General features: G+C 41.8%; 1 protein-coding gene and 1 pseudogene across 1 annotated transcript; one reads left to right on the top strand and one right to left on the bottom strand.

The window, feature by feature from the left end:
- Positions 1-47,581: 47,581 nt before the first annotated feature.
- LOC145411044 (putative glutamate receptor) lies at positions 47,582-78,886 on the bottom strand. The gene is made up of 4 exons (XM_080281106.1): positions 78,743-78,886; positions 71,935-72,011; positions 56,652-56,811; positions 47,582-47,851 (listed from the first exon to the last, which is right to left on the bottom strand). Exons 1-4 carry the CDS (start codon positions 78,884-78,886, stop codon positions 47,582-47,584), a joined length of 651 nt encoding a protein of 216 aa, XP_080137232.1.
- LOC145411088 (5S ribosomal RNA) lies at positions 59,776-59,888 on the top strand (annotated as a pseudogene).
- Positions 78,887-102,500: the final 23,614 nt, after the last annotated feature.

Genomic DNA, 102,500 nt, shown 5'->3' with positions numbered 1-102,500 from the left:
CGAGGGAAGACCAGGGCACGTGACGGGACGACCAGATACGTCCAGAAGACCGTGGACAAGCCCGTCGTGGTGGTTTACTACAATCGCCATATGGGTGGGGTAGACCACTTTGACCAAATGGTCCAATATTACCCACTGCAATGCCGGACCGTCAAGTGGACCAAGAAGGTAACGTTCTACCTCATCCAGATGGCGGTGTTTAACGCCTTCGCCCTGTACAAGAAGACCGTACGGAGGCAGGTCACTCTGCTGGAGTTCCTCGAAGAGATCATCGACAAGCTCCTATTCTTCGACGAAGCAGAGTGGCCTCCGTCAGGGCACGTCATCCACCACGCCCCTGATCTTCCAGCCCAACGGCCAGGAGGACTCCCAGCACCTGATGCAGCACCACCACAGCTGCCAACACCACTGGCTCCTGCGCCACCAAGAGGGGACCAGGACCAGCCCGGAGCACCACCTGCAGGAGGAGTCCCAGCACAGGAGCCACCACCACCATCACTTCAGGAACCAGCGCAGGTGGAGAGGGAGCCATCACCACTTCCTGGTCCGTCGGGAGAACCCGCTGTCGCTGAGATGCCCGGGCCTGCAGCTGCACCTCCAGGACGACAGGACCAGGGACACCCAGGACTCCAGCCCAGCAGGCGACGTCGCTTTGTAGACCACAGACTGCGGCTGGACAACACACTGGGGCACCGTCGGGAGAGGATCCCTGACAGGAGGAGGCTGCGGTGCACCCTGTGTTCCCTGGGCAAGATGAGGAGGGACACAAGTCACATGTGTCCTGTTTGTGATGTGCCACTTTGTGTAGGGGATTGCTTTGAACGGTTCCATACCGAGCAAAGTATTCCCTAGTGGAGTGTACACACACACAGACACACACTCACACACACACACACACACACACACACACTTACACACACACATGCACCAACACACACACACACTTACACACACACACACACACACACACACACACACACAAACACACACACTAACACACACTCACACACACACACTCACACACACACTCACACACACACACACACACTCACACACACACACACACACACACTCACACACTCACACATACACTCACACACACACACTCACACTACATAACTCCTCATCTTCAAATCCCTGGTCAAAGTGGATCAACACCCCTGGAGGAAGTGAGTTCTGCAAATTTGGTTGATATATATGATAATCTATTACCATTACCTCTCCAATTTTCAGAGAAATAACCATTTTCTCCAACAGATTACACATATGAAACAAAGTAAATCTCCACAGCAGTAACATTTGAAGCTATGTTTATGTGTAGTTGGTTATAACAATAGGAAAACATCCATGGAAGATGTAATAGTATGTACAGATAGGGGGAAAAACAATTGGTAGCATAGCCTTCTGGCAAGTGTGCAAGGAAATTACAGTGTGTGTAAAAGTTGGTAGCGATCGGAAGAGTAACCTCACTTTGTCGGCCAATTACTCGAAAACTATTAGACTTTTTGAATTCCTGTTACAACCATCATCAATACCACAAAAATAAACGTATGATCAATACCGGAATGTAAGCTTTGGGTAGCGTTTTTTTGGGGAAAAGGCGAGGGAAATGTTTTTTTCACTCGCGGTTGTTATCAGTGACAAGCGCTCGGAGTGGCCAATTACTCGAAAACTGTTAGACTTATCGATTTTCTGTAACAACCATGATCTATACCACTAAATTCTACGTATGATCAATACCAAAATGTAAGCATTATGTTACGTGTTGTGCGAGAAAAGGCGGTGGAAATGAGTGTCTCTTCCCGGCTGTTACCATTGAAAAATGCTCGTAGTAATACTCTCTGTTTCTCTGCCAATTACTCGGAAACTATTGGACGTATCGATTTCACGTTTGAACCATGATGAAGAGCAGGAAATTCTACATATGTACAATACATAAATATGTAATATTTCTCATGAGAATTCGTTGTTACGTAGACGGGAACATTGCGTACGCCTTGCGCGCATCACGAAAGTCAATCACGCACGGAGTGCCTAGTACTTTTTTTCGATTTACTCGAGAACTATGAGGTGTATGGGGTTTTCCCGTTACAGTGGGAAAGCTGGATAATTGGGGCATATTACTATGTAATAAAAACATAAAGTGCCTGGGAAAACTTTGCTCTCAGAGGTCAGTGAAATTTTTCCGAAAATGGCTCTCAGTTTTTGGCCATTTTCTCGAAAAGTATACATCATATCTCAACCGGATTGGTTTCGTTAGAAAGCTGATGAAATTCTCTATAAAAACTTATTAGATCATTTTCCTGTATGATGGAAAACATTCGAACGGCGATGTTGGGAAGTGAAAAAAGTTTACTTGACCATGCTTCCAGGGCTAATAACTTTTTTTGCTGGTGTTTTCCTGTGTTTTGGTCATGTTTATCAGATAGAACAAACATCGATGCATACCTGGAGATAGGTTTCATGGGAATACATGGATTTTTGGGTGGCGAAAATAAGGCAAGAATGTGTTTCATTCGCTCAAATTTGCCGCGCGCGCGCTCCCCGGCCGGGCGGCTTTGTAGTGAAAATTCCTGCACCAGAAAACTTACTGAAACTTACCGTGCGGGAAAGGGTTAAGAGAGATATGGCGGTAGTGTATGTTTCTTCAAAGACGAGAGCATGGAAGGATGACGAATACCATGAGATGTTGTCAGATATGGCTAGCTATTTGCAAAAAATAACTGAGAAAAGCAATAATATAATTTTGGTGGGTGACTTTAACTGTAAAGAGGTGAACTGGGAGGAATGGTACTCGGGAGGCGGCGAGGATTCGTGAGGCACTATGTTATTAAATATAATAATGAATAATGTGATGACGAAATGGGTCAAAGAAGAGACACGGTTTCGAGGTGAGGACACACCAGCAAGGTTAGATTTACTGTTCACCAAAGAACCCGATGTAACTGAATCATTGAAATATCTCTGTCCTTTAGGAAAAAGTGATCATGTGGTCACTGAGTTCCAGATGTTAATAGGGAACGTCAAGCCAAGAGACGAGCTTCATAGACAGGGAAGATACAACTTTGGGAAAGCAAATTTTACAGGATTGAGAAACTTTTTTGAAAATGCGGATTGGAGAAAATTCAGAGAAACAAGAAAGATACAGAGGAAGTGGGATATCTTTCTAGACCTCTATAATTTGGGAGTGGAAAAATTTGTACCAAGAGTAAGAGGTAAAGAAAACAGGAAAAAGGAGTGGTTTAATAGAAGGTGTATGATAGCAAAAAAAGAGAGAGATAAGGCGTGGAACAATTGGAGAAAGAGAGGTAACGACAGAACAAAGGAAGAATATAAAAGAACAAGAAATGAATACACAAGAATACGTAGAGAAGAAGAAAGGAATTTTGAAAAAGGTATAATAGACAAATGCAAGGATGAACCCAAACTGTTTTATAGATCTGTTAATGGCAAACTGAAACAAAAGGAAGGAATCACCAAACTGAAAGTAGGAGAGGTCTTTAAGGATGCGGCAATGCAAGCAGAAATAATGAACAAACGTTTCCAGTCAGTTTTCACTAAAGAAAAGGAGCTTGTGGAAGGGGAGGGAGTGATTAGAAATGTTCCGGTGATAAAAGATATAAAAGTGGAGGTACGGGAAGTGTATAAATTACTGGAAACTCAAGATGTAAGGAAAGCCCCAGGACCTGATGGAATTTCTAATTGGGTACTGAAGGAATGCAAAGAACAACCGGCGGATAAAATCCACAGTTTAATAGTATGCTCACTGGAAGAGGGGAAAGTGCCAAAAGAATGGAAGAGGGCAAATGTGGTACCAATTTACAAGGGAGGAAACAGGGAAGAACCCCTGAATTATAGACCAGTGTCTCTAACCAGCATGGTCGCAAAATTGTGTGAGAGAATCCTGAAAGACAGATGGATAAAATATCTGGAAGAGATGAATATTTTGGCTGAATGTCAGTTTGGATTCAGAAGTGGAAGGTCATGTATTTCTAACTTGTTGAGTTTTTACTCAAGAGCGATTGACGTGGTACAGGAGAGAGATGGTTGGGTGGATTGTGTGTATTTAGACTTAGAGAAGGCCTTTGACAAGGTACCTCATAAGAGACTAATGTGGAAACTAGAATATATAGGAGGACTGAAGGGGAAACTTCTGGAATGGATGAGAGACTTTTTGAGAGACAGACAAATGAGGACAGTAGTAAAGGATAGGATGTCTGGATGGAGGGAAGTAACAAGTGGAGTCCCTCAAGGCTTGGTGTTGGCGCCAGTAATGTTCCTGATTTAAGTAAATGATATGGTAGATGGAGTGAACAGTTATGCAAGTCTGTTTGCTGATGATGTAAAGATCCTGAGGAAGGTAGAGGTTGAGGAGGATTGTAAAATACTGCAGGAGGATTTGGATAGGATACATGATTGGAGCAGGACATGGGAAATGAAATTTAATGTAAAGAAATGTAAAATATTGGAAATGGGTAAAAGTACCAGGAGGCCATCACTGAATTATTTGTTGGGTAATGAATTAATCACAAAAAGGAAAGAAGAGAAAGATTTGGGAGTGCTGGTCCAAGATAGTTTGTCACCAGAAAAACACATTAACCCCTACACCGCGGGCATGTTTACCAAAGTTTTGCGTGTGCCGCGGGGTTATTCGGGCTCTGACAGACTCTCAAAAAATATTTGCCAAAAATCAGTTATTAGTCCTAGAATATTAAAATTAAATATGCTTATGGCACATACCTTCAGCTTTCTCCTGGAATGTTTGTTGAGCCTTCGTCGGTTACCGTAGGACTTGTGGAGACCTCTGAAGTTGGGTAACGAAGTCTCCACTTTACACTTCCCGACAACCCGTAATATGATTACCACAGCCAGATGTTAACACTATAAACACTACTCTATGATTTTCAAGTAGTTTGGGATCCATACTCCAAAAAAAAAAAAAAAAAAAAAAAAAAAAAAAAAAACACCACTGTGAAAGCAATGAAAATTACGAGCGCGTCTGATCGTCGCACTTGCGTTAGTTCGCTCTTGGTACTCTGTCATTTATTATTCATAAAACCCCTCACAATTTATATTTCTATTACTATATAACACTTATATATATCTACAGTCTTTATCCATAAGTTTCCTTCAGTAGTATTAGTTTATTGTCACTGTAAGGATTCAATTTCTTTCAGTAAACTACGTAGCATTCACTTTCTCGTCCTGTATACTAGCATTGAGAGTGAATGTCACTTTCACCTTCACTCTCATAACTCATAGTATTCAGACATGCTAGAGTGAAACTTTCACTTTCATTACTCCTAGGGTATATACTCGTATTCTTATAATACTACTCATTTACATTTCTATTTACGTTCTCTATTTTATTTACATTACAGGTATTTACATTTCTATTTTATTTACGCTGTGTTATGCACTGTCACTTGAAGTAACTTATAAAACTATTTTCCAAAGTTCACGTATATTTACATTCATTACTTTCACTTACTGTTTACACATTATTTACAATTCTCCTTGCACTGTTTTACTCAATAGAAAGATCGCAGTCACTCTTTTATCAATTGTCAGCCCTTTGCCTCTTTCCACACAAGGTTTAGTAGGGGGTAAAGGTCACAGGGCCCTTTGCATGGGGGTGAAAAGTCCCTGAAGCTAGCAAGAGCGAACAGACGTACCTCCACTTCGGAAGATGAGAGTGAACTGATAAAGGTGGGCCGGGGTGGTGGCCTACCTAGGGAAATTCATTACTACCAACGTTAGCCTCTTGACACAGCTAATTTATAGCAGTGAAATGATTGGCAGGAAATCTAGACAATACATTATAAATTAGATAGTTCCAGGTGAATGTGAATATCACTTAGGCTTCTCCCTTCCCTCCTTATATGTATATTTATCACAAAAATAGATCATACGGCATATTTCAAGGGGAAATAAACAGCGAAAATTAGCGAACGAGTGCACGTGAGGTGTTGTCAGGTGATAATTAGCCAATTCCAGGTGTATGGCACTCTCACTTACCTTATTTCTTTCTTGTATATATTATTTGGTATAAGAGTAGGGTATAGGGCTTATTTCAATGGATGAAATCAGTGAAAAATTCCAGGGATGATTTACTTAGCGTAGCACGGCCGGGCAGGCGAGAGGATAGGGTAATGGAGGGGGGGTAGGGAGGGGAGTCAAGAACGGGTAGAAATGGCTAAATTGTCAACAAAGGATGGGAGTACAGATGAGATTAGGAGTGCTGACTAGTGCTGGACATTGGCAGTACTGATAGATGATACAAGCCCCCACTTGGAAGCCCGGGTGAATTCAAAATAACACAGAATCACAAAAGCGACGCCCCTTGGTATGATCCCTTGCTCCCAAGCGTCACGAAAGAGACGCCCCGCGGTTAAGGGGTTAACAAGATAGTTAGAGAGACTTATAAACTCCTGACTAACATAAGAGTAGCATTTCATTATATGGATGAGGAGATAATGAAAAAATTGATAGTCGCCATGATTCGCCCCAGGTTAGAATATGCAGCAGTAGTGTGGTCCCCACACAAAAAGAAAGATATAAACAAGATTGAGAGAATACAAAGAACAGCAACCAAGATGGTCCCCAGTCTGACAGACCTGTCATACAGAGAGAGGCTGGAAAAACTGGATTTGCCTTCCTTAGAGGAAAGAAGAAAGAGGGGAAACATGATTGCAGTGTTCAGGACCATGGTGGGAGCAGATAAAATTGACAAAGAAGATCTGTTTGTATGGGATAAAAGAGCAACAAGAGGACACAGAATGAAATTGAAAAAGTCAAGCTGCTTGAAGGATATCAAGAAACATAGCTTTCCTTACAGAAGTATAGACTTATGGAATAGCCTGGACAAAGAGATCGTCCAGTCTAAAAACTTAAACGAGTTTAAAGCTAAATTTGACTTACTGAGGAACAGCGACGGAAACCCACGAGCATAGTACATTCCGTGTATATCACAATTAGGTATATTAGGTAAATACTTAAATATTTGGAACGACTTAGACAAAGAGGTGGTGCATGAGAAAAACATTCATGTGTGTAAAGGTAGACTTGATAAATGTGGATATGGAGACAGGACAACACGAGCATTGCTCAATTCCTGTATACTACAAATAGGTAAATACATGTGCTTTTAGTTTATTACATTATTTTCACCTCAGATTTACAGTGATTTACATTGCAACATGAGTGACTAACATAGTGATAACAACCAGGAGGTCCCTAAGCATACAGATAAGTGAAAACGTGAAGTGAAAACGTAATCCATCTTTTTGGAAACATGCAGTTGGCAAGCAAAAACAAAATGCTGGGGATGCATACGTGAGATATAGCATAAAAAGGGAAAAGCCAGCTATGAAAACTGGTCCTTCTTGGAAGTGTAGCTCAGCTGCTTCAACAACTTGGGCAATGAATGAAGTAAATGATCTATTTACAGCTTTTTAGGCAATGAGTGATTATAACAGACTGACCAGTTACTTTGCCAGTCATGTGAAAAGTGTTGCTATGAAGCAGCCTCATGTCAAGGGCCATAAAACAGGCAAGTCATGTACGATTAGTTATTGTTTTGAGTACTGGTATGCCAATGTGACTTATGATGTTTGTTGATCATCATTCCTCAGTGTTCATGGTTTAGGTGAGCATAGAGTTCGTTCTGTACTCACCAAAGTGACTGTAGCTGGATCAGTGGAAACTGACAAGCGAGGCACTGGCCCTAATCTGAAACAAGTTGGTGATGAACGGAAGGCAGTAGACCGACAATACACTAGACTACTGTTATCCTCACCCCCTCCCACAGCACTTAAATACATGCACCACTACTGTACATGGGTTGGTAACTGTCCTTTTCATATTTTTGGTTATTTTCAAATTAGTTTTTTTTCTTTTTTCCATAGGGGTACAATGATATGGGGTTAATAACTGAACAGCATTATAGCCTGATATATCATTAATTTTGTATTTTATTCTCATGTGTCCTAAAGTATTTTACCAGCTCTATTTTTTGAGACACTGTTTATTGAAATCAGGCTCCTGGTTAATGAGCTACAATGAAACAAATTTTTAACAGTTATCTCAAAACACTGATTTGGCACTTTCGTCATTACCTAACTAAACACCTCATTTGCTTTTATTGCAGGCAAAAACATGTGATCTAGGCCACAGGACTTTCTGAAAACTGTAGATCCATTTCACAATTTTTGGATGGTTGGCCGTACTTCCATGGAATTCCACATATTACTGTGATGCCGTGGTTACAGTCAAAGACTGTTCTGTTCAAACTATTTATGAGCATTATACAAGCCAAACCTATTAAAAAAGGACACAGAACTTTGACAATTATCAAACGACTTTGTTTGTGTCTTGAACTTTAATTTCTGAAAAGCCAGCTTGACTTTCCTGAGTCTGGAAATCTTCACTTTAATTATTGCCCTATAATGAATTTGTAAGTACAATACAGTACTACTTGTGAAGACTGCATAGTAGAACAGTATTTGTGATGACTGCGTAGTGGAATGGTACAGCAGGTCCCCGTTATAACAATGAGGTGCATTTGGGAAAACCCATTGTTGAACCGGGGTATAGGTTATCAGGGACAATGAAACACAGAAAGTGCAGTACTGTATAGGGATGCATTTGGGAGCCTTGGGATCTCCCCCCAACTAAGTCCAAAACCCACCCAAATGAGTCCAAAAACAAGTTTCTAGCTCACCTAAACCCCCAGATAGCTTTAAAACAAGATTAACTAATTCACCTAAACCCAAAAATAAAATCTAAAATCATAAAAAATGTCTGGAAAAAAAAAAATCAAACTTAGTGAATTGTACCTCAAAATGACAGTGTTCACCCCATCTATGACTAAAACACATTAATCTAAGTCTAAAAACAGTTTGTAATTCAACCCAAATACAAAAATTAAGTCTAAAATATCATCAAAATCTGAATGAAATCCATCCATCCATCTATTGCCAGATGCCATGTATCCCAAACGGGGTGGTCAAGCGCTTAGAGTTAATTGTATTACAGGGAGGGGCACTAATCCTCCACAAACCCCACTTGACACGCATGAAATAAAAATCAGTTAAAATCAACAAACAATTCTCATCGGATAACCAGGGACTGGCCATTGATGGGCAGGGAAGGGTGTTAAATGTTTTACATCGCAATGGCGGGGTATTGCATAAAGGGGAAACGTACAGTGGGATATCACTGTACTGTTCTCATGATCTGCTTAATAAAGAAAAAAAGTCAACATCCGACAGTTTACATGTGAAATAATTCCCAGGGTGAAAATAAATTTAACTTTAAGCAGCAGAAGCACCTTACCAATGCACTTCTTCTTCCTGATCGAAAGTTTTCTGGTTATTTTTGGGGTGGTAAATGTGTTACATTAGACTACCTTCCCTAATATTTTTAGCCACGTTCCTTCTGCTGTATCAACTGTTTCTCGAGAGTAATGGCAGACACTTACTCCAACATATGTCCCCATCACCTTTTGCTAGCTACCTCTTCCTAACCTTAGCTACATTTTTTAACCTAACCAAGAAATTTGACCTAACCTAACTTAACCAAGATTCAACTAGTTACCCAGTAAGTCTGCCAGGTACACACACACTTTATTTGATGCAGAAGAAGCACCTTACCAAATTAGTTCTTCTTCCTGATACCGTACAAGCCCTTTAATCCAGACTGCAGCAGCCCACAGACTGTCCGGATTATCAGATTTTCTGGACTATCGGACAGATACCAGAAAATGTAAAAAAATAAATAAATAAATAATAGTAGTGAGACTGTGTTCCTTAACAAGCTGACAAAATATGGTGCTCTACTCCTTTGCAGCAGTCTCATCAGCAAACCTCTTCTCCCTGGACACGTTCACTACCCTTATCCCATGACGAGTCTTAAAGTTTCTAAGCCACCCATCAGAAAACTTCACATCAGTGTCATTCTTCATTTCCTTACAGAATTGTTTGGCCTTTTCAATAATCATTAACCCATTGATAGGCTTGCCCTCACATCGTTTTCCACAAAACCACTTATAAAGAACTGTGTCTAACTGTACCAGTGCTGGTTTCTTAAGAGTTTTTCTTTTCTCACATCCCTTCATAGACTGTCCGCTTGTGGCATATTCCCTCAGTTCCTTGGATTTATTTTTGCAGTCATAAATGGTTGACCGGCCTACATTAAACTCCCGCATTAAGTCCTTCACCAGTGCACCGTTCTCCAAACGTTGTATTATTTCTAATTTCTTACTAATAGTAATTGTAACATGCTTCCTCTTCTTACCAGCAGTAGGTAGTGTAGTAGGAGCCATTCTAGTGAAATACTGAAAAAAAGAACATGCAAATTCGGTTGACAATGCATGGAATGTACAACATGCACAGAATGTACAACATGCACAATCAGCTGGGTAAACATACAGTTGGGAGGATTCGGAACCTCCAGAATGTCGGTGCGGGTTGTTGACTAAGCTTTGGGTGCAGAATTGGGTAGTTCAGCGCACTGCTTTTGGCCATTTTTCGATAGTTCTCTATTTTTTTTTGTACATCTCAATTTCGTACCCAAAAAAACTAAAAATGGCCTTGGGTTGAAAAGTCCGGACCATTGGGTGTCGGATTAAAGGACTTTTACTGTAGTCTGTTATATTCTTCTGACTATTTCTGGGGGAGTAAGTAAATGTTTCAAGTGAAATCCGTTTGTCCGTTGTTTTTTGCTATGTTCTGCTGTGTCAGTTCGTTTGGTCAGCGATGGTGGAAGGGACCACAGTCCAAGTAATATACAGTCATCTCAAGCGCAGGTGGATGACATCAAGAGGATGACGTCAGATGGCCTTCCACAGAAAACGAAAAGTAAAGGGATAACTCAAGTGTGACAAGTACAGTACAGTATACCCTGTTCACTCGGCTCCACTGGCTAGAGCCATGAAACGTTTGAATTAAGGCTGCTCATTGGTTTATGCAATACTGAGGAGCGTGGTAAATCTACAGCTCTTCTTATTTTAACGCATAAGCCTATACTTGTAATCTGCTTGCAATATAAGCAGCCAGTTTAAATATGGAATAATTTCCAAAGCTAAAGAGGTCAAAGTTAGCTTTAAAAGTATACCATTATCAAAGAAAATTAAAGCTGATTATAAAAGTTAATAAAACGATGAGCGACATATGAAGTAAATGTTGACATGTATTATATCACAACATGCGGACGTACGTGTACACAGTGGTTGGATAATAATCTTCAAACGTCACTCATCGTCCTGTAAAACTTTATAATCTTTCATTTTCTTTGATAAAGGTAAACTTTTGAATCTAATTTTGACCTCTTTAGCTTCAAAAATGATTCCACATTTAAACTGGCATGTTTTCTGATGCCGCACGTCTGAAATTCCTGCACGAGTGAGAAGAGACTGAGGAGAGACAAATTTTATCCCCCCTCCCCCTGCCCCGAGCCAACTGACGGCTGCGGGACCCCATGACGTCATGCGCGAACTGCTCCAAAATTTGAACCAAGCGTGAGACAACTGTATATTACTTAGACTGTGGAAGGGACTGACCTAATCTAGCTTAACTGTACCTAATAATTTAATTTAATTTAATTTAACCTAACCTAGTTTAGCCTGGCATCAAGTTGGGAAGTTGGGAAATGAAAACCAACTTTGAGTATATTGCGTTGGACAGACAATTGTAGGTACGGTTTAAAGGTCGTGATGATAAAAAGTGGAAAATTTTTCAGCAGGAAAATGTAATTTACCATCCTGAAAATAGTCAGAAAAAAACAGAAAACAAACTGAAGGGTATTACTTTAGAAGTTACCAACGTTACCGATTTTCATTATATTACGTCCCTGAACTATTCTAACTAAGACTTACCTTTTAAGCCTAGTTTGAGTTGGGGGAGCGAATTTTGTAAGGGTAGTCATGTAGTGACAGGTTAGGCTAGCGCTTAGTAGCGGATAAATGTTGCGCCATATTGGCTGGTGCAGGCGTGTGTACTCGGTCTATGTCGACTGGACTCGGCTGGTACTTTCATATGTATGTGAGTTTTAAAACCAGCCAATCAGGCGTTCCCAAGCAACATGGACTTCTGAAACCAGCCAGCCACAACAGTCGTATGTAAAACCAGCCAATCACCTTAAAGTATTTGTGGGTGACGCTGGGATGCCCAAGATTTGAAAGTCAGTCATAGTCATGGCCTCCAGTGAAGAATGTGTTGTTGATTTCCGAGCTTGTATCGGTTGTAGCAAGGATTACTGGCAGATTGTCAAGGACTACCACAGTAATAACGAAGCATCTATTGAACTACTAAGAAAACACGGAGTTTTGCCAAGTGAAGTACAGTGTAAAGTGTGTAATTTGCCCTGCAAAGATCGGGAAGGTAGACATGAGTGGTACTGCGGTTGGTGGAGGAAATATCGGAAGAGTAAGGGGAAGAAATTCACCGTTTCCGATTATGAAGGAACAATTCTACACCCTTAAAGGTAGGTCAGGTTAGGTTAGGTTATGTTGGGTTAGGTTAGATTAGGTTGGGTTAGGTTAGGTTAGGTTGGGTTGGGTTGGGTTAGGTTAGGTTGGGTTGGGTTGGGTTAGGTTAGGTTGGGTTGGGTTGGGTTAGGTTAGGTTGGGTTGGGTTAGGTTAGGTTAGGTTGGGTTGGGTTAGGTTAGTATAATGCAAAATTGTGTGTTTTTAATTAATCTTGATCTTGATTTGGGCGGATAAACCCACTTTCGGAATTCTTACTCAAATTTCCAAAGGGGGGATTTTCCCCAAAAAATGAAGGTCAGAATTAATTAAAATACAGTACACTATTTTGCATTGGAACACAAACAAATTTTCATTAAAAAAACGTTGGTTACGGTACTTCTAAAAATTTACCAACTGAAGGAATATGAACTGAATTGGTAAAATCCTCCTACTGCTTCAAGTAAAGCATACGTTTGCTGTCATTACAAGTGCTGTTTTGGCATGAGGAACATACCAGTAATGATAAAAACAAAAGTGAAAAAATTAACAGAAAATGGTACCTAATGCTTTACCAAACGGGCACGGCAATTCCACCTACATTACACCAAACTCACAATCTCAAGGTAATTCAGGTACATAAACAACACACACAGTTAATTGCTCCATTGTGACTGCAAGAAGTGAATGGACAAAGGCAAAAACTATACCGTACCTATTTTGGGTATCTATGGAGGTGGCCAGGTCGCCCGTAGCAATATTTACCAACGATCCATCCTGCTGGCCGTGTTGTTTACCAACCACTGCTCCAACTGGACGCATCAGTGTATCCTGTGTCAAAGCAATGGGAACTTAATGATTTCACCAAACCTAACCCAGCTTTCAGGGGTGAGTTTATAACTCAGTCCAGTAGGTGTGGTAATGCAGGTAACCTAGGAAAGACTCATTTCAATAGAAAATACGGAAAGGCTGTGCTCACTTTGTGAAGAATGAATCAGAAATAAATTGTTTACCACCATGAAGTCAGAAAATACAGAGAACAAACTGGAGAAATATGGACTGAATTGGTAAGATCCATTTACTGCATGATGTAAAACGTACATTTACCATTATCAGTATTAAAGCCAATAATTTCGTTTGTCATGAAAATTGGATGGGTAAATTTTTAGAAGTAACCAACGTTTTTCTTTATTATTGCTTCTAAAGTTATATCCAATAACTTACCGGTGGTGACCTTGAATGCCAGAGTAATGGGTATTATTTCGGAATTACACCCAACTAACGAAGACTGGAATATGTTCATTTAGTTTATGCAGTTTTCAATTATTTCTATGCCCCCTCCACACGGTCGTCCTGACGGGGAAACCATCCACAAAGTTACAGATGCTGATTGCTGATGTAGGTATTTATGAATTAATGCGAAACATACTGTACCTTTTACAGCAATAAATATATCAACTCAACATATGCTTATCTGTGTACCGGCACAACAAAAACAAAACAATCCGCCGTCTGAACGATTCCCCATCATGTACTCGATGCGATGCGATGATTGGTAGAGGGATAGCCTTTTCAACGGCCCCTCTTAGAGTTTTTACAGTTTATTCGTTGCTGAGCTCTTTGATTTTTCTCTCTCTCTTTTTCCAGCACATATGTGTGAATTGTTTTATTCTTTCAAAATCTTCCGTTTTAAATAATAGTTGTCCTAATATATCGTCTTTGTTTTCTACGTACGGTTGTTGTAGTTCTGGTTGTTTTTCGCTTTCTTCCCTGTATGCCTGGCAATCTAATATGAAGTGTTCTAAATCTTCATTCTCGTTGCCACACATTATGTATTTTGTTTCTTCTTGTGAGTGCCTTTTTCTGTCATTTAAATTCAATGTATTGGTGCGGCACTTGAAGAAAGTGATAGAGGCTGGTGTGTTGTCATATTTCATATCTTCCCAACCCATTTCTGTCTTCCATTTTCTGTATATTCTTAGTGTACTTTTTGTTCCCATTTCTGTTTTCCACACTTTTGTGTCCCATTCATGTAGTCTTGTTGTTATTTCATCTTTGCTGATGTTTTTTAACTTGTCAAAATTTATGTTCAGTTCTTTTAGGTCTTTCTTACATTCTTTCATCCACCTGTTCTCCTTACCTCCTTTTATTATTTCTGTTATTTCGTAAACCAGACTGTTTTCTCTTTTCATGATGCTCTGCATGTAATTTAGTTTCATTTTCATCATTTTAGTTTTCATTAGGGATGCTCCTATCTCTCCTCTTAACCCTGTTTCTGCTGTATATTTTGCTGCCCCTAGAATAGATCTGTATACCGAGTTTTCAATTCTTTGTAGCTTGTTTATTTCTTCTTGCCTATATGCTATTACACTCGCTCCATACAGGATGCTAGGTAATGCAAGGCTCTTCCAGAATGTCTTACCTATGAGTAGCTTGTTGCAACTTTTTGCTGTCACTGAGTAGCTTGTATTGGCTAGTTTATGGGCTTTGTTTATCATGTTTTGCCTGTGTTTTTTGAAACAGTCTTTTGAGTTTGTTATTTCTACTCCCAGGTATGTAATAGATGTAACTACTTCTATATCTTCAATTTTTTCTGGTTGCCGATCCATATTGAATATAATAAATTTGCTTTTTGCTTTATTTATTTCAAGCCCACATTCCTTGCCTACATTTATTAATAAATCTTCGTATGTTTGCCTTGGCTTCTGTCATTGATTGCGAAAATTGTAGGCCATCATCTGCGTAAAATAGAGTATTTATTTTTATATTGTCATCTCTGTAGCCTAGGCCTGTACTTTCTAGTGCTTGGATTATTTTAAATGTTACAAGTTTAAAAAGGGTGGTCGATCCTGTGCAGCCCTGCCTTATGCCGCTGGAGATTTCTATTACCGGTTCTACATTTTGGTTTAATTTTATCATGGTTTTATCCCCGCAGTATATCTCGCTTATGATGTCGATTAGGTTTTCGTGGGTTTTCAAATTTTTTAGGGCTGTTATAATTTCTTCCCGTTTTATTGAGTCATACGCTTTTGAAAAATCTATTGCTGCTACTATCAGTGGTAATTTATTCCTATAACTTTGCTCTACACAGTATTCAAGAATTAATAAATTGTCCTCTATTCTTCTTCCTGCCGTGAAACCTGCTTGCACGTCATTGTTTAGTTTGTTTTGGTTTATTTGTTTCTCCAATTTTTCTTTTAATATAGACATGAATAGTTTGTATGCTATGTTTAGTAGAGCAATAGGTCTCATATCAGTTTATTTAGCAAACATACCAGATTTTGTGGCGGGGGGGACACAACCTGGCCGCACTATGGGGTGGTACTACTACTCTGCGGCCAGGTTGTGTTAGGAAGAATACTGCCACCGTATTCCCTGCGTGTCGTAAAAGGCGACTAAAAGGGGCGGGGTGAGGGGACTAGGGACCCCCTCCTCTGTTTTGTAGTTCCTAAAAAGAGACAGGCCAGAGAAAGGGATGGGGGATGGAGTTATCCCCGTACCCTGAAGATTGGGTCTATGAATGTGCGTGGATGTAGTACGATTGAGGCTAAAAGGGAGGAGATTGGGAGAATGTTTGTGAGAAGAAAGTTGGATGTGTTAGCTTTGAGTGAAACGAAGATGAAAGGGAAGGGGGAATCTATGTTTGGAAGTGTGAATGGAAGATTGTCAGGTGTTGATAGAGGAAGGGCAAGAGAAGGTGTGGCCTTGTTAGTGAGTCCGGAAGTTCAGCAATGTGTGATTGAATGGAAGGAGGTGTCATCGAGACTGATGTGGGTGAAAGCGAAATTTGAACGTGAGTTGTGGGTGTTTGTGAGTGCATATGGGCCTGGTAGTGAAAGAGATGAACAAGAGAGGGAGTCTTTCTGGAATGATGTTGATGAGTGTCTGCAGAGTTTTGAAGCGAATGTGAATGTGGTAATGATGGGAGATCTGAATGCTAGAGTGGGAAATGTAGCAGTTGAAGGCGTAGTTGGTATGCATGGTGTGCCTGGAAGAAATGAAAATGGGGAACGAATGATAGCGATGTGTGTTGAGCGAGAGATGGTGATTGGGAATACGCTGTTTGAGAAGAAAGATATTTATAAGTATACATGGGTGAGACAGGAGGGTGGAAGGGTTGTTGATAGAGCCTTGATGGACTATGTGGTTGTGTCTAGGAATGTAATAGGAAGATTGTTGGATGTGAGAGTTCTGAGAGGGGAGGGTGGAGGTATGTCTGACCACTACCTGGTGGAGGGAAAGTTAAGAGTAGGTAAGAGATGGATGAGAGCTAGGAGGGTTAGGTGTGGCAGGGAGGTTTTGAAAGTGAGTGAGTTGGATAAAAGAGAGAAAAAGATAGAGTATCAGGAGAAATTGAAAGATGAGTGGAACGCAGTGAAAGATCGGGAAAATGGCAGCGTGGAGGAGGAATGGCAGTTGTTTAAGAGTGCTCTGGTGGGGCATGCAGAAGAGGTGTGTGGTGTGAGACGTGTGGGTGGTGGTGTAAGAAAAGGAAGTGAATGGTGGTGCGAGGAAGTAAGTATGGCTGTCGCTGAGAAGAGACGTGCATATGAAGTGTGGCTGCAGAGGAAGGATGAGATGTCATATGAAAGGTATAAGGAGAAGAGGAATAGAGCGAGAAGGGCTGTGCGTGATGCTAAAGTGGCAGCAGATGAGAGGTGGGGTAGGCGGCTGACAGAGAATTTTCAGCAGAATAAGAAAATGTTTTGGAAGGAGGTGAAAAGGGTGCGAAAGGGAGAGTCTGGGAAGGAAGAACGAGTAAAAGCAGAGGATGGAAGGATGTTAATTGAGATGGATGCAGTAAGGAAGAGATGGGCAGAGTATTTTGAAAGATTGTTAAATGTAGAGGAGGAAAGGGTGGCTGAGATTGTGGCGGATGGAAGGGTGCAAGGAATAAATGTGTTGGGAGAGTTGAATGATTCTTTGATCACGAAGGAGGAAGTGGAGAAGGCAGTAAAGGAGATGAAAGCAGGGAAAGCTGCAGGTATGGATGGGTGTGCTGTGGAATGCCTGAAGGGTGGTGGAGTGACTATTGTTGACTGGTTAGTAAGATTGTTGAATGTGTGCTTTGAGAAAGGTATGGTGCCAATTGACTGGGCAAGTGCTTGTGTGGTCCCGTTGTATAAAGGCAAGGGTGATAAGTATGAATGTACTAGCTTTAGGGGTATAAGTCTGTTGAGTGTTGTAGGTAAGGTGTATGGTAGAGTGTTAATTATGAGAGTTAGAGAGGGTACAGAGGGAGTAATTAGTGATGAGCAGTGTGGCTTTAGGAGAGGGAGGGGATGCGTTGATCAGGTGTTTGCTGTGAGACAAGTGTGTGAAAAGTATTTAGCGAAAGGCAAGGATGTGTTCTGGGCATTTATGGATTTAGAGAAAGCGTATGATAGAATTGATAGGGAGGCTTTGTGGACTGTTTTAAGATTGTATGGACTTGATGGTAGGTTACTAAAAGGGGTGAAAAGTTTTTATGTAAATAGTAGAGCGTGTGTAAGAGTGGGAAATGCTGTGAGTGATTGGTTTCCCGTGAGAGTGGGGCTGCGACAGGGATGTGTGATGTCGCCTTGGTTGTTTAATATTTACATGGATGGTGTTGTAAGGGAGGTGAATGCAAGAGTTTTAGGTGGTCTGAGTCTGGTAAATGTTGATGGAGGAGAATGGAATCTGAAGCAGCTGCTGTTTGCAGATGATACTGCACTGGTGACTGATTCAGAGGAGAGATTGAGAGAGTTGGTAGAGGAGTTTGGAAGGGTGTGTGAAAGGAGGAAATTGAAAGTAAATGAGAATAAGAGTAAAAGTGATGAAGTGTACGAGGTTGATAGATGGTAGGGGGATGAATATAGTTTTGAATGGTGAGTTGCTTGAGGAGGTAGATTGTTTTAAATATCTAGGGTCACATGTTGCTGTGGATGGAAGAATAGATGCAGAAGTGAAGTTTAGAATAAATGAAGTAGGAAAGGTGCTGGGAGGAATGAAAAAAGTGTTTAAATGTCGTTCGCTTAGAATGGATGTAAAGAGAAGGCTGTATGAGGGTGTTGTGGTACCGACTGCATTATATGGGTCTGAAACATGGAATATGGGTGTAGCAGAGAGGAAAAGTTTGAATGTAATGGAGATGAGATGTCTGAGGAGTATGTGTGGAGTGACGTGTATGGATCGGGTGCAAAAATGATGAAGTGGGAAGGAGAACTGGAGTTGTTCGGGAGATGGCTGGTAGAGTTGAGCAGAGGGTGTTGCAATGGTTTGGGCATATGGAGAGAATGGATAATGAGCGATTGGTGAAAAAGATAACTAGATCTGATGTGAGAGGTGTAAGGCTGAGAGGAAGACCACGAATAGGATGGATGGACAGTGTGAAGAGAGCGCTGGATGCGAGAGGGATGTCTGTTGAGCAAGGAAGAGTGGCTGTGCGTGACAGAAATAAATGGAGAGAAATTGTGAATGAATAAGTGATGACGCAGCCCTGAGGGGATATTCTCCCGCATTTGGTCTGATCAGCTAGTCAGGTCAGGTGCGGGTAAGGGGATGGGTCTGTTATGATGTGGCAGGGGTAAACCAGTTCTACTGTCGGGCCCTGCTGCGGATGTCACTGATTGCATTGCCCAGTTGACCCTTGTGCGGTGTGGTGCGGTGAGGATCTGTCCGTTCTCCCCTTTGGGGCTAAGATGCGAATGAATGTGTTTGAATGGATGAGTAAGTGGAGAGTGAGTCGTCCTGTCTCGGCTACCTCCCTTTCCTTGGGGGAAGCAGCCTAGGTATATAGATAGATAGATAGATGATTGTCAAAGTGATTGTGGTTTATTGTTCCTATATTAAATGTACAATGTGGCATCAAACAGTCAGTATTAACGAAAATATAAATATAATGATATGCAAATCAGTGCTTTCTCTGCCCGCAGCCTAAGAGGAGAATTGACTCCGCCGCATAGGGTTTGCGCTCGTTTTCTAGGGCTCCAAAATATGCAGTTTTGCCAGATCTACCGAAATATCGTGAGATCTACTGAATTTCTGATGGATCTCAAGAAATACCGAATTATTGCTCTAATCTACTGAATTCTGAAAGGTTCTCCAGAAAATATACAGAAATTTTGCTTCCCGGCAGTTGAAAATCCATAAAAGCTAAATATAAGAGAGAGAGAGAGAGAGAGAGAGAGGAACAGGGGTGGGGTGAGGGAGGACTGGATGCCCGGTGTTGTGACGTTTTCCGTACGTGTGCCACTGCCGACTGCCACCCATCCATTCGTATTAAACACTGGTGTGTACAGGAAGGCGACGAGACAATGAGGAACACACATCCACGAGACCTAATATAATGGCCTAAAGGCTCAAAATATTTCGTTGATTTACTTGGATGTTAAGTTTGTAAGGTTAACAAGTTAGTAATTCTGCCAATATCGAATCCAGCGCTTTTCTATTGCTTTTTATTTGTAAATATAGTGCCTTGACATAACAATATTTGGCAGCCCTGCTTTTCCTAGTCAGTCAGAAATTCGGCACAGCAGTTGGCAGTTGCGCTGAGGACGAGATGAGGTGCAGGGAGATAGACATTAATGCAGCAAATCTTATGAGTACCCAGTTGTGCCTCGCCATAATTGAAAGGTTAGAAGTTTTATTAGATCATAATATGTTTTAGGGATATTTTAAAGTAAATAATGGCCTATACTGACTTACTTTATCAGTTCATTTTTGCTGAAAAAAACAACTAGATGTCAGAATTAGTCATTCATTGTCGTTAAAAAGCTACTCGATATTCATTATATTCATTTTCGTAGGGAACACGGGGGTCCTGCTGATTTGCATATAAAAGAAGGATTTTGTAATTTTTAGTTTGTGAAGAAAATTATATTTTGTTCTGTATATAATATTTCACCAACTATTGTAATAAGATATTAAATATATAAAAAGCTTCTCCTTAATTTCATTAAATTGATTCCAGAAATATATATGTTTGTAATGCTGGGTTGAATTAGGCTCGACTTCTCGTTCCTATTTCACCCAACGTGGAGCGGGGTCCTCTTTCGAGACCGGAGCTAGTGCAATAAAGAGAGGCAGGACATAAAAACTTTCGGCAACACCATACACATATATTACCACAGTCAGACACAGGACATTTCAGCAGATATTACAACACAATATTGAGCAATATAAAACTTTATCTAAGATATGTGTATCGCACAGGATACTTGCTTTCTAGATACTAATGACAACACAACAAATCCTAGAGTATTAGGAGTACAGTAAATACAGATGCGCGCGGAGCGCGGAATTGGGGGGGGGGGAAGGGGGTCGTGACTCACGAGGAGGAGATAGGGGAGGCGCGGAGAGTGACTTAAAACGGCGAGGAGATAGTTATAGTAATATTGGAAGACGACAGATATTAGCAGGGGAGTTTATATGGTGTCTGCTAGGGAAAGTACTTTGACAAATAATTCTGATTCTTGCTTGACACTTACTTTAGCTTTAAGAGCGTGAGCGAGTAATGAAGGGGGTAGCGTGGGGAGGGAGGGAATATGATTAATACTTCCTTTCTTGATATTTTCTTGTCAGGATGGGGGGAATGTCTCCTTAGGCACAGGTTTACTAATTACACTTCTGTCAGAGAGGTCCTTCAGGTGTGGTATATAGAATCTCGCTTCACAACGCGTAACAAGGTCGGAATACTCGTAATACTACTTTCACAATATTACTTCGCGGCTAGCCAATAGAACATTAATGATATTTCCTCCTCACAGTCTTTCTTCCAGCAATGGGGATATGTCTTTATAAATATCCGGGGTGGCACTCGCACGTATTTTCACTCAGATCTTAGTCCACATTCTCGACCTCTAACTTCTCATTGTGATCTGATTCACCCCGATATACATTACATAAATTCACTGCACAATACTTGCTCTAGGAGAGAGAGAGTCACACTTAACCTAATTCATTATCATTACATTATCACCCGTATTTTCTCAGGGAAGAAAACAGGGGCATGACATCGGTGATCCGGCTGGACTGGGGGCACCGTCAAGACGGGGCGAGCCGAGAGGGCACGGGGCGGCTCGCAAGGGCGTCCTCTCGTGTCCGGGTCTCCCGGTGGCTTCCGGACTGGGCTCCGGCGTAAGGCCCTTGGGACTGGGGCCAAATAGGTCCCGGAACCTCTGGGTCAGGTCCCGGCGTCGTGGGGGCGTGGCGAGGTCTCGCCCGGGTGTCCTAGGGAGGGCCGAGAGAGGCGACGGGCTGCGGTCTCCCACGTCCAGAGGCGCCGTCAGGGGAGGACTGCGGCAGCGACTGTCACTGGGGCCCGACAGGTGTGTCTGCTCTAGGGCCAGGCGTAAAGAACAGAGACCGGGGGAGGCAGGGAGGTCTGTCCGGGATGTTCTGGGACAGGATACCTGGAGTTCAATCTCCGGTTGTGGAGACGTCCCTCTCCTAGCTGCGCCCTGGGAGCGACCATAGATCGTCTCTACCTGGACACTGGGGGAGTGACCATTGATCGTCTCTACCCGAACACTGTGGGAGCGACCATTGATCGTCTCGACCGGGACACTAAGGGAGCGACCATTGATCGTCTCTACCTGGACACTGTGGGAGCGACCATTGATCGTCTCTACCTGGACACTGTGGGAGCGACCATTGATCGTCTCTACCTGGACACTGTGGGAGCGACCATTGATCGTCTCTACCTGGACACTGTGGGAGCGACCATTGATCGTCTCTACCTGGACACTGTGGGAGCGACCATTGATCATCTCGACCGGAGCACTAAGGGAGCGACCATTGATCGTCTCTACCTGGACACTGTGGGAGCGACCATTGATCGTCTCAACCGGAACACTAAGGGAGCGACCATTGATCGTCTCTACCTGGACACTGTGGGAGCGACCATTGATCATCTCGACCGGAGCACTAAGGGAGCGACCATTGATCGTCTCTACCTGGACACTGTGGGAGCGACCATTGATCGTCTCAACCGGAACCCTAAGGGAGCGACCATTGATCGTCTCTACCTGGACACTGTGGGAGCGACCATTGATCGTCTCAACTGGAACACTAAGGGAGCGACCATTGATCGTCTCTACCTGGACACAGTGGGAGCGACCATTGATCGTCTCAACTGGAGTACTAAGGGAGCGACCATTGATTGTCTCTACCTGGACACTGTGGGAGCGACCATTGATCGTCTCAACCAGAACCCTAAGGGAGCGACCATTGATCGTCTCTACCTGGACACTGTGGGAGCGACCATTGATCGTCTCGCCCGGAACGCTAAGGGAGTGACCATTGATCGTCTCTACCTGAACACTGCGGGAGCGACCATTGATCGTCTCAACCGAAACACTGTGGGAGCGACCATAGATCGTCTCTACCAGAGGGGCGCTGTCTGGAGTACTGTTTCTGACTCCACCCCTAGCTAACTCAGTGATTCCGCCACGCGAAGGTAGTGTCTTTCGCCTACGGTGGCGGCGGCGTGGTGGCTGTATGTCACGGGCGCACGGCCCGGGCTGACATGCGTCGTTGTTGCCCGGAGTGGTGGTGGCTGGTGGCGGCTACCCCGTGGGGTCCGTGTGGGGGTGTCGGCATGCTTGTGGGCGAACTCTGTTGTTCCTGGTTCGCCCTGTCGTCGGGGATACTATGGTATTCTCCGGGAGTTTCCTCGGGAGTACTGTTAAAGTCACGCATTTCAATGTTAAGTACCAATATGGTGCATATATATACTGGTGTGTGTCTACCGAATTTTTACCTATATCTACTGAATATTTTGGCAATTTTCTCTTGAAATTTCCTCTGCACCATCTGGCAACACTGTATGCACTTAAGTGAAAAGTTGCTCTTACGCCCAAAGATGGTGGATTTTGCGAGGATTTCTGAGCTTTCAGAATCCGCCCCCAGTTCCTCTACCTCCTACCACCTGGCTCAGAAAATACGGTCGCAGAATCTATTCTCCTTACCTCTTAAACCTATAGTAGTTATCTGCCTTAATAACCCTACTGCTGTCATTTAGCCATTGCTACTGACAGTGTCTGTCTGTCTGTCTGTCTCTCCGTCTCTCTCTCTCTCTCTCTCTCTCTCTCCGTCGCCCAGGCCAATTCACCCGAGATCTTACTCAAGCTGTGTGTCACCAGGCCGTAGTGCCACAGGGTGCTCTGGGGGCAGGCAAGGATAGTGTGGAAGTAAGTAACCTCTATGTCCCTGCCTCTCTGATATGTATTTGCTTACGTGCATAGTAGGATAAATATAATGCACTGGATGTGATGAGATTTCAGCCAATGTTTGTATTGATATGGGTAAATGAATTAGGATTTTTTAAAATTAGAATTAAGAGAGGTTCAAAGTGTCGTACTGGTTTATTAGTGTGCCCTATGTATTCCCTCTGCAATAATTGTAATATGCAGCTTGTGATGATAGTTCAACCATATATTTCATTCATAACTCAAATGTGTAATACCATAACTAAAAACAACGTATAATGGCAATGCTGTTTCATCAGATCTATCTAGACTATGTATGAGTCTTGCTTGTCGTAACTTGTTGCAGCTGAGTCCCACTGGAAAGAGACGCACCATCAACGCATGGTAACGAGAGCCTCCCACATACGTTATACGTCTCCATGGCTTATAGCTGCGTGGCGCAGTTTCCAAAAAAGGCCTATCCAACTCACCCCAGTTGACGTGTGACCGATATCCCTGTGGTCTAGAACGGAAGTTGGAGATTTAGCCTCCATTCTCGCGCTGGGGATCGAATCTTCCCAAGAGCTTTCAATAGTTTGTTTGGTACCTCTGCAACGAAGAGGAAATGGCTTGGTTCCTTGGATTGTACTTTCTTATGGGGATTTGTGAACTGCCAACCATAAGACACTATTGGCGTTCATCAGAGGTTCGCGATTACCCCATATTTCGGTGAGCTATGAGTGGAAAGCGCTTCAGGGCCATCCTGAAGCACTTTCATGTTTTCAGTAGTCTCGCCATACCTGAGGGCAATCAGGACCGGCTGATAAGGATTAGCACAGTGATGGAGTATCTCCTTCAGAGGTTCAAGGAGGTTTACATACCGGGTGAACATCGCAGCCTGCATGAGAGATCTCTGGGTTGGAAGGGGTGGCTCTCCTTCCGTGTATATAACCCTATGAGGCCCCAAAAGTATGCCATAAAGTTGTACATCTTGGCTGAGGCAAGAAATGGTCACATTTGGAATTTGGAAGTATACACGGGGGAGAAGAAGTCTCTAGAGAACACAGTGTGGAGTCTCATTGAACCTTTGAAGGGCAAAGGATACAAATTGTATATGGACAAGTATTACAACTCTGTATCACTGTGCGAACACCTCTTTGCAGAGGGAGTGTATGTGTGTGGCACAGTACGACTGGTGAGGGGAGCACTGAGGGAGCTGCAGGACATCAGCAGTGCTAAACACCTTCCCGATGATGGAGTGGAAGCTAGACACAAGGGCAATGTAATGGTATTGTTGTGGAAGGACAAACTTGTCGTAAGTATGGTGTCCTCCTTCCACAGTGACACCACCGTCCCTTAGCAGGTGCATGGGAAGGTCAAGAGTCCAGACGGGCGATTCCACCACATTCAGAAAACAGTGAACAAGCCTGTCATGGTGGAGGACTACAATCGGCACATGGGTGGGGTGGATCATTTCGATCAGATGATCCAACACTACCCCGCCCAAAGGAGGGCGGTCAAGTGGACCAAGCAACTGACCTTTTAATTTATCCACATGGCCCTATTCAATGCCTACACCCTCTACAAGAAGAACACGTGGAGACCTATGACTCTCCTGGAATTCCAGGAGCACATATGTCACAAACTCCTGACATACCGGAAGAAAGATTGGCCAGCATCGGGTCATGCCCTTCACCATGCCCCAGACCTTCCCTTGCGCCGACGACCACCTGTACCTGCAGCAACTACATCAACTGCAGCCTCCACTCCACCTCCTGCAACAATCACTTCACCTCCTGTAGTAGCTGGCCTGTCAGGAGTAACTCCGCCAGTTACTGCCATGACCGCTCGACCTCCCACAGTAGCTGGCCCATCAGGAGCAACCACATCAACTGCAGCCTCCACTCCACCTCCTGCAACAATCACTTCACCACCTGCAGTAGCTGGCCTGTCAGGAGTAACTCCGCCAGTTACTGCCATGACCACTCGACCTCCCACAGTAGCTGGCCCATCAGGAGCAACCACATCAACTGCAGCCTCCACTCCACCTCCTGCAACAATCACTTCACCTCCTGCAGTAGCTGGCCTGTCAGGAGTAACTCCGCCAGTTACTGCCATGACCGCTCGACCTCCCACAGTAGCTGGCCCATATCAGGAGTTACTTGGCCAGCTGCTGCCACTGCGCCTTCAGCATAAGTATGGAGGCGAGGAGATGGAGGAGCACCGCCGTCCAGGTGCCGTCGATATTTCAACGATAGAACATGCTTGGACTCCTCTCTGCATCACACCCTGGAGAGAATCCCCGACAGGAAATGGCCGAGGTGTGTGTTGTGCAGCTTCAACAAGAGGAGGAAGGACACCAGCTATATATGTCCTGTTTGTGATGTGCCTCACTGCACAGGACTGTGCTTTCAGCAGTATCATACTGATGAAAGCATACAGCAGTAAATCACATTGCAAACACACACACACACACACACACACACACACACACACACACACACACACACACACACACACACACACATACATCACAAATACACTCACACTCAGGCAGTGATCGTACTTGTTCTCCTCTTTGCAACTCCATCTCCTCTCAAGAAACACTACAACACTGCAAGAGGACGTGAGTAACCAGCTTATTTGTCTAGTTTTTGTATTACTGTATTGTATGGTATAAATTGTGTGTTTACTATATATTTCTCATAGGGAGAATGTGGTGGATTTCACTGTTATTCTCTCAGTCATTTTACTCGTAAAGTATAGGTCGCATCAAAAATCTGAAAAAAAGCTTGATCAAGCTGATGACTTCCTATGCATACTTTTGTAAAGCAAAGTAACCTATGTGTGAAAATAAATGAGGAAAAGTTACGAAAGACGAACATACCCAGCCTACGGACCTGAGCATATGAGCTGTCACATGGCACAAACCACGCACAACCCCATTGTAACTTTTCAAAATTCATTTTCTCCATAACAATAATGGTTATAACACTGTGAATCATATTAGGGGCTTCCTTAACCTTTAGGCAACAAAACTGGATAGAATTTACATATATGTTTGTTACAGTGTCACTAACAACATATGAAATAATAAATCAGACTTTTTAGGCGATTTTTGTAGTTTTTTCAATTTACTCGAAAACTATTGGACATATCAACTTGAAACTTTCACAGATGAAAGCTCGTGAAATTCTGCATATAGACATATCCTTTGCACCTGCACATCATGGGAAAAAAAATTTCGCGGTGACGTTGGGAAGTTATCAGAAGCTAGTTTTCACGTAAATAAAGTTTATTCAGGCGTCATTTATGTACATTTATTCCTCTGATTTATGTTTTTTTCTCTTACCTGATAGTATAAACACCAACAAAGATGATGGGAAGCGATTTATAACAATATAAGCACTTTCCGAGGGTAAAATGGGCCATAGAACTTTTTTCCTTGCCGCGCAATCGGAGCCGGCCTGAGCGAGATTTTGGTTCTGTGCATGGAATCAAAACTTACTGAAAACTTATGGTGTGCGAGAGGGTTGAGTTCAGTTCAGTTTATACTGCTTTGTTGACATGTTTGTTATTCAGGCTTATTACACTCATGTTTGCCACGGAAGTTGTACACAATCACTAACCAGAGTTTGTAGTTTGTGGATTTCAGTGCAGTTCCAGTGGCATCTCTTGGGGGTCTTTATGCTTCCATTACAGTAGATATGTATTATTCAGGGTTATTATGTCAATGATGTGTGTGTGTTTTAGATATAACTAACCTTTATTCTTGTTTAATATTGCCTTACATAGCATTATAGATGTATACTGCCAGTGGTCAAACACCAAATCCCCTTTTTTCCCTTAGGTTATACAGTAATCTCTCCACTATCCGATGTAATAGAGCCAAAGGCATGTCCAGAAAGTGGTCCCGTCCAGAAAATGGATCCCTGCCTGATGGACTGGCACTTAAAGACCCTAACTGAGCCCAACTTTGAAAGCCACCTAGAAAACTCCCTACTGGACATGCATATAAGGAGCAACCACATCAACTGCAGCCTCCACTCCACCTCCTGCAACAATCACTTCACCTCCTGCAGTAGCTGGCCTGTCAGGAGTAACTCCGCCAGTTACTGCCATGACCGCTCGACCTCCCACAGTAGCTGGCCCATATCAGGAGTTACTTGGCCAGCTGCTGCCACTGCGCCTTCAGCATAAGTATGGAGGCGAGGAGATGGAGGAGCACCGCCGTCCAGGTGCCGTCGATATTTCAACGATAGAACATGCTTGGACTCCTCTCTGCATCACACCCTGGAGAGAATCCCCGACAGGAAATGGCCGAGGTGTGTGTTGTGCAGCTTCAATAAGCTGAAATGAAAAGGAACCAGAGAATGAGGAATCAGAAGTGGTTATGGAAAATATTTAGCGGTGTACAGGGTACTTACAGCACATCTGTGGCTGCCTTCTCTAAGGCTTTGGCAGTGGTGAAAATGCTCTTGAAGCACGTACAGTAATCCAGTGTTGTGCTGCACTTAATTCCTTGCACTGTGAGTTATAATTGTTTAACACCTTACATTCTGTTCTTAATTGCACCACACCAGTTTCAACCGCCAGTTTCAGCCACCAGTTTGCACTCCACAGTTAATCCTTTGCACTCTAAATTCAATTTTTTTTTCAATACGGTACTGCATGACACTGTAAATTCCCATGTGGTCTAGTGGCGAGGTATTGCAGTGAATTCACTGTTTATTCATGAAACAAGCACGTGCGACATCCATTGCAATGAGCATCTACTCGTGATGGCAGTTAGGCAGTAACTGGTGAGGGATGGGGGAGGAAGGAAGGGGTGAAGAGGCTGTGTGTAAATACAGCTGGCCTGTTCGGTGCCATGCACCAATTTCAAATTACGGGTGGGAAAAAATTCGGATTTTGAGGGATTTTTTTATTTTTTGGCCATTTTTGGGTTCCGAAGGTCCAGGCCCACAATGTCTGGTAAGTGGGGAGTCCGGAGTGTCTGGATAGTACAGGGATTACTGTATACTCTTATACAAGATTTCACTTAATGAGCTGGTTTCCATAAACATAACTGCTCATAACATCAGGACCCCCTGTATTATTATTATTATTATTATTATTATTATTATTATCATCATCATCCATATTATTGTCATCATGCAACTAATCAACAATTTTTCAGGTTGCAGCAAGACCCCCCTGCAGGTGTCAGTGCTGCTATCACAGAAACCATCATGATCTGGAATACCATTATCTTTGGGTAAGTTCCTATAGTATGCTCACCATAACCTGGCTTAAAGAAGTTAATATTGGAACTGATAGAGGAGGAAAGAAGCATGATATGCGGGTCAAGAGAAACACAGCTGCTTGCGCTTGGCTTTATTCTAAGCAGCGGGAACAGGCGCGACTGACGCCTAAGACTGTGATTCAAAAGGCTCTGGCAACGCCCAGCATATTGTATGGATGGGCCCATGAACAGGCAGTATCCTACATCTCCCCCCCCCCAAGATTTTTCGATGTCTAACATACATAATTCTGAAAATCTGAAATAAACTGTGGAATGCAGGGGCACATACAGTAGTTTACAATCATTAAAATATTCAGCATAATATATTTGTGGCATAAAGTGACAATGGTGTATCACTTATCTTATGCATGAGGATATTATGTGCAGTCACAGTTATATAATCATGGCACCACCTTGGTTGTCTCCATGTGTGTTGAGGACGTCCCCTACTCAATGGCTGTGTCAGTGGATGCTGAGGCATGGCAAGGTGATGGGGTGACAGTGCAGGAAAGGCTGCTGCTGCAGGTCGGCTACTGGCAGGGGTGTAATTGGGTTCTGCTCGCTTACAGAGCGGAGGTGGATATGATTTTTCACTGAGAGCCTGCCAGAACCATGTAGCATCACATGGTACTGCCGAAACCTGGTAGCCTCCACCTCCATTCCAGTTTTATCACAAAAGTGTTGTGGCAGGGTCTTGAATCCTGACTTGCTGGCCCACATGTAAAGCATCCAGGGGATGGGCACTTTGGTCGTGCTTGTCAGCAACTCTCTCATTTTTCTCAGTCATTTGTCATTCCCAATTGTGAAGAGCCTCTTTCCAATGGTGGTATATCATGTAGTGTTGTTTGGCTACTGGCACGGAGTCATGCAGCTGCCTTCCAGTAGCTAACAGTGCTGGAGAGTTGTTTGTACCATGAAGTGGGGTGTTGAGGTACTGGAACAGTGCCTTCGACACACTGTCAGTATGAAAACTGCCACCAGTCCCCATGTTGTTCCTCAGTACAGGACTCTCTTGGCTATCTTTGCAGTAGCTTCGGCTCTCCCATTGGACTGGGGATAGGCCTAATGTGCTGATGCTAGGCGAGCAGACACTCCCGAGTGCTGGAGGAAGTCTCTCATTTCCTTGCTCACAAGATTTAAGCTGCCATTTGCTGACATTTCTTCTGGCACCCCCCATTATGTGAAGTAAGTCTTACGTTTCTGGATGGTGGTGCTGGAGGTTGTCTGCCATGGGAAGTGAGCCACATCAGTCCACCCAATTAGCCTGTCTGTATCAGCAAGGTAGTTATAGCCATCTAACTGGAACAGATCTGCTACAGTTTACTGGAACAGGTACTCTGGACGAGGCATTGCCAGTGAGGGTTCGTGACGTTGGGACGGGACATTGGTTTCACATGTGGTGCAGCCTGAGCGATGAAACTGTAAATCTCCTCCCAAACTCTCCAATACACAGCCTGTTTTCCCTGTCGCAGCATGGAGTTGAGACCTTGATGACCCGCATGCAGGTTTGCTGCTACCTGGTGCTGGAGGGACATGGGAACCATGAGGCGTACACTACCCTGGTCATACATGTAGGTCACCAGTCCACCAGTCATGGAGAGACAGTCCCAGACATTGTAAAATGGGTGGAGTGGTGGTACCTCCATGGACCTGCTTACTGGCCAGTCCCTTGTCCCTGCTCTGTTGACCAGTAACTGGTAGTCTGGGTCATCATCAGCAGCCTTGGTGATGGATTCATGGTCGAGGACAATACTGTCTGCTTCGATGAGTGCAGCAACCAAGCAAGCTGCTGCCACTGTCAATTCGTCCTCCCAGGCCAGGTCTAAGTCGTGTGGATAATCCTTTAGAATCGGATACCTTGAGAGAGTATCGGCAGCACAATTATTCTTTCCTGGTAGATATCTTACTGAATATGTGTACTTTAGTGTTTTTGTTTTAGCCTGAGTAGCCTGGGGTTCGCTGTGTCCTTGACTGACTTGTCACCAAAGAGCTTAACCAAAGGATGGTGGTCTGTCACTGTGAGAAGTTAAAGCACCCCAGAAGGAGGCACCACGCCACAGCCAATACCTTCCCCTCTGTGGCTGTGTACCCTGACTCTGCTTGAGTCAGATGATGGCTGCCACACAGTACTAACTTCCAGCTGCCACGGCAGCAGAAAGGGGTGTTGGCTGACACACATAAACAGTACTGCTGCAACACCACGAAGCCAATCCCATCCTTACTCCAATCAGTGACAGCAGCTGTAGGTTGTGCTTTGTCATAGTATACTAATCCATCACTTGCCAGCTTGTTGATGAACTGCCTGGACTCCTCAAATTTCCCTTGCAGCTGGCCGTCCCAGTAAACTGTCTTACTTGTGGGCTTCTTTAGAAGGTCCCTAAAAGGTTGCATGATAGGGTCCATGGCCAGGAAGGGGGCCAGCTGGTTGACCAGGCTGAACCAGGCCCGGATGTCTGTGAGAGTTGGATGTGATGGCATGGGGAAGTTCTTGACTGCTGACAGTCTGTCATCTGTAGGGAAGTATTCCTCTCTATCGAAGTGGAATCCCACAAATTCCACATCCTTCTGACAGAACTTGAACTTCTCCGATTTGAGAGTTACGCCAGCTTTGCCACAAGTCTCGAAAAACTCGTAGGCATGCCAGAATACTTGATGCACGCTGTCATCATAAAGAAGTGTGTCATCCATGTACTTGTGCTTGTGTGGGATTCGCTGGATTACATCACCAAATCGTTTGGTATAGGCATCTGACGCAGAACAACGGCCCTTGGGTGTGTGCAGGTACTGCTATCTGCCCCATGGAGTTATGATGTAGTGAGATGTTTGCTGGCCTGATCCAGTTCGACCTGGTGGAGTCCCCAGCATGCATTAGCAACAGTCTTGAAATACCAATTAACTGGGATTCCTGACACCATGTTGGACGGGGCTGAGGTGTGGCGGGTTTCGCCTAAGCCCCTTGCATTTAGCCTCTGGTAGTCGACAGTACAGTGGGGTTGTCCATTCTTTTTTGCGACGACCACCATTCTTGCACACCACTCAACAGATTCCCCGGCAAGGACTTGGCAGAGCACCCCTCTGCATACATCATCATTAAGCTGTTTCTTCACCTCATCTTGCCAATGTTTAGGGACTGAGGCTGGAGTTTGACAGGCATAGGGTTTGACATTAGGCAGCAGTGAACGTGATGTGGCTCGCCTGCCATCACAGGTAGAGGGTTGCGTTTGACATTTAATGTCGACGATGAGAAGTGCTCAAGCAGCCATTTGGTCAGCTGTAGAATGTTCTCCTCTGATAGAGGAATTGGGGTGCAGATGGTCTTGGAGGGTAGCCTTGTGTGGCTGGTAACTTGCATATGGAACTTTGCAAAGTTGAGGCGACCATGTTAACAGACTGGTGGAAGGGAAAGGCCTCTGGCACCAGGCCAAGCATTTTGCATGCTGTCAGAGATAAAAACAGAACACTGGTTGTATTGATAAAAATACCTTTTGGCAAGAATGCTTCCCATCTAGGTCAATCATGCAATCTGTCACTCCCGAAACTCCCACCCTGTCACCTGCAATGTGGTACAATTTTGAGCTGGGACGAGACAGCTGGTGCACAGACAGTCCCAACTGAGACAAGTGGTTAAGACCTGCCACACATACCTCTGCACTGATGTCTGCCACTGCGAACATTGGTTGGGAAATTGGTGTGGAAACACCAAGTTCTGCAGTGTTGCATTCACTGAATTTCCACACCATACAGCACAGGAGGATGTTACAGGCCTGTTACCTGTTTTTTTCTTTCTGCAGCATTTTGAGATGTGTCCAGTAATCTTGCAATTCCAACACTGTATCCTTGGCTGGACAATTTGCCCTGCCCAGTTTGTGGCATCTGCCACAATTACGGCACTCTGTACTTCCTGCACTCTTGGCGGTGACAGCTGCAACAGCTTCCTGTTGAGTGGGTTCTGTGTTTGGCGGCGGGGCTGCTGGCATACCCTGCGGCTGCACCAGCTCGCCAGCCCGTTTCCCTCCTATGCTATTCTCTGGCGTCCCTCTCAGCAATTTCAAATGTGACACACATTTGAATGATGTCACTAAGGGCTATATCACCATCAAATGATTGATAAAACTCTTTTTTCATTGACGAGTTGCATAGGCCTACCATCACCTTCCTTAAGAACATATACTATGGCAAATCCCCATCACATTTAGGACACTTGAACGAGCATTCGATGGCCTGCTGGTAGCACGTGTTGATGAATGTCTTAACATTTTCCTCATTACTGTGTGACAAGTTGAAGAGTTTTTCCCAAAGTACTAGTTCGTTGACGATATACATTTTTTTGAGACACAGGATATGAAAGCAATTGGACGATAGTTGTAGGATTGGGAATGGTCACCCTTCTTTGGGACTGGCTGAATGAGAGCAAACTTCCAGCAAGAAGGAAAGGTACAGGTTGACAAACAAAGGCGAAAGAGTTTACCTAGGCAGGGTGTAAGCACAGAAGCACAGTTCTTGAGGACAACAGGAGGGACTCCATCAGGCCCATATGCCTTGTTAGTATTAAGGCCAGTGATAGCAGAAAATACATCAGCTGAAGAAATTTTAATGTCAGCCATGAGGAAGTCAGAGGGGGAAAGTGATGGACGAACAGCACCGGAATCGTCTAAGGTGGCATTGGAGAGGAAATTCTGAGCGAAGAGATCTGCTTTACCAGTAGAAGAAATAGCTACAGATCCATCAGAATAGAAAAGAGGAGGGAAGGATGATGAGGTACAGTTGTTAGAAAGGTATGTACACACACACACACACACACACACACACACACACACACACACACACACACACACATATATATATATATATATATATATATATATATATATATATATATATCAATCAATCATTTCCTGTGCCACCCCACTGGATGCATAGGGCCTCAATGAACTCTCTCCACCAATATTTGTCTCTTCCCATCTCCTTCAGGTCCCACCAACAATCTTCTCCTGCTTCTTTTTTCATTGTCCTCAACCAGGTTTCCCTCGGCCTACCTCTACCTCTTCTTCCTCTAGCAATCCACTCTGGCACATCCTGTATTAAACTACCTTCTTTTCTGTATATATGCCCCAGCCACTTCCAGCGAGACAGTCTCACATATTCATTAACTGGTTCCACTCTCGTAATATCCCTTACTCTTGCATTTGTAACTCTGTCTTGCCACATTACCCCAAGAATCCTTCTCAGTATCTTATTCTCAAATCCTAATACTTTCTGATCTGTTGCAATTGTACTGTACCATGACTCATACCTGTAATTTAAAATTGGTCTAACCATGGACTTGTAAATTTTCACTTTAGTATGTACCGAAAGCATATTATTATTCCAAACAGATTTCAACATTCCAACAGCTCCCCAAGCCTGTCTAATCCTCTCCTCAATTTCATTGTTTAATGATCCATTTGATGATACAATCGTTCCCAGTTATTTAAAGTTTTCTACATTCTTCACCACATTATTCCCAATTACACAATCAGTTTGGTTCTCCACGTTCATATTAATAATTTCAGTTTTTCCACAATTTATTACCAATCCCACTTTTTCTCCTTCCTCCACCAGACAATCAAGCACCCTCTGCATCTCGTAAATACTTACGCAAATCAATTCAATATCATCAGCATAGTCCAAATCCATCGGCTTCTTGTTTTCTTTCCAGTTAATTCCTGCACCTGTTCTCCTTACAACCTTTTTCATAACGTAATCCATAACCAAAACAAACAACAATGGCGAAAGAACTCGTCCTTGAATCACTCCTGACCTAACTTGAAATGGATCACTCAAAGAACCCCCCACCATTACCTTACAAAAAGTACCTTCATGCAGGCTTCTAATAATATTTACAAACTTTTGTGGTATACCATAGAATCTCATAATTTTCAATATAGCTTCACGTGAAACACTATCAAACGCTTTTTCAAAATCCACAAAACACATACTAAGTGGCATTTTCATCTCATTAGCTTGTTGCATTAGATGCCTTACAGTAAAAATCTGATCATTACAACCTCGATCCTTTCTAAATCCCGCTTGTTCTTCTCTTAAAATTTTATCAATTACTGACTCTATTCTGTTAAACAAGATTTTGGAAAAGACTTTTGCAACTACAGGTGTCAAAGTTATCCCCCTCCAATTGCCACACACACTTAAATCTCCCTTTTTTGGTATTTTTATAATAACTCCATTTTTCCACTCTTCTGGAATTCCACCATTATCCCAAGCCACATTAAAAAGTTTCAAAAGCGCATTCATCAACTCGTCATTTTCCACCTTAAGCATTTCAGAGAATATTCCATCCTCTCCTCGGGCCTTAAAATTCTTTAACTCCTTTGTAGATTTTGCTACCTCTTCCAAGGTTATATCCCCTGTTTCTATCTGCAAATCTCTCTCGGCTGGCAAAATGTCCTCTTCAGCTGGGATTCGTCTATTTAGAACAGATTCAAAGTGCTCTTTCCACCTTCCTTTTATATCCAAATCTTTAGTCATCAAATTACCATTTCTATCTCGTACAGGTATTTCCTTCCTTCTCTTTTCAGTCCCAGTTAACTCCTTTATGGCCTGATACGCTGCTCTAGTGCTCTGACCGTCATTTTTACTTAATTTAATTTCTGTCTCTGTTGCCTTTTCATCATATAGTCTCCTCTTATCACGTCTAACGAGTCTTTTTACTTCAGAATGTAAACTCCAGTACTTTGCTCTAAGTACTTCAACCACCTGGCCATCAACATGTTGTTCTTCACTTCTTAACTTCGCCTCTTTCCTTTTCTGAATTGTATTCCATGTTTCATCTGACATCCACTTTTTCCTTCTCGCTTTTCCCTTTTTCTTAATAGTAACCTTAGCACTCTTATGCAAAACCTCTTTTACCTCTCTCCACATTTGATTAGTATCATTGTCTTCAGATTCCATCAAAGTCTGCAGGACTAGAAACCTGTTCCTACATTCCCACCGAAACTTTTCCTTCGTGTTCTCATCACTTCTCAGCTCATCAGAATCATAATTATTACCTCGTGTACAATTACCATTAACGTTTCTCTTAAGTTTTATTTTAATCTTTGACACAACAAGGTGATGATCACTACCTATATCTGCCCCCCTCCTTACGCAAACATCTTGCAAATAATCTATGCCTTCTGCTAATTGCAATGTGGTCAATCTGGTTACAATATTTACCACATGGTGAAATCCAAGTAGTCTTATATATATATATATATATATATATATATATATATATATATATATGATATAGTTAAACTATCATATATATATATATATATATATATATATATATATATATATATAGAGAGAGAGAGAGAGAGAGAGAGAGAGAGAGAGAGAGAGAGAGAGAGAGAGAGAGAGAGAGTGAGTGAGAGAGAGAGTTAAACTATCAAGCCATTCTATTGTTTCCTAACAACCTACGAACTTAATCACATGTACCCTATTCTCAGCGCTCGGTAGGATCAATTAGGCAAATTTACAACACCCCACCATCCAAGCGCACACTTGTTTACTTGTTTATCAGTTGACTTCCATAATTCATTCCATTGACGAATCTTTGTATGTTGCATAATGTTAAGTCAGTGCCTACAAAGAATATTAATATATGAAGCAAATTATTGGTCATTATGATACTGAAAACATTAATGAATAATCCTGTTTCCCTCATGTCAGTCACGTCAACGAAACATAAATGAGGCTCATGGGACACCCTTCACTATTCCTCATGCAGTGTTTGTAAAGTGATTTTTTCCACTATGTAATGATACAGTTATGGTCGATAATCCGTTTATGCGTCTAGGGGTCCAAAATAGTAAGAGGAGATTATGACATACCTTACTGAACATTTTTTTTTTTTTTTTACTGTTCAGCAGTACCTCATTAGGTTTGACACAGTTACAAAGCAGAGTAAATGAACTGTTAAGCATAACTGTACTTATGCTCTTTTAGCCCTTCACCAGCACTTCACTCTAAGTTACTTTCTGCCTCTGCAACTCTAATTGTAATAATATTTGCATTCACCTTCAGGTTTAAAATTATTTACAGTTTCTTGAATCAGTCAGTTTTTTAATATAGTTTTGCACACTGTCAGGGGACATGACCACTTGTCTTGCCAAAGAAAATAAAAGAAGTAATACTTTATTCAGGAAACTGCTGTGTACTGGGGAAAAATACCATCCGCTTCAAATTTGGCATGCTGTAGCTCTATATGACGATTGTGTTAGGTTGAAGTTTGAGGCCGTTAGTCATCTCCACTTTCATCTGGCATGTTAGGAAGCATTTATGGGGATTATGACCTTCTCCAGCATAAAGGCCAACCCTGCCATGAGAAGTCCCAGCAGTAGGAGAGACAGTGGGCCCTGGAGATGTGTGACCGCCAGACTAACTCTATGACCATTACTGCCACCCTTGTCTGATCCATCATTCTCTTGATCCTGCTGTTGTATCCGTAGTTGGTTTCGCTGTGTTACCCTGCTGGCCTGCGCTACCTCTGCCAATGTCTCTTTCTCCCACTGCACGTACAGCCCAGCCTATGGAAGATGCTCATATTCAAGTAAAATTAGTCATGACAACGAACATCTATAGTTTCACCGTTATACAGGTCAAACGAGACTGCGTTTGGAGCAAGCCATACTCCAAATTGGATTTTGACATTTTTAGATCCTGTTCTTAACCCTGCTCAGGTAGATGTCGGTCCGTGTTGCATAGCAGGTAGACGTGGGTCTGTCAGACCCCAAAATATAAAAATTCGGGAAAAATGTTTATGTTTTGTTCCAATACTGAAAACAGAGTAACATATTTAATGTTTCCGCAAAATAAACGTAAAAAAATGAACTGTTCTCTTCTTTTTATATTTTTAACAAATTTTTTGAGAAAAAAAAATGTAGAAAAATCAGTACATAAATTTTGGCCTTCCATAAGAAGAAGGAAAAAAAATGGTTGCTTGAGTGGTGCCAAAGCTTGGTATGGGATGGTGCTTCATGGTGTGAAGAGCAGCTGCCAGACACTGCATTCATATCTGCAATCAGGGAGAACAAAATATCTCGCACACCTCAGGTAGATGTGGGTCTCACATATCCAACTTGTACTCAAATGTTTTTTTTTTTTTTTTAAATAAATAACAGAACGGAGGAAGGAAAAACAAATGAGTAAAAAAAATAATCCATACACCAGATTACTGGTGTCCTCTGTTCATAAAATATCTGTAATAGTTAGACTTGAACAGTTATGGGTTGAAATTTGGAGGGAAACAACTCTGGGGAAGCGAGTTCCAGAGATATGCAGTTCGGGGAATGAAAGAATTCTGATAGGCAGAAGTTCTGCAATATGGCTGAGTGACATTCCAGTCAAGAGCGCTACCAGATGCCCGTGTAGCACGAGGGAAGGCATGGAGAGGTGGCACCATGGACGCAACTTCGTCTGAGCATTTGCCAAAAAAATACCTGTAAAATAATGCAAGGGAGGCAACATTCCTTCTTACTTGCAGGGGAGGTAGTTTATATGTTATGGCAGGGTTGTTAATGATTCTAACAGCTTTATTCTGAATTTTGTCTAGTTGTCTTAATGCAACCTCTCCACAACCATTCCACAAGGGTGAGCAATATTCAAGCTGAGAGCGCAAATGACTTATAAATTATAGCTAACTGCTCATCGGCGAAGAAGTTACGGACTCTGTACAATAATCCAAGTTTCTTTGGGGCAGTTTTAGCAAGTGATCTGACATGAGAGGTCCAGCTGAGGGCACTGTTAAGTGAGACGCCAAGTAAGCACAGAAGGTAATGTACGAATCTGGCAATATCTATCCATTAGTAAACTGTATATATTTAGTTTTACTAGCATTAAAAGAGACAAGGTTGTTTTGTCCCCATTCACTGATTGTAGATAGATCTTGATTTATGGAGATGGCTGTACTGAGTTGAGAGGTAGAGATATTAGACTCTGTAAATGGATGTCTGAGTGTGAATGAACTATGTAGTGTTGAGTCATCTGCATATGAGTGAATGGGATTGTGGGTGACAGATAAGAGATCATTAATATGAACCAGAAATAGGGTTGGCGTCAGAACTGATCCCTGTGGCACGCCGGCGTTGATTTAGTGGAAATTGGAATATACATCATCTACTTTTATTCTTATTTTACTGCCACTAAGATATGAAGAAATCAAAGGAACAAAAGATGTTGGTCCATAGCAAGGGAGTTTGGACAGCAGGGAACGGTGCCATACTCTGTCGAAAGCTTTAGAGATATCAAGAGCTACTGCATGAGTTTCTCCAAAAAGATCAATTGATTGATGGATGGTATGAGTTAAGAGATTGAGTATGTCAATGGTGGATCTTTCGTGGCGAAAACCATATTGTCTATCATTAAGCTGTTGGATTCAAGATGTTTAACAATGTGCTTATTAATTAAAGTTTCAAATACCTTACCAAGAGAAGATGTGACAGCTATTGGTCTGTAATCGGAGGGATCAAACGAACTTTCTTTCTTCGGAACTGGGTGGATATTGACTTCTTTCCATGAATTTGGGAATAAAGAAGTACGCATGCATAGTCTGAATAATTTAGCTAGGACAGAGGCAAGTTCAGGGGAACACTTTTTCAAAACAATTGGCGGAATTCCATCTGGGCCTGGAACTTTGTTGGTAGGTAAATTGTCTAGGATGGATTTTACGTATCTTGTCTGTATTTTAAGTGAGGCAATTTCAGGAGAATCAAGTTCCAGTACTGGGACATTCTGGCTGGTATCGTCTAAAGTAGAGTTTCTGGCAACGGTACTGGCAAAGATATCTGCTTTCCCACGTGGGTCATTTGTAATGTTGCCATCTGAAGATTTTAGTGGGGGAATGGAAGATGACTTGTTAAAGTTATTATTGAAAGAATTAAGAGTTGACCAGAATATTCTATTGTCATTAGGGTTGTTAAGTAATTTTGATGCTTGCTTTTGAAGAAAGTTTGATTTAGATAGATTTAATACAGCTTTTGCATGATTTCTAGCAATTTTAAATTGGGAGAGTGATTCAGATGTTTTTGATTTTAAGTAAGAGTTATATGCTAATGACTTTTGGGCTGTTGCTCTGGCACAGTTGCCATCAAACCATTTTGGAGAGTTCGATCTTTTTGTGAACTGTTGACTTGGTATGAATAAATCCATACCAGCTAGTATTAAGTCGCAAATGTGGGACTGGGTAGAATTGGGATCACTAGAGAAGAAAGACTGCCATGGAATGTCAGCAAGATAATTTCTAAATCCATCCCAGTTTTCCTTATCAAAGTGCCATCGGGTCACCCTAACAGTTTCAGAACGGAGAGGTGTGGGAGGGTTAACTGATGAGGCTTTGATGAGATTGTGGTCAGAGGATCCAAGTGGTGACAGTACCTCTATCCTGTATTGATCTGGATTATTTGTCAAGAATAAATCCAAGAGATGGGCATTATGGTCAGGATTATCAGGTATTCTGGTTGGTTGCTTTATCAACTGGGTGAGATTAAACGATTCCGCAAACAGCTCGCACTCCAGACCAGCGTCGTCAGTCGGGGCAGAATGCATTAACCATTCAACATTGTGTATGTTAAAATAACCCAAAATGGTAATTTCGGTGCCAAGGGCAAGGTCAAGGTTACTCAACTGAGTGGACATGGAATCAAATACACCGGGCTCCGAAGAAGCATTGGGGGAAGATAAACTACACAAATATATTTGGTAATGTTTTAACAATTTAATTTATATAATGAGTAATCAAAACTGGATGAACTGAAGTTTAAAATAGTGTCAACTGCATATTGGGATTTGATATAACAACAGGTGCCGCCCTTGTTACGGAAGTTTATAAGGAGATGGTAACCGGGAAAACAAAATGGAGATATATAGGTAGAGGGTGAGATTTGTGGTTCTGTGAGGAAAAGGGCCAAAGGGGATATGGACTGAAGGAAAAAAGGAACTGAGTGGTAAGGCCGCGGATGTTGGTAAAGAATAAGGGTGCACTGTCACTTATTTGCCGACGAGCATTCCCGGAAATAGCAACAGTCGCTGCAGGCACAGTCGCTTGATGGCGACCGGGAGGACCCTGTGCCGCCAGCCCTACCCTTCCGGTGGTGGCAATCCGAGGTACCACCTCATTTGATAGTAAGATTGCAGCGGCAATCCCTAAAGACGTGACTAGAAGGTGTGATATGTTATGCGCATCTAGTTTGGTGCAAACAGTTGAAGGTAGAGGTATTATGAGAGCATGCTGGCCTACTCTCTGTGTAAATAAATGCACTGAAAATGTTCAGCAAAGGGAGATGGTCAGGATCAAGTCCTGAGGGCTGGTGAAACGGGAGCTCCAGCTCTCCCTGTCACCAGCTTGCCATCAACCTCGGGAGTACTGCCCTATTCGACTGGTGCTGCAGTCTACTCCACATACTCTTATACTGCAGAAACATAGAGAGAGCTTGAAGTAACTCCCTGACCCCTTGCATGGATACACAAAGTTAGGAAGCTGCTGAGAAGAACAAGGTTCCCGGGTATTTAGAAGTTAGTGAATTAGAAAATGGGACAGGGGGTTGGGTCTCTCAGACCCACCTCTACCTGAGCAGGGTTAAATTATTTTGTCGTGCACATTACACCTCAATATTATCTTTTATGTCACTGAGGAAAACAAAACAAAGGACACAATAAAAAATGTCGGGTGCAATAGGCAAAAATAAACCACTTAGCAAAAGGTTCTATTGTGAAATGATGACAACCATGACAGTAGTAAAGAAACCTACCTCCCATAGTGCCAAAATATACTTGTCAAATATGCGCATGTATGGCGCATCGTGTGGAACTGGCCAAGCATGTAGAGCGGGCAGAATCCTATCTCTTCCTATGTACACTGAGTTGGATCCATCTGCATTGCTGAAGTTCTGTGCAATGATCATTTTCAGGAACCGTCGGCTGTTGCAGTGGGCCTGCCTAAAAATTAGTCAGTAGCTTGTATCTTTATGCAGAGGGTGTGCTAAACAGAGCCATTAGTGTTAAAAAGTGGTGCCAAGCACAACAAACTTTGCCCGATAGCAGTTATTTTATTGCTGTTCAATACTGACTAGTTTCTGCCATTTAGTGTCAGTGCACAATTAACCTGTTTGTGCCCAGCGTCCTCAGTATAGGACGGAGCTGAACATATTCAAAAGTTAATAAAGGAGGGAACCCCGGGGTAGGGACCTATGAGCTTTGTGACTATCAGCTGATAGGCGGAGGGTTGTACACTTACCTGTAGTATCCTTCCAGCAAAATCTCTCTCACAGGAACCATGGAAGTTAATGGGTTAAAGTCTAAGGTAATAGCGCAAATGTTTTCAGGTTACACCCTCTGAAAATCAGTGATCTTGTGTTTGACCTTTCAAAGCCAGTTACGATCAAAGGTCAAGGTGCCACTTAAAGACCCGTATGGGATTTCCTACATGTTGATAACAGCATATATCTCTATCTTCAGTGAGCTCCGAGTTGTAGCCCCCTGAATATCTGTGACCTTGAGTTTGACCTATCAGGGTCATTCAAGGTCAAAGGTCTTGGTGCCAATTGAAGGCCCATATTACGAGTTCCTGTATGTTCTAATAGTAAATATCTCTATCTTCAACCGTTTTCAAGTTATATCCCTCTGAAAATCCGTAACCTTGATTTTGACCTTTCAGGGTCACTTGATTACATCCAAAATTTAATCACTTTCTTTGAGGACCAGTGCCCACATATCCTGGAAGTTTCATATAATTTCATTTGGAAGTTTTTACGTAATGATGCTAACAAACAAAGAAACAAACAAACAAACACGACCCAAAACAATCCCTCGTCGAACTCCGTTCGGGCGAGGTGATAAGTCTCCATGCTACTGGAGTTCTACTAACGTTGTGAAAGTGTTTTGTTACTGATACTATATTTTTGCATCTATTCACTGTTTCCCCCCGTTGCATAAAAATGTATGTTTGTTTTTGCAGTTGCTATAAGATAGCACCCTATTACAAACAATTTTTGTTCCCTTCAGACGATTTTATTCTACTTAGGGGAGATCTCTACCAGTGTTGAGCAAATGAAAACTACAGCTGATCCCACTTCCCTTCACTTCGAGAAGCCCATCCTATCCATTCAGTACAGTGACATACTTTATCAGTTTTTCTGGGATCTCCAGGATGTTTTATGTAACTAAAGCGATGCCAGATATAATGAAGGAGTTCATTAAGGAATCGAATATCTTACATTAAGGTTGCACTTGTACTATTATTGACTTTAGAGATTTGTAAAGCCTATTTCTTATCAAGGTATTCTGAATAAAATGGTTCATTAATCATTTGTAAGTTACTGATGCAGTGTATGACATCATAAATATATAAGCACAGGAGAGTGCACTCAGTGAGTGTAAACTCACGTCCTAAAAATTATTTAAGGGGCATATACTTGACTTTGCCATGTGACCTTGGCTGATTGCAGTTGCAAAGAAAATACTACATTGCTGTTGGACCCTCAACCGTTTCATGTACGTTTGGTCGAAATCGGATTAAAACTTTCTGAGGTGCCTTTACCCTGTGACTCTGACATTTGACCTGTTGTTTGCAAAATCAAATTTCTTCATCCTTCGCCATTCCTCATTCGTTTCACCACGTCAGAGCTTTTACAGATACATGGCCTAACATTAACCTTGTCCTGTGGCCCTGACCTGTGACTATTTGTTCTCAAATCAACTTACTTCACCCTTCTTTTCCTCTGAACCCATTCACAAAATTTAGTCTAAATTGGATAAAAGCTATAAGCTGACCTTGTTGAAATTACAGAGCACACTATATAGTCTTTCGCTATCAAATTTTATTAAATAAAATGGCATGCTATTACGTTTAAATATTAATTATTCGTTGTAGTATGCAAACTGTTATATGATATCAGTCAAGGCATTTACCCCTCAGATGTCTGAAGGTTTCCTACCAAGTAAAATCATCTGGTTTTAGCTGGGGTAAAACAGATACGCCGTCCCCTGATGTTAATGTTAACAAACAGCTGATGCAATGGACTTTTAACCAATCAGCGGTGAAGATAGTCATCTAATTTGTTTCAGAGTAGAGAGTATATTTTCTGATGCAGTTATGGCGACAAAAAATTACTTACATACTGTGTAATACGTATCCCGTACACATTCAGTAGAGCTTGTTACTACTCACGTATCATCAACAGCTGATCAGTGATCAATCAGCCTTAACTTTCTCTTAAACTGGCATGTCACGGTTTCGGACCAGGATATCACAAGTGTAATGGAAGAATAATTATCTGCCTAATTCACACAAGCATATTTTAAGAGAAACTAATAAGGCAATCTATATCAAGCACATCTCTGAATGAAACAATTGTATTTTACTTAAATTATTATCGTGGTAAAGTCTTTATAAACTGTAAGAGGAAGATATAGATAGGGTATCTCTGCATGGAAATTTTCTCTCCTATTGATATGATCTGATGACCTTGACATAATTGCATATGTGCGTCGTAATCTAATAAAAGGTATATAAATCTATCGGGATCTCGTAACTAGTTAACATGAAATATTCATTGTCAAGAAATGGTCAAACCTCAGTTAACTGCAAAAATGCACACACAAGTCACAAAGTAACCGCTTACTTCATAACGAAAGAATCTGTGAGGCCGTCAACTGTAGATACTTCCAAATACAGCAGGTGACCAATTTCTCGGAGGATTTCTGAGCTGGACTGCAGGAAGGTCTGCTTGTAATATGACCCATATGATTCGTAAGTTACCCTGGAAAACAGCATAAACTAAAGCGTGGATTAAAAACTACTATAGTCAGCTGGAGCAAATTTACGCCGAGCCCTTTGGCTGCGGAAAGACTGACCCGACCCTCTTCCCCCCAAAAAAATCCGCTTTAAGATGACGTAAATTATTTTCTACCAAAGCGTGAACCAAAATGCTTACTTAAATGTTCATTTCGCTGGAATTGTCTTCAGTATATTACAACTGTCTGTCATTAGCCAAAATGAAAATAAAAGTAGATATTTACCAAGTAGAGGGTTAAATGCAGTTCAGTGTTTAGTTAATAACGACGAAAAAGCTAGAAATTGCCAGATTCTGGTGGTACTTTTTTTTTTTTTTTTTTTTTTTCAGTGTTGAGACAATGAAACAGTACACTAGAGCCTCACTGTGATGCTTTCTGGTGACTTCATAAGGCATCTTTTAAAAAGTGAATCCAAAATGAATATATATATATATATATATATATATATATATATATATATATATATATATATATATATATATATATATATATATATATACACGTGTGTGTGTGTGTGTGTGTGTGTGTGTGTGTGTGTATGGAGAGAGGAATGGCATTGGTAATGAATGGTGATGGATGGAATATCTCAAATTTGTTGTATGCTGATGATGCAATACTGCTTGCAAGTACCGGACAAGAACTTAGTAGGCTAGTGCAGAGTTTTGCTGATGTCTGTAAGCGTCGTTCCTTGACAGTAAATGTAGAAAAGAGTAAAGTGATGGTTATTGAGAGTGCAGGTGACTCCCAGTGGAATGTAACAGTGAATGGAGAGAGACTGGAATTGGTGAGAGAGTTCAAATACCTGGGTACAGTGATAGAAAAAGAGAGGAAAATGTGCAATAGAAGTGGAAAGTAGATTGACACAAGGAAGAAAAGTGGCTGGTGCAATGAAGGCCTTGATAAGAAACAGAGGCTTGAGTGTTGCAGCTGCACGAGGCTTACATGAAGGAGTGTTAGTGCCAACTTTAACATATGGATGTGAGACTGATGTGGCATGAAAATGAAAAGTCAAGAGTAAGAGCAGTGAAGATGGGACTGCTGAGGAATGTATGTGGAGTACAGATGGTGGAGAGGATATGAAATAATGTGATTCGTGAAAGATGCGGAGTGAGGAAGTCAGTGGACACCAGAATTGAAGAGAGTGTACTGAGATGCTATGGTCATGTGGAGAGAATGGATAACAATAGAGTGAAGAAGGTATATCGAAGCGAATTCGAAGGAGGGAGGAGGCGAGGTAGGCCAAGGAGAAGGTGGAGAGATATGGTGGATGAATGTGTGAGGAAGAGAGGTTTGGAAGTCGGTGAGGCTAGGAAACTGACAGGAGATCGAGCTGGCTGGATGAATTTTTTGAGAAGTGCATGATCAGGGATTTTTGGCACCCCTTTTTAACGTGGCAGTGTCTGGATTGACTCTGTCGGATGCGATTATGTGAAGCTACGGAACGTGATGAATGTTTTTGGCGTATCCGATAGTGCCAGGATTCCGGGGGCTTGAATGATGATTGAATGGAAGCGTGGCCCATTGGATTGGGCAATTTGTGGGCTGTCTGGACATGGCTACTCCTCACCCTGCCCTTGGGTGGGAAAGGAGGTCCGGATGATGATGATGATGATGATGATGATGTGTGTGTGTGTGTGTGTGTGTGTGTGTGTGTGTGTGTGTGTGTGTGTGTGTGTGACAGAACTGCTGGCAAGCACATTATGGAAGAAGCAGTAGATGAATAATAGCTCAAGTGATACCATGCGCAGAGAATGGGTGATGACAGATTGGTAAAGATAAATAATTACATATTAGAATCAGAGATGGTGGGAGGAATGGGGAGCCAAGGAAAATATGTGGAAGATGATGAGGGGGAAATTACGAATCACTATGTAAGAAGACCACCCAGGAGCATGAAGTCTGTGTATGAAACAAAATGAACTTTGATGAAGTGGTGATTATCGGGGACGGTTTCCTGCAACTAATTTGGAAGCGATTGGATCAACAGTGAGTTATCAAGTAACTAGGTTAATCTGTTAATAAAGTACATACTAAACTAATTGTGTTTCTGGATGGATGTGACACTACAATAATTTGATGGTATGTCATTGTCACTCATCAGAACTGAAAAATCCGATACTTCATTCGCCTAGCCACCATTGCTTGTGCAACTTTTGACCTGCATAACACCGGTGGTAATGACGAACTCCGTTGATCCTCAAAGCTGTACTTATGTACAACCCCCCACCCCAACATCGTACTGTATTGTTGGTTGTAGACACCATATCTAAATCCACAAACTACCTATAAATTTGTTAAGCTGCTCAGGGATAAAGACCTATGGCAAGTCAAATTCTATAGATTCTGATGGAGCTACATTTCCCCTCTCCTCCAACCCTGTCGAGCGACCAGAGTGTAGATTTGTGAACGCCATATTTTGCGAACCAAAACACCTTTCGTTTTACAACTTTATATATAGAATTTATTGGCTGTCGGTGCAAATCCTGTGAGATTTTAAAGGTCTTGGTCTCCTCTACTTCTAGTGTATCACAGCTAGTAGATGTACTTCCATAACCAGCCCACCTATTGGCTACATAATTTCTCATTAATCAGCAACCTTCTGTTGTCCACGTTTTTGTAAAATTCAAGTATATGAAACTTTTTCCTTCCCAGTGACCCCATCACTCACCAACATTTCCTGCACCTCACCCTATATACCCTCACCTTTCCACTGTCTTGATCAGTTCTTCTGCAGTTTCTTGGCATCAGCCTCTAAATCTTAAAGTATTTCTTAGGTGATTTAAATCGTTTGGTGGTTGTAAGACTAACAACGGCAGTAACAAGATCAGCAACTTCCACCTCTGCCTTCCATGCTCTCACCTCTCCACCGCTTTGATCAGCTCTTCTGCTGTTTCTGGTCTAGGTGGTAGCCTGGGTAGATTGAGAGAGGCGATGAGGCTGCCGCGATATGCTGCACTCACCACCACGCTAAATATAAGCCAAGACCCCACCAAGATGTAGTTAGACCGACTGGCTGAGAGACGCTGTACGAGCCCTTGCCCCAGAAAGCTACCCACTACCTCCAGTACCACTGATCCAGAGCTCAGTCGTCCATGTTTAGTCCGCCAAAGCCGAGATCTGGTGATCTGTACGAGAAGAAAGGAATGCTGCAGCTTCAGCTGTGACATACTGTATAGTGCAATGCTCAGAAATTGTGTGGCTCGACATTGTGAATTATGTGCGAATGAAAGTTTTCATGTCAACACCTTCATGCTGAGAATGAATTGATTATTGAATACAGTGCTTCAGTTTCAGCAATTCCCAGGACTGTGAATGACTGAACATACATGTAGAATGCTTTGTGGTAATTAAATAAAAGAAAGTTCTGAAACACCCAGTGTTAGTGAAGAGGCGTAAAATCTATGTATGTATGTATGTATGTATCTCTAAGTGTGTGTGTGTGTGTGTGTGTGTGTGTGTGTAACATCAGACATATATCCAGAAAAGACCGTAAGTTTTTAGTGCAACTTTATATCTGTAGTATGTTTACGAGGCGTTGCTGAAAGATATCAGTGTAAGTGGTGAGTAGAAATGAGGAAGTTCTTGTAGTACCTGTTTCTACGGTGTTCTTAAAGGTGTTGCCGAAAAATACAATAACTGTTACTGGACACTGTGAATGTGACTTTTTGCTGCAATCTTTGCAGTGTTGTGAAGAAAGTCTGAGAAAAGTTGATGTGAATGGTTATGGGTGATGTGGGAAATGCGAATCTGAAAAAATTTCCTTGTGATATTCATGTAGAAAGCATCACTTGTCTATCACTTCAGCTTTCCTATCCGCCAGCCCACATTTTCAGCAGGTGCAATGGTTCTGCACTTCTCCCACTAAGCTATTTAGTCCATTGGTTCAAAACCATTAGGGATTCAGTACTGTTCAGGACTGCAGGTCCAAGTGCCTAAATGGGATAATAAGGAATGCTGTGATATGTGGTATTTATTATGAACGTTTTTTTATAGCCAGTATTTTTTCTTGTCTATGCTCCTGCTCCAAACTACTTTGTAATGTGACATAAAAAAATCCTTCCCTTTTTGCCAGTCACCCAGACACCTCCCTGTCCTCTTTTTCTTTGCCTTGGCTGTCTTGAGATACAGAAAATTTTCTAGGTAAGTCTGAAATAAAAGGATAAATATCACCCGTTTTCAAGTTTGAAAATCAGACAGTTGTGGTAAGACTTAGCTTCTATTTCACAGCTAGTGCATAAGATTCCCCCCTTCGCTCTTTTTTGTTATCATCTGTTGGTGTTAATGACCATGTGGTGGTGCTAAATAAAATTTCGTAGTTATAGTAATATGGTGTATTCTACGTGTTTGTGGTGGTGTTTATGAACACGTGGAAGCATTTATGACAATGTAGTGTTAACATAATTACGACAGAAGACAGAAGCTTAGTTAATAACTTGCCAGCCCACACAGTAACATACGGCTACAGGTTTTGTTTGAATGTGCAGTCGTAAATCAAAGAGTTTAGACACGTTTTACTTTATCTCCGAGATACACCTGAATATTTACCATTACACACCCACTAGATCGTTTCACAAACAACACTGGCTTGCGAATACTCGCCAGTCTACCTTGCCCAAACAGCCGAGGCCACTGATATGCATTACTTAATATATCTTCTTGCTTTTAATAAAATTCATCTATGTTCTATTACTGTACTGAATATATACTTATTGCCTACATACTACCATGTGTTATCACTTACCCATTCCAGCCGTATTGTATTATACCTCCACATTGTAGAAAAATGTAATTTTCATCTTAGTAATACAAATACCTATGCTGCTTGGCCAGAAGCACTGATGCTTCAAAATTAAGATCCACTTTCGTCTCTATGGATAATTTCTGGCATTCTGATCGTACATCCCCCATCATCTCATTACTATTTTGATTTATTTTAGCCTGATAAACTGTAATCAGCCAACATTATTCAGATATACTGCTTATGACCATGTGCCAGAATTTATGACTATACAGTCGTGTTTATGACAATGTGGGTGTTGATTATTACTGTATGCTTTTTATTTATGATCATGTGCTTTTATGATCTGAGAATTTTGAGATCCATGTAAGTATGTAAAAATGTTTTTCACGCAGGTTACTGGCAAAACACTGTTACGGAACAGAGAAAGGTAATGTACACTTTAAGTGAGAATACTAAAAATCACTACTGTCCCGTAAAGTTCCAGGTTCAAAACAAAAGAGTTAGGTAAAATTACAAGTTAAAGTTTAATGCTCAAACTAGCAACAAAACATTCAGGACTCATAAGGATAATGTAATGGCAAAAAACAGGTTAAATATATGGTTAACTGCAATAGCCTCTATTAACACGAAATTAGCATGAGTAAATTTATCTAAGTCAGCCCTGATAAAATGAGAAAACACTGGATAATGCTCAGTTAACGCAAGATATATTATTACAGATACAAAATATTATTACCACTGGCTGACAATATGAATTCCAAAAACTTTACTAGGCCTACGAATCAACACCTTATGCTATACAGTACAAGAACAAAATGTAATAACACTTATATTCAAATTACACAGCTGCTAGATGGTTGGAGACTCCCTGAGCACTCACAATAATAAAAACTGTGTCCTCCCCTGTAGAGATGTGAGCAAAATGAGGAGTAGATCTAAGTGGCAATTAATGTAGAGACTGAGCTCATTATATTGGGGCCGGCAGAGCTTGATACAACTTGTAAGAAGGACGCGCAAATGAAGCCAGAGGGGTCAAAGAGTTGACACTCCTGCTCTGAACAACAGAAAGAACGACTTACTCTACTATAAGGGAGGAGGGGGGGAGTGAGGTAGAACACGCTCGTGATCAAACATGCAGCATACTGTACGTTAGAATTACACAAAGGATGATGAAATCATAGGCTATGTAACACCTCCCCACAAAGAAAAAGAAATTTACAAAGGAAATTTCTTATTACTCTAAAACAATCTGTCTAAAGTCTAGATAAGCAATCTGCAATAACATTTTCTTTCCCCTTGACATGTTGTATGTCTAATGAATACTCCTGAAGAAGTAGACTCCATCTTGTCAATCTCTGATTTTTATCTTTAAACTTACTAAGGAATTTCAGTGGGTTATGATCGGTATAAATGACTATGGGGTCAAAACCAAAACACAAATAAAATGAAAAATGCTGTAAACCCAAAATCAAGGCCAAAAGCTCTTTCTCAATAGTTGAGTAGTTCTTTTGAGGTGGAGTGAACTTCTTACTGTAATAAGATACAGGATGTTCAATACCCTGATCATCCTCTTGCAGCAAAACAGCCCCAGCTCCTGTATCACTTGCATCAACAGCCATCTTAAAAGGCTTAACAAAATTTGGAGTAGCGAGCACTGGCTGACTTAATAGGATAGCTTTAAGTTTGCTGAAAGAAGATTCACAGTCATCGGTCCAGACAAATTTAACTCCCTTTTTCAGTAGGTCTGTAAGTGGTGATACAAGAATTGAAAAGTTAAGAACAAATCTCCTGTAATAACCTACCATTCCCAAAAATCTTTGTAGTTCTTTCCTACTTTTAGGTCCGGGAAGATCACTTATAACCTGAACCTTAGCTCCTGGTGGTGCAACATGTCCATCACCAATTATGTATCCAAGGTAATGAACTTTAGCTTGACCAAACTCACACTTTGATAAATTAGCTACAAGATTAGCCTGAACCAAACGCTCAAGAAATTTACTGACATGGCATAGGTGATCTTTCCAGTTGTCACTGAAGATTAATACATCATCAATATAAACAACACACCCTGCCAAACCCTCTGTTACAACATTCATGAGTTTCTGAAAAGTGGCTGGTGCATTCTTCATACCATATGGCATTACAGAACATGCAAAAGTCTTTCCTAGTGTTACAAAACATGAGATCTCCCTAGCACGTTCAGTCATAGGTACTTGCCAGTATCCCTTTAACAAATCAAACTTACTTATGTACCTAGCCTTTCCGATCTTGTCTATGCAATCTTCCACGCGAGGGAGAGGGTAAGTGTCTGTTTTGGTGATCTGATTAACACGTCTGTAGTCGATGCAAAGCCGCTGTGACCCACCTGGCTTAGGGACTAGAGTGACAGGAGAACTCCACTCGCTCTGACAGGGCTCAATCATCTTGTGGTCCAACAGGTAGCCAAGCTCCTTCTGGATGAGAGGAACTTTCACTGGGTTCACACGGTAAGGAGGCAATTTAATTGGCTTTGCGTCTCCAACATCGACATCATGCATCAACACAGTGGTTCTTCCTGGAGTGGCACGGAACACTTGCGGGTACTCCTGCAGTAATGCCGAAAACTCCTGCCTTTCCTTGGGAGCTAGATGAGAAAGCTTAGTCTGGAGATCATTCATGATATCAGGATTCTTCCCCAAACTATCACTCAGGCTCATACTGCATGGGAGAACTTCACTTGCAGACTCGGGAGGAACAGCTACATTGCAGACTGGGTTATTTTCGTCCCGCCTGTGATATAACTTTAGCATGTTGATGTGACAAAGTTGCTTGTTCTTTCTACTATCTGGTGTGGCGATGACATAGCTGACATCACTGAGTTTCTTCTCCATGAAATAAGGACCACTAAACTTGGCTTGAAGAGGTTGCCCATGCACTGGTAGCAGAATCAAACCCTGATCTCCTGGCTGAAAGTGGCGTAACCTGGACTTCTTATCATACCAAGTCTTCATCTTCTCCTGAGCAGCTCCTAAATTCTCTCTCGCCAGCTGTAAAGCAGTGGACAGCCGTTCTTTGAACTTCATCACATACTCCAGCAGGTTGACGTCATCTTCCTCCGACAGCCAGCATTCCTTGAGTAACTTAAGGGGTCCTCTTACTTCATGGCCAAACAGTAGTTCAAAAGGTGAGAAGCCCAGTGATTCATTTGGAGATTCTCTTGCGGCAAATACAACGAATGGAAGACCTTTATCCCAGTCTTTCTGATGTTCCAAACAGTATTTCTTGAGCATCGATTTGAGTGTTTGATGATATCTCTCCAATGCTCCTTGGGTCTGGGAATGGTAAGCTGAAGATGTGATCTGGGTGATGCCCAACTCTTTCAGAGACTGCTTGAAAACATTTGACATGAAATTACTTCCCCGGTCTGACTGTACCTCCTTGGGCAGACCAAACTTTGTGAAGAACCCTAGCATTTCCTTAACCACGTTCTTTGCTGAGATATTTCTAAGTGGAATGGTTTCAGGATAACGAGTAGCCATATCAATCAGGGTCAACACATAAGAAAATCCTGAACAAGTCTTAGGAAGAGGGCCCACAATATCCACCAACACATGGGTGAATGGCGCCTCAAAAGGAGGAATGGGAACTAGAGGTGCAACCTTTTCGGTCTGATTACACTTCCCCACAACTTGACAGGTGTGACAAGACTTACAATACCAGGAAACATCCCTGAAGATACCTGGCCAGTAGAAGTGTTTCAAAATGCTTGCCACAGTCTTCCTCACTCCAAGGTGTCCTGCCAAACTGGAATCATGAGCCACTCTAATGATATCCTGCCTACAAACACGAGGGATGACAACTTGATGTACAACCTCCCAATCACAGTCGGCTGATGCTGTTGGGGGTCTCCACTTCCTCATAGGTACTCCTGACTTTATATAATAACAAGTAGAAGCACCAGCTGACTCTTCCTCACTGCAAGCAGAGTTCGCTAGACCTTTCAACTCAGGGTCAGCAACCTGCAACTCAACCAACTCTTGACAAGACAAATTATCAACACTACGGGGTACTGCCTCATCTGGTGAGTGGTCCAAATTAGCAAGAAAAGTGTCAGCTAGGATAACATCATCATCATCATTATCCTCTAAGTCACCAGTAACTTTAGACTTAGCCCTAGTGACAGCAAATGCAGAGAACACATCAGGGACATCACAATCCTGGGCCGCAGCCACTGGCTCACTAGACAACTGAAGAGCTGGACACACTTGACTTCCACCAATATCATTTCCAAGTAAGAAAGTTGCACCTGACATTGGGAGTGTCTCAACCAACCCAACCATAACAGAACCATTAACAAAACCAGACTCTAAATTCACTCTGCACAGAGGGACCTTGTAATACAGTTTCATCAGAGGAATTAACATTAGAGCCTAGAACACTGGTCAGCATAAGGGATTGGCAAGCACCTGTATCACGATATATTTGAACTGATTTCCTGTCATTACTGTCCAGAGGACTGACAAAACCATCAGACAGGAAATTAGCACATGAACTCTTGAGAGTGTCACCCACGTTACTGCTCAAAAGAGGAGCTTCATCATGAGAATTTAATTTACCCCTCAAAGCAGGTTCAGTTAACTCAGTTAAAGAATTCTGAGAACTCTCAAGGGTGGACACTAGACCATTTGGCTGAATATTTAAAGACTCCTTTTTGTTCACATCACACTGTCTCCTGAAACATTTCTGCGTAGTATGACCAAGCTTACTACAATAAGTACACTTACTTTTCTGAAATCTAGAGGTGGAGCTGGTATTTACTTCCTGAGAAACATCATCTTTATTCTCTTTCCTGTTACCTGTACTCTGAGTAGAGGCAACGTACTTACTCTCAGCTTTCCTTTTTTCTTTAGAATATCTCTTGTGAGTGAGAACATATTCATCAGCTAAAACTGCAGCATCAGACAAATTATCTATTCTTTTCTCAAGATATAGGCTTACATCTTTATTAATACACCTTTTGAAGTCCTCCAGCAAAATCATCTGCTTAAATTTACCAAAATCAGAATCCACATTTTTAGAATTTAACCACTGCTCTAACAGATCTTCTTTGATTTTTGCATACTCAACATGGGATTGCTTATCTTGCTTATAAGTTGTCCTAAATTTTACTCTATAGGCTTCAGGAACAAGCTCATAGGCTTTAAGAATCAAGCTCTTAACTACATCACAATTATCACATTGATCCTGAGGCAAAGCTGCATAAGTTACTTGAGCTTTACCGGTGAGAACAATTTGAAGGAGTACTGGCCAATACTCTTTGGGCCAATTAAAACCTGTAGCTACCCTCTCAAACAACTGAAAATACTTTGTTAAATCAGATTCATTAAAAGGAGGGACAAGTTTAACATTTTTAGCCACATCAAAATCATCAGAGCTAGATGATCCAGTTCCACCTTGTTTCATGCGATACTCATGGTCTGCCTGAATCCTAGCTAGTTCAATTTGTGCCTGAGCCTGTGCCTCCTGAATACGAGCATTTGCCTGAAATTCAGCCTCCTTAGCACGAGCCTCCTGCAGGGCTAGCTGTAACTTAGCTAATTCAATCTGCGTTTGCTCATTTGGAGGAATTACATTAAACAAGCTTTCATTAATCATGTCAACAATTTGATCTTTAGAATGATGAGAGTGAACAACAATTCCCAACTGTTGAGCAACAATCTTAAGTTCATTCTTTGTTCTATTTTCTACATCACACACTGTTTGCACATTTGACAAAAAATCTTTGGCTTCATCAAGAGTAGTAATAGTAGACATCATGAATAAATCACAGTCACAAAATATCAAGCAATATCCTTATGATAATATCCTGAATATCCTGATAAGTGGTCGCCAAATTTATGTTACGGAACAGAGAAAGATAATGTACACTTTAAGTGAGAATACTAAAAATCACTACTGTCCCGTAAAGTTCCAGGTTCAAAACAAAAGAGTTAGGTAAAATTACAAGTTAAAGTTTAATGCTCAAACTAACAACAAAATATTCAGGACTCATAAGGATAATGTAATGGCAAAAAAACAGGTTAAATATATGGTTAACTGCAATAGCCTCTATTAACACGAAATTAGCATGAGTAAATTTATCTAAGTCAGCCCTGATAAAATGAGAAAACACTGGATAATGCTCAGTTAACGCAAGATATATTATTACAGATACAAAATATTATTACCACTGGCTGACAATATGAATTACAAAAACTTTACTAGGCCTACGAATCAACACCTTATGCTATACAGTACAAGAACAAAATGTAATAACACTTATACTCAAATTACACAGCTGTTAGATGGTTGGAGACTTCCTGAGCACTCACAATAATAACTGTACAGGGGAGGACAGAGATGTGAGCAAAATGAGGAGTAGATCTAAGTTGCAATAATGCAGAGACTGAGCTCATTTTATAGGGGCCGGCAGAGCTTGATACAACTTGTAAGAAGGACGCGCAAATGAAGCCAGAGGGGACAAAGAGTTGACACTCCTGCTCTGAACAACAGAAAGAACGACTTACTCTAATATAAGGAAGGAGGGGGGGAGTGAGGTAGAACACGCTCGTGATCAAACATGCAGCATACTGTACGTTAGAATTACACAAAGGATGATGAAATCATAGGCTATGTAACAACACCTATAAAGAGAACAGGTCAGTTCTGAAGGTGACCTCGTTTCCGCTCATACACACGGGCACACATGTAACACCAATAACTACAAGCATTTTTAAAAAATATCATTGAGTGTACCGTGTACTCACTAACCATCTTCCAGTTATACTTTTGTAATAAAACCTTATTTTCTTTTCTTATCTGAGGGTAAAAATGAAACCAGATGGAGGGACGCAGGGGTGAAGGGTGGCATGGAGGAATGGATCAAATGCTATCAGGGCATAACTGTAAGAGAGTAAGAAACTGCAATGGAAAGCACTAAGCCTTGTGGCGTCAACCCCATAAGCTCTACCAACTGGTTCACACACAGAGGTATATCAGTTTTAATATACTGGTAAATTGTATTATAGACTGATGCCGGACTTATGAATTTTCTAGACTCCTAAATGCTGGGCTATAGGACTTACACTATGTTAAGAGGTAACCACGATGACTTATGTTAATACTGTTTAGTTTGAAGATGGTGGTGTTGTATACCTCATACTCACCATCATCAGAGTCGAGCAGAATACCAGAGCAGATGTGAAGATTCCTGCCCACAACTGGTTGCCAAGAGGATAGCAGAAACTGAGCCAGCTAGGCTTTAACACAGGCTTAGCCATGGCGAAGCCCAGAGTATCCTGATCAAATGGGTATGTGTAGTCCCATCTGTAACACATTAGTAGAGAGACAAGGTCATTTTATTATCCTTACTCAATAACCACAGCTTCTACTCACCATGCAGTCCTACCGCTGGCTGAAGTAAAGTCAATGACGGGGTTTCGCTCTGAAAAAAAGGCCTGGTATTGGTAGTTATTATTTTATTTTTTAAATGGTAATGCATATCAGTGCAATTGCAAAACTGTTCCTCCTGCAGTTTGTCAAAGTATGAAACTACTACCGTATCACTGGATAACAAGAATTAGTGTGAAGCCGTAGGTATAGCCCCCTAGATGATGGTAGGAATTGAGAGTGGGCAGGGACAATGGCTTGCAATGTATTATAAGATTATAAGAGAGAGAGAGAGAGATACATAGATGGATAGATAGATAAATAGATAGATACATAGACAGAGATAGATAGATAGATAGATGGATATAGACAGATAGATAGATAGATAGACTGAGAGAGAGAGAGCGAGAGAGAGAGAGAGAGAGAGAGAGAGAGATTTTATATACATGTATAAATTATCGATAACTATATTATGGGTACATATACGGTATATGTTATGTACATATACGGTTACCTGACGTAACGCCAGACAAAGTAAACACTTCTCTTAAAAATATGAAACGAGGGAAGGCCTCAGAACATAGAATAGAGGCAGATTTACTGTTGGATGCAGGAGCTGAGGTGCATAACAGGCTCGCCCACTCATTTAATTAGTGTATAAAAAAGAAGAAAATTCCCAAAACATGATGTACTGCAATAGTTATTTTACTTTACAAAAAGGGGACTCAAAACATCTTAGTAACGATCGACCCATCGCCTTATTATCAGTCATTTACAAACTTTTCACTAAAGTCCATCCGAACAGAATAACAACAAATTTGGAAGAAAACCAACTTCTTGAACAGGCAGGATTCCGAAGTAGGTATTCAACAACTGATCATTTACGCACAATGGAACCTACAGAATATAATAAACCACTGTGCTTAGGCTTTGTTGATTACGAAAAGGCTTTCGACTTAGTGGAGCACATAACAATTATAAATTCATTGCGGGAACAAGGAGTAAATGAGAGCATTGTAAAACTGCTCGAAAACATATAAAGAGGGAACTGCTACAGTTAATTATTTAAAGACTCTGAAAAATTAAGATTGAGAAGGGCCTGCGTCAGGAAGATACAGTTTCACCAGAAAAATTATTTACAGCATGCCTAGAAAGTATTTTCAGAAAGCTAGACTGGGAAAACAAAGAGATAGACATACATGGAGAAAAACTAAGCCATTTAAGATTTGCAGATGACATTGTCCTAATCTCCGAAACAGAAGAGACATTGCAAAAAATGTTAATTGCTCTGAACAGAGAAAGTTTCGAAGTAGGACTAAAGATGAACCGGTGTAAAACTACTGTTTAATCCAAATACACCAAAGATAATCATCAGAATAAGCAATGAAATTCTTGAAAAAGTCGAGTAGTACAATTACAGTACTTGGGGCAAATATTAAACTAACGAAAGACAATGACAGCGAATTAAAAGATGCATTACACGTGGATGGAAAGCTTTCGGTAAACACAGAGACATGCTGAAAACTAACTTGCTAATATTTATGAAACGATTAGTATAATTATAATAAATGTATAATTCCAGCTATTCCATGCGGTTGTGAGACCTGGAAACTGACCAAAACGATGGAAAATCAACTAATCCATTCTCAAAGACCGATGGAAAGGTCAACTTTGGGAAAATCTTTAAGAGAAGAGGAAAGGGTTAACTTGGGTGAGAGGGCAGACTAAAGTCAAAGACATTATAAAAGTTATAAAATAACAGTGAAGGTGGGCCAGCTATGTACTGTAGCAAGAAAAAGCGATAACCCGATTGAGCAAGAGGCTGACTGACTGGACTCCAAGAGATTGTAAGAGTAGCAGAAAAAAGCAAGACAGGAGATGGAGAGAGAAGATAGTCAAGTTTGCAGGCAAAATGTGGGAGAGATTGACTCAGTCAAGGGATTCGTGAAGGTTGGGGAAGGCCATTGTTCAACAGTGGACTTGCAATGGTTCATAATGATGATCATATATATATATATATATATATATATATATATATATATATATATATATATATATATATATATATATATAAGTGATCCCTCCACTATCGATGTAATAGAGCCAAAGGCATGTCCAAAAAGTGGTCCCGTCCTGAAAGTGGGCATCTGCCTGCAGGACTGGTACTTATGACCCTAACCCAGCCTAACGTTGAAAGCTACCTAAATAACCCCCTACTGGACAGGCATAGCACTTATTTAAACCTATTTAAGACCCTATTCACACCAATAATGGACATAAAGCATGAAATAAGCGAAAAGGAACCAGAGAATGAAGAATTAGAACTGAGTATGGAAAATACTTAGGTGTACAGGGTATTTACAGCCCGTCTGTGGCCACCGCCTCTAAGGCTCTGGTAGTTGTGAAAATGCTCTTGAAGCACGTACAGTAATCCAGTGTTGTGCTACAATTAATTCTTTGCACTGTGAGTTATAATTATTTAACACTGCACATTCTGTTCTTAATTGCACCACGCCAGTTTCAACCGCCACTTTGCACTCCACACTTAATCCTTTGCACTCTAAATTCTATATTTCTTAACACTGCATAACACTGTAAATTCCCATGTGGTCTAGTGGCGAGGTATTGCAGGTTATTCACTGTTTATTCACAAAAACGAGCACTTTTTTTTATGCGAAGAAGAAGGAACCAAAGGCCATGAGCCCGCAATAACAGTTCCCTCCAAGAGAAAAACAAAATACAATAGAGAGCCAAATTCAAGATCTGATCATTTCATTGCGGCATCCATTGCGATGAACGTCTTCCCTGGACAATGGTTAAGCAGTAACTGGGGACAGGGTTGTCAGATCTGAGCTCAGCCATATTACCAAACTCCTCATTTTTCATTACCAAATTTAACTTTTCATTGCCACGTTGAGTACACCGCTTCCCGTCCGATCAGCGAAGTTAAGCAACGTTGGGTCTGGTTAGTACTTGGATGGGTGACCGCCTGGGAACACCAGATGCTGTTGGCAAAACGTTCTTCCTATGTGTCAAGTGGGGTTGGTGGAAGATTAGTGCCCCTCCCTGTAAAACAATTAACTCTAAGCCCTTGGCCACCCCGTTTGGGATACATGGTGTCTGGCAATGAATGAATGATTACCAGATTCTTAAAGGAAGCATTTACTCTTCATGTACAAATGGAAATAATCACCCTCCTTATAATTAGCAGCATGTTTATTTTTGTGCTATGTATGCTAGCAGATTAATCAAAGAGAGCAGACAGTCCACCGTCTCCATTCTCTATACAGCATCTTCATACATGTGAAAAATCTGTTTGGTAATGGATCATGCTGATTCACTACCAAACGAACTTTCCAATATCAAATTGGCCCACATTTGGTAATGAAAAATACCAAATGGCAACCCTGACTGGGGAGGAGGGAAGGGGGAGGAAGGAAGGGGTGAAGGGGCCGTGGTATAAACAGCTGTTTGGTGTTGCGCAGCGCCACGTGGCAGTTTCAAATTACGAGTGGGAAAAAATTCGAATTTGGGAGGGATTTTTACTTTTTTTTTGGCCATTTTTGGGTTCCGAAGGTCCAGGCTGACAATGTCCGGTAAGTGGGGAGTCCAGAATGGGCGTCCAGATAGTACAGGGATTACTGTATACACACACACACACACACACACACACACACACACACACATATATATATATATATATATATATATATTTATATTTATATATATGAGAAAAAAGGCTTGTATTCTCTCCTGGAAGCAGGAGCACATTCCTACCAAAGCAATAGCAGAATGAACCAGACGGTAAGAAAGGTTGGATAGGAGGGTCCCCTTGGCTTCCCAGGATATGTTTTCCAGCCAAGAAAACCTCGTCCACGATGACAGTAAAAGAAAGTAACAGATACAATCTCTTCAAGCAGGAAGACCTTAAAACTCCTGATAAAATGGCTACGCATCAAAGTTAATCATCCCAGGCTCCTACAAGGTGTCTGTATCCACACCATCCAGCACCCGCTGCAGAAGGATCTGAACCTGCCTTTACGCTAGCCAACAAAGACACCATTTCTGTCCATACAAGTACCCCTGAAACGGCTTGGCTTTGCAAGAAGATACAAAGATTGACCTAAGAAGACTGGATGAAGGTGATGCTCTCTGATGGAAGCACTTTTATGTGTTTTCGTCCTCGCATTAGGCAGGTTAGGCGGTCTCCAAAAGTCAATCGCTACGACCTCCACTACACACAGCAGACTGTCAAGAACAGTGGCATTGTAATGGCGTGAGGTTGTTTTAGCAGCGTAGTGAGCAGGGGAGACCTCTACTTCCTAAGAACACAGTGATGAATGCTGACTGGTATATGCCGTTGCAGGACAAATATCTCTTGCGATTTTATGGCATTCATGGTTACAAACATTTTATACTGGACCCTGTCTGTCAAAAGGGAAATAGCGTTACGAAAGTCCTTTCAGATCATGAAAATGAAGAAATAGGTTGGCATGGTAACTCTCGGTTTTGAATCCCATAAAAAAAAAAGCATGGAATTAATTGAGGGACAAGCTTACAACATGCAATACCTCATCAGCGCCTTGCCGTATGGACGAGATTTGCTACATGTGGGTCAAGGACGTGAATGTAGAATACATCCAAAATTTGGCAGACAGGCTGTCCAAATGCCTCCAGATTGTAACTAAGGCCAAGGGTAACATGATCAAAAATGATGATTCAATTTATATATATATATATATATATATATATATATATATATATATATATATATATATATATATATATACATATACATATATATATATATATATATATATATATATATATATATATATATATATATATATATATATATATATATATATATATATCGAAGACAGGAAGAAATCAGTGGGACAGAAGTTGTGGAAGCAATGAAGAAAGTTAAATTGGGGAAAGCCCCAAGAATTGATGGAGTATGTGGTGAAATGCTGAAGCATGGGGGAGAGATAGTAGCAGAATGGATGTGGAAGATGTGCAGATTGGCCTGCGAGGAAGGTAGAGTCCCGGAGGATTGGAAGTCAGGTATAATTATTCCCTTGTACAAAGGAAAAGGGGAAAAAGAAGTGTGTGGTAATCATAGGGGCATTTGTCTTCTTGGTATAATAGGAAAAGTGTATGGTAGGATACTTATTGACAGAGTTAGAGAAAGAACAGAGGAATTAGTTGAAGAACAGGGAGGCTTTAGGAAGGGAAGAGCTTGTGTAGATCAGATATTCATTCTTAGATCTTTAGTGGAGAAGTTTCTAGAGAAGGGAAAGAAGTTGTATGCGGCTTTCATGGATTTGGAGAAAGCATATGACAGGGTGGATAGACAAGGTGTGGGAAATATTTTCCCCCAGAGCAGTTGGGCTCTCTACTTTTATCATAGTTATCCCTGGTTAAAGGCAGAGGAAAATTTGAGACCGTTGTTAATTGTTCAAGCGGTTTTAATAACCCAGAAATTACGTTCTCTTTAATAATTCTTGTTATTGATAAATTAAATGCTACTGCGTTTAACCCTCATGGACAATTATACATTGTAAATACATGTAATTATGTGGTATTCTCCACTGACCTAAACTGCGTCTGTGCGTTAGATGACGTGGCGAGTAGGGAAAGATTCTCATGTTAAGCAGATGTGGAATTAAGATATTTACACAGTTAAAGGGAATATTTGGTTTAACTTTAGTTTGAGTAAAATTAAGACTAATTTGTTAGATTCGCCCTGTATATATCATGATGTAATTTAACTGTATTTAGTACTGTAATTAATTAATAGTTGGCAACTACCATTCAATGAGGGAGGTAGATCCTGCCGCACACACACTCTGCTCCAAGACCTTGTGGAGTTAGCACTCTGTTCCTATTCATACTCAAGCTAGCACGGTTGTACATACGCACCTTAAGGACGCTTGCTTGCTCAAGCAATTACACTAAGCAGCCCATCGTCATCGGTTATCGATCACTCCCTCTTCACTAGCTAAGTAACCTTTATGAATTGGCCAATTCAAGGGGGGATTAGCTATGAGATAGAAGAGAAATAGTTATTGTAGATGAGTTAAGGTTAAGTTACGTTTCACCTAACTCTGAGACTTGTTTGATTTACTTAGACAACTTTAGGGAGGAGTAACGACCTACGAGCTGTTTACCAGAAAATTCTTGCATAGCGGTGCCCCGGCAGGGATACCGACTTGTATACATTAAATATTTTCCACATTTTGGCGCCCAGAAAGAGGGCCCCGATTTGTTTACCAAAACTATTAAACATTTTTTACAGTTTTGGTGCCCCGATCAAGTGAGGATAGCTGATGTGTGCCGAGGCGCTGAATGTGTTTAAAGTTGCTTTTGTGGGGCACAGTTTACTACCACGTTCGGTTGAAGTGGAAGACGTGGACGTACGTGTCTATAGAGCTCCGGGAGGAAAGGCAAGCTTTTTCTCTGAAGATGAAAGGTTGAATGCCGTACTAGACTGGGAGCATGACCGTATGGTCCCGTTCCTTGGAGGAAATGATATCCATGAGGACGTGGAGGTCAATGTAGTAGTGGAGAATATTTTAGCCAGAGCTGTAAACCGAAAGTTGCAACGGATCAGGAAGGGAAGGGATTTCATACATTTTAATGCCAAGCCCTTCCAAGCAATGTTGAAAGCTGATGGTATACATTGGAACCGTCATGGTAGGGAAGCGGTTCTGCAGAAATTTATAAATTATGTAGAACATAAGAAAGGAGAGTTCTATGCTGTACAAGCTATGGGTGGGCCTATGGAGTATTGAGGTAATTCATTCTGAGCTCGGGGAATATGGGTGTTTTGGCAATTGAGTGTGGGGATGAAATAGAACTCTAGAGGTTTAATAACCCTGGGGGATAGGTCGAAATTATAGACCTAATCCCTACACTCCTCAAAATTAAATGAATAATTAGCTGAGGTGTAATGAATATTTCGAAATTGGGAGGGGGGATAAATGCAACCTTAGAGGGTTAATAACCCATGGGGATAATTTGCACAAAGAGGACCTAATCCCTACCCTCTTCAAAATTTAAAATAATCAAATCATTACTAAGTTGAGGTAAATTTGTGGTTGGAATTCATAATTGAATTATTAAATTAGAACTCCGTCAACATGTCTGTTTCTTTACTGCAAAGATCTTCTAGTAGTAAGGCAGGATGGGTAACTAGAGCCATAAATGATTGTAACCAGTCGTTGGACCAAATACCTCTGTCCAAGGAGAAAATAAATGGTCTCCTAAATATCCTGAAAGATCGATGGAATAAGTACGAAGAGAGTTACTTAACTTTAGAAGCGGCTATAGTAAAGGCTGAGAATAAGGAACTCTTAAAGTCAGAAACTACGAAGTTTGAAAACAAATTAGAATAATACTTAACTGTAGTAAAGACACTAGAGTCAAAATTAGCTGACACTGCTGCTGTGGCACAGCTGAGTAGAGCTGTGTTGCCACAAATAACGCTTCCGGAGTTTGATGGGGACCAGAACTGGAAATTCTTTTGGGATCAGTTCAGATATTTGGTACACGATAGAACAGATCTCCCTAAAGTCAGCAAACTTACGTATCTGTTAGGACAGGTCAAAGGTACACCATATCAACTGATAAAAGAATTACCAGTAGAAGAAAATAACTATGAGGTGGCTTTGACCATCCTTAGACAAAACTACGAAGACAGGGAGCAAGTTATAACTCAATTGCCTAAGGCTCTAATAGAATTACCCACGCCTAGGCACGATTTTGACTCCTTGCAAAAATATAGAATTGCAATAAGTTGTAAATTAAGGGCCTTAGGTACTTACGAAGATATTAAGACATCAGATTGGGTGCTTTCAAGAATTGTGTCCTTAAAGCTACCACCGAAAACCAAGGATGCTTTGTATGGTAGGTACCAGAAGGATAATTTCTCCTGTGAAGAGATTGAGGAAGGCTTGATGCAACTCTGTAAACATTTGCAAGGAACATTAAACACTACTGAGGTTAAACAGAAGACTGAAGTAAGGAAAAAACCCACTAACCAACTGGTTGGGAAAGTTAAGTCAGAGAAGACTAAGTATGTGCCTAAAGAAGAGATAGGTACTTTCCTTAGCTCCTTAAAGGCTGAGAATAAAGTATTAAAGCCAAGGAATAGACATGCTGAGGATATTAAGGAAGTAAAACCTTCCATGGTAAAAGACAGGAAAGTTTGTGTATTTTGTGGTGAGCAACATTCCAGTGCATCTTGTCAACAGTATCCTGATTATGCTTCTAGAGTAGGAAAGCTTCAGGAACTGGGATGTTGTATAATCTGTATGAACTCCGAACATACTGCCGCGGACTGTAAGACTAAATTAAATTTTTGCTTTAAATGCAAAAAAGATCATCATCATAGTGCTTTATGCCCTAGGATGAAAATTGAGGTTCCTAAACCTGCAAGCGTCAATATGACAATTGCAAAAGAGAATGCTCCATTAGTAATGCCAGCTGCAGTACCAATAGCAGATGTGAAAGTATTGTTTGAGAATAGAAACCAATTGGTATGTTCCCTGTTTGATACGGGTGCTCAGAAAACTTTCATTTCTGCAGACATTGTGAAGAAATTGAAGTTACCAGTTATCGGCAAGGTAAATCTAGCCATTACAGGATTCTTAACAACTAGGAAGGCTCAGTCTTTTGATTTAGTTAGATCTGTAATACAATTAGGCAGATATAAATTCCGTATAACAGCAGCTGTGCTTGATAATATGGAGACAAGTATATACATAAAGGGATTGAAGGAAACCTCTGATCATTTACAAAGCTCAGGGATAAGTTTGGCTAAACGGAATGTCGAATCAGATACTGTGGGTCCCATAAAAATGATAACTGGTTCTGATTATTGTGGAAGATTGCTACATAGGACTTTCAAGAAGAATAAGGTACAGTTGTTCAAGAATCCAGGAGGTAACCTTATTATGGGTCAGTTGCCTTTTCCAAAACAAGTTAAAGGAGAGGCCAAACTAGTAGACTCAGTCTTTGTTACTCCCACACAGTCATTGATGGTAGCTAGAATAGGTGCAGAATTAGAACCTAAGATAAATGACTTGTTGGATGAAAATATTGAAGCTGTACACAAACTGTGGGACCTAGACAGTGTAGGTATACACTCTGAGGAACCAACCCCTGAAGATAAAATAACCTTGGACTTGTATAATCAGTCTGTGGGTTTTAAGGATGGACAGTATTGGGTAGGATTACCATGGAAACTAAACCATTCAGAGTTGCCAACAAATTACCAAGCAGCTAAAGGTCAGTTAAATTCTCTTCTAAGAAAGTTGAGAGATAAACCAGAACATCTGACCCTATATGATAATATTATAAAGGATCAATTGAAGAATAAATTTATAGAAGAGGTAGAATACCCTGTTAACCACAAAGAAGGACACTACTTACCACATCATGCTGTAAGCAAGGATTCAGTAACTACTCCCATAAGGATAGTATTCAACTGTAGTAGTAAAGCGTCCAAGGGATCAGCTTGCTTGAACGATTGCCTATACTCTGGACCTACACTAACGGAGAAGTTAGGGAATGTGTTACTAAGATTTAGAGAGAAACCTTACTCTTACACAGCAGACATTAGTAAGGCTTTTCTCAGAATAGGACTGAGAGATGAGGATAGGAATTTTACAAAATTCCTCTGGCCTCATGATCCTCAAAGTGAGGATAGTCCATTGAATACTTACTGTTTCCGATCGGTGCTCTTTGGCTCTTGTGCTAATCCTTTCCTACTTTGCAACACTTTAAAACATCATTTTGAAAATGCCAAATGTCCAGAAATAGGGCAGGCTTTTTATATGGATAATTTGCAAGATGTTGCTGATACAGAGTCGGAAGCTTTGAAGGCTTATGAAGTAGCCAGTTCCGAATGTGGGAAGGCAAATTTGCCGTTGCAGAGCTGGAATACAAATTCACCGCTTTTGAGGAATAAAATACAAGAGGACTATCCAGATTCTGACATTCCCAAAATTCAGAATGTGTTAGGTCTTAACTGGGATACAACAGCTGATGTACTAAGTTTGAAACCAATTAAGTTCTTTGATGTCACTCTCACCAAGAGGTCCTTGTTAAGTCAGGTTTCCAAACTATTTGACCCATTAGGATTGGTCAGTCCTATAGTTATTAGGGGCAAATGTTTAGTACAGGAGGCTTGGCGAGAAAAGTTAGACTGGGACATTGAATTAGGTGAGACATATGTGGAACAATGGGAACAGATTAGAAAGGAGTTTGAAACCACATCAAGCATATGTATTCCCAGGAAAATAAACAGTAATGAGAAGTCGCACTTACACATATTTTGTGATGCTTCTCAAAGGGCTTATGGAGCAGTAGCTTATTGCGCAACAGGAGAGGATAGTAAGATTATTATGTCCAAGGCCAGAGTTGCGCCAATTGCAGGAAGAACCCTACCTCAAATGGAATTGGCTTCCATAGAAGTAGGAACTAAATTGGCCAGGTATATAACCACTACTCTTGATACTCAGTTTGAGGATATTTACATATGGACTGACAGTGAGATTTGTCTTTACTGGATAGGAAGGGAAGATAGTAAAATTCCTTTCGTCCAACAGAGTGAAGACTATTAAAAAGCTGTCTTCCAAATTTAATTTCATGCATGTGTCCGCCAAACAAAATCCAGCTGATCTGCTCTAGAGAGGTTCGTCCGTAAGAAGACTGATCAAAGATAATTTGTGGTTTAAAGGTCCTAAATGGTTACTCACTAAGGATTGGCCTGAACAGAAACAGTACCGTATTGCAGAGGTTAGTGTAGTGAACTTGAATCCTATAGTACCTGAGCCAGAAGTAACTGACATCAGACAATTCTCGTCAATAAGACAACTTCTAAATACTACTAAATTGGTTGTTGAATTTTTGAATAAGAAGGTGGGGTTTCAGAAATTAGATCCCCTAGAATACTGGCTGAAAGGAGTACAAAGAAATTCTTACGGGGAAATATATAAACTTTTAGGCCAAGACACTGGAAAAGGGAATAAGCTGATGAAGAATTTAGGCTTGTTCTTAGACGGAAAAGGTCTGATAAGATGTCGAGACCGGTTGGTAAAGGCTAACTTGCCCATCCAAACCAAACATCCCATTTTATTACCCAAGAGCGGATGCTTTGTACAACTTATTATAAAAGAAGCCCATGATTCCACTCTTCATGGAGGTGTACCGCAGACCTTAGCCCGAATTCGGGAAAGGTACTGGATTCCTAAGGGTAGACAGGTTATTAAAAAATATCTCAAAAACTGCATCATTTACAGGAGGTATGAGCAGCAACCTTATAACTACCCAGGACCACCAGCCCTACCGAAGGATAGGGTGAACATAAGTCGGCTCTTCCGTATAACAGGAGTGGACTACACAGGGGCCATAACTGTTACGGGTGAGGAAACTCCCCATAAAGTTTACATTTGTTTATTTACTTGTGCCTACACAAGGGCAGTCCATTTAGAACTAGCGGAAGACCTAAGCTCAGAGACATTCCTCAATGCCTTTCGCAGATTTGCCGCTAGAAGGTCTTGTCCTGGCAAGTTAATAAACGACAACGGAACTAATTTTGTTGGAGCAGCACCCTTACTGTTGAACCTAATGAACAACCCAAAGGTTAAGTCGGCGCTGGGAATCCGAAATTGTATTTGGCAGTTCACAGCTCCAAGAGCTCCAAGGCAAAATGGATTTACCGAAAGAATGATTGGTATTGTCAAGAACTGCCTGAGGAAAACATTACACAGAACTAAGATCACGAGAAAAGATTTAAGAACAGTAATAACTGAAATTGAAACCAGGATTAATAATAGACCCTTGACTTATCAAGATGACACTAGCGACTCCCTAGAAGCCTTAACACTGGCTCAAATGTTATATGGCAGGAAGCTCCATCCGATGCCTTATGTGGATATCCAAGAAGAAATTGATGATCCTAACATAGAAAATAATGATTTAGGACAACATCTGTGGGAGAGATATCAACGTCTGAAAAGGGTGTTGGATACTTGGAATAGACATTGGAGCGATGAGTATCTTTTGAGCCTACGCGAGAGGTTTTATGGAGCTCAGGCCGCCAGCAACAAATCAGTTATTAACATAGGAGATGTGGTCTTAGTGAAGACCGAACAGCCAAGATCCCAGTGGCCATTAGCTAAAGTGATCTCCACACACCCAGACTCTGAAGGGGTGCTGAGACTCGTAAAAATAAAATGCAGGGGACATACCAGTATAAAAACTATTGATAAACTGGTACCTCTTGAGTTAGCAGCCACTTCAGATCCAGGGGATGGTGAAGATCAAACGGGTCAGGATGCGCGACCTAGAAGGGCCGCAGCCCAGAGTTCTCGAGAACTATGGAGAGACTCTTGGCTAAAGGTCATATTACATGATACAGCGTATCATTTTCCGCCGGCCCCAAAACTGTGGGAAATATTTTCCCCCAGAGCAGTTGCACTCTCTACTTTTATCATAGTTATCCCTGGTTAAAGGCAGAGGAAAATTTGAGACCGTTGTTAATTGTTCAAGCGGTTTTAATAACCCAGAAATTACGTTCTCTTTAATAATTCTTGTTATTGATAAATTAAATGCTACTGCGTTTAACCCTCATGGACAATTATACATTGTAAATACATGTAATTATGTGGTATTCTCCACTGACCTAAACTGCGTCTGCACGTTAGATGACGTGGCGAGTAGGGAAAGATTCTCGTGTTAAGCAGATGTGGAATTAAGATATTTACACAGTTAAAGGGAATATTTGGTTTAACTTTAGTTTAAGTAAAACTAAGATTAATTTGTTAGATTCGCCCTGTATATATCATGATGTAATCTAACTGTATTTAGTACTGTAATTAATTAATAGTTGGCAACCTACTATTCTATGAGGGAGGTAGATCCTGCCGCGCACACACTCTACTCCCAGTCCTTGTGGAGTTAGCACTCTGTTCCTAGTCATACTCAAGCTAGCATGGTTGTACATACGCACCTTAAAGATGCTTGCTTGCTCAAGCAATTACACTAAGCAGCTCATCGTCATCGGTTATTGATCACTCCCTCTTCACTAGCTAAGTAACCTTTATGAATTGGCCAATTCAAGGGGGGATTAGCTATGAGATAGAAGAGAAATAGTTATTGTAGGTGAGTTAAGGTTAAGTTACGTTTCACCGAATTCTGAGACTTGTTTGATTTACTTAGACAACTTTAGGGAAGAGTAACGATCTACGAGTTGTTTACCATAAATTTCTTACATAGCGGTACCGCGACAGGGATACGGACATGTATACATTAAATATTTTTCACAGTTTGGTGCCCAGAAAGAGGGCCCCGATTTATTAAACCAGAACTATTAAACATTTTTCACACAAGGATTGTGGAAAGTATTAAGAATATATGGAGTAGATGGGAAGTTGTTGAATCCTTTGAAGAGTATGTACTCGTATGATGGTGCTAAGGCTGCAGTGCGTGTGGATGGTGAACTAAGTGAATTTTTCTCTTTGAAGATTGGGTTGAAACAGGGATGTGTCATGTCTCCATGGTTGTTCAATCTCTACATGGATGGGGTAATAAAAGAGGTACAAGGTAGGGTAGTGGATGTTGGAGTGGCCCTGGTGAGAGAGGATAGTGTTTGGAAACTCCCTGTACAGTTGTTTGCAGATGATACTGTATTGTTGAGTGAAGACAAAGGGGAGCTGCAAGGCTTGGTGGATGAGTTTGGGAGAGTGTGTAAGAAACGGAATCTAAAGGTGAATATAGGGAAGAGTAAAGTGATGGTCTTTGAGAGAGGTGAAGTCAGTGAATGTACAGCGAGGTTGGATGGTGAAGAATTGGAAAATGTGAGTACGTTTAAGTACTTGGGTAGTGTGATGAGTAAGAATGGAGGTTTAGAGGGTGAAGTGCTTGAAAGGGTACAGTAGGGAAGAAAGGTTGCTGGCTCTTTGAAAGCAGTGATAAGAAACAGGGAAGTGACCATGGAAGTGAAAAAGTTACTACATGACAGTATTGTGATACCAACTCTAATGTATGGAAGTGAAGCTTGGACGTTGTTGGAAGGACACAAGTCAAGAGTGAGAGCAGTGGAAATGAGTTATTTAAGAGGAGCCTGTGGAGTCACATGGAGAGACAGGCTGACGAATGAGGATATAAAGGAGCGTTGTGGTGTGGATGTGGATGTGATAGGAAGCGTTATGAGGAACACACTGAGGTGGTTTGGCCATGTGGAGAGGATGGAAGGTGGGAGACTGACGAAGAGAGTGTATGTGAGTGAGGTGGAGGGGGGAAGAGGGAGGGGGAGGCCGAGGATGAGATGGAGGGATGGGGTGGAGAGGTATATGAGAGAGGGGAGGGTGAGTTGGGAGCGGGGCAGTGAAATGGCTGGGGACAGGGCGACGTGGAGGCGATTTGTTTGTGGCCACCCCAAACGGGATTGAGGCGTCTGGCAATAGATAGATAGATAGATAGATCGATTTTTTTTTTTTTTTTTAGCATGAATAAGCATAAGCTGGATTTCTTGATTTCAGCATCCTCAGTTCAGGATAGTTACAGTGAAGTCGTGTTTCCTTCTCAGCACGAATTGACAAGACATAATGAATAAAACTAAGTCTGAATTACAGTGTCGACATATTGCAACATAATGATCAGCAGCTAATGAGTAATTATGTCTTTGAGAACCTTACATCAGGGTGGTTACAGGATGGTCCTCTCTAACCTCACGATATATGGGTACGAATCCAAAAAGAAAGAAAACTTAGCCATCATTATCGTACAACTTAGCACATGATTCATCAATCAAATCTCCATTGTTGGAAGATTGTTGAGCCATTCTAAATTGGGACCTTGAATTCAGGTTGGTCGCAGCGAGGTTATGCACACTCTTCGAACAAAATTGTTAAGACAGTTAGTTCAGTGAAAGTGACACTGCACTGTAGTGTATCAATATCGCATGGCAATATAAAGTTCTAACCTGAAGAAAAGGGAATTTTGATTCGAAAGCCTCAAAGTTGATGCTTACAGTGAGTCCCTACTTACTTCTTGAGACGAATGGACATGATTACGTAGACTATACTAGCGACGAAGGACCGCCTGGCTTCCACCTGATCAGTTACCTGTAGGATAGCAAGGGTCAGAGATGATAAGTGACATATCATATAATGACGCTCACATCATTATATGGTTTGTTTTAATGTAATACTGAAATTTATGAAAATAGTGAAACAGAAGGATGATTAACGAATATGTAATTAAACAGATGAACGGAGTATCTTACTTTGCCTCTATCCTCTCTGAAGGTCAATATATTGAGGGTGAACCTGTACAAGTTTAAAAATATTTATTTATCTATCTATCTATATATCTATATCTATATCTATCTATCTATCTATCTATCTATCTATCTATACACATATATATAAGTGTTTATGATGCTCTCTATCTATCTATATACCTAGGGTGCTTCCCCCAAGGAAAGGGAGGTAGCCGAGACAAGATGACACACTCCCCATTTACTCATCATTCAAACACATTCATTCGCACTTTAGACCCAAAGGGGAGAAGGGACAGATCCTCACTGCACCACACCGCACAAGGCTCAACTGGGCAGTGCAGTCAGTGACATCCGCAGCAGGGCCCGACAGCAGAGCTGGTTTACCCCTGCCACATCATAATGGATCCATCCCCTTACCCGCACCTGACTTGACTAGCTGATCGGACCAAATACGGGAGAACATCCCTTCAGGGCTGCGTCATCATTTATTCATTCACAATTTCTCTCCATTTATTTCTGTCACGTGCAGCCACTCTTCCTTGCTCAACAGACATCCCTCTCGCACCCAGTGCTTTCTTCACACTGTCCATCCATCCTATTTGTGGTCTCTCTCTCAGCCTTACACCTCTCACATCAGACCTAGTTATCTTTTTCACCAATCGCTCATTATCCATTCTCTCCATATGCCCAAACCATCCCAACACCCTCTGCTCAACTCTACCAGCCATCTCCCGAACAACAAGGCATATGGGCCTGATGGGGTCCCTCCTGTTGTTCTCAAGAACTGTGCTTCTGTGCTTACACCCTGCCTAGGCAAACTCTTTCGCCTTTGTCTGTCAACTTGTACCTTTCCTTCTTGCTGGAAGTTTACTCTCATTCTGCCAGTCCCAAAGAAGGGTGACCACTCCCAACCCTCAAACTATCGTCCAACTGCTTTAACGTCCTGTAATTCAAAAGTTTTCGAGTCAATTCTCAATAGAAAAATTTTAAGACATCTTTCCTATCACAACCTTCTTTCTGATCGTCAGTACGTGTTCCGTCAGGGACACTCCAGTGGCGATCTTTTCACCTACCTTGCAGACTCCTGGTCATCCTCCTTTCGGGACTTTGGCGAAAGCTTTGCCATTGCACTTGACATCTCAAAGGCTTTCGATCGAGTCTGGCATAAATCTTTAATTTCCAAACTGCCCTCCTACGGTTTCTATCCTTCTATCTATGCCTTCATCGCTAGCTTCCTTTCTGGTCGTTCTTTAGCCGCTGTTGTAGACGGCCATCGTTCTTCTAGATCTATCAACAGTGGTGTTCCTCAGGGCTCTGTCCTATCACGAACTCTCTTCCTTTTATTCATCAATGACCTTCTAAGCTGTACATCTAACCCTATCCACTCATACGCTGATGACTCCACCCTTCACCTTTCCATTCGGTTCCCACAACACCCATCTCAACAGTTACTTCAACAAACAAGGGATGAGGCTATGGCATACCTAATGTCTGACTTGGCTCGTATCTCTCACTGGGGTAAAAATAATATGGTTGTTTTTAATGCATCTAAGACTCAGTTCTTACATCTATCAATCCGACAAAATCCTCCACGGGTATACCCATTAATGTTTAATAATATTCAGCTTAATCCTGCATCATCCTTGAACATGCTTGGGGTTTCATTTACTCTGGACATATCTTGGAAAGATCATATTACATCTCTTGTAAAATCTGCTTCCAAGAGATTGGGTGTGCTAAGCCGACTCCGCTCTTTCTTTACCCCTGCACAATTGTTGACTCTATACACGGGTTTTATCCGCCCGTGTGTGGAGTACAACTCTCATGTGTGGGGAGGCTCCCCACATACAGCTCTTCTCAATAGGATGGAGTCAAAGGCTTTTCGTCTCATTAACTCTCCTCCTCTTACTGACTCCCTTCAACCTTTGTCTCTTCGCCACACTGTTGCATCTTTATCTCTTTTCTATCGCTGCTTTAATGCTCACTGCTCCTCTGAACTGTCTGCTTGCATTCCTCCACCTCTACGACGGGCGCGTAGCACCCGTCTGGCAGCAAACTCTCATCCCTTTTCTGTCCAACTCTCTAATGCAAGAGTTAACCGTTACTCCCAGTCTTTCATTTATGTAACAGGTCAACTCTGGAACTGTCTCCCTCTGTCTGTATTTCCTGCTGCATGTAATCTCCAGTCTTTCAAACGCAGTGTGTCCAGGCATCTCAAAATGATCGGATCTTGAATTTGGCTCTCTATTGTGTTTTGTTTTTCGCTTGGAGGGAACTGTTATTGCAGGCTCATGGCCTTTGGTTGCTTCTTCCTCGCATAAAAAAAAAACTCCAGTTCTCCTTCGCACTTCATTTCGCACTCGATCCATATGCGTCACTCTTCACATACTACTCAGACACCTGATCTACATTACATTCAAACTTTTCTTCTCTGCTACACCCATATTCCATGTTTCAGCCCCATATAACGCAGTTGGTACCACAACACCCTCATACAGCCTCCTCTTTACATCCATTCTAAGCTAACGACATCTAAACACTTTTTTCATTCCTCCCAGCACCTTACCTACTTCATTCATTCTAAACTTCACTTCTGCATCTATTCTTCCATCCACAGCAACATGTGACCCTAAATATTTAAAACACTCTACCTCCTCAAGCAACTCACCATTCAAAACTATATTCATCCCCCTACCATCTACCAACCTCGTACACTTCATCACTTTACTCTTATTCTCATTTACTTTAAATTTCCTCCTTTCACACACCCTTCCAAACTCCTCTACCAACTGTCTCAATCTCTCCTCTGAATCAGCCACCAGTGCAGTATCATCTGCAAACAGCAGCGGCTTCAGATTCCACACTCCACCTTCAACATTCACCAGACTCAGACCTCCACCTAAAACTCTTGCATTCACCTCCCTTACAACACCATCCATATAAATATTAAACAACCAAGGCGACATCACACATCCCTGTCGCAGCATTACCCTCACGGGAAACCAATCACTCACAGCACTTCGCACTCTTACACACGCTCTACTATTTGCATAAAAAGTTTTCATCCCTTTTGGTAACCTACCACCAAGTCCATACAATCTTAAAACAGTTCACAAACCCTCCCTATCAATTCTGTTATACGCTTTCTCTAAATCCATGAATGCCCAAAACACATCCTTGCCTTTCGCTAAATACTTTTCACACACTTGTCTCACAGCGAACACCTGATCCACGCATCCCCTCCCTCTCCTAAAGCCACACTACTCATCACCAATCACTCCCTCTGTACCCTTTCTAACTCTCATAATTAACACTCTACCATACATCTTACCTACAACACTCAACAGACTTATACCGCTAAAGCTAGCACATTCATACTTATCACCCTTGCCTTTATACAACGGGACCACACAAGCACTTGCCCAGTCAATTGGCACCATACCTTTCACAAAGCACACATTCAACATTCTTAGTAACCAGTCAACAATTGTCACTCCACCATCCTTCAGGCATTCCACAGCACACCCATCCATACCTGCAGCTTTCCCTGTTTTCATCTCCTTTACTGCCTTCTCCACTTCCTCCTTCGTGATCAAAGAATCATTCAACTCTCCCAACACATTTATTCATTGCACCCTTCCATCCACCACAATCTCAGCCACCCTTTCCTCCTCTACATTTAACAATCTTTCAAAATACTCTGCCCATCTCTTCCTTACTGCATCCATCTCAATTAACATCCTTCCATCCTCTGCTTTTACTCGCTCTTCCTTCCCAGACTCTCCCTTTTGCACCCTTTTCACCTCCTTCCAGAACATTTTCTTATTCTGTTGAAAATTCTGTCAGTCGCCTATCCCACCTTTCATCTGCTGGCACTTTAGCATCATGTACAGCCCTTCTCGCCCTATTCCTCTTTTCCTTATACCTCCCATATGACACCTCATCCTTCCTCTGCAGCCACACTTCATATGCACGTCTCTTCTCAGCCACATCCATACTTACTTCCTCGCACCACCATTCACTTCCTTTTCTTACACTACCACCCACACGTCTCACACCACACACCTCTTCTGCATGCCCCATCATAGCACTCTTAAACAACTGTCATTTCTCCTCCACACTGCCATTTTCATGATCTTTCACTGCGTTCCACTCATCTTTCAATTTCTCCTGATACTCTGTCATTTTCTCTCTTTTTATCCAACTCACTCACTTCCAAAACCTCCCTGCCACACCTAACCCTCCTAGCTCTCACCCATCTCTTACCTACTCTTAACTTTACCTCCACCAGGTAGTGGTCAGATATACCTCCACCCTCCCCTCTCAGAACTCTCACATCCAACAATCTTCCTATTACATTCCTAGACACAACCACATAGTCCATCAATGCTTTATCCACACCCATTCCACCCTCCTGTCTCACCCATGTATATTTATAAATATCTTTCTTCTCGAACAGCGTATTCCCAATCACCATCTCTTGCTCAACACACATCCCTATCGTTTGTTCCCCATTTTTATTTCTTCCAGGCACACCATGCATACCAACTACACCTTCAACTGCTACATTTCCCACTCTAGCATTCAGATTTCCCATCATTACCACATTCACATTCGCTCCAAAACTCTGCAGACACTCATCAACATAATTCCAGAAAGACTCCCTCTCTTCTTCATCCCTTTCACTACCAGGCCCATATGCACTCACAAACACTCACAATTCACGTTCAAATTTCGCTTTCACCTACATCAGTCTCAACGACACCTTCCATTCAATCACACACTGCTGTACTTCCGGACTCACTAACAAGGCAACACCTTCTCTTGCCCTTCCTCCATCAACACCTGACAATCTTCCATTCATACTTCGAAACATAGACTCACCCTTTCCTTTCATCTTCGTTTCACTCAAAGCTAACACAGCCAACGTTCTTCTCACATACATTCGCCCAATCTCCTCCCTTTTAGCCTCAATCGTACTACATCCACGCACAATCTTCAGGGTACGGGGATAACTCAATCTCCCATCCCTTTCTCTGGCCTGTCTCTTTTTAGGAACTAAAAAACAGAGGAGGGGGTCCCTAGTTCCCTCACCCTGCCCCTTTTAGTCGCCTTTTACGACACACAGGGAATACAGTGGCAATATTCTTCCTAACACAACTTGGCCGCAGAGTAGTAGTACCACCCTATAGTGCGGCCAGATTGTGTCCCCCCCGCCACAGGGGGGGAATACTCTCACTGTTGATGTATTCTAATATTTCTCTTCTTCATTTGCGATAGCATTATAATATATACACAGTAAGCTCACACAGTGTGTGAGAGATTGGGCGGTCCACGACCTCGCACATTGTGAATTCGAGCTGTGAATACATAATCTATGGGAAAAATTACATATGGGCGGTACCCTCTCATACCTGGACATTTTTTGGCCCGTAGAGATATAATAAAGGTTAAATTTTTCAGATATTGTACTACAGATATAGCTACAATAAAAATAATATGGGTAGTCACCTTAAGAACAGTAGACAACAGGCCTGATGGACTTAAATAACAGGGGTTCCGAAGCGCGGCAACACTTATTGCGTCGCACCCCCTGTTGCACCTCCCACCGCACTAACACTTCCCTCCACAAACTCCTCTTGAGCACCTTCCCCAGGAGCCTCGAAGTCACTCACTTCGGCCATAACCCCCTCAAAGTCCAATGCTGACACTTCTGACATTGCATCCTCTTCATCCTCAACAGGAACAGGAGCGGACGATGTAGCTGGTTCCTCAATTTCACTAACTTGAGCCTGCTGTGTTTAACTTGTTATGAGCATCTGTGTTCTTCTGTTTATTTCTTGCCTGTGCCTGTCTGTGTAGAAACGGAAGAGTTTGTTGATACCAACCAGAACTTCCTCCTTTCTTAGGCTGCTCACTTCCTGTTCCTTCGCCTCTTCCTTGAGCTTATCCACGGCTTATTCTTGACATACACAGCTCAGTCCTGCCCTCCATCACACTAGGCTGCTCAACTTGATTCTGCCTGGCGTCGGGCTCTGCGTCAGCCTCGTCTATCCATTGCAGCACTTCCTCGGGAGGCTGTTCCTCATGAGCAGCGTGCACTTCTCGTATGTCCACCAATGTTTCGTCCTCGACACCTGGTACAGCTTGTGCTGCTGTCAGTGTTGCTGCCTCAGCCTCGGCCAATGACTGAATGGCCGTCTCTTGGGTCGTGCATAAGTGAGGCATGAGCATTCGCCATGCATGGTTCACTGTTGCAGGTGTAATCTGGTGCCAGGCCTGTAGGAGAAATTCAACTGCGTCCTTCACTGTAAAATGACACCAAAATGCATCAACAGTCATGGCACCTGTGGCTGGTCAGGATACAGATGCTGGCGGAGATGGAACGGGAGCAGGTGCCTCATCGAGGTCTTCGTCGTGATCTTCTTGTAGGGCATGAAGCTCCTCTTGTGTGTCGATTTTCCTGCATAGGTAGTCGTACACTTGCTTATGGTGGAAGTGCTTCACAGTGGTGATCAGTTCTTGATCCAGTGGCTACACTAGTGACGTTGTGCGGGGCGGCAGAAACACAACATGACAATCCTTGTGCAGATCTTCTAAGTACGGAGAGTGATTTGGTGCACTGTCAAGCACAAGGAGCATCTTGAATGGAATACCCAGTTCCCGACACTTGGTCCTGGCATCGGGGACGCAGTGCCTCATTAACCAGTCTGCCATAATGTTCCTGGTCATCCAACTATTTGCAGACTTGTACCAGTACATGCCACTTGCATCCATGTTCGTGAGGTTTTTGTAGCACCTTGGGTGTGAAGCTGTGTGTACAACAACTGGCCTCATCTTGTGGCTCCCAGACAAGTTTACAGTGAACTTTACTGTCATCTTACGCTTCTGGAGCTTGCGACCAGGGGCTTGTTTCTGTCTTTTAGCGACGTAAGTTGATTTGGGCATAGCTTTGTAGTATAACGGCATTTCATCGACGTTGTAGATCTGGTCCTTGGTGTACTGTCCCTCTTCAAGAAGCGCTCTAAATATTGCAGGATAGTCTCTCGTGGCCAGCTCGTCGGCAGAGGCACATTCACCAGACACTTTGACTTGATGGAGCTCCTTGTGCTTAAGAAAACGGTCCAGCCATCCAACTGATGCCTTGAAAGGTTTGTCCACATTTAACTTGCGAGATGCTGCCTTGTAAAAGAGCTGGGCTTGGTTCTGAATAAATCTGCCATTCAATAGAACACCTTCCTTCTCCTTCCTCATTATGAAGGTGGCAAGATACCGTTCCATTAGTATCATCACACGATTTCCCACCCGTGAAAGGCCGTCTAGGTCAGAGGCACCATATGTCTTCATTAGAGCCCTTATGGCATCACGGTTCTTCCACACTGTTCTCACTGTTGATTCAGCCAGTCCCAGGACTTTCCTGATGGCAGTGTTTCCTTGACCCTCCTCCTTCATCTTGATGATCTCTAACTTGGTGGCGTGCGTTAGAAGTTTCTTAACTCTCGGGGTTGGAGCCATGGTGCGGCGAAGTACAGGCCAGGATGGAGCAGCAAAAAAAACGCCACACGTTGTACACAACAGGTTAGCTGTAGAGAGCAGATCCACACTGTGCACAAGCCAGGACAGTTATGGCGCGCCTGCTGCCTTGTACCCCAAGCTGCACAGTAGAATGCCCGAGAATTTCTGCGTATTAGCATGATGACACGTGACACGTTGTGTGAGGGGTGGTCGCGTACTTATAGAAAATGGCATTTTTGAGCCACTCCTTGCCTCTACCTCGCGTTCTGTGAAATAAACTCACACATTCAAGGTTTTTGGTTATGATTTTTGGTCACTCGTGCACAATGCGAATCACACACTGTGATGATGCGCACTGTGCGAGCCTACTGTATGTATATATATATATATATATAAACTTCAGGTGGCAAAAAAGTGCTGTTAATGCTAACTTTGCTTAATCCCCTCAGTCGGTGGTTTTACAAGACTGATGTTTACTCAGCACGTTTTTCTTTTCTTTTTTTTCTCTGTCCCTCTCTATATCGAAAATTAGACGGTTCTCAAGCAGTTATAGCTCTTAAACTACGTCATACAGAACTTCCAGCTAATTATCAGAAATCAGCTGTCCTTCATCTCTCCATTGCATGTATCCCCTGGGCTCTAGGTCGAGGCACTGAGGAGATAGGTGACAATGAATGGAAGGAATTTTCAGGGTCCTGGAAGGCTCTGTGCAGAGGCTTGGCTGAGTCTGCAGTTACAGCACACAGACTGCACACTTGCTTGGTCCAGACGGGGATTCCCTGCTTCCACGCGCTCATACTCGCACCTGCCCCACTGAACTGCCACTCCTATCCACTGCTTTCTGCCAGTATTGCATGAATGAATTATCACATTTTTTGTATGTGTGGCAAAGAGAAAAAAAATTCCATAGATTATTATACATTACTTGCCGCAAAAGACCAATTCTACTCTCCTGCGAGTACATTTTCTGTATTATGTAACATCTCTTTAGTTATCCCTGAGAACTTTTCATTTTCGTTTTCTTCATTTTGTAAAACATTATTTTTAGCCAATTTCTTACTTCACAACAGACACAAAAAATATTAAAATTGCTGGTTAAAGTAACACTTAGTTTTCCTTATCTTCTTTAGCAAGTATTTGTTTGTTTTTGATAAATGTCCATTTTATGTTCAACAGCAGAAGGACAAAACCAGTTCAACTGCTGTTACTCCAGTTTGTTTTCTGTATTTTTTACTATTTTCATGATGGTTAACAATTGTTTTCTGTTGACATTTTCCCCTTGTTGTTGTCAAATTCCTTATGCCTCAACGAATTTTGTAATGGCTGACATGCTAAAACGTACCAGAATCTAGGTTAGTTTAGGTTAAACTGGTTGGTTAGGTTAGGTTAAATTGGTATGTTAGGGTAGGTTAAATTGATAGGTTAGGTTAAATTAAATGGTTAGGTTAGGGTAGGCAAAAATTTTCAGGTTAGGAACAGGTACTAAAAGGTGCTTAAAGTGTATGTTTACCTTTTTTTCCCCTGTAGTCTTACTTCTATCTATCTATCTGTTGCCAGACGCCTCAATCCCGTTTGGGGTGGCCACAAACAAATCGCCTCCAAGTCGCCCTGTCCCCCGCCATTTCACTGCCCTGCTCCCAACTCACACCCCCCTTTCTCATATACCTCTCCATCCCATCCCTCCATCTCATCCTCGGCCTCCCCCTCCCTCTTCCCCTCTCCACCTCACTCACATACACTCTCTTCGTCAGTCTTTCACCCTCCATTCTCTCCACATGGCCAAACCACCTCAGTGTGTTCCTCATAACGCTTCCTATCACATCCACATCCACACCACAACGCTCCTTTATATCCTCATTCGTTAGCCTGTCTCTCCATGTGACTCCACAGGCTCCTCTTAAATAACTCATTTCACTTACTTCACTAATGAATATTAGCCCTAACTTTCGGAAACACTTATTATTTTTTTTTTTTACTATATTCTAGATCGCTCATTTAGCAAATTTACAACAGGCTTATGGAAAATATATGAATGAACACTGATCCATAATTTTTCTTATCTTTTACAGCTTATCTATATGTATATTTTTCTAGTCTTAATTCACTAAATAAGTATCAGTCATTACTTTCATTAATAATTAGTCTTCTCTGAAATTTTCTATAATTTTCTATACCACTTTTATTTTTTTGTACAAATTTATGCTCTTTTTATTACATGCTTCTCCGCACATCCATGAAGTATTCATCTGGGGCGATGTGGATGGTGGTGAGAGTGGTGAGGTGTAGGTTGTCGCGAGAGTGTTTTAACCCGTCACGTCCCGACTGATTTTCCACCACTGACTCCCCCCAGTCCCGAACAATTTTGGAAAAATTTTTTTTTGGCTCAAACCTCCACTTTTGGTGAGAAACATTGAAAATTCATAGAGAAATCGCTCACCTGAGGTTTTAAATACTCGATACAGCTAGCAGTACTCCTTACCTTACTGGGTTTTCTATCAGGCTGACTCCAAAGAAAACGAGTTCAGTGGGAGGGTAACTATTCCACACCACTCATAAACGGTATTTATTTATTTATTTGGTACGAATTTATATGTAGTACGAAAGTATTTTGTTTTTCAAACAGTAATATAGGCAATATAAGCATTGTTTCGCTCACTAACACATCAAAATACCTGACCCTTTTTGGCAACATTACCTGATCATCATTTCTGACTGTTTCTTCCTCTAATGCTATGTAAACTTTGTCCTCCACATTATCATCGACTGGGGAATCACTCTGGCCCTAAATGCCTTTATTGGCCAGGTCACTGGTAACATGTGAATTGCCGAGACAATAACGTGCAGGGTTGGAGGTCATGAGGGGTAAGGCATTGTCCCTGCCTGGCATCTTGTAGAGGAATAAAGGAAGGTGTCCCATGTACATGTACCAAAAATCACGCGCGAAGATTGAAAATTGTGCAAATTATGAACCTTGCAATAGCGCAACATACCAGTATGTCGATGGGTCTAGCTGTGACAATACGTTGCAACATACCCATACGTCGACGGGATGCTTTGGGTTAAAGGAAGTGGGGACTGCAAGAGGTGGCCAACACACATCATTTTACACTCTATGTAGTAACTCCCACTCTCAAACATAGTCTCTCCACTCAGTAATGATGGCACTGTGTTCTCCAAAACTCTCCCAATCGAACTATCATTCAACAACTTCCATACACGAGTGGAGGCAAAGCTGGGGCAAAGTTCGCAGAGGCCACGCGGATGCTCATGGTGGCAAGCAAATCAGACTATGTAGGTTCTGAGAATATCGCTCCTTCCCCTCCTGATGCCAGTGAAAGACTGGCAGTGTGGCTCAGCCATGTCCTATGTTCCTACAACACACACTGGGCACCATACAAAATGTAAGGGAATTTAAACACTGGAGGGAAATGCAAGTGCCAATTGCCATCATCCAAGCTGCCCTTACCACCTGTATCATGACAGCCATTGGCGTCATCTGAGCTTCAGGAGTTAACCTCTTCCAAAATTTTCGATAGTTAAATAAAACAGAACAATCTAAACAAATTCTGGGTGGTAGTATAGTAAAAATGAGTAAAACTATCTCCATTTAGCAAGAATAAAGCAAAATAAATGATGGTAAAGTTTAGGTATTATGAGATATACATCACCTCCTTCCAACTGCTCGATGGTAATATATGGAGGGTAAAATTAAGTGCTTGGCCGAGGTAAACCAACTGACTGTAGTCCATGCCAGAGTGTCTCACGTTGCCATCCACCCTTGACGTAATCCAGTATGGCTCAAAGGGCAAGGCAGTGGCATTCATTCTCATTCCATGAAAACTGAAAGGAATATACCTCATACACTGTTCAGCTATAATTATATTCTTTTGTATAATTCTGATTATTGCCATACTGTTTTTGTCAGCAGGACACACACACACACACACACACACACACACACACACACACACACACACACACACACACACACACACACACAATAGTGGGTAGCCGTACACTACTTTTCAGTCGTTGATGTACCATACAAGGATTACAAAAAGGACTGAGCTCCTGGAAGTCGAGAGAGAGAGAGAGAGAACCTTAGGCACAGGTGATGCTGCTAACCATTTTCGCTGAAGGGTTTCATGAAAACTACATCCAACCCCGCCAGTTCTAAAAGTTTTCCCAGATCTGGATAAAATCTTTTAGAATATCTTTTAAAATGTGTCGTCTAGGTGAAAAATGTTAAACTCCCTTCTCTAAGTGGCCAGGGCAAAGCAAGTCTTTAACAGAAAACACTGCTTACAGTTTTTTCATTCCCATTTCATGTCAAAAGTAGATGATTAAAATAGTCAGGAACAGCCTAACCTTCGAAAAGATAGAAGTCAATTGAAACGATTATAAATTAGCCTACACTGGACGAGGTAAGCTGCCAAGTAAATGACCCTCCAACCAAATATGGCTAGATGTTTTAGTGAAATCAAGCTTATGCCTTCCACCTGAGATTCCAGGAAGAACCTCAGAATCTCAGGCGACATGATTTCACCATTCGCTTTAAGTTATTTATGTATGACCACACCATCATAACTTACGAGTAAAAACTCATATGGAAGGCTGCAGTCTGAAGTGACTCATCTTAACCCATAGAATGCGACAACTTTTCAACCCACTTTGCTGGTGCAGCAAATGTAGGAAAAATAAGGTGTTTTCACTAGCTATTTGACCTCCTTATACTTAACTAACCATGTTCAAATTATCGTCACTAAAACTTCCATCTTGACACCTACCTTTCAAAGAAACTGAAGGTCCATAGGTGGTCCAGGTTCAGAGGGAGAACACGTTGAAAAGGTTTAGGGTACACAGAGGGAAGGTGGTTTAGGAATAGTAAGGGCAGGGTACGAATGGCACGACAAAATAAGATAGAGGGAAGGGTAGGGAGAGGCAGGGAAGAATAAGGAGGGGAAGGGTAGGGTAAGGAGAGGTAGGTAAGGCCAATGAGTGGTAAGGTAGGATGAAGAAAGGCAGGGTAGGGTAGTAAAAGTCTGGGCAGAATAGGGAGATGCCTGAGAAGATAAGAAGAGGAAAGGCAGGGTAGCGTAAGGAGGGAGGTGTTAGGGTAAGGAAAGACAGGGTAGGGCAAGGAGAGGCAGTGTAGGATAAAGAGAGGCAAGGTAAGGTAGGAGGTGTATGGCAGGGATAGATGGGATAGGGTTAGTTGGGTCAGGGTAGGGGTACGCAGATGCAGAACAGAGCAGGGAGGAGCGGAGTCACATGCTCCAGCTTTAGTTTTTTTCCTCTCTTCACTTCACATCCACCCATATCGAGTCATTGTTAGAGGTGTCAGTGGGTTGTAGTGGTGCCACTTACAGGTCGGTGCATTGCCATTCGCTGGGCGTGTGATAAAGGGTGGTAAATGATTGAAACTAGGCAAAGTCATGACACTTTGGTGACCAGTGGATGAATGAATGATGCTGGTGTGGGAGGCTGGGGCGACCCGTGTGACTCACTCATCAAGTATAGTCAAGACTTAGGAGGAATTTACAGTAGTGACTGTGTAAAATTAAAATATTTCTGCGAGCTTCAACAAGGACCGTTGCATTCACCTTCACAGTCCATTTGGAAGGACTCTTGCACCCAAAATGATTAAACGAAAATATTTCACTTCAATCATTATGAAAAATGAGCAGCATTGTATTTCTGATTAATTTCCATGTCAGTCAACCCTCCCAGCCCTTCAAGCAACACTGGAGTCTGTCACCATTGCAATTTAAAGTGCAATTCAGTGATGACTAATCTCTCTCTCTCTCTCCCTCTCCCTCTCTCTCTCTTTGACACACACACACACACACACACACACACACACACACACACACACACACACACACACACACACACACACACACACACACATTCCATCAAAACTCTTAAGGCGAGACTATCCGTACTTAATGCCTACCTGTTGAATTGTTCCTCACGTTACACATGCTACCTTTTGCCTTTCCAGTGTATATGCAGAGTGTCCCAGATTTTTCTAGAACTTTTTGAGAAAAAATGTTTCATGCATTTCCAGATATGAAATAGGTAGCAAGTAAAAGGCTATTTAAACCCATTTCCATCCTTAGTTCCCAACTTGTATATGTGATTTTTTGCATGGCTTATAACTTCTATTAGTGGCTATATTAATATTTTGCTAATTTGGGTACTATGAATTAAGTGCTGAAATGTGTTAAACTGTAGGTAGACTACCGGCTATGTAATTTAATGTCGTGACCTTTTTTTAACAATTCAAGAAAATTGTACAACATTCCATACAGTCCAAATAGTGTTAAAACATAGCAAGGAATTTGGGAAGATGGTTAGTCTGTTCTCACATATTGCTGCTACATTTCCCAAACCTTTAAATTTTTTTCATGGTAAAGGTGACAACGACCTCCACAAATACAGAGAATGTTTACATCACGAACTTCTGGAATTTGTCAGGAAATAAGCTGAGTGACTTCAGGTGGAGGAATCCTAGGGTGGGAGTCCAGGAGGCCACCTGCACCATCTGGGAACCGGTAGGGGTGTAGGGCAGGTGTGCATACAAGTCGTATCTGCAAGGTAGAAATAAATATTGCATAGTGGAAAATGAACAGATAAATTAGCTTCATGTGCTGTATGTGCTGATATGGGAAATAAATATGTAATCTCTGCTGTCATGCTTTACCAAACAATATTGCCATTATTGATATACTGCATATAGTTTCAGGTACTAAGATATATGCACCATGCATTCAGCATCATATACACCCATTAAATAAATTATCGGCACTCTTTTAACATGAACAAATTTGACACTGGACAAGAGATCTGAAAATAAGCCATGAGGTAAATGTACCCTGGTTGGTACCCCCGATCTGTTGAGCCTTAGGTCTATATTCATAGTTGTATCGGAAGCTTCGTAGCACCGCTTACAAAGTAAACTGTTTTGCATATTAGTTTTCTTGCCTTTTATGTTACTCGGAAAGTTTGAGTATCAACATAGTTTTCAAAAAAATATAAACGTGGATGCTGATGTGTAATGTACAGAATAATCCACTACCTAAGAAGTGTTACGAAAGATCCTGAAACCATTTTGAATATGAGCACAGCTCATTTGATGCTCAGTTTATCCAAATTGAAGCAGTTTCGTAGGCAACACTTTCCTCACATTATATGCAAATCGAGAAGCGTCTGAGGTGAACCCCAATTATATAATAAACGAACATGCCCACTGATCACCCCCTCTGTGAAGTTATCATGTTCGTCATGTTGGTGATATTAGATTCTCATTTTCATTCTCAATGCACCACTAATTTCACGTGTCATTGATATGATTAATGTATAGCAATATTATCAGTAAAGTGACCTGTTTGAGCGCGTGACGAGCGTGCGAGCGTTTTTACAAACACCTATCATAATCTCATCTTGGTGAAAACTTTCAGCATATCTAATGAGGCAGTTGATCAATGATAGTAGAATAATTCAGCTAAAATATTCACTTTCCCACGTTTTTCACACACACACACACACGCACACACACACACACACACACACACACACACACACACACACACACACACACACACACGTGCAACCAATGTTATGAAAACTAAAAAACGACTCATACCTCGCTTGTGTCACTTTCATCATGCTACAAATTGATATCACAGTGAAGCATGTCATATGAAGCCCTTGGTACATTCCCTTGGAAAGCTGGGATTTCAAGGTGTTTCTTTAGTCTCATGAGTAAATATATAGCTAAAAACAAAATTTATTGAATGTACCCACTACCTGCTGAAAGAATCCCTTCCTTATCTCACAGAGTAGAAAAGTTATAAGCGTCTGAAAATTATTGCAGTCGGGCGGTGTCGTGTCGGGCCAGGCCAGGTTGTGTCGGACTCCTCATTTCTCAGCTGGATGTAAAGTAAACATTGCTTTGCCATGCGTGCTTGCTTTGCTCATAACAATACATACTGTGTATATACTGCTGAGAAACGAGATTTGCTGGAAGTTTCTCAGTGTTTCTCATATTTTACCCTTACATGTCAGAGTTGCCAGTTAGCCTGCAATTTATGAGCTGAGGTATTTGTAAGTTGTACATTAATTTTTGTGTTCTTTTTCTCTATAAAGTTTTATTTATGTGATTGTTTGTTAAATTATGTAATTTTACCTTAGTTTGTATACTAAATAATTTTAAGTGTTATGAAGTGTAAGAAAACTCTTGGATATTTTGGATGCCTCCAAGTTGGTAACTGTTGTAATTGTAGCTCCCTCGAGAATGCACGAGAAATTGGAGAATTACTGGCTCACTCAACACAAGAAGCTTATAAGGGATGGGGAGGAGACTAAAGCAGTTTCAGTTCAATTTGAGTTTAGTTCAGTGTTAGTTCAATGTATTTTTTTTTTTAAATGTGTCCGACTCTGGGCAAAGGCTTCAGGGCCTATATCTTGGGGGCAGTAGCCTATCCCAAGGCCCAGTAGTCCTCCTACACCTCCACATGTCACCACTTCGGCGCTAACACCTACCGTCCATATTGAATACATGCTAGGGCTGTCTCATACAGGACTGGTGTATTGGTATTAGCGAGGGTATTTTTACGACATGTCGGCGGGTCATCTGGTAGATCAAGAAAGTCTGCTTTTTATGAAATTCAAATCCTTAAACTGTCCCCTGCCCCAGCCAGGATTCGAACCTGGGTCCATCAGGACTGCAAGCCGCCTCTCTACCGATTCAGCCACCGCCGATACTTTTGAAAACAGTGAAGTGTGGTTGGCAAGCATTACGTGTACTGTAATTGCAGTCAGTGAAAATTGTATAGCTCCAGTAGGCTACTTGTGAAAACAGTGAAGTGAAGTTGGCAGGCATTAAGTGCAATTTTTTGGAAAATAAAGACAGTGAACTTAAGAAGCCAGTGTTTATATATGACGTCTGAGCTGATCTTGTGTACTGTACACCGAAAGGTTGACCTTAGGAAGAACAACTCACTGGGCAACATCCTTCCTTTACTGTACTACAGCTGTTGGAACCTGTGGCAGTGTGGGTCAGGGACTTAATAATAGTGTCAAGAGTGTGGGTCACTGGAAAGGTGCTACAGTGATTCAAATCTTCGACAAGGAGCAAGGGGGTGCGCAGACAAGGTCCCAAGCTGGGCAGGAGGAGGTTGTGTCATTGGCTGCAATTATGAAGCTATTACAAACACAAAGTGTACAATTAAAGGCACAGAATGAAGGACTACAGGCACAGAAGGAAGAACAGAAATAAATCAAAGAATTTTTGCAAGCACAGAATGAACAACTGGAGGCACAAAGTGAAGAACAGAAAGAGCTCAGGAACGAAATCAAAGAAAAGAATACTTCCCCAGTATTCCCTGCATGTCGTAAGAGGCGACTAAGAGGGACACTTTTATCTACATTCTTTTTGCTCTCTTTCTTTCCCTTGTACTTTGTCTGTCCAAACCCTCTGCATTTTACTTTCATTTAGTTAATTTCCTCTCTCCACTGTCTGGTTCCTGCGAGTCACTGGCATTGGCTCCAGGGTAAAATATTTTTCTGCCTAAAAAATCTTGAACTCTGGTGACGAAACAATGGCCCTCAGTTCCGTGCAGCCCTTAAGTGGGCAGGGGGTGCTGAGAATCCCACGGTGTAAAAATAAGTTTATACATCCAAAAAGAACCTTAAGAATAGGAAACTGGAATGTTCGAACTCTCAATCAGGCTGGTAAAATGGAAGAGCTTATTTCAGTGTTCAAGGAATACAAGATAGATATTTGTGCTCTTACAGAAACGAGGTTGCTTGGAGTTGATAAAATGAATTTGGAAGATGGTATTATTATGTTGGCTTCTGCTAGGAGTCATGGAAATCATTACCATGGAGTAGGCTTACTGCTGAGTAGAGATGTTTGTAAGGCAGTATGTGAGTTTGAACCAATTAATGAGCGCTTGCTTTATGCTCGTTTAAAATCTGACCATGGTAATATCAGTATGGTTGTAGGGTACACTCCGACAAATGAGGCTGCTGATGAAATGAAGGATAAGTTTTATGAGAAGCTGCAGGATGTAGTGAATAGAGTGGCAAGACATGATGTGTTAGTTTGCATTGGTGATTTTAATGCGATTGCTGGCAGTAGTAGGGAGGGCTTTGAAGATTGTATGGGTAAGGAGGGTGTTGGTATAAGAAACGAAAATGGGGTGCGACTTGGAAGCTTTTGTTTGGTAAATGACCTTACACTTGGTGGAACTATCTTTGAGCATAGAAAAATACATAAGACTACTTGGATTTCACCATGTGGTAAATATTGTAACCAGATTGACCACATTGCAATTAGCAGAAGGCATAGGAGTTATTTGCAAGATGTTTGCGTAAGGAGGGGGGCAGATATAGGTAGTGATCATCAACTTGTTGTGTCAAAGATTAAAATAAAACTTAAGAGAAACGTTAATGGTAATTGTACACGAGGTAATAATTATGATTTTGATGAGCTGAGAAGTGATGAGAGCACGAGGAAAAAGTTTCGGTGGGAATGTAGGAACAGGTTTCTAGTCCTGCAGACTTTGATGGAATCTGAAGACAATGATATTAATCAAATGTGGAGAGAGGTAAAAGAGGTTTTGCATGAGAGTGCTAAGGTTACTATTAAGAAAAAGGGAAAATCGAGAAGGAAAAAGTGGATGTCAGATGAAACATGGAATACAATTCAGAAAAGGAAAGAGGCGAAGTTAAGAAGTGAAGAACAACATGTTGATGGCCAGGTGGTTGAAGTACTTAGAGCAAAGTACTGGAGTTTACATTCTGAAGTAAAAAGACTCGTTAGGCGTGATAAGAGGAGGCTATATGATGAAAAGGCAACAGAGACAGAAATTAAATTAAGTAAAAATGACGGTCAGAGCACAAGAGCAGCGTATCAGGCCATAAAGGAGTTAACTGGGACTGAAAAGAGAAGGAAGGAAATACCTGTACGAGATAGAAATGGTAATTTGATGACTAAAGATTTGGATATAAAAGGAAGGTGGAAAGAGCACTTTGAATCTGTTCTAAATAGACCAATCCCAGCTGAAGAGGACATTTTGCCAGCCGAGAGAGATTTGCAGATAGAAACAGGGGATATAACCTTGGAAGAGGTAGCAAAATCTATAAAGGAGTTAAAGAATTTTAAGGCCCCAGGAGAGGATGGAATATTCTCTGAAATGCTTAAGGTGGAAAATGACGAGTTGATGAATGCGTTTTTGAAACTTTTTAATGTGGCTTGGGATAATGGTGGAATTCCAGAAGAGTGGAAAAATGGAGTTATTATAAAAATACCAAAAAAGGGAGATTTAAGTGTGTGTGGCAATTGGAGGGGGATAACTTTGACACCTGTAGTTGCAAAAGTCTTTTCCAAAATCTTGTTTAACAGAATAGAGCCAGTAATTGATAAAATTTTAAGAGAAGAACAAGCGGGATTTAGAAAGGGTCGAGGTTGTAATGATCAGATTTTTATTATAAGGCATCTAATGCAACAAGCTAATGAGATGAAAATGCCACTTAGTATGTGTTTTGTGGATTTTGAAAAGGCGTTTGATAGTGTTTCACGTGAAGCTATATTGAAAATTATGAGATTCTATGGTATACCACAAAAGTTTGTAAATATTATTAGAAGCCTGCATGAAGGTACTTTTTGTAAGGTAATGGTGGGGGGTTCTTTGAGTGATCCATTTCAAGTTAGGTCAGGAGTGATTCAAGGAGGAGTTCTTTCACCACTGCTGTTTGTTTTGGTTATGGATTATGTTATGAAAAAGGTTGTAAGGAGAACAGGTGCAGGAATTAACTGGAAAGAAAATAAGAAGCTGATGGATTTGGACTATGCTGATGATATTGTACTGATTTGCGGAAGTATTTACGAGATGCAGAGGGTGCTTGATTGTCTGTTGGAGGAAGGAGAAAAAGTGGGATTGGTAATAGATTGTGGAAAGACTGAAATTATTAATATGAACGTGGCGAACCAAATAGATTGTGTAATTGGGAACAATGTGGTGAAGAATGAAGAAAACTTTAAATATCTGGGAACGATTGTATCATCAAATGGATCATGAAACAATGAAATTGAGGAGAGGATTAGACAGGCTTGGCGAGCTGTTGGAATGTTGAAATCTGTTTGGAATAATAATATGCTTTCGGTACACACTAAAGTGAAAATTTACAAATCCATGGTTAGACCAATTTTGATTTACGGGCATGAGTCATGGTACAGTACAATTGCAACAGATCAGAAAGTATTAGGATTTGAGAATAAAATACCGAGAAGGATTCTTGGGGTAAAGTGGCAAGACAGAGTTACAAATGCAAGAGTAAGGGATATTACGAGAGTGGAACCAGTTAATGACTATGTGAGACTGTCTCGCTGGAAGTGGCTGGGGCATATATACAGAAAAGAAGGTAGTTTAATACAGGATGTGCCAGAGTGGATTGCTAGAGGAAGAAGAGGTAGAGGTAGGCCGAGGGAAACCTGGTTGAGGACAATGAAAAAAGAAGCAGGAGAGGAGTGTTGGTGGGACCTGAAGGAGATGGGAAGAGACAAATATTGGTGGAGAGAGTTCATTGAGGCCCTCTGCATCCCGTGGGGTGCCACAGGAAATGATTGATTGATTGATTGACAAAGCAGACAGCTAGGGGCATTACAGGAACAACAGAGTGAGTTACAAATGAGGATTTATGGACAGCTATATGCCAACGCAAGATCGTGCTAGCAGAGTGAGAGAAGAGTTCTGGACAAATGTGGAAGTGTACATGGAAAAGTTTGGAAGGAATGAGAGAGTGTTTTTGATCGGTGATATGAATGGTAATGTAGGGAATGTGAAGGTGGATGGAATAGTTGGTCAGTGCGATAGATGAGAATGGCAATGCGTTAGTGGACATATGTGCTGGGAGGGGGTTGGTGATAGCCAATACCCTCTTCAGGCATAAAATGATCCACAGGTATACATGGCGAGTGATGAGAAGGGTGGGTGGTGAATTGAATGAAAGGAAGGCAATGATTGATTATGTGTGTGTGGATGAAAGGATGCGAAGATGTGTAATGGATGCAAGAGCTTATAGAGGTTGGGGGAGTGGACTTTCTGACCACTACTTGGTGGTGGCCAGAATTAGGATACAAGTAAGATGGAGGAATAGAAGAAGGAAAAGACGAGAGGAAGGAGTAGTTGCAAAGAGAGTGGAAAGGTTACAAGAGGATGAGAAAAAGGCAAAGTATAAGAGAGAAGCGGAGGAACGATTGGGCAAATATGAATTGGAGCAGATGGGGGACGTGGAAGGTGTGTGCAGGATATTTACTGAAGAAATATGTGCAGCATGTGATGTGGTGTGTGGGAGGAAGAGAAGACGGAGGGGGGTGCAAGGAACAGCGTGGTGGACTGAAGAAGTGAGACAGGCTGTGGCACAAAAGAAGAAAGCATACAATGAATGGATGAGAAATAGGGGCATGGAAGAAGTTGAGAGGAAGAAGAGAGAGTTATATGTAGAAAGAAAGAGAGAGGTGAAAAGATCAGTAAGAGAGAGTAAGAAGAGAGTGGATGAGGAATTTGGAAGGAATTTGAGTGTATAAGTGGAGGAACTGTAAGAAAATGTTCTGGAAAGAGGTGAAGAGAGTAAGGCAGGGTGGATGTGAGGTTAGGAGGGGAGTGAAAGATAAAAATGATAGATTACTAGTGGAGAAGGGAGAAAAAGTGAGCAGATGGAGAGAACACTTTAAGGAATTGCTGAACATACAGGATGGAAGTAATGCGAGTATAAGTGGCTGGGGAATGGCTGGGAGAAGGAGGGAGGTGAGAAGACAGGAAGAAATCAGTAGGATAGAAGTTGTGGAAGCAATGAAGAAAGTTAAATTGGGGAAAGCCCCAGGAATTGATGAAGTGTGTGGTGAAATGCTGAAGCATGGGGGAGAGATAGTAGTAGAATGGATGTGGAAAATGTGCAGATTGGCCTGGGAGGAAGGTAGAGTCCCAGAGGATTGGAAGTCAGGTATAATTATTCCTTTGTACAAAGGAAAAGGGAAAAAAGAAGTGTGGTAATCATAGGGGCATTTGTCTTCTTAGTATAATAGGAAAAGTGTATGGTAGGATACTTATTGACAGAGTTAGAGAAAGAACAGAGGAATTAGTTGGAGAAGAACAGGGTGGCTTTAGGAAAGGAAAAGATGTTGTGTAGATCAGATATTCATTCTTAGATCTTTAGTGGAAAAGTTTCTAGAGAAGGGAAAGAAGTTGTATGCGGCTTTCATGGATTTTGAGAAAGCATATGACAGGATGGATAGACAAGGATTGTGGAAAGTATTAAGAATATATGGAGTAGATGGAAAGTCTCCATGATTGTTCAATCTGTTCATGAATGGGGTAATAAAAGAGGTACAAGGTAGGGTAGTGGATATTGGAGTGGCCCTGGTGAGAGAGGATAGTGTTTCGAAACTCCCTCTACTGTTGTTTGCAGATGATACTGTGTTGTTGAGTGAAGACAAAGGGGAGCTGCAAGGCTTGGTGGATGAGTTTGAGAGAGTGTGTAAGAAACGGAATCTAAAGGTGAATGTAGGGAAGAGTAAAGTGATGGTCTTTGAGAGAGGTGAAGTCAGTGAATGTACAGCGAGGTTGGATGGTGAGGAATTGGAAAATGTGAGTACGTTTAAGTACTTGGGTAGTGTGATGAGTAAGGATGGAGGTTTGGAGGGTGAAGTGCTTGAAAGGGTACAGCAGGGAAGAAAGGTTGCTGGTTCTTTGAAAGCAGTGATAAGAAACAGGGAAGTGAGCATGGAAGTGAAAAAGTTACTACATGACAGTATTGTGATACCAACTCTAACGTATGGAAGTGAAGCTTGGACGTTGTTGGAAGGACACAAGTCAATAGTGAGAGCAGTGGATATGAGTTATTTAAGAGGAGCCTGTGGAGTCACATGGAGAGACAGGCTTACGAATGAGGATATAAAGGAGCGTTGTGGTGTGGATGTGGATGTGATAGGAAGTGTTATGAGGAACACATTGAGGTGGTTTGGCCATGTGGAGAGGATGGAGGGTGAAAGACTGACGAAGAGAGTGTATGTGAATGAGGTGGAGGGGGTAAGAGGGAGAGGGAGGCCGAGGATGAGATGGAGGGATGGGGTGGAGAGGTATATGAGAGAGGGGGGTGTGAGTTGGGAGCAGGGCAGTGAAATGGCGGGGGACAGGACGACGTGGAGGCGATTTGTTTGTGGCCACCCCAAACGGGATTGAGGCGTCTGGTAATAGATAGATAGATATATTCTTTCATGGGAGAAATGAAAGAAGAAGAATAACAGTTGAAGGAGGAAGTATATGCTGAGCTACAGCAGCAGAAGTGTAATGTAAGCAATAAGGTGATGGAATGCAGACAGCATGTGGACGACCAGATGAAGTATGTAGATGACCAGTTGAAGCATGTACATGGCCCACTGAAGATAATTTGTGAGAGAATTGAGGCTGTACAAAAATATTGCACTGCTGAGCCTCAGGTTAATGTACAGGGAGCTTAAGAAAGAAATAGAGAGTGTATGGCGGATCTTCATGAATCCCAAGGTAGCATTACAGGGTTCAATAATCAGAATGCAGAAGTTTTAAGTCCTAGACTTAATTATAATGCCTCAGTTTTTAGGTCCCAAACCAGTGATGTGCATGGCTATAATGGGACCCAATTAAAGAGAAACCTCAGGAATTTGATGGCAGTCTCTTTGGAAGCTTACTGAGTGCAGTTTGAGTTCCTTGCAGATCAGAATGGTTGAGATGATAGGCAAAGGGTAGTACAGCTTGCTACTAGCCTCATGGGCTGAGCAATGGAAATTTCTGGGCCAAATGACAGTAGAGGTGAGGAACAGTTATCAGTCCTTAGTAGAAGTACTGGAGTGCAGATATGGGACCATGTACCAGACTGGGGTTTAAAGGGTAAGATTCCAGAGTCGTGTATGAGATCAAGGCGAATCGCAGCAGCAGCTTGCTCATGACCTGGAGAGTATGGCATACAAGGCGTACCCTAGAGAAGCACCTAAACTGTTGGCTATTTTCCTTAGGGACCAATTCATCAATGCTCTTGATAATGCAAAGTTGAAGGTGCAAGTAAAACAGGCACACCCAAGAAGCATGCAAGAAACACTATTCAGGGCTCTAGAATTTGAGTCCTTAATCAGGTCCAGTACGTCCACTTTTCAAGCATGTCGTAGTGCAGGATTCAGGGCAAGAAAGGGGCAGGTACATGAAGCAGAAAAAATTTGTAGGAAATTGCTGGTACTGCAGTATGACAAGCCAGAACATGGGAAAGAGGACTGCTAGAAGTGGAAGAAGGAGCAAGTATGGAACAATGCAAGGAAACTCACGATTGCAACAAATGGGTGTTGGACATGTGGTGAGCTGGGACACTTCAGCTATGATTATCCACATGTCAAGGACGACAAGAAGAAGGCTGCAGAAGATCAGAAGGATGTGGGAAAATCAGTAAAGGCTGGTGACAAGAGGCAACAACCAGCCAGTTTTTCCCAAGATGCCCCACCACTAAGAAAATGCAAGAGAACCTTGATGGATTGTGTGCGAGAAAACGGAAGAACCGACGGAAAGTAGTGTAGTAGGAATGGGAATCTTAGCAAGAAATGTCACCGTACAGCAGTGACAGGGTTAGCTCAGATGAAGAAGACCGGAGGAGGATGCATATGGAGGATGCAGATTTACAGCCAATGCTAGAGTGACCGCAGTGGAGTACAGTACACCAATCTTAGGAAGAGGATTTCCAGATGCAACCCTGTGACAAGGAGCTACTGGAGTCAGTGGGACCTTCTTTTCAACAAAGGACTACTGGAGCGTCCGTGGGAGACACCCGATGGCCTCAGCAAGTATTGGCAAATGGTAGACACCCGATGGCCTCAGCAAGTATTGGCAAATGGTAGACACCCGATGGCCTCAGCAAGAATTGGCAAATGGTAGTTCTGAAAAAAGTGAGGTCTGGGTATTTGGATGAGTCTCATAACCAGATCACTAGTGGGCACCTGGGAGTGAAGAAAACTCTAAGTCAGCTGCGACAAAGATTCTAATGCACTGGCATGCAGCAGGATGTTGAAAATTGGTGTCGGGCCTGTGATGTATGCTGTGCCAAGAAGGAACCCAGGAAACATGGTTGCGCCCCTCTCCAGCTGTACCAAGTGGGTGCACCAATGGAAAGAGTTGTGGTGGACATTGCTGGATCTCAATCACTTACTGAAATAGGAAACCAGTATACTGTATGTGTGTTGCCATGGACTACTTCACAAAGTGGCCAGAAGCCTAAGCCATCCCCGATCAAGAGGCTGTGACCTGTTGCTCAGGTGTTGGTTGACCAGTTTTTCTGTCATTTTGAGATGGCACAAGAGCTACATTCAGACCTGGGTAGAACGAGTCTGCTGTGCTCCGTGAGTGCTGCAAGTTCCTGGGGATCAAGAACACCAAGACGACCCCACCAAAACCACAGTCAGGTGGGATGGTGGAGAAATTGAACTGGATCCTGGAACACGGACTGCCAAGTACTGCATACAAATGGAATGGGATCAGAAATTACCTGCATTGCTGATGGCATATCTGTCAGCACCCCATGAGTCTACTGGCTACAACCCTACAAAACTGATGCTGGGTCATGTGTTACGTTTATCTGTTGACTTGTTAATGGGAAGACCACCTGCAGACACCTCCAGCTATGCAAGGCATTTTCAGGAAAGGCTGGCTGAGGTACATCATCAAGTGCATGAAACTCAAAAGTTTTCAGACGAAGTGATGAAGTGCAAGTACGATGTCAAGGCATGTGAGGTGAGCTTCAAGGATGGTGACAAAGTTCAGTTATACAATCTCAACAGAAGAAGGGACAGTCTCCAAAGCTGCAGAGCCTGTGGAACGGGCCTTACACTGTGTTGGACAGCCTCTCAGACATAACGTACCGGATTCAGGGAGGCAGAAAATCTCTCTCAAAGATGGTACCTGTGAATTGTCTGTGGCAGTACCAGGACAGTACAGCTTCGACGTCTCTGAGGAATCATGCTCGCCCGCAGCCAAGGATGTTGAGGAGGACCAATGAGCTGAAGTGCAAGAAGATGGTGACAGTTTCCCAAGAGAAGAAGTGCATCAGGAAGCAGACCAAGACATTCCAGGAGTGGACTGTGTGGTGGAGCAGGAATGTCATTGGAAGCAGCATAGAAGACCTGATAAGTTGAAGGATTATTTTGTGTATAATTAAATGTTTTGTTTGGATTCAGGACTATGTTTTTGTGCATTGTGTAGTTTTGTCAGAACAGCAAAGGGCTAGGGAGAGGGTAGTGTTGAGTAGCGGGATATACTGGAAGTTTCTCAGTGTTTCTCGTATTATATGTGTCAGAGTTGCCAGTTAGCCTGCGGTTTGTGAGTGGAGGTATTTTGTAAGTTGTATGTTATTTTTGGTGTTCTTTTTCTCTATAATGTTTTATTGATGTGATTGTTAAATCATGCCATTTTATCTCAGTTTGTATGCTAAATGATTTAAAGTGTTTTGCAGTGTAAGAAAACTCTGAGATATTTTGGATGTTTCCGAGCTGATAATTGTTGCAACTGTTACTCCCTAGAGAATGCACGAGAACTTCGGAGATGTAGTTGATACTCTAGAATACAGGAAGCTTACGATAGGATGGGGAAGAGAGTATAGCAGTTTCAGTTCAGTTTGAGTTTAGTTCAGTGTCAGTGCAGTGTAACTGCAGATTGTATAGCCCCAGTACTTGTGAAAACAGTGAAGTGAAGCTGGCAAGCATTAAGTGTAATTATTTGGAAATAAAGACAGTGAACTTAAGAAGCCAGTGTTTATTTATGGCGCCTGAGCTGCTCTTGTGTACTGTAACTGAAATGCTGACCTTAGGAAGAACAACTCACTCGGCAACGTCCTCCTTTTACCGTACTATTGCTCTTGGAGCCTCTCACAGTGTGGGATGGGGAATACATGCGTTTTTCATATACTGGACAGTTAGGCCTATAAAGTTTGCCATCAACCAAAAAGGTGGTTGTCACTGTATCATAAAGTGTAAGAAAATCCTGAGGTGGTTACCTCGGATACGATGATGCCAAGCAGGCATACAGCACTTTGATTTCTATATTATGAACTGGATAATGCTTTGAATTTTAGAGACTTTCCTTCGAGCATCATGTCCATTGCAATGAATTTCTCGTTATACATGGCATGAAGTTACGGGAGTCATGCTATATCTGAAGAGAGAGAGAGAGAGAGAGAGAGAGAGAGAGATGTGTGGGAGGGAGGGGTGAAAAAATTGAGGAAGGAAAGATCAGATGTACCAACCCTTACTGTGTATTTATGACTTCTGTGCCGGTAATAGTTGTGAAGGGTATCGAATCAAGGGGTGCCAATAATTATTTTAGTGGGTGAACAGCTACACCCAAACTCCATGAATTTCACATAATACAAAGAATAAAAATATTAAATTAAATTAAATTAAAGGATATTTTACAATCACTTTTTCAAGTTCCTTAAAAAGGGAACGAAATAGAAGACAGTCAGGCCACTCATGACAGCCACGTTCTCTATTCTTTTCCCTGTACTACACTGTCACTGGTAATGTTGCCCAGTGGAACAAGAGATGTAGCAGAGTGTAAATTGGATGAAAGTGGAAGAGGTGATGATAAAGTAGGGAGATAAGACTAATGGCCAAGAACACTAAATCATTTCTTCCCCAAAGTCTTTGTTTACCATTTTAGGCTTCCTTGTCTTCCGAGTTTAAGAAATAAGGTTTCACTGTTTTTCAACTATTTACATAGCTGTGAGAAAGATCAGTAAATCATTTTTGTGTGTGTTCTGTTTCTAGGCAAAATAACACTTTGTAATTTCCCATATACTACTGTAGGGGGACTAATGAGAATGGTCACCAATGACTGACCAGCTCCGCCTTCTTAACAGTTCCTAATTGGCTATGAGTACAATGTGTTGGCTTGTGATAGGTAGCAGAAGCCTCCTTTGTGTGTGATAGGCTGCAGATTGTACTTAACCCACCCCGTCCTGACCGATTTTCCACCACTGACTCCCCCCAGTCCCGACCAATTTTGGGAAAAAAATAATTTTGGCTCAAACCGCCACTTTTGGTGAGAAACATCGAAAATTCATGGAGAAATCACTCACTTGAGGTTTAAGATATTGAATACAGGTAGCAGTACCCCTTACCTTACTGGGTTTTCTATCAGGCTGGCTCCAAAGAAACTAAGTTCTGTGGGAGGGTAACTATTCCACACCACTTGTAAACGGTATTTATTTATTTATTTGGTACGAATTAATATGTAGTACGAGAGTGTATTGGTTTTCACACAGTAATATAGGCAATATAAGCATTGTTTCACTTACCAAACACATCAACATACCTGACCTTTTTTGGCGACATTACCTAATCATCATATCTGACTGTTTCTTCCTCTAATGCTACGTAAACTTTGTCCTCCACATTGTCATCAATTGGGGAATCACTCTGACCTTGAATTTCGTACCATGGCACGACATATCTTTAATGGCCAGGTCATTGGCAACAGGTGAATTGCTGAGACAATGGTGTGTGTGGGGGGGGAGGTCATGCAGGGTAAGGCATTGTCCCTGTCTGGCATCTTGTATATGTACCAAAAATCACGTGAAAAATTTGAAAAAGGTACAAATGACAGACCTTGCAATTGTGGCGCGTTTGTATACATCAACTGGACTCACGGTGACAAAACATTCAGACGTATATATACGTCAGTGGGACGCAGCGGGTTAAGGAACTGTTAAACATGGATTAAGACATGGGTTAAGACAGACCGTTGGCTTGTTAAGTCTAAGGAGGGCGAGTAAACTGCTATTTTAGTGTGAGAAGCTAGCGAGAGACATAGTTTAACAGTTATACACAGTTTTTCATTAGATGCATATTGAACGAATTTCCCACTAGGCACTATGTATCACCGCACACATTTGTGCAAACAAACTTGTTCAGTTTGATTACAAAACACACAGACTGAACACTAATTTCCCTTTTTGGTTCACCTCTTTGTATAATATTATAATATTGGTGAGGATTATTGTACCACCAATGAGTTTTCCCAGTTCCTGAAGCTATGAGTATGTAGCTTCCACTTACTGTAAATTGGTTAGGTAAGAGATATAACTCATTATTATATTTGTATTGTGAGTCTATATGGATCCCCTTTTGTAAACACATCCTGGTTTGTTTTTGTGTGTAAGTCACAGCGTAAAGTAGCTGAGCTTTACCCTACCCTTTTTTGTGACTGAAAAAAGGTTAGGAGTGCATATACAGTACAATCCCAGTTAACCGGGTGGCATGGGGAATTTACCTTCCCGGTTACAGATTTTTCCCGTATTTCTGATTTTCAAGTCAAATCTTTACAAAGGCTATCAGAGCAGTAAATACAGTTCAGGTACTCACTAGTCACATTAGGGGTTACACTAAGAGATTCCGCCTGAAAAACTGCCTTGTAAACACACACCATGGTCATAACGCACGAGTGCATTGTCTAGCAACTAGCAGTACTGCAAATTACACCAGTCCATTGTTTACCGAATTACTGTATTCATTATACAGTATGTACTGTACTCATAAAAACTGAAAAATAAAATATAGAAATAAAAGCTTGAACATTTATTAGTGAACTGATGATGTGTTAAGACTGCACTGTAGAATTATCACAACACCTGTGCCCTCACGTGAGTTTGTTTACGTTTCCGACTGTTCTTCTTCTTCCCTACCTGACCTCCATCACTCCACCCCTCACCCGCCACTCAGCTGTTTTGCAGAAAATAAAATAAATGATGTACGTATGAAATGCAGGCATATTACCTGTATTTATTTATTTTTCTTCCAACAAAGTAAACTTTTATTCCTATTAACATTTATATTCAGCCATTAGTGTTTTATAATGTTCGCCTTTTTCAAGTCTGTTGCATATGTCCAGCTTCTGTTTCAAGGTAAGCACGATACGCTTACGTTTAGTTTGCACTTTAGGCATTTTGGAGTGTACAAATTACCGTCTATCAGAGGAACACAATAGCAAGAGACCTTGTTTACTGTCTGGTGGCAAAACGCAGACTGGTGATTTTTGGAAGGTGTGGAGGATGACTGAATTCAAGTAGGGGAAAGAGGGGTAGAGGAGGGGTGGTTAAGAGGATTTGCTAGGGATTTACATCAGCCGGAAATGCCTTCACCTCGCTTTGTCTGACTTCCCCCAGCCTCGTGTGACACAATCAAACGGCGGTTTGGCGGTCCATTCAAATTGGCGCACAGTTATAACTTACTGACATTTTTACCAGCCCTTGAATTTTCCCGTTGTTCTGAGTATTCCGTTTGTCTGGATACTGGATTGCTGGGATTGTACTGTATATATATATATATATATATATATATATATATATATATATATATATATTATGAGAGAGGGGGGTGTGAGTTGGGAGCAGGGCAGTGAAATGGCGGGGGACAGGGCAACTTGGAGGCAATTTGTTTGTGGCCACCCCAAACGGGATTGAGGTGTCTGGCAATAGATAGATAGATAGATAGATAGATAATTAATAACAACACACATTGAATAAAAGGGTGCCTGTTGCATATATATTTATATTTCATGTTCTCACTTCTTATTGTCTAGAATGTTCTCACTTCTTCTTGTGATCTAGAATGTTCTAAACAATACTTTACCATCCAGGTTCATGAACACGTGTTAAAAGATGATAAAACCTGTGATATCACTTTGTGTTGTCAGTATCTGATTTCTAAATTTAATGAACAGTAAATTATCAACTTAGA

Source organism: Coenobita brevimanus, chromosome 87, assembly GCF_032717465.1.
Source record: "Coenobita brevimanus isolate Jiangsu-jjx chromosome 87, ASM3271746v2, whole genome shotgun sequence".
In the NCBI taxonomy this organism is placed as follows: domain Eukaryota; kingdom Metazoa; phylum Arthropoda; class Malacostraca; order Decapoda; family Coenobitidae; genus Coenobita; species Coenobita brevimanus.
Note: the sequence above shows the minus strand (reverse complement) of the source record. Positions and strands in the feature narration are given on the sequence as shown.

Coding starts and splice junctions, on each gene's coding strand:
- LOC145411044 (XM_080281106.1), bottom strand. CDS start 78,886: ATGGCAGACTGGTTAATGAGGCACTGCGTCCCCGATGCCAGGACCAAG. Junction 56,812..71,934: donor ATGTCCATTCGTCTCAAGAA/GTAAGTAGGGAC, acceptor AATGTGTTACAG/ATGGGACTACACATACCCAT. Junction 47,852..56,651: donor TCTGCTCGACTCTGATGATG/GTGAGTATGAGG, acceptor CTTCTCGTACAG/ATCACCAGATCTCGGCTTTG.